This window comes from Cyprinus carpio, chromosome B7 (assembly GCF_018340385.1).
Source record: "Cyprinus carpio isolate SPL01 chromosome B7, ASM1834038v1, whole genome shotgun sequence".
Lineage (NCBI taxonomy): Eukaryota > Metazoa > Chordata > Actinopteri > Cypriniformes > Cyprinidae > Cyprinus > Cyprinus carpio.
In genome coordinates this window covers 13,439,553-13,583,731 of record NC_056603.1, presented here as the reverse complement: position 1 = coordinate 13,583,731, position 144,179 = coordinate 13,439,553, and the positions used below count along the sequence as shown (strand labels likewise).

Genomic DNA, 144,179 nt, shown 5'->3' with positions numbered 1-144,179 from the left:
CAGTGCTCAAATCATAGTTCTAGTGCTGTTAAGCGTGCATGTGTGTGTGAGATGAGAGAGAAAAAGAGCAAGAGCTAATGAGTGATGTACCGGCTAGCATATTCATCTGACAGTTTGCATGCTTATAGCTGCCAAAACGGAACAAAATTTGATAATGCTTTTTTGTGACATTAAGCCTTCAGACCTCGGCACTGAGGAAAGAGGTGACAAACCAAACTCTATTCCAGACTTGCTTTTGCAAAAACTGTTTTTAAGTTACTGACAGGTGACTGAGCTGTTGTGCTGATCCAAAAACTCTGATGAGCACAGACAGGTGACTTCACTCTAAACCTTTTTCTCTCTATTTGATATTATCTCCACAAGCCATTTTTTCACTTTAAGATACAAATATAGCAAAGCTATAAAACAAGCCTCTTAATAGGTAAAGGTCATGTCTGGACACTAAAAGGATGTATTGGGAATCCAGGGGATGTTATTTTGGGTCTGGGCCATTTAAGCGGTCAGTGTCTTGAAGAGATACAAATCTACAGCCTGATTTTACAGGATCCACCGTAGCTTTTTCACTCTCGCTATACATGAATGATCACACTATAAAGTAATTGCATGTCTGATTTTTCAATGCCCTCGGCAATACAAAAGAACAACATATAGCTGGCTTCTTTCCCAAGCCCACCCTCTAAGAACAGCATGAGAGCCACGAGTGAGACTGATTCAACAGACTGAATTAAAGTACCTTTCACAGTGCCACAGTTTGAATTATTGCTGTGTGTCTTGGATGTGTAGTCTTTGATCTATCTCTGAAATACACAGATAAACTCCAGGAAATGGTTGCAGTACTTTGTTGCTTTGAGTGAGATGTTTTCTGTGTACAGAAGACTGTTTTCTTTGAATTTGCATCAAAATTACAAATGAAAGATTTTCCTAGCCTTTCAAGAAAATGAAGAGGATATAGAAAAAAGAAACAGAAAACACAGGCAAAATAGAAAAAGAAGACAATAGAGTATGGAAATGAATAGGAAGACAAAGGGAAAAATGAAAAGAAAGAAAAGAAAAAAGAAAATTAGAAGAAAATAATAAATAGGAAAACAAAGAGAAAGAGAAAGGATTTTATATTTATAATATAAAAAAATAAATAAAAAAAAAAAAAAATAAAAAAAAAAAAGAAAAGAAAAGAAAAGAAAAGAAAAGAAAAGAAAAGAAAAGAAAAGAAAAGAAAAGAAAAGCAAAAAAGCAGAGCAACTGAAAGAAAATGAGAAAATAAATCTAAAAATAAAAAAATGGAAAAAAGGAAAAAAAAGAATACGGGGCAGAGAAGTAAATAAAAAGAAAAGAAATTGGAAAAAAAAGCGAAAAGAAATAGAAAGTGGAGCAAAGGGGAAAAACAGAGAAAAAAAGCGCGGCTAGAAAATATCAGATAAAAACAGAATAGAAAAGAAAGAAAAGAAAAAGAAAAGTAAAAGGCAGAGCAATTGAAAGAATATTAGAAGAAAATAAATCTAATACAGAGAAAAGGGACAAAGGAAAAAGAGGGATAGAAAAATTAAAGAAAATGCAAAAAGAAATCAATCTAAAAAAGAAAAACCAACAAGTAAAGAAAATGAAAATAAATAGGAAAACAAAGAACAAAAACACTAAGAAATTTCAGACCTCCCCAACTCAAAATGTTCTAATGACTGACTACATCTAAATTTTTCCATTGGACCAATTCAATTTTAACCAGTGTTTAGGTTAATGTCACTGAATACCATTCTCATAAAAGATACTCTGAGCTCATGAAACTGCATCTTAACTTTTTAAACATTAAACATCAAATACATTCACATATTAAAAATGTCAAAAACACCATCAATTTCAAGTAATGGGGAGGTTACTTCACCCAGTGCACATGAACTCTACCATTCTTACAAGAGGTACTTTGGGCTCATGAAACTGCATCTTACACTTCAAATGTTTGCAAATAAAAAAAATAAAAAAAAACTCATAAGAGGTAAAATAATCTCATAAAAGAGGTACTTTGAGGTTAAAATTCTGTCATTAATTACCCTCATGTCATTCCACATCAATAAGAGCGTTGTTTCATCAAAAATTTCATCAAACAAATTTCATCATCGGATTTCATCAAAAATATCTTAATTTGTTTTCTGAAGATGAACAAAGGTCTTACGGGTTTGGAACGACAAGAGGGTAAGTAATTAATGACAGAATTTTCATTTTTGGGTAAACTATCCCTTTAAGTCCTTGTTGTACTCCAGGATGAGTGCATACAATAATCCAAAAAAGTACAATAAATAATTTACAAAGTCTCGTAAGTTGTTAAGCACCACCACCTCTTCCAAGACAACAGAACCATTCAGCACACTTGACAGGGCCTTGAAGATTCAACTGCTGCTGCTTACTATTTCAAGAATTCCCGTTTTCATTACAGTTGTGTGGTTCTCCAATGGCTCGGTACTCTGTAAAAAAAAAAAAGAAAAAGAAAAAGTATAAAATAGCAATGTCAATGCTAAGTCTAGATTAGAATTAGCAGCCTACATTAAATCAAGCCATGTCTCATGGCAACACTCAATAAAGCAACTCCTCACAAATTATATCTAAGAGCTAATATTATATGACACACTAATATTGAAATAAACATATATCCGATAAGAAATACGTTAAATATCACTCACTGTGAAATTCGTTAGAGGTTCACTTTTCTACAACAAATGGTGCCCTAGTGAGCTCAGACCTAGCAATGGTGGGTTACATTAATGGGAACAAAAAATTAGTTACCAAGTCTTGAAATTGCGGCAATTTTAGTCGCATATGTTCCTTAAATTTAATGTGTGCAACCTCAAAATATATTGGGGAAGCATTTGTGCGAGGTGCAAATAATTGTTGAGGTTCGACCTGTTTTCATTTCTCTACAAAACTTGGCTAATTACTGCAAAGTATGTGCCTGCTGTGAGCTCATACAGTGACCGGTCTCCCACCGTTTCTATCACATAATCATTTAAACTTAATCTTTACATTTTAGGCTGGTTCGTATATATGCCGTCAATCACTCTCCGCTTTCACTGCCCACTCCATTGTCACGCAACAGGGAGCTAACTAGCGCGGAAAAATGTAAAGAGATGAAGATGAGAATATGAAAATATGAACACTGTTACACAGGACTTGACATTGTAACACAGTTTTTATATTCATAACATATAATACAGTTAAGTAACATCACACAACAAAGAATGCCATTTTCCCCGAACATCCGGAATAAAAAACCATCAATATTGAAAATGTGACACTGATTTCATACAACAGTTCAGTAAACTGTAAAAAGTAGTTAAAGGGGTCATATGATGCAATTTAAATTTTTCCCTTTCTCTTTGGAGGGTTACAAGCTCTTGGTGCATAAAGAAGATCTGTAAAGTTGCAAAGACTAAAGTCTCAAATCCAAAGAGATATTCTTTATCAAAGTTTAAGACTCTGCCCACGCCCCCCTAAAACGGCTCTTTCAAACACACCCCCACAGATCTACGTCACTATGTGGAAATATTTGCATAATGTCGCGCAAATGTTCACGCAAAGAAAGAAGACATGGTTTCAGTAACCACAGTTAGGGTTGAAGCAGTAATGTCAGGGAGATGTTGTATTTCTAGGCGAAAGCAAAAAGCACTTTTTTGGCCTTCCGAAAGCAGATGCATTTAGAAATCTTTAAGATTACTTACAACAGAACGGCAACACATTTTATGGATGACCGTTTCGTGAACCTAGGAGAGGAGGTAATTCTGACTTTGCTCCGACAATCTGGTGCTTCTGAATCAGCTACTGTAAGTATGTTTTGTTATTAGTTTAAGTATTTGCTATTGACTGTTCAAATGCGGAGTTTTGTGCGTCGTGTGTGTGTGTGTGTGTGTGTATTAGCGGTCGACCGATATATCGGTCGGCCGATATATCGGGCCGATATTTGTCATTTTTTTTATATATCGGCATCGGCCGATATCCGTGTTTAGTAGCGCCTATTTAAATTCAGGCACATCGGCGGGCAGCCCCGTGTTATTGGTGCGGTGGAAAGTGCTGCTGCCGCATGTGTAGGACCCCAAGCCAAAACTTTTGGAAGATTCAACAACAGTCCTGGGAGATAAAGGTAGTCAGAGAGCATTTCACTCTGTAAATGAGGTGGAGTAGGTGGCAGTTCTCTCACAAACACTGCAGCGTGATTGAGGACTACGTTACTCCGCCCCGCTCACAGACAGCACCGTGCTCGGAGAGACAGCTGTCCTGGAGCAGTCCAGAACGGTGAATGACATTTGTTCAGAAGCATGGTTTGATGCAGACAATAGCCAGGTTTCCATCCAACTCATTTGCATTTAGGGATGTCAATATTTGATCATTTCCATGATCGATCGTCGTTTAAATTAACAATCAATGAATAAGCTTAATGCTGCAAAATGCGTCTGCAGAGGTATTATTATGTGCAAAAGCCACTCGGAAAAAAAGAAAAAAAAAAAAAAAGCTTTCTCACCCGAATTAAAGGGGTTTTAGTCTGAATAAAATGCTAGTAATAGGACTGTAAAATGAATATGTGATTATGATAATTTGATAAAATTGAAGGGAGCGCGCTGTACGTTTGAGATCATTTTACTTTGTTGACTGTTTTCCGTCAAGGAGACCGCTGAATGCGCCTCTTTAAATGGTTTCGTGGTGCTCGTTGTTGTATTTTAAAACGCAATTGCAATGTTTTCAAATTACACTATAGTATTAAAAAAAAATTATCCCAAATGTAACTGTGGCGCATGTGGCTGTGCTGCGCAGTCAGTGAACCGCTTTTTTCACATTAAACATTTTATGCGAGTATTAATGACCAGTACTTTATTTGATCCTGTTCTGCAAAATGTTCGATTTAGAATTTTTGCATTCCGGTAGAGCCTTTTTGTTTTAAAAAATCCGGCATTTACAGTGCATTAGATCGTGACGGTGCATGCGTGCGTGCAGACGAGGACGAGCGAGCGCGGGTTTGGCTAGATGTATTTGGAGGTTGTTGCTCACATCTCGTTCTGCACATATCCAAATATTTCCATATTCGCAATGTATCTGAATGTTAAACTATAATATTTGTAATTTTTTTTAATGTAAACTAGACGGAAAAGATCATCCTCTTCACATGAGCAAAAACGTTCTTGGCATAACAGCAGAGTGGAGCGGTATACTACGGTCTATTTAAACTGACCAGTGTAACCTTTTATATGTTTGGTTGACTGTACTTAATCTTAATAATGAACAGACTGCGATGTAATTTATACCAAACACAAATGTTGCTGGTTGCTAGTGTGTTTGCAGCACTACTATTATTTATTTTTTATATATAGTATTTTTTATATTTTTCAGTTTAATTGATTTTTATTTATAAAATTGTATTTCTTTTATTTAAACGTATATTTAAGTTTACATTTATGTTCCAACAAACTTGAAAAATTCTGCTTGATAAATGCTCTAAAACTTTTATGTAAATGATTGACTTTTTAAATATATATATATATATATATATATATATAAATATATATATTATATATATATATATTACCTGTTTTATATATTTTAATACTTCGTCAGTTTATTGATTTGTTTGGTTAACTTTTTAGATATATATATTTTTTTTTTAATAGCGTGCAGTGCACAAAATTAAGATTCGAGAGATGTTCGGTTCAAGTCAGTGCTCAATAAATGATGATAAGTTTAGAAATGTTGTGCATCCACTTATTGTTAGTAAGACATTTTAGCATGCAAATGAGGGGGAAAACTTCAAGATAATCGGCCCTAAAAATCGGCAGCACATATCGGCCATCGGCTGACCCTGACCTCTAAACATCGGCATAGGCTATAGAAAAAACCCATATCGGTCGATCTCTAGTTTGTCAGTGGAGTCAGCTGTCTTAGTGTGTGTGTGTGTGTGTGTGTGTGAGAGAGAAAGAGAGAGAGAGACAGGGTCACACAGTGGAGTCAGCTGTCTTAACCGTCCGTGGCTTGTGTACTGCAAACACATATGAGCTTCAACACTGTGTCTGTCACACGACTCTGTTCCCCTTTTCGGGCTTGAACTGATGGTAAAACTAAGGACATTATTAGCTGTCTTTACATTTATTTTTGAAAGATGAATCTCGCGATAATGGAAAGGGGTGTTACATTTCATTCCGACGAGTGCTTGCAGTGATCGGCAAAACAAGAATGCATTTAACCTGCAGTTACACATCCATAAATAATGTTTTAATATATTTAACATAAAACGTTGAATACTGATATTTACAATTATTTTAAAAATTAAAAGATACTTTAAATGTGAAATTAAAGGGGTCATTTGATGCGATTTCAAGTTTTCCTTTCTCTTTTGGAGTTTTACAAGCTCTTGGTGAATAAAGAAGATCTGTGAAGTTGCAAAGACTAAAGTCTCAAATCCAAAGAGATATTCTTTATAAAAGTTAAGGGTCAACCACACCCCTCTAGAGTCGCTGTGTGTTTCGTTGAAGTGAAACTTTGTTTGGCCTTCCAAAAGAGGACATGACTAGAAATCAGTGGTTAAGTTGTATTTCAACACTGTTCCAGAACATTCCAACCCAAACATTCCGGTGTGTGTGCAGCGCATTTTATGGAGGATGAGGACTGTTTCCTGAACCAGTAGCCTGCCAATGCGTCAGTGGCACAAAGGCTGTTTCTATAAAGTTGGGCAGGTCAAATTTTGCAAGGACAGTCTGGTGCTTCTGACTCACAGCCTGTAGGTACATTTTTTATATTTAAATAATTTGCCAATGAGGATTCAAACGCGAGTTTTGAGCAGTAGAGTAGGTTTGTTGTTTGTTGTTTCTCCGATCACAAAATGCAGACGTGGTTTTATGTTTACGCAGCGCGATAACGCAATGCGTAAAAAGACAGTACAAGTCATTATAATCAGTAACATTAATTATGTCACCACTGGATGCAACAAATGCCTTGCTTGTAATGGGTTTTATTTGTTTTGTCTCGTCTAGTGATGTCCGGATTGCGAACTAATCTTTCTATTTAACCGGATCTTCTTAGTGAACCGGTCGAACCAGTTCACCAAATCTATCTGAATCGTTTGAAATGGTTCCCGTCTCCAGTATGCACTAATGCACAAATAACTTAAGTTATTCGGTTTATAAACATGCCTTACACTACCTCTGATTTGAAATAAACCAATATCCTCGAGTTATTCAGTAACTCCTAACAGTACATTGACTGAACAGCTAAAAGAAAACCGATGACAAGATGTGCACGAGCAGAGCAGCAGCTGGACTGAGTCTGGTGTGCTGCTGGCCTGGGAGACGGCACAGTATGTTAAGGGGCGTAAACATTTCAATCACAGCATAACCTCGCTTTTCAGACCAATGAGCTTTGTAAAAAAATCGATGCGATTCAGAAGGCGGGGGCATAGAGGAGAAAGTATAATGTACATTATATGGAAAATAATGTGTTTTTTGAACCTTAAACCGCAAGGTAAACACATTGCATTACCTCAAATACACCAAATAATGTTCTTTTTAGCAGCATCATATTCCCCCTTTAAAACCGCCAGTAGGTGGCAGCAAGTCACTGTTAAGTGAGTCATTGCGAATGAATCATTTGAACAGTTGATTCATTCAGGAAGGAAACAGCATGTTGCTCAGAGACGCAGAACAGTGTTTAGAGAAAAAAACAGGCAATACAGTGAAAAAAGAAATAGAGAAAAAAACAGGCAATACTGTGTCTAAAACGCAAGTCCCTTTAATTTTAACTTCTTGTTTATTGAACTGTTGTAAAGACTGAATAATGCAGTGAAAAAAATGCACTGAAAAATGCGCATGCGCACTAGTCTAATCTTCATCACATAATTTTAATGTATTCGTGCACTCTGTAAGTTGGGCGTGTTTTTTTTTTTGTTTGGTCTTTGCGATATACAGGATAATGTCAAATCCCACTTCGTTAAAACAACAATTACAATATTATCACAGACAATATATACCGCACACCCCTACCGAGAGATCAGTATGGGCTAAACTAGGTTATAAACGCCAAAATGACACCAGTAAAGGCGTGAATTCACTGTTATTATGCAAAATACAATGTAGTAGGTGAAACATGACTTATTAAACACAAAATTAGCAAACTCACCGTAACTTTAATGATAGAAAATTTGTCTGTAAATGATGTTCTGTCGCCCTTCAGCATCGGCTCCGCAGACTCCGCTCTCTCGCTCTCCCGCGCACAGGAATTTGAATTCACTACACCAACGGTTTCTCTCACGCGCATGCGTACACGCGTTTTTTGCTGCAAGGCTTGTTCGGCTAACACAGATTTTTCACTTCTGCTTGATAGATTGGCTGAGCACAATTAAATATGTTCGGTGAATGTATTTATTTTTAATTTTTAACTTAAGACCTTCAGCTAAAATTACTACAATGCATTTTTTGTTTGGGGAATAATTATTGGGAAGCAATTTGTTGAGTCAATAATTTATTTGTCAGTTCCCACAATTTTTCAAAATGTACATTTTACAGTGAGGGCAGAGAAAAATGAAATTAAGGAAAGGAAAAAGGAAAGGAAAGGAAAGGAAAGGAAAAAGGAAACGGAAAGGAAAAGGAAAGGAAAGGAAAGGACAGGAAATGATAAAATAAGAAAAGAAAAAAAAAGAAAAGAAAATATAAAAGAAAAGAAAAGAAAAAGAAAAAGTCAAATCCTCAGTTAGGCCTGGGAAACAATATGCGGGTGCAGTGGAGGGGAAGGAAGCTAAGAGACATTTGGGTTATTTCATTGGTCGATATCTTGATACTCTTTGATCAGAACATTGGTTGGACATTCCTCGCCTTCCAGAGGAAATATGAACTTTTTCTAATTTTTTTGGGAAAATGCCCCACAGGGTGCATATTTGTTTTTACCAATCTAATCATTTATTTGGCGAGAGGAAAAAAGCTTCGTCATGCTGCCAAGGTTATCAGCGCCATCAGATCAAATATTTACCCATGCTATTTAATGCTCTACAGTAAACAGCAGTGAAGTAAATCGAGGCGAAGGTAAAGCAGCATTTGTGGTTAACCAGCTCTTGCTGGAGGCTAGAATAATAGACCAATCTTGGATCGGTTTCAAAACACTTATCGGCTCAGCGCTCATGGTTTGTGATTGCCATATGGTCCTACGTCATAAATAAAACCAGATATGAAGATGTGATTGATTGTGTGGGACCTAAAACAAGACACCGCACCTGACTTTGTCCTCCAAGTCTTTGTCAAGTTCCATGTCAACTTCAAAGAAGCTCACATCCTCTGAAGGTATTTCTATCAATCACGAATGGCCCATTTTGATGTAATCAATAACACAAGGGCCTATATTAGGAGAGCCTATTAATCTCACGGGCCACAAAGGAAGGACAAGCCTCATAGAATAAATGAAAGAGGTGCATATTGCTAATGGCTTTTGATGACATAATTGGCAGGTTTTTTATAAGACACTGATATTACATTATGATTCTGAAACATGCTTTTCATTGTTTCAGTGTAAGACTAAAAATGTGTCTTTTAGTCAATGCTTTTTTGCATCAGTTGAGATAATATTAGTTTGGGTGCAAATGATTAAAATTGTGGCTAATTGTGCAGCTGCTCGACTCTGAACACAAATGTACGCCTCGCAATATAAACCATCTGTGATTACCATATACCAATGGTCACATGGGGGGGGGGGATTTTGAAGATGCGAATAATTGTGAAGAACACACCTATTGTCAAGAGCCAAGTTACAGACCATATGAAAGTTTTCTGCCAGACTCAGGCAGCGAGATTTACTTTAATGACTTCTTTCTAGGGGTCAGTGTAAAAATGACGCATCAGACAACATATCAGCGAGAGCAGTGGTAAGTCTGAACCTTAATCTGTGCCTATGCAAGTTCAAGATCGTTGTTATACCCCGTCGTGTTATCACTTTCTGCCACTGAACGACTTTAATTAAGTAGATGCTTGTGATAAATTCCTGATAGTTTTATCCTCTCGTCTTGTTTTGCAGATGCTTTGTCCCTTTTTTTTGGTTATGAAATCATGCAGCCTTAGGATTTTGGCTGACCCTTCTGACAGTGGATCGAAGGACTTTGAACGTGACAACCATGTCTTGACTACCTCATTCATGTAGACTCTCTCCAGTGAGCAAGTCAAGTAGCATTAGCTCAGTGGAGCTCCTGATGGAGAAAAACAAACATGATGAGCCCCCCCATTTATCATTACTTTTACCATCGTACAAAACAAACTTTATGAGAAATATAAGGTATGATTTGCACCTCTCTCTTTGACCGGATGCTACCAAATGGGTCCAGTAAATACTTTTTTTTGCATCAGTTTCAGATTTTTGCAGCTTGCTGGGAGGGAGGCAGTATGTGAGGTGAGACTATGTAGGCTGCAATGGTTGTGAACAGTGGAACAGACAGGGGGTGTATGCGGGAGGCATCAGTTGTCTAATTAAGGTGGAGAAAATGGTTGTCATCTGCACAATTGTGTCCATGGGGCGAAAAGAAGGTGAAAGAGAATGAGACACTGGCTTTGTTATGAGGGGGCGGGGTTTGGTTGTAAAGACAAGGCGGAAAATAGAAGCTAAATTAATAACATGCATGGGACAATGGCTGGGTGTAAACAAGCACTTCTGTAAGATATTAATTTTAACAAGGATGACAGCCAGAGATTGAGTGAGACAGATTGATAGAGGTGTATTAAGCAGGAAAAATCAATGCAAATCATCGGCAATGAAGACACATCAAAGTCACCGAGTGTTTTGCTTATGGTCCATTCCCTATCTACCACCCAAAATGTGTATGAAAAACCACAATTTACCAACAAACACTGGCATCACACAGTTTTCTATGCACTGGGTATTTTCTTCTTTAGCATTTTTCAACATGCAGGGTACTTTCAATGAGAAAAACTGCCATTATGACATATACAGGGGTTGGACAAAATAATGTAAACACCCATTATTATAGGGGTTAATACACATATAGAGTGAAAAACAAATATTGCGATGACCTTTTATATAATTGACTATATTCTCTAGACTGTAATACAGTGATCGTCCATAAGTATTGGAACAGTAAAGACAAAATTGCTTTCTGTGCTGTGGAGTCAAGATATTCGCAAGATATAATTACAAAATGAATATGTGACAAACTAACAGAAATGTCACATTTTATTATTAGGTCTTTCGACACATACATGTTTTTACCAAATAAAAAGGACAGCACTTTTTAGAGGTGTCAGCCCTTCTATTTGATGTGAGCATAAGTATTGGAACCAGTTGAATTTAAGGCAGATGTTAAAGATTAAAAGCTAAATATTAGGTTGCAGATCCCTTGCAGCGCAATCAGAGCAGGAGTCTGCAACCCATAGACATCACCAGACTCTTGGTCTTATGCTTAGAAAGAAGAGCTTTTTCCCCAGACTTTAATGCAACCACACATTCCAACTGTTTTGGGGAGTTTCTGTCTTTAGTCTCCTCTCCAGCTGGTGAAATTAATGTTCAATCTGATTTAAATCTGGAGATTGATTTGGGGAATCTAAGACTTTACATTTTTCTCTGCCCTGATAGAAGCCCTTGACTGAACTGGCAGGGTGCTTTGGGTCATTGTTCGATCCAAATATGAAGTGCTTTCTAATGAGTTTGGTGGCATTTTCTTGAACTATGGGTAGCCAAGATGATTTTTTACCCTTCCAAATTCATTCTGATACTGCCATTACATACATTAATACAAGTCATCATTAAAATTAAGAGGTCCTGTTCTAGAGACAGCCATGCATGCCCATGCCATGACACCAGCTCCACCAAGCTTTACAGATGAGGTTGTATGCTTTAGGATCATTGTGGCAGTTCCCTTTTTCTCCACACTTTTGCTATCCAATCACTTTAGATAAAGGTTAATCAGTGTCTCATCGGTCCATCACAACTCAGTTCCAAAAACTCTACTGGCTCACATTTGTGAATAATCTTGCCTTTCTATTTTTGGTGCCGATCAGAGGGCTTTGCATCTTGCTGTGTGTAGCTTCTGTAATTCTGTTTCAGATTCTCCTGCAGACTGTAGATTGACAGAGCATAACCCCAGCTTTCTGGAGGTTGTTTTGTGATGTTACCGACATGTATTTTTAGGGTTCATTTTCACAGCTTTTATGATTTGTCTGTCATCAACTACTGTTGACGATCAGGTCATCGTTGGTTGCTGATGTCGCCGGTAGTTTCCAAACTCTTGATTTCTCCGTGCCCTTTGTTTTTCCTATAGTTCTAATTGACTTCCTCTTAACTTTTAGCATCCAAATTGCTTGCTTTTCTTTCAGAGTCGGCTTCCTCATCTTCATCCTGGTTTGTATGTGTCATCATCCATTGCAAGACTTAGAATGCAGAAGCAATGGATATAACTGATAAGACACATTCCCTACTTTTAATATCTGAAGAATTGATGCAACAGGACACAGCTGAACACATAGAAAGGACCTGTGAGACAACTGTTCCAATACTTATGCTCACATCACGATAGGCGAGATGAAACTCTAAAGTGCTGATCATCTTAGCTGGTAAAACATTTTTGTGTGTGAATCACCCCATAATAAAATGTGACATTCTGTAGTTTTGTCATATCAAACTACTGTTGGCAGTTTCGATGAGAAGCGAGAAGAGTGAGATGCAAACATTAAGAGTCTTCCAAGACCAAAAGATTGATTTATGTGAGGAACACAAAACCAAAAGCGGATCACAGTATCCAGCCTTAACTCTCAAAACTCATAAACACATTCGTCTGAAGACGTGTTTGATTGTGAAATCCTATTGGCTCTCACAACCATTTGCATCATGTTGATTTTAGGATTTTTTTTTTTAAAGAGATATGACTGCGTTATTGGATAATTTTCAATGATTAAAACCTTAAGTTTCACTCTGCTTTAGGAGACTTGGAATACAACACAAGTTTTATATTATCTGTCAGTTTTTGTACCTGTTACTGTACATTTATCTGCCTGTTATGTGTTTTATATTGTTCAGATAGTAAGAGTAGGGTTTGGTGCTCAAAAATATCTGAAAATATAAAAATACATAAAAAAAATTCTGCTATTACAAATGCATGCAAATTTCTTCTATTACAAAAGCAAATAAAAGCAAAAGAGTATCCTGCATGTTGAAAAATTATGCTAAAGGCATACCCATGATGGATCCTAAGTATCCATATGTGAGGAGTTAGGAGTCAGAACATGTTGTTATGAACAGTTTGCCCCCAAGCAAATGAAGCAGCCGAATTGCTGAAACAGAGAAGTAAAAAAAGCTCGAGAAGTAAAATCAAACGGATCAATTCACTTTAAAAGATTGAACGAGTTATGTGTCACACAATGACATTATTGGAGACATTAATCTGGGCACCTGCTCTGATGCCAAAAAAAAATAGCGCTGGTGTTACCAGGGAGTTAAGCCAGCTAAGAAATAAATACAAACAGGGCAAAGAAAGCTGCTAAAATCATCTCAATTAATCTGCTCTCATGAGTCACAGTAAGCTTCAGGCCGAATGTATCTGCTCATGCTTATCATGATTTTTGAATCTGCCTTGCCTACCTTGTTTTTAGAAATTAAAGAGGAACAGCAGGTCACATCATAATGGGATAAATGTCCATGGTGCATTGCACACACTCTTTTTTGGGTAACAAGACTAAGAGGCATGAGTTGAACAGAAGTTGGTGGTCACGGACCATTGTGTGCGCAATGCGTGTGTGTATTTATACTTTATTGTGCCAGATTGTTCAGAGCTGTAGAGAATCATGTAGGAGGATGCATTTTTTGTTCATTTGCCTGATTACTGTTTGTTTTTGTGTGTCACACTCAATAGTAGAGAACCAGTTGTTGGTTTCATTCAACTCTAAAACAACCCCATGAGCTGACTAAGAATTAAGTGGAAAATGCTTGAAAGAATGAACAAAAGTACAAAAAGGGAAGTACAAAAAGGCAAGGAAACTAAACAATTCCTTGTTCATGCTTAGTCACCCCCTTTTACATAAAAGACTCATAGCACAGTCTCATAATGTATTAGATGAATCCTTGGTGCTGCTATCAAAATTGCACACAGTCACATGGAGAGTAAAGGAAGAGGCCCACACCGTCTTTACCCAACCATTCCACCAGCTATTTCCACAAAAAAATCTGCCCCAGAGGTTGAAAGGTGGCACTAAAAAGCAATGACCCAATTGGGCCATGAGCTTCTACTAGAATTTCAATGACCATGTCCCTGTCGACCCAAAAGTGCTACTAGATATACTGAAAATGCGACATATTTATTATATGGAAGACTTAAGTTTTGGTCATAAAGGTTAAAATCTGAGCCTTTGTGCTGCAATTTGATGGACTACCATCAGAATATCAGGTGGAATATATAAAATAATTAGATAATATTACATAATATCTGGTCTATGATAAAGATTCAGGAGTACTGGTGTAGTCCCAAAATCCAGTTGATTCTAAAGGCAATCCAGCTGCAATGCAATCCAGTTGATTTGCATTAAAATCATTTGCTTCAGTGGTATTATTGGCTAAATTTACATGCACCCTTATTAAGGCAGCAACTGTGATACATTTGGAGCTCATACTGTGATTATGCTCATCATTGGAGCATAATTTGTGGAGCACTATGGATTTAAATCACACTGTTCTGTCATGTATATGGTGTAATTGCATTTCTTCCTCTCTGACCATATGGTGCTACGGACATGTTACTCTCAGGCACAGATTTAAACCATGGAAGAAAATAAGCTGCGCTTAGGCTCAGGAGTCACAGTTACACACAGCTTTAAACAACATGGACATTGAGCATGTTACTGATTGTCAGAAACAACCAAATGAGGAAGGCCTAGTATTATAGCAATGGAGAACATTTTGCATTTGAAGTAGGTGTAGTAGGGTAGTCTAGGTACCGCCCTATTAAATGTGGTTTACACCTGAATGACAGGTGCGACAGCCTATTGGCTGCCGCTCCGGGTGTATTTAAGGCGCAGTTTATGTCACCTGGGTACGCATCGTACAATCATTGTTGTGTGTGGGTGTGTGCGCGCAGCTCGCGGGAGGTATGTATCTAGCTGTTTGGCTAACGTTGCTGCTAGTGTCTGTGCACTATTTAAGTGTGTATATTGGTTTATAGCCAGGTTATGGTCACGATTGGTACGACGTTGTTGTTGGGTACAGGCTGTCCTTCACTCCAGGTATGTAATTCCAATGGATTAATGTTTATGGTGTGAATCGTGGTAACACGTGCTTTGATCGTATTGCAGTGTGTATGTGCACTAGAACGCCTGCATATTTGAAGTTCGTCGATTACGGATAAAAGCTGTGAGTAATTGAACCCGTGTTTAACAGTCTACTTCCGGGTATGTATATCTAGTCTTTTGAGCATTATTGAGGTGGTGTCTTTGATTGATTTTATTAACTTTTGTCCATTTTAGTGCTTCTGCTCGTGAGCACTTCGTTACTGTGGACTGCAGGGCAAAAGCTCCTTAGACAGCGTTAAGACTGCACTGTTTGTTCTGCTGCTATTTTTTACTACGACTGTGACTGTTTGTATTTGATTATTACTTTCAGGATTTATTTGTTTTTGTTTTTACACGCTCATGCTGGTGGTTTAGGTGAAGGGTGGCTAGTCCGAGCCGTCATTTAAGGCGAGATGTACCGTTAACGGTACCTGCTTAGCTTCACCGGTTGTTATATTGCCACCAGCAGCGTGTTTGTCTTGTTTAATGTTGATTTGAGGGGGTTTTATTTTTTTTATTTTTTTTCAGCTTTAAGTTTTAGTTCTTTGTTAACTTTGTTTTTTTTTTTTTTATTTTATGTGAAGTCTGCTGTTTTCACTTGTGGTGTTTGCTTTATTTCTTTTTGGTTTTGTTCTCTTTAACCTCTTGCTGCTCCATGGCATGTCTAGGTTCATGAGCTTTTGGTACGAACCTAGTTGAGTATTTACATCTCTCTGTCTGACCCTTGTGGCCAGTAAATTGTCCATTGTTGTTCCCCTTCGCGGTTCGAACTTATTCTATTGCAAGTTGTTAGATTGAATGTGAGTTGAACTAATTGGGTTTCTTTACGTTCTCATTTCTTTCTTTGTTTATTTCAGGAGTTTGAAGGCCCCCAGTGAGGGAAGCTAGCTGTCTTGGCCCTGTGGTGGTGGCGGGCGTTTCTCTCACAGAGTGTTTTTGCCAATTGATATCTGCGTCTCCCTCAGTGTGTGTGGTGTGAGTGTTTGTGTGGGGCATATTTGGGTGGAGTGGTGTGTCTTAGGATACTCACTGTTCAGCTAGCTGCCCTACTGGTAAGCCCTTAGCCTTGTTTCTTTATTTTCTTTTCTCTTTGTTTGGCCAATAGTTCTACATTTTTAATTAATTATTGTGAAAAAAGGCATTTTTGTATCTATATCCACGTCTCTTGTGTTCAGTAGTAACAAAACCTGTGTGCTATTTTTGGGTATAAATTTCCCCGTTCACAGAAACGGGGTGGCGTAGTCTGCTCTAATTTTTAGTTGTATACTAGTGTCAATTCTTGCCCTTCACCACCCCGCCACATAGGCAAATACAGCAGCAACAGGCCTACTGAATTTTGTGTCACTGGTATTATTACACTTAACCATTTACTGTTGAAAACAGTTGTGCTGTATAAGATTTTTGGGCTTTTTTTTTTTTTTTTTTTCAGGATACTTTGCTGAATGGAGAGATTAACAGAACCGCATTTATTTGAAATAGAAATATTTTATAACATTATAACTGTATTTACTGTCACTTTTATCAATTTAAACCATGATTAAAAATAATTATAAAAAAAGTAACTTAACATTTCTTAGCAAATAAAATGAGCTCTTATTTTCAATTACAATTACCAAAACATCTGTTTCTTTTATTATTCAAATGTTTAAAGGGATAGTTAACCAAAAAAATTATAATTCTGTCATTAATTTCCCACAGTGTTGTTCCAAATGTAGATATTTTGATAATCCAAGAGCTTTCTGACCCTGCATAGACAGCAACGCAACTGACACATTCAAGGCCCAGAAAGGTAGTAAGGACATCATTAAAATAGTCCGTGACATCAGTGGTTCAACCATAAGGTTATGACGCTACGAGAATACTTTTTGTGTTCAAAGAAAACAAAAAATAATGACTTCATTCAACAATTTCTTCTCTTCCTAGCCGTTGTCAAAAGTATGGTTAAAATAAGCTTAAGAAAACTACACCAGTGACAGAACTGACACACTTTAAAAAAACTAAAAAAAAAAAAAAAAAAAAAAATCTTTAAAGAACTCTTAAATATCTGAGCTAACTTGCTCTATAAAACAGACCTGTACTTAAAACAGACTCTCGCAATTAATTATGTGCATTTTACAAAAAAAAAAAAGATACTTATTTAAACAATTTAAAAACCACATCACAGTTTTGTGCAGATTATTATATTCTAAAACGGCTTTATATAAAATGGCTTTGGTTTAAGAGGTGCATTCTCAATTGTCAGTGCAGGTGCGAAACTCTTTACATTCTTTTTATATCCTGTTGTCAGCAAATCACCCAACAAATGTTGCTGTTTAGTATAATCTACATCAATTCAACAAACAAATGGTACACCATTCCTGAAGTCTAAAATGTAATTCCAAATGCCAGTGCTGTAAAATCTAAAATGAGTATCCGATGGTTTAGGACTGCAGGGCTCAAGTGTTTGCTCTAGAATAAGTTCACCAACAGCTGTTTCAACTTTTTCTACAAATAACATCTTTATAATCTGCTTTTAACATTCTTTCATGTCATTGTACCTCTATGAAAGAGTTTGGTTTCTTTCATGTCACCAATGTGTTGACATGCACCATACAACAGAAGTTACAGTCATGTGATGCAATCCTGGGCTTCTTTGTAGAAAACAGACCTACATTTCTGCATACTCATAGAGTTAGTGCTGTCAAAACCTCACCAGTCAGTTTAACCACTTTACTTTATTTCTTAGTTTACCTTGTGTAATTTGATCTGTATTCTGAGGTCTGATGGTGTCATTAACACTTGGCTTTGGGGGAAGATGGCTTCAGAAGTCTCGGTTACATGAGGCCAACTAAAGTGAATAGAAAGTATCAAAGAAAAAAAGGAATACTAAAGAGTGGGTTGATAGCAGGTAAGAAAAAGGATGACACACTAACATTTCAAAACACCAAAGATTAATCAAAACTATTTATAAATAAAAATGTCCTGACAAATTCCTGTAGTGCAGCTCCTGCTCTTCAGATGACTGCTCTGCGATAGGACTTTACTTCAGAGAGAGAGAGAGAGAGAGAGAGAGGTGGGGGAAAAGAAAAGATTAGCGAGCATCTTGTTGAAACACGGTGGCATTAATATTCATGTGATGAGCACCTCCGTCAGCCCTGTTGTCAGACCTGGGACAGAGAAAGAGGAAGAGGGAGATTAAGAACACAATTGTTCCTTTCCTCTTCTCCACCTGGGTCCTGCAAACAATTAATCAGCAGTGGGCTGCTGACACCAGCACCACTAGTATGATAATAAACATCACTCAACACTTGAAAAAAACTGGTTTCAAGCAAGCATTATGAAAGGAGGATTTATGTGCCAAGATCCTAAATAAAAGGACTACGAATGGAAACTTTTATGTCACTTGAGACCCTGGTAAAAGAATGGAGGAAATTGTTTTTTCTATTTGTGATGCGATATAAAACATAAACTACCAACACTGAACCCACAGACTGAAAACAGTATACTGAAAATTGAAAAAAAGTGGAAATGATTGTGGTCAGGAGGTTATTCAATTAATAACAGTGACTTTGGCTACAACTTGCTTCATTTTTGCAGTATGCAAAACTTTGGTACACCCAGAAGACCTACTGCATTTACAACAATGTGCTGTTCACAACTGAAGCATCCCACAATGCAATGTGGCAACTTGACCTTCCATTTCCATTGTGACTTATCTAATGGTGGCTAATTCATGACTTTATTTTATTAGACTGTCAAAAGTAAAGACATTTCAAAACTAATTGATAAATAGTTGTATTTGCTAAATAGTTGTATTTTATGCAGCTGAATTCAACTTGCTGGATAAAACATTTAACATAATAAGTCAGGTGACAACTATGTAGCATTTCATTTGAAATAATGCATAATGCATATGAAGTCTTACATACATCACCAGAGAGAAGTCATTATCTCTCTATTTGGAAAAGATAATGACTGGATTTTAACAGGAAGATCGAGTTATGAAATTTTGATTAAACATTTCAAGATTAAAAAAAAGAAAAAAAAATATTGCTAAGATTTATACCATATACACATACAAAATAGATAGGGTTAATTTTCATTCCATTGTGGCTAATAGTGTATACTGTAAGAGCAGTGTGAACAGCACAATAGCATTCCATTCTGAGCATTTGTTGGTTTAGCAACACTTTCATCCATTAGTTTTCCCTTGCAGACACACACACAGAATTCCTCATTCTCATTATCACTTTAAAGGTTGTAATTGGTTTGTTAATGAACATAATTAAAACCAGCTGTAGCTGAGTCTTCAACCCCATGCGGATAAAAGTGGTTATAAAGATATTCCGAATTATGTTGTTGTGGCAATAGGGGAAAAAATCTTGGGATGTGGCGGATAATCACAATGGAAGAGGAAGGAGGAAAATTGCATTACTAAAAGTGAATCCTTTTTCACTCTTTCTCCCTTTCACTGCTTTGTTCTAAGGGTAGCTTGAACACTGATGCTGAAAAATCTCTTATCTTTCTGTAGTTTGTAAAGAAACTACTGGCAGCATCTTTCAACATTAAACAGCACACCTAGCATTTGGTCTGGTGGCACACTTCTCCTTTTCCCACTGAATCTCATTACCCACTGAAACATGCACTAATTTGTTAAGCACACACGTTTTGACATTTTGCTTATTTTCTTGGAGCGAGACCCTGCTCTGTCCATTTATGAACACAAATAACAGAGGTTTAGCCGCTAAGCTGATAGTATTCATTTAAAATGTTCCCTCTAGCAAAACACAACGCGCCTTCATTATCAGCGCCCTGCACTAACAACCGCAAAGAAACTTCTCAGGCTATGCTGAGTTTCGCTAACATGTCATCGATCTGTCTGATGAGCTTGGCCTTGCTACAGGCAGCCACCAGGCAGCCACCCATGTTTCCATAGTATTAAGAGGGAATATCCTGCTCAATGATAACAAGTCAAGAGGAAACAGAAAGAGAAAGCCTCTCTAAAACAGAACTAATAGGGATTTAAGAGGTTCATTACTTAAACTGCTAACCATGCAGTGAGCTGCCCTGCAGGAAAAAAAAAAAACAGATTTAATATGATTTAGGATGGCTTTCAGCAAAGTTAGATACTTGCTATTGCCTCTACAAAAACATGTTGAATTCACTCAACCGATGGTGTAGACTGTTTACAGATATTTTCTGAAAGAAAAAACAAGAGAAATGGTTAAAAAATGTATTCAGGGAAAAAATAGAGATGACTCTGCTTCTGTATGAGCTGTTCACTGCACGAAATCAAATTCTAAACAGGGGTCCAGCATCAATATTTTATAGAGACAGATTAATGGCTGAATTATTTGGTTGAGGCAAGGTCATAAAGCTAAATATAATTGAAAAAGTTGTTTTTATTGGAAAACTCTGGGAGAGATAACACTGCACTCCTGCTATAATAAGCTAAAAGGCACCACAGCATGATGCCAAGACCGGTAAACACGGCAGTAGATGCACTAAAATTACAAGAACACTGCATGCAATCGGTGCTTTACTGGAAACCCTTTGTCATCACACTTTTCAGATGCATTAAAAAACTATTAAATGACATTTTACAAAAAATGAACAAAAAAGAAGTTTTGTTTTTTTTTTTACAGAACAACAGACCAAAAATAAAATAAAACAATAAAGTTTCAATACAGAAAGAAGACTGGCTTTACACATTTTAAAATATTCAATAAATTGCTTGAGCACACAAAATTTCCTCAAAGCTGTTTTTTATTATATTTTTTTTCCCCAAAGATAACTCGACATGACTGGATGTCTAGGAAAAGCTCATCCCATTTGGTCTTCTCCTGCTGAGAAGCCTGAAAGATACTTCTGCTCACAGGCAAGCAGGATGAAATAGATGCTGGGGGCTCAGGAAAATATGATCTCCAGTCAGTTCAAAGAATCAAAAGAGAGAGATGTTAGGCTGTTGAGCAGATTTACCATTCAAAGTGAATGAGCACAAGAGACAGGTGACTCAGCAGAATCACTGAACTGTCAGTGTGCATCTCCTTCACAAACATGCACCCACACATGTAAATTACACGTTACCTAGCATCTGCCGTCTTCTCTGTTCCTCTCTTTGGAGCGACGCCACATACCACTCTGAAACAACCTCTGCAAGAACAAGGTCATGGCCATCAGAGTTGAAGAAGCTGCTTTGAAACTGCAGCTTTCCAAGTTACAAGATACTTATTTCAAAGTAAAACTTAAACTATAGTCAAGGTATTCTTGTGAAAAAGAAGTTAGCTACTATCAACACAATGCTAAGTAGTACACTGAAGTTACTTGTACCACATTATCAATTCAACATAAGTCTCTTGCCAAAGCTGCTTATATTTACAGTATAAACTGTATTATTAAATAACTGTTTTGTATGTAATGCATTCTTGTGATGGCAAAGATTAATTTTTATCAGCCATTCTCCAGTCAGTGGTACATGATCCTTCAGAAATCGTTCTAATATGCTGATTTGGTGCTCAAGAAACATTTCTTATTATTAAAAATGTTGAAAACATTTATGCTATTTCATATTTCTGTGGAAACCATAATACAGTCTTTTTTTATGATTCTTCAAAAAACAGTGTTTATTTGAAATAGACATTGTTTGTCAATGTAAATGTATTGCTTCATTATAGGCTGTCCCAGAGGGACAACTTCATAGTTATTGTTGTTTCTTTGAGTTGGATAAAACGTTAAAGATAAATTACATGTAATCATATTTTATGTGATCAACATTTAATTTACTGGATATTGTAACATTTACAAAATGTTAGCACTACTATTGTTTTCTCTTGAATTAATCATTTTGTTAGTAATTTAACTTTTTTTTATTTTATTTGGATGAAAACATGCTCAAAATGACACATCTGTACCATGACAGCCATTCAGGTTGCATATTCGCACCTTTATGGATAAAACGGGTACAAAGGCATACCTCTCAGTGTACTTACTGTGACAAGCTAAAGGTACAATATTTGCACCTACATTTAAAACATTCAAATTAATCAATGATATCACACACCCTGACTCTCCTGACCCCCAGTATCAGGGAGTCTTTGTGCCACTTTAGAATCTAAAGACTAGAGAAAGCCTACTCACACACTTTAGAATCTTAAAGTTTAATGCATTACTTTACAAGGAAAAATATATATATAAAAAAAAAAAATCTTGACCTTGAATCTTGAACTTGATGCAGCCAGCTTCAGGAATTTACTCAACATATGGGGAAAAATAAATGTTTTTATCAACAATTAGAGAGATAGTTCAGGCAAAAATGAGTGAAAAAATGACTTCATTTACTCACCCTCATGTTGTTACAGACCTGTATCAATTGTATTGTGGTAGCCATTTACTTCCATAGTTTTTTGGTTACCAATATTCTTCAAAATATCTTATTTTGTGTTGAGCAGAAGAAAAAATTACAGGTTTAGACAACTTGAGGGTGAGTAAATAACCCTCAAGTTGGTCTGTTCTTTCATTGCTTGTTTTGTTGAACATAATACAAGCAGTTCTATAAACTCAACAATAACAATATGGATTCAAGTTCAATAAGCTTAAATTTCAAGTGAGGCTTATTTACATTACACAATAATAGTGATGCAGAACATTCTTAAAAATCATGTGATTCCAGGATCATCACATGGATAACTGCGCTTAAGAAATTTGTTAACACACTTATCAAGTAGAATTATAATGGAGCGGTAGTTAAAGACTGGGGAGAGAGAAAGAGAGACCCAAAGAGTGTTTTAACATGCCACTGTTTCTCATTCATTGACATTTCTAACGTGTGAGTAGTTTTTAATTTCACACAAACTGAAAAGCCTCTCAATAGCCTCAAATGCTCCCCATGAGCCATTGCGATGCAATGGTGGTACTTTTACACCATTACAAACAATTACAGTTTCTGCTGCCATTATTTGAAAGACAGAGACAAAGAGGAGGGAAAGACAAGGAGAGAGAACGGTTCTCACATGTTATTATAGAGGCAAGGGAAAGGTCATCACTCTCAGTATATCAATCTAAAGCTTTTTATGCAAACAAACACCTACTCATCTCCCACTGGTGCAAATATTAAATCTTTCCTCTCTCAAATTATTAATGAAAAGTGCTGCTTCGAGTTAGCTGTGATGGAGTGCTTTTAATTCAGGAAATTACATTTAAAATGTACCGGGGAGAAATGTCACAACAGCTATTTCCCAACATGAATGGGATGACGGTGAGTATCTAAGCGGCAGAAAGGTGCCGTTGTTGCCACTTCACTCAGTTATACTGAATATAGTTTCTACAGGGAGGTAAAAATAAAGACATGATGCCACTGCCATCTCAGCGGCTGGAAATACAGTTCAACAGACCTCATGCTGAATATTTCATATTCCACTGCAAATCCAGGGTGGATGAGCAACTGCCAATTAAGCTTACAGGTACTTGCTTAGCTTTTGCTAAATAAAATTTTTAAAAAACCTAGAAAAACCCCAGGCTGCTGACTTCAACACTCTGCTCATCTTATTTGATCTCAAGCGAGCATCTATTACAGCTACTCACAAATCAGGTAACCAACTGGACATTATTTACACACACTGTTGCTCCACTGACAATACTTTAGTTACTCCACTGCACACCTCAGACCAATTCCTCATCACTTCTAAGCTCACACTTACTCCTGACACAGCACACACTCCTCCGCAGTTCACCTTTCGACGTAACCTACGCTCACTCTCTCCCTCTCGCCTATCCTCTATGGTTTCATCCTCACTTCCTTCACCCTCCCAGTTTTTTTTTTTTTTTCCCCACTGTCATCCAGACCAGCACACACCACCCCCTCTGTCCCCTGGCTGTCCGATGTTCTCTGTGAACATCGCTCTAAACTCAGGGCTGCAGAGAGGAAATGGCGCAAATCAAAAAACTCTACCGACCTTAGTGTGTGTCAGTCACTCCTCTCTTCCTTCTCTGCAAATGTCTTCACTGCTAAAACAATATACTACCACAAAAAATTAACAACTGTTCTGACTCTCACACACTTTTCAAAACTTTCACTTCTCTTCTCTGTCTTCCTCCATCAACTCTTACAGCTGATGACTTTGCAATTTTCTTCACAAATAAGACAAGCACCATCAGTGACCAATTCCCCACACCGCAGACTGATGATAACTTCATAACGACTAATACACACTCTCTCTCCTCCTTCTCTCCACTCTCAGAGACGGACATTTCCAAACTTATCCTTTCCAATCATCCTGCTACTTGTCCACTCGATCCAATCCCCACTCACCTCCTTCAGGCCATTTCTTCTTCAGTCATACCTTCGCTTACTCACATTATCAACACCTCTCTTCACACTAGTACATTTCCCACAGCATTTAAGCAGGCTCGGGTAAGCCCACCGCTTAAGAAACCCTCTCTAAATCCAGCACTTCTAGAAAACTACATACCAGTATCCCTTCTTCCATTCATTGCAAAGACACTTTAGTGAGTTGTGTTCAACCAACTCTCTATGTTTCTTGTACAGAACAACCTCCTGGACAGCAAACAATCTGGCTTCAAAGGCAGCCACTCAACTGAGACTGCCCTGCTCTCGGTTACTGAAGCCCTGCGACTGGCAAGAGCAGCTTCCAAATCCTCAGTACTTATCTTGCTGGATCTGTCTGCTGCTTTTGACACAGTTATCCACCAGATTCTCCTGTCCACCCTCAGAAAGACAGGACAAAAAGGGCATCTCTGAACCGCACTTCTGTGGTTCAAGTCCTACCTCTCAGTTAGGTCCTTCATGGTGTCATGGAGAGGTGAGGTTTCTAAGTCACAACTTCTTGCTACTGGGGTTCCTCAAGGCTCAGTGCTTGGACCACTTCACTAATCCATGACGTCATTAGGATCTGTCATTCAGAAGCATGGCTTTTCTTATCACTGCTATGCTGATGACACTTAACTCTACTTCTCATTCCAACCAGATGATCCGATGGTAGCTGCTTGCATTGCAGCCTGTCTGAGAGACATTTCTAGCTGGATGAAGGACCATCACCTTCAGGTCAACCTTACTAAGACAGAACTGCTTGTGGTTCCAGCAAACCCATCGTTTCATCACAACTGCTGTATACAGCTGGGTTCATCAACCTTAACTCCTTCCAGGACAGCCAGAAACCTAGGAGTTGTGATTGATGATCAGTTATGCTTCACAGACAATATTGCTGCAACAGCACGGTCCTGCAGATTCACCTTATAGAACATTAGGAAGATTAGACCCTTTGTGTCAGAGCAAGCTGCACAACTTCTTGTCCAAGCTCTTGTTCTCTCCAGACTGGACTATTGTAATGCTCTATTGGCGGGCCTTCCTGCATGTTCTATCAAGCTTCTGCAACTGATCCAGAATGCAGCAGCGGGAGTGGCCTTCAATCAGCCAAAAAAAGCTCATGTTACTCCTCTCCTCATCAGGTTACACTGGCTACCAGTAGCCGCATGCATCAAAGTCAATTGATGCTTGCCTACAAGACAACCACTGGCGCTGTACCAATATACCTAAACTCTGCACCCTCCAGAAGCTTGCGTTCTGCACGTGAACGATGCCTTGTGGTGCCATCCCAAAGAGGTTCAAAATCACTCTCACAAACCTTTTTCTGGACTGTGCCCACCTGGTGGAATGACCTCCCAATCTCAATTCGAACAGCTGAGTCTTTACTCATTTTCAAAAAACATCTAAAGACACATCTTTTTCCACCAGCACTTGACCAACTAATACTAGCACTTACCTTTTATATTCTATTCTATTCTATTTAAAAAAACAAACAAACAAACAAATAACACCATAGCTACATGTACTGCGCTAGACTAACGGAGACTTGTCATGGCACTTTTTACTGTTGTTGTTCTCTCGTTGGTCTGATTGCTTCTATTGTTCTCATTTGTAAGTCACTTTGGATAAAAGCGTCTGCTAAATGATTAAATATAAATGTAAAATGTAAAATAAATAGATGAGTGTTACTATAGCACTAAATCCAGAGGCTGAAAGCTGAACAAACTTAGAATTGGTTTTGAGTTGACAAAACCAAACAAAACCAAAAAGATAGAGAGAAGGGGCAATTTTCTTCTCAGCTGAAGAAAAAGTGAACATATCGTTAAATATATATTTTTTTAAATTAAACATTTACAGAAAAAAACGAAAGACAGAAAACTGCAACAAAAAAACAGATAAATGAATACATTAATAAACACAAAGACAAACTGTGAATTTATTTGCTTAATTGATATAATTTATAATTTATGTTTTTCCACAAGCTCACAGGAAAAAAGCTTACTATTTTTAAAATCTTAAAAAAACATTTAACATTAATTTTAATAAATTACAGTTAATGTGTAATAAACATCAGCCTAGCTTAATAAATTCTGTAAAAAAAAAAAAAAAAAAAAAAAAAAAAAAATGTTAGTTGATGATACCCAATGCATTCAGATTTTACCAAATTGAACCTTTTTATACTAGTTAATTTGTAATTTAAGTAATTTTTAAAAATTAGAAATATTAATTTTAACAACCTTGTCTATCTCTAAAACTTTTCCCTGTGAAGCATGTTTAAATGGCAGTGAGAGATGGAAGGGAAGTAAACTGCATCAAAGAAATGTTACTTTGCTCACAGCTGATTGGTCCAGAACAAAATCTGTCCCAGGGTAGCTGTGTAGTGTGATAAGCTACAGTAAAAGCTGAGACAATCTTTATAAAAAAATAAAACAAGTAGCCACTTACAGTAAGTACAGGTGCTTCTCAAATTAGAATGTTGTGGAAAAGTTCATTTATTTCAGTAATTCAACTCAAATTGTGAAACTTGTGTATTAAATAATTCAATCCACACAGACTGAAGTAGTTTAAGTTTGGTTCTTTTAATTGTGATGATTTTGGCTCACATTTAACAAAAACCCAACAAATTAGAATACTTCATAAGACCAATAAAAAAAAGCATTTTTAGTGAACTGTTGGCCTTCTGGAAAGTATGTTTATTTACTGTACATGTACTCAATACTTGGTAGGGGCTCCTTTTGCTTTAATTACTGCCTCAATTCGGCGTGGCATGGAGGTGATCAGTTTGTGGCACTGCAGAGGTGGTATGGAAGCCCAGGTTTCTTTGACAGTGGCCATCTGCATTTTTTGGTCTCTTGTTTCTCATTTTCCTCTTGACAATACTCCATAGATTCTCCATGGGGTTCAGGTCTGGTGAGTTTGCTGGCCAGTCAAAAACACCAACACCAAGGTCATTTATCCAACTTTTGGTGCTTTTGGCAGTGTGGGCAGGTGCCAAATCCTGCTGGAAAATGAAATCAGCATCTTCAAAAAGCTGGTCAGCAGAAGGAACCATGAAGTGCTCCAAAATTTATTGGTAAATGGGTGCAGTGACTTTGGTTTTCAAAAAACACAATGGACCAACACCAGCAGATGACATGGCTCCCCAAATCATCACAAACTGTGGAAACTTAACACTGGACTTCAAGCAACTTGAGCTATGAGCTTCTCCACCCTTCCTCCAGACTATATGACCTTGGTTTCCAAATGAAATGCAAAACTTGCTCTCATCTGAAAAGAGGACTTTGGACCACTGGGCAACAGTCCAGTTCTTCTTCTCCTTAGCCCAGGTAAGACACCTCTGACGTTGTCTGTGGTTCAGCAAATTCCTCGACACATCTGTGCGTGGTGGCTCTTGATGCCTTGACCCCAGCTTCAGTCCATTCCTTGTGAAGGTCACTCAAATTCTAGAATCGATTTTGCTTGACAATCCTCATAAGGCTGCGGTTCTCTCGGTTGGTTGTGCATATTTTTCTTCCACACTTTTTCCTTCCACTCAACTTTCTGTAAACATGCTTGGATACAGCACTTTGTGAACAGCCAGCTTCTTTGGCAATGAATGTTTGTGGCTTACCCTCCTTGTGAAGGGTGTCAATGATTGTCTTCTGGACAACTGTCAGATCAGCAATCTTCCCCATGATTGTGTAGCCTAGTGAACCAAACTGAGAGATTTTGAAGGCTCAGGAAACCTTTGCAGGTGTTTTGAGTTGATTAGCTGATTGGCATGTCACCATATTCTAATTTGTTGAGATAGTGAATTGGTGGGGTTTTGTTAAATGTGAGCCAAAATCATCACAATTAAAAGAACCAAAGTTTTAAAAAAAGCATCATCAACATGTTGGGCTAAAACTTCAGCACATACTGTAAATCAACTATACATATAAATAACATTTATATGTAATCCCTTTAAAAGCATCAAAGTTCAACAGCATAAAAAATGCAATTGTAATGATTGAATTACAGCATAAATTGACAGCATGGTGGCTACAGCCTTTCCCACACCATTCCTTAAAATGCCCATAGTAGCACCAACAACTGGCATGCTTTCAAAGAGTCTAGTTTAATTTTGCCATTGAAAATATAACAAAACACATCACTTCAAACCCACACATTGACCATGCTCTGCTGAGAACTGTGAGATTTCCTTTTATAGAAGCAGCAGCACACCTGCAGCAAATGAGAGGTGCGAGTGACAGCGCAGTTGAGCATGTGCAGAAGATAATACACAAATTGGGCTATTAAATAATCAAATCACACCACAATCAGAAAATGAAAAACAAACGCCTACACACAGTGAATAAAAGCATTATGAAAGCCCAAAAACCCCTCAAATAATGCAATCGCTCTGCCAATACTGATTTGTTCACTTTATACATCCCAAAACATCAAATAGATTACATTAAAGCACAACTGCTGTATAAAATGCATATAACAGGCGTTTTTACGGGCAGAATCCACTGGCACACATTAAAAAGTGAGAGAAAATATAGCTAGGCCTAGATGGTTGGTCAATATGGTTATTAGTATAGTAAATGCAGACTTTTTGTCTAACATGATTTATCTTTAGTTAGATTTTGTGACATTATGACTAAATCTCATTTCTGGTAATTAGAAGGTTGCTCTCTATAAGGAGAGAGTCATGACCCATCACCACTGTGCCCTTGAGAAATGCACTTAACCTTAATTTGCTCTAGGCTTCTGTAGGAATAAATAAAGGCATCAAATCAATGAATGATCTAAATTCCCAGCAGTATGTATCGATTTCAGTTTATGATATGTGTTCTCACAGGATAAACTAAGTAAAACTAAATGATGATGTATTGCTCTTAGAAATACTAGTTAGCTGTTGTAAACAAGCAAAGTTTAAAGACCTTATGAAAACGTTTTGTGTGCATACAGAAAGTGTGCGTGCATAAGGCATTCATAATCAAATACAAATCCAATACAACGTCCAATAAAATGGTTGAAATTTATTATCATTTTGAAAGTGTGATCATGCAATTGTGTTTGGCTATGTACTGTCCTCACTTCCTCGTTCAATAGGAAATGTGTCTACAAAGCAAAGAAAACAGTGTTCCTCAAACCATTTCATGTATTTATTTAACTTCCAGTGCCTTTATAGAAGTCTGACATTTCAGTTGTTTTAACTATATTGCACCAACCTTGAGGGCCTTGGCGTTTCTACTCTTATTTTTATATTTTACATAGTGCTTAATATTACCATAGAACTGTTCTGGGGTCATTTTAAATTAATTTCATTCTCTTCATTCATTCAGATCTGATGAGCATCCTTGGGCACTGAAGCCTCTCTCTCTGTCCAAAGAAAATATGTCTCTGTGTGTGTGCATGTGCTTTCCTCCCAAGAGGTGGTCCTCTCTTTGGGTTTCTTAAAAAGCCTGCTGTGGAGACAGCGTCGTCCTTCTGTCACATACACTTCCTACAGATGGTTAAAAACCGTTATACTGAGTGGGATACGCAGTGAAAACCTTATGGGAAGGCTTTATCCCTCTCTCACAGCTCTGAACGAAAACACTCAATGGCTCCTGGCTATTCTGCCATAATGTTATAAAATCTTAAGAAATACCCCTAAAAATCTTTATTGTCCAGTTTATAAAAACTAAAATATTTGGAGAAAAAAAAAGCCACAGTTAAAAACAAATGTCTTTGTATTATATGACAAAATATCAAAACAAGGCATTCATTTTAAAGACACTTCTCTATCAAAATTCACCCAAGATTGTTCAAAATATGAAATATTTTTGGACAGATTCTGAACTTTGCTTGAACATGCTGACATGAATCACCAGTGTTTATTCTGAGTAAACTTTATGGGAACTGACTTTTTTTATGAGTACATCCATAAAAAAAAGACCACCTAGTCTAAAATAATTTTTAAAATGGCTCTGAACGTAATGTGAGATCTAAGAAAGCTCCAGCATTATTTGTTTGCAGATGCCACTTGATATTTTTCATCTAATGCAATGAAACTCAAACATTTTTGCGTGTGAATTAGGGTGTGTTTACACAGTTTGGCTCTCAGTAGTTTAGGTCTGTGTAAAGACAGTAAACACATCCTTAAACATGACCAAACACTTGGACCCACTTTGAAACTAACTAAAATTTTGACCCAAAATGAACACATTAGAGCGAATTCAGAGCACATGTTCAAATCTGAGTGCACTGGCTTATGACAGCATAGAAAAGCAACTGAATTCTGTTGGTAGATGTATGAGTCAGATTTGCAGAGGTGCATATGCTATCACCAGAACACTGTTTATTAGTAGCGGGAATGTGGGCGGCTCAAGGGCAAAGCTGATTATAAAATGATAAAACTCAGAAAGAAGGAATAGAGAATAGCAAGGAGTAGTTCTACAGAACGTCTAAAATTAAGCACAGAAGGGGAAAAGAATGACACTTATGTAATTTTTATTTTTAGTTTCACATTTCTGGCCAGCCCTACAGTCGAAACAACTAGTCTTGAGACTAGTGTGGTGGTCAGTGTTAAACATCTGCAATAACACTGCCTCAGGTTATTCTGCCTTCAAATTAAGCACTTTTTCTATAGGTAGAGAGCCTGATGTGCTGTTTGCTAGAATTTTAAATGGAAACACAGAAATCGCACATATACATGCCATTTTGTTGCATTGTTGTGGTTAGGGACAGCCCTGTGGAGGAGCATGACGGCAGACAGATACATTTAGGCATCCCACAACGATGCCCCCTACTTGTGTTTGCAGTCCCTTAAAACCATAGTAAGAGACACTTCAGATTTAATGATATTTTAAAACCACTTAGTGTCAGTGTTTCGTGACAGCTGGGGAGGAAAAAAGAAAGAGAGAAGAAAACACAAAGACACGAAGAAACAAAGAGCTTTGAGTGTTTGTATGTTTGCATGGCTGTGTATTTTAGGGCTGGGTATTGATACAGATTTCCCGATTTGTTTATGATTCAAATATAAATAAATATAAACTTATAAATTACTATTCAAAATGTTGAGGTCGGTAAGATTTTATTTAGCAAGGACTCAGTCAGAATAAAAACTTACATTGTTTCAAAAAGGTCTATTTCAAATACATATTGTATTTTTGAACTTTCTATTTTTCAAAAAAGTCTGACAAAAAATTACCACGTTTTCCATAAAAGTATTAAGCAGCACAACTGCTTTGAACATGAATAATATTAAGAACTGTCACTTAAGCACCGAATCAGCATATTGAAGTGATTTCTAAAGAATCATGTTGACACTAAAGACTGCATTAATGGATTAAATAACATTTAAAAAACATATTTAAATAGAAAACGTATTTTAAATTTTAATGATATCTTGGTGAGCATAAAACTTTTGAACGGTAGATTATCGGACTACACTGGCCATGCTGTATGTTTTTGATTCACTAAGAACCCATATTAAAAGAGTCCTTTGCTTGTGAATTGAACAATATTCGAATACGAAAACACAAACGAAGAATGAAAGAAGGATGAAAATTTCAGAGGTAGTGTGTAACCGTGATTGACACAACGTGAGGTCATATTTATTTTTTAACATCCGAACATTTCGGACTCAGTGTGCAAAGACTTTTAATGTATGTGCATCTGTATGAGCGATGCTTGCTATAATGTCACCAGAGGCATTACATTACATTTACATTTATGCATTTAGCAGACGCTTTTATCCAAAGTGACTTACAGTGCGTTCAGGCTATACATTTTGTCAGAGGCAGCTCAATGGCTTTCTGCAACATGTTGCCGACACACACGCAGTGCTCAACTATCGCTCTCAGCCAAATGAATGTGTGTCAGATTACATTAATCACTGAAAATCCCATTTTCGGACTAAGGCCAGTGTTTACAACACATCTCATAACTGGACAACTGATGCAAGTCCAAATTTGGCCCCCTGTTCCAGCTGAGTGCTGGGAAAGTTTCACACTTTCAGTTTCAATGTAATGCGAGATTAGTTCTTGGTTTAGCCTTTAAATGGTCAAGGTTAGTAAAAACTCAATCTGTATCTCACCAAAAAAGATCCTTGATCAGCTATTTTTCTTCTAAAGCACATGGCTGATGGATTCCAGCCTTTTTGCATGCAAAAGTATTTGACCCTGACATGAGACAAGAATCACTGAGCACGACTGCACTCTCTAAAAACCGAAATTAAAAGGCCTTATGGGTAAAGGAAGACAAGAGCGATATACAATACAGTCTATATAGTCAGAAGCAAGAGCTAGATGAAAAATAGATAGACACACTCCATTAGCTTCTACTACTGCAGTCACAACTCGGTCTGATGACCCATGGGATGAGGGGTCCGATATATCACCGTTGCTGTGCCAAGGAGACAGAACAGTAATGGATATTTTGAAACTGAGCATACGGCTGCTCACACTCCATTTTCAAGACCTGCCTCAAACTTGAAAAATGGCCATACTGTCACCATGCCCTGTTAACCCCTTCAGCTACAGCCACAGTTAATACATGTTTGGCTAAACTAAATCTTTAACCAAATGTCAACATCTGCTAAAAATTATATTTTGAAGGAGAAGGCAGTCTAAATGGCTTTCTATTACCTTCTGTAGCTGGCTGTCATGAATAATTTAAGAAGTGGAATATAGCTTTTTACAACACTGAACTAGGTTTACAAGGAGAGGAATTTAATCCCAGTTCAAAGGTACGGAAACAGGCCTAAGGCTAGCCTTGAAGTTGCTTTGAAATGTGCCCTATCGGTAAAAACATTTCATTCTCCATGGTTCAACAGTAAAGATTTTTTTCCAGCTTGCCTGGTAGGGCCAAGGGTTACATTTTCTATTTGGCCTGCCAATATTTTCAATCGCCTAAAAAATGAAAAAAGTACACATTTTAAAATCATATTAATTAAGTATAAACATTATAAATTTCGAATTTTCTAATATATTTATTGAAAAATAATGTTTAAATATTTTAAAAATATATATTTTTTATTATGCAATTTTTTTTTTCACACGAAACGAATAATGTTTTATATTATTTAACATTTTGTATACAAATAAAACCTACAATAAACTACACCTACAAATTATAAAGTATAAAATTATACAGAAAATATAAATCAAACAGGAATTTCACAAGACCATAAACACATAAAGCCTAAAGATAATAAACAATAAATGGTAAAGATGAAAAACAATAAATGGCCTGTTAAAATCTGTGTTCTCTTTCTTTTTTTTTTTTTTTTTAAAAGAAAAGACATATTAAACACTACACACCTAGAAGAAATCAATTTAAATGCTACTGGTGAATTCAGACATCACAACATTATAATATTCAGTATGAAAAATGACATGGAATATGAGCGTGCATAATAAAATAATAAAATGACGTCTAAATCTCAATCTTTATTTTGGCTACAATATGTAAAACCATGATGGCTACTTTTGGTCAGTGTCTTCCAACCATGAAACAGTTTCCTTAGACAATAAAAGCCAAGTTAAAATGTCAGGCGTCGGAAGGGTCATAGAAGGTCAGCAACATTGACAGACACTGCAATGTAGCTGAAAGTGATTCTTTAACACAGATCTGAGGTCAGTCGGCTGGTTGCTGCTCCACAGGTTTCAGGGGCTACACATAAAAGACACTGTTCTCTGATCTGATATTTGTCTGCTGATCTGTGCTATTCTGAGAAGCATCTTCATATTGGTCATACCCCATCTGCACAAGCAACACCCGCAGTGGAGGGCCAAGTGTGGTCAGTGGATGACTTGCAGGATGGGGAGATGTTTATACATGAAGATGACGGGTCCAAACATGAAAAAAAAAAAAAAAAAGTTATTTTCCCAAGTCACACCCACCTGCAAGTTTTCTGCATCAGTGAGATTTGCTCTTATTGAGGTCAAGGTCATTCTTATTAATATGTGGGGAAGTGTGAATAAAAAGTGTCTTTATTAACCATGACAAGGCAAAATATCTAGAGGGAATGTGCACTATCCTTCTTTCCGAATTTAATTGCTTTGCAATTGGCTTTGACATTCATGGCCGACTTTGGTGTGATGATGAAGACAAAGTGGTAATAATTCCTTGTAATATTGTGGCTCTGGATTAGAGTCCCATTGATAAAATTCATTCGATAATTCCCTCTGACTACAGTTTGTCTGTGACGGTGGTTCATGTAGCGTGTTTGTCTGTTTACACACAGATGCCTGTTTGACACTGCCAGATTGCTATTAGTAGCTATTTGTGTCATCTAGTAGGTTAATGTATAAAGGCTGCCCATTTTATTATAGTTAAAGTTTGATCTGAGTGCCCCTAGTGGCCTTGCTACACACCACTTTAATAACAGTAATTTCCCTTCAAATTATAACTGCTCTTTTTCTGACACTTTTATAGGCTTATGCTTATGTGAGCTATAGTACTGAGAGAGCATTCGTGTGTCAGTAAGTAACCTTTACTTTCAATTTTAATCAACAGTGGAAAAAGCAGATTATTTAAAATTGTAATTCGAGATGGTTTCATTTTCTCGTTGAGCGCATTTGCTCATTAGTTTATTCCTATGAGAGTAAAAATGAATGCTATTAATAGAAAATCATTTTGTCCCTTAACTGATTTTACATTTTTCCAAACTATAAGGTCATTGTACCAAAAGCAATTAAGACCATCATCTGAACACTTTCTAATTGTTGTAAATGGTTTGACTTGTTCATGATTTCATACAAATTACTCCTAATTAATTGACACAATACACACACATTTCTTCAATCCAAAGTTAAAGTTCTTAAAATGTTAACAACTGAAGTAAAATCAAACTGATATTTGCTATTAGTAATACCCTTTAAGGCCAGTCAGTTCACTCAGTATATATTCATAACACCCCTGGGCAACTATATTTCTAGCCATGTAAGTAGAGCTTCTATCTGTTTAAATGGGGAAAGACAGAAACCTAGAAAAATCAAATCTAATTATACTGAAATCTCTGTTTCAATAGCATATTTCAAATCAGTTTGAACAGTTGAAGAATGCCTTTTGCAAGACTAGGTCAATATTACTAGCCATGAGGAGACACCATTTCTGTTGTGTGCAAACCTGAGGAGATAAAGCAAAAACTCGTATTGCTATAGTAAACTTCCTCAAGCTCTTTGTAGAGGAAAGAGCAGGAACAACTTGAGCAAATGTTTCAATGATGAAATTAGACATTGTCCCAAGCCACATTTAGCACTAGTGCAGGAGTATTTGGGGAAAAAAAAAAAAAGAAAAAATTTTTTTTAAGAGACCTGCAGAGATGAGGAGCCAAATGCATGCAGGCATGGATTCAACATTCATGCTGTTCTTTATTCAAACGCTCAAAAACTGCTCGAGAAAACATACTGTGAGGAAACGATGAATAAATTCAGTGATTACAAAAGCAATGGGGGTGTAAAAACTACAGAGAAATTGTACTTACGTTTTAGTATGGGTGGTCCTGCATCAAAGTTTTACACAGTTTAAAGTCAAATTATCTAACCAAAACTTCCGAACTTTACTTTCTGTGTCAATACAAAACGTATTCAAATGAAGCATTTTAACAATAAATGATTTTCTTAGATTTAGAAATAGACTATCCTCATGCACACAGTAAAGCAAACTATTTTTCAATCACAATTTACTAACCGTTGCATGAAACTGTTAAACAACTACCATACTATGTAGTAAAAGTATGATTTAAGGTTGATGGAAAGTGCATACATTTATGAACAAGGGTTGGTGGCAATATTCTCTGAAAAATAATAATTTGGAAAAAAAAAATAAGTACAGTGTACAGTTTGTGACACTGATTCTAATCTTTTTATAATTTCATATAACAAATTTTAGATACCATGCCAATTGGGGGAGAGCATTCAATCTTTCAATTACTTCATCTCTCCAAGAAGATACCAGGCAAGGACATTGTTAGGACAAAACTATTCCTAAAGTACCACCCAAAACGGAGTTACATAACTAAAATTAATCTGAAAATAAACTGCAAAATTAATGAAGAGTGCTTTAACAAAAATGTAAGTTTCACATCTCTGCCTATATGTAACATGCACACTTTCAATATAAAAGCATTTATTACAAACATTTTCTGTTGTTTTACAAAATGAGGGACAAGTAAAAAAGGCTACATTAATTGCCAATTTTAGTGATCAACCAAAGGCTACAGATATTGCCAACAAGGTTTTTAAAAGTAAAAGTTTGTGTCATGGAACAGTTTTTTTTATTTAGTTTATTTTTTTTATTTTTCATGATAAACCGCCGTTATAAATACTTTGTACTTTTAACGACTAAATTTAATTCTATAGCGTAAAATCTATACTTCTTCCATTGAAAATGCATTTAAGAAGAGGTATACCATTTCGATACTTGTGTAAAGTTTAAAAAAACTAAATTAATACTTTACATTAGTTGACAAACATCCTTGTGTAAATTCACATTTGAGGTATTTAAAGGGTTACTCCACCCTCAAAATGAACATTTTGTCATTAGTCACTTAGCCCCATGTCATTCCAAACCCTTAAAAGCTTTGTTCACCTTCAGAACATAATTTAAGATATTTTGGATGAAAACCGGGAGGCTTGAAACTATCCCATAAACTGCCAAGTAAATTATACTGTCATGGTCCAGAAAATTATGCAAAGCATCTTCAGAATAGTCCATCTGCCGTAAGTGGCTCAAGTGTAACATTATGAAGTGATTGAGAATAGTTTTTGTACGCAAAGAAAACAAAAATAAAAAATAACAATCAACAATTTGTCTCCTCTGTGTCTCTCCGCATCACCATAATGCCATTTTGGAGAATATAGTATCCGCATTATTTATGCAGTTATAGTCGCAAAGAGCTTAGAAAAAATGTCTGGAATTCTCCACATCTCATAGTAAGGGACTGAAAATCTGACTAGCAGTAGTACACTTTTGATGATGCTTATTTTTGTCTGAATACTATAATCTGAATATCTGTTTGGTATAAAGAATGAACTGCAACCTCTCCGACCTCTTATATTACTTGTTAACATTCTTTACATCTGCCAGAATAGATGAACATCATACAGACACAGTTTTACCACTGGGGATTTTTATTGAATCTCATGTAAGAAGAAGGAAAGGAGAAATAGTAATAATTTTAAAAGGAAGGACATATCAAAAGTCCTACAGAAGAGAGTGGATGAATTTCCTATTGAAGTCCTTTGCCTGACTTTTGAAATAACAGGAAGAAAATCAAGTGAGGACATGCATCCGTGGATATGCAATTTCACTCTGACTTAATTTATTTGAAGTTTGAAGTCGAAGGTTAATTGTTCTGCTTCAGCAATACAGACACCGAATTGATGCAGAAAATATTTCTCTAAAATTAATTTTAAAAAGAACATACTGGGGGGAAAAATCAAAATGGAAGCTTTTAAAATACATTTTTTTAAATACAAAATCATGGCTTAAAAGAAATTATTGATATAAATATCCTAATATAGTGTATATAAGGAGCCAATTATTAGTCTAATATCTAAAAGAATGGTAGAGTCATGAGGAACCTGAGATGTTTGAAATTTCTTAAAGAATTTATTAAAACACAGTTGCTTTTGACATTCACATTTTGTCACAGTATAGATTAAGGTGCTAAATCATCACCCTATACTCTCCTCCAAAATACATCAGTGTCTCCATCATCATAACTTTAATCCTAAAACTTTACTTTATATGACAAATGAACCCTGAAGCCGGGTTAGCATTTGAGGACTGAGGGCAAAAGAATGAGGTATTTTTTTTGTATATATACACTTTTCTTTACCTTTAACAAAAGAAACATGCAGAACACCACCCTGTGGCCTACCTTCAGTCCCCTGTTGTAAAACTTTACCAGAGCATTCCTTCTGCCTACATCCTTCTCCCCTCATTCCCCAGCGTGAAAGATTTTAGAAAACCCTCACTTTAATTCAAGGGCCACCTGAGAAATGCATTAATGAAAGCATTTTGAAAAGGGGGAATGGAGACCAGGGCTAATCAAGCTATATTAAGAACTGCCCTGCTCTGAGCGTAAGAGTGTCTGTGTGTCTGTCTGTGTGTGTGTGTGTGTGGTATATGAGAGGGCGATGACTCCACTCTGACAAATTAAGGCCGAGAGATCTGACCTTGACTCGAGTGTCATTCAAAGTCTTTGCCTCGTATAGCTTTCCATTTGAGTTCTGACTTGCTGACATCTAGCTTATTCCAAAAGCAAAATGGATGCTTTGAAATATTTAAAGTGCATTTCATGTTTTAAAGGGTATGTCAAAAAAATTGGCTTGGTAAAACATCTACTAGACTATAAGTTGCTTGCAAAGATAGAGAAATGTCTTCCTAAACAGTGACAACAGCATTAGCCTCTCCAGCTGCCTTCACCAGCTCTGGATCACCCATGTACGACACAACAAGTATTCTGAAAATAAGTATTTTATATTTATTATGTTTTAAATATTTAATATTTGCATTATTCTCCACCCAGCAAAATAAACCTGCTAAGTGCTCAAAACAAAAACGCTGTCATCTCCTCTGAGGACGGCACACACACAGACACACACAGTCTAAGTTTCATGTCATGTTTACTTGTATCCCAGAAAGACAGCGATCCACTGAAGCTGCCAAGTAAATGAACGAACTCACCACCCTTGTCAACAAATGAGCAAATGGAAATAGAGAGGGAAGCCTGGAGAAAAAGAGAGCCACTCTGAGAGTGAGTTTGCAATATGTGCTAAATAATGCACAATTATTGGAGTAGCATATATCTGCCTCATTTGGGGGGGTTCATTCTTTTCTCCCTTCATTAACGGACTAATTGTATTTTTTCATAATGATCAATTGTCTAAACCATAATTGTGTGTTTTTCAAAATCATTCCCACGGTTAGTTGTATATTACAGTAATCTTTCTAAATCATGCAGCCTGTCTTTGTTTTTATTAGGCCCTGTACAGACATTACTAAACAATTATAAATCAATAACATCAAATGTCAAATGATAAAGACAAAAACAAAGTCATGGGAGTCAGGCGGAGTGCTTTTAAAAGTGAACTGTGACATCACTTCCTTTGGTGTCTGTCAGTCTCATCAAACCCCCTAATAATAGATTTTTTAGCACAATTTGCAGAAAAGAAAAAACTCATTTTGATAAGTACATTGCATTGCTTATTTCAGCTTAAAACAATGCTTATCTACAATGCTTGAACAGGAACACATTCCTTTGTCTAAACATGGTCAGTCCAATCAAGTCACATCTTCTTGAAAGAGTTGCCGGCAGCTTAGTTATGGTGACACTGAAGTCATGGGAATGTTGTGTAGTTTTTTATTGGCTTTTGCTTTTCCCTTTTACTTTTGGCGACTGTTTTAAAAAAAAATTATAGGTTTTAATTTATTTTTTGTGTGTGTAGATTATCATAGTGGACAACGTGTAATAAAGTTTTGATGGTCATAAAGCTTAATTTTTTCAAAAAGTTACTGGCTTTTTGTAGTAGGAACCAGTTTCATGCTAACTTATGGGTTGGTCTACAAAAATGACAAAAACCATTCATATTCACTACACGTAGACATGTTTGTGATCCGGGAGCACTACATTATTTTTCATTATTAACACAATTACCACTAGCATGTTTTAGGCTTACATAATGAACTACTAAGTAGCTAAAAGAGTTTTCTTCCTTATTTGGTTATTTGTGCATATTGCCTATGGCACCAAGTGAGCCAGAAACGCCTCTGGTGCCTCCTCAAAGAAAATAGATGCAAGACGCTACTGTAAAACCTTTAATTTCAACTTCAACACATCAGCAGTTTGTTTTTAATATGTTACATTCCATATTCGGTCATAACAGTAATATCACATACCAACTAAATCACGGAGAGAGAGAGAGAGAGAAATGTGGAGGCAGGGCCTTTTATACCGGGGAGGAGCTAATCCTGTCAATCACCTCACAATAATATACGTTACTGTAAAAGCGGCTGCTTACCTTACTCTTCCCGGTTTCTTCCACTCCTGTTTCACTTCATTTTATCTTCAGTAAATTAATTGTTCCTGGTGGGACCCTTGAGCTCAAGCTGAGTCCTCCCATTATTATAGGGATGAGCCAAAATTTGTCGAGCAGTCACCCAAAAATGCATGCTTTTTTTAAAGTCTTGTGCAAAAACTAAAGGACACTTTTTTCTGGAGGCACTTGATTGTTCTTGCCTTACTCGCGAGTCCCAGGTGACGGTCAAAATTACTGCAGATGACGGATTTAAAAAAAAAAAAAAAGTTGCCATTTAAAAATAGCACAACAAGCTGTAAAACCGCTAAGTGGATGTTGCACACTCACAAAATACACTTTTTTCTAATCAACCAGTTTTGAATGCGCGGCTCAAGCGCATTATTGTGCTTTCGGGATGCGCATACCGGTCCTGTGGCATCTCTATCCACCTTTTTTCCTCCAACCCATTACGCTTTGCGCGAGCGTCTTCCGTTAAATTTGTAGGCTGTACCGCGAAATATTTGCTTTATGAATGCAAGAATAAGCGTTTTCACAAAAACTGGATACGGCATGGGCGTGGTTACAGTTATTCCTTCAACCATGGAACATTAAAAGGAAATTTAAGTAAATAACACATCACTTTTCATCTGACTATGTGATGTGCTCTCCGAATTAAAATCGGCAGAGCAGACCACAAATGTGCAGTATGTGTTTTCTGACTTTAGCCTAAGTTACAGCAGCAGAATACAAAGGGAAAAAATAGGCTAATCAAGAGGGAAAAAACACAGATGACTGAACAGAGCTCTTGTCATAGATATTCTTGTCATAACCATGTCCCATTAAATTACCAAGTGTTATGTTATTCTCTTGATGTCTGAAAAAATAGAACATGAAGGAATATTTACAGTACATTAAGTCAGTATTATGTGTAGCACAACTTTATGATTTGAAATGAGTTCTTCCTGTCTTTTTGAGTGGAACTCACATCTGGTCAATGTTTAGGTTCCGCAGTGTTTGGACCGGAGCCTGACACAAGTTAATATCAAAAAATTCCTATTGAAGATTGTCTTATAGGCTGCGTCTGAAAGCCTAGGCAGCTGACTTGCTGCCTCGCTGCATTTTGAGGCAATGGCTTTGCAAAAAAAAAAAAAAAAAAAAAACAATGGCAGCATTTGTGCACAAAAAGCATCTCATGAACTTGTTTTCGGACAGGCTTCTGAGGCAGCGTAAACGGTTTAATGATCTACAAACAAAATAGAAACGAGTTCTGGTGATAACTAAACAAATATTGAATGACTATAATGCTAATTTCTCACTAGAAATAACATCAAATGTGCAAAAGTTACATTTACACACAAACTTACGACCAAACGCAACTCAGACTCCATCTTTATTTTTTTAGCTCAACCGTCACGGAATGGTACGACAGGAAAATTGTGGGATCTCAAAGGCAGTGAAAAGAAGATGACATCAATCTAATGCTGCCTTCAAAATTTGATCAGAAGAAGAAGTACCTCCAGAGACAGGAAGTAAAGCAGAATTTGGATTCGGACGTGGCTTGATGCCTTCCTTGCCTGCCTGGAATGCTGCCTCCGAAGGCATCATTTTAGAGCTTTTGGATGCAGCCACAGTTAGGCTGATTTTGTGCAGAAAATGTTAACTATTAGGTCTAATATCTGTTACACATTTGAAGAGAGTTGCTGAACACAGAACGCATTATTATAGCCATAGAACAGAGGTCTTAAACCCCACTCTTGCGGGACCCCACTGTCCTGCAAAGATTATTTCAAACCTGCTTCAACACACCTGCCTGTGTATTTGCAAGGGATCCTAAAAAAGCTTAATTAGCTGGTTCAGGTGTGTTTGATTAGGGCTGGAGCTGAACTCTGGGAGGACGGTGGGTCTCCAGGAGCAGGGTGAACACCTCTGGGTATAGAATACTGCTGCTATCTGCATTTATGGGAAAAAGAGTGAAATCTCCAAAACTGCTGATTACACTACGTGTCAAGATTGCCTTTGTAAATGTGCCTTTTAATCTGCTGAAACTGGCCTATATTGTTCAAATATAATCATGTCAATGCTGCCATCCAAATCTTGTCCTGCATTTCCTTCCGTCATTTTCTACTGGTATTTCATTATATGTCCAGCCCTATCGAGGACCAAATATCTAACAAAAAAGTAAAACCTTAACCAAACTCAGAAAGGTCTTCAAGAACATTGTGTGAGAGCGAGGAAAGAGAAAGTTCAAGTGTAGGGAGAGGACAGAAGGATAGATAAACTACAAGGGCAGAAGTTGAGAGGGCAGGTGGATGAGTGATATATTGAAGCATCTGAATTAAAGTGATTAGAGAGGAGCTAAAGAACAGGGTGAAAGGCAAACAATGAGAGAGCAGTTTCTCAGATTAAGATTCACTCAAATGCACCTCTGAGCTTCTCTTGCTGTCAGGCACGTAATTGTTGCTTCACAGGTTTAACTGCTGCTCTCTTCTCACTCTTCAGATGAGACAGGAATCCGCTAGCCAAAAATAATTGCACACAGCGCTTTGATGCTTTCCAGCTCACCTCATACAAACTCAACCTCCAGCATCACAACAAACACACCTCTATCTGGACAGTAATTACAGTGTGTGCGTCCATTTGTGTGTGAGGCTGCTATGATGGAGCTTTTGCTTAGTTTAATAGCAAAGCTCCGCTGGGTACTGGCTCCATTTGTCTCTCTCTTATCGTCACGGACTCGCATTCATGTGGATATGGATGGCCATTTGGACAGCTAGATGACGCTGATGGATGTCAATTAGCATTTAGTCTGTCGTCTGCTTTTTTTTCATCAGCATTTAAATGGTACATTAATTTATGGTGTTTATGATTTTCTCTTTTTCCTTTTCGCTTTCATGATATGATATGAATTTAATTAACACTTTGTTTCTTTGAGCTAAATGGTTATAATTATGTGTTGTCATGACACACGTTCCACATAATGGGGTTCAGTTGAAGATCATTAGCATTATGGAAGAACATATCTTAAAAAAATAAGAATTATTGCAGGTTCCTAGAAATTTCACAAAAATATTTATTTAATAATAATAATTCTTGAACTTAATTCAGTTGAACACATTGTAAATGGGTTTTTCTTAACATCAAACTCTAAATAACTAATACATTCAAAGTAACCTAACTAAATCTCTGTTCAGCACATACAGTATGTGACCCTGGACCACAAAACCAATCATAAGGGTCAATTGTTTCCAAAATTGAGATTTATACATCATCTGAAAGCTGAAGAAATAAGTTTTCCATTGATGTATGGTTTGTTAGGATCGGACAATATTTGGCTGAGATACAACTATTTGAAAATCTGGAATCTGAGGGTGAAAAAAAAAAACTAAATATTGAGAAAATCACCTTTAAAGTTGTCCAAATGAAGTTCTTAGCTATGCATATTACTAATCAAAAAAATAAGTTTTTGATGTATTTACGTAGTAGGAAATTTACAAAATATCTTTATGGAACATGATCTTTACTTAATATTCTAATGATTTTTGGCATAAAAAAAAAAAAAGATCAATAATTTGACCCATACATGTTTTTTTTTTGCTATTGCTACAAATATACCCCATCGACTTAAGACTGGTTTTATGGTCCAGGGTCACATATTAGTATCACAAAATTATTGTTTACCTTACGTAAGGTATGGTGTTGGTAAGCAAGAAAGAGAAATCTGGCCTCCTCAATAGAATTTGCATATTAATTACTTCTCAGTAAAACAACATAATGAACCCTACCTCAATCAGAGCATAAGCTCCATTCTTCACCACACCGGAAACCCTCAAACCACCAGACATAACAAAATTAGTCTAAATCCCAACATGACAGAACATTAAACACTAACAAGTCTCCCCCTTTTCTCATATTGCTCAAAAACACATTAAATAACACTTAATTTCATCATTTATATGCCGTGCAAAGCATGCTGGGAACAAAAAATCCCTTGCCAGGATCAAGTAATGGCAACCAAAAATATTATGTAGTCCCAATACAAATTAATTTAGTAAACCTCTGTTTTTTGTAATTGTAAAAATTAATTGTAAATGACAAAAAAAGACAAACAAGCATTGTTGCATTAGCTCATTTTAATTAATTGAACAAGCAGCAAAATAAGATTTATAAATGTTGAATAAATCTGTATAAATGAAAAAAGAAATAGTCATTATGTACCAAGCACATACATGCATAAAAAAACACATTACCTGAAATGTTTTTTCAATTTTATGAAGGGGTTAAATTAGGGTTAATATTTCGATATGAGAAGTCCTTATGCACGTCGAAAAACATTAAACACTTTCTCCCTCAGAAGATATTACAGTCAGAAACAATATCATCTCTTTAAATATATCACCAAACAGAGGGACAGAAAGATGGAGGATGACAGAGAAAAGGAGGGAGTGACACAGAAAACGAAGGAGTGAATAAATGGAGAAATGCGTTAAAAATCACCTCGAGGCAGCTGATACGGCTGCGGCTCTGACCATCTGCCAAGTCAACCAAAACATCCCCTTTGGTTGGATCCGAGCTGCCAAGTCACAGTGGCCAATTCACCTGTGGACATCTGGGTGGAATGCTCTGGCTGAGCGCCCAGCGTGGTTAACATCAATTACAGATCCTCTTCACAAACATCGGCACAACTGGAGTCACCTCTCTGCAAAGCGAATGAGGCAGAGTGTTTGTGTTCCTGGGATTGAGAAAAAGGATCACAACGCATGGATGAATTTATTAGCACATCACTGGTGGAAAAACATTTGGTGATTCGTCAGTCTCACCTCAGTCAGAGGAAAGGATGAAACAACAGACAGGAAATATGGGCCAAGCTCACTGTACAATATAATAACAGCCGAAAATTTCAGTTTAGATATGACGTGTATAAACATGAAGAAAGATCCAGCTACTTGATTAGTTTCAAACCAATTATGAATAATGAAATAACCACCATTTTCATCATACAAAAAACAACATTAATTTTCATTAACCACTAATAACCATTTTTGTCATTCTACAAAGAACTTTATTGATTTTCATTGACCTTTTTTGTTTTTAAGGCACAAGAGTATACATTTTGGAGTCATGTTACATCCTAAATGTCCTCTTAGTAGTTCTTTCCTATCTCCTTTTTGTTAGTTATGCTTTTTTAACAGTATCCTCCTTTATTGTCTTCCTCCTCATGATGGCCTGTAAATTAGTGGTGGCACAGTGAATTGAGACGTCATCCTGATGTGAGTTGGACAGAACTGCCTTTATTAACACCCTCAGACTCTTGTACTGGATACAGATAACTCTTACATGTTAAAGACTTTCTGTCAAACAAGCTGAGACATTTTGACATATTAGTGGCATCTTAGTTTCTATTTCTGTCACATTGTACTGGAGCCCCACCCACAGTGAAATATAATTGGTCCAAAACCATATTTCTGTACAGTATATGTCCTTAGAAAATTGGATTCTGCCATTCTCAGCCATTTACATGTACAACTGAACCAGAAAAAAAAAACACTTAAAATAGCCATATTCCCATTAGATTTTAATTTGCTTTGACTCCTCCCATACCATAGCTTATACCCTTTACACACATCTCACACACTAAAATACACACACCACATATTTTAAAAACAGATAACATATATAACACAACAAAAAATATATAACCAACAACGGCGACCAACAATAATAAAATCACAAATCATCAGACTGTATTTGACATTTTATGTCCTGTCTCTTTTAAATGGCTGGTAATTTTGTGTGACGCATTTAATGTTTGATCATGGCTTAGTCGCTGTGAGAATATCTACCTTGCAGTTATTAATAATATATACTTATAATGTATAATGTCAATATACCATGCAACAAAACCAAAGTGGGAAAAACATAATCTGTATATCTAAAATAGACTTTTAAAAACATTGTAAAAATACAATTTCTGGTACATTATTTGTCAACATGATCAAATTCTCTACATTGTCAAACATTACAAGAAAATTGTGATTATTTGTATTATTTCAGATTCTAAATGGAAAACACTTTTTGATAGAGCCCAACAGACATGATAATAATAAGTATTAAGAAATATAAAAAGATCTCGCACTTATACCATTCATTGTATGCTATTGGTAAATACTTTGAAAGATGTTCAAGACCAAAACATTTTTGACGTTTGGATGTAACGACAAGAGTAAAAAGCTGCAAAGAGATGAGCAAACAACATCATAAAGTGTTTGCAGTGCTGTGAAAATACATCAGTTGTATTAAGTGCATAGGATAAAGTGTTATCACGACCTTTTCAACACAAAAACAAGGATTTTACAACATAGTTGTTCTACCACCCAACACATTTCATTTTTATTAGAGTCTGCTTTCCAGACTAGTTTTTACATGGGTTTTTAGATTCTGAAAGCTCAGTATATAGGTCAGTTTGAAGTAAAAACCATCAACCCAGTACATAAGTACATATGCATATTTCACTACCTGCCATCTCTCATATGGACAAGCATTTGTTTTATATGAACACATACATAACAAGAGCCGTCACATGTGCCTGTATAGTCACATGTGATAAATTGTACCCAAGACAGAGACTCATAAGCCAAGGAAGAACTATGGCATGTCACTATACATGCACATTGTATGTATATATCTGCATCAGTGTGTTACTTAAACAAATAAATATAGTTCCCAATGATCATATAATGAAATGCACTGTCAGTGACAGCTGTCTAGAATGGGGTTATGCTTTCTCTACATGTTCTCTGAAAGCAATATTTTCATACTGTGCCATTTTCTTTCACTGGCCCTTCCAGCAAATTCTAATATACTTTTAATTAAGGCCTGGACTGTAGTTAATGAACAGACTTGTACCTCTGGGAAAGACGAACTGTTAAAGCTGCTGGGGAGAGGTGGACAAAGAGAGAGAGACTGATCAGCGTCCTGCTTTGAAATACATCTAATTGACTGTGCCAGTTAGAGAGTGCATGTGGGGTTTGAGCTGGAGGGATCACCATTTGTCCTTTCTGTCATTCAGGCCTCAGCTGTTAGCAGCTGCTCAACAACAGCACTCCCATGTTTAAGGTGCTCGAAAGAGAACCAGTCCAGATGAGACGATCACAGATAGACAGCCTGATCGCTGAATCCTGACAAGGAACAGGGGTGGTGGGGGGTGGGGGGGGATTCACTGAGCTTTATCTGCGACCACTGATAGCGTTGTTTGTTTGCACACACTGTGTAAGCATCAAATTCACTAAAGAAAATATCATCAAGCTAGATGTACACATTGATACAAGACCACATACACATGCAAATATAGTGATAAAATGAAGGAAAAATATAAAGGATTCTTACAAGAAAACAAAGTTATTCATTCAAAGGAGGATATCACTTAAAAGGCGCTAAAATATAAAAACTGTCCAAAGGAGTATGGGCTAGAATAGACATAAAAGAAATAGCTGTTGCAAGAATAGAAAAGGACATTTATATATTCTGCATTGAGTTCAAGGAGATTTTACATAGTCTAATATATATACATAAGTATGTATATACTGTTTATTTACATACATACATACATACATTTTTTCCTATTATTTTTTTTTTTATTATTATAATTTTTTGACAAATACTTTTGTTTCAACAAACCAAAGCACTAAATTATGAAAATGACAGTAAAAACACTTAGAATGCAAAATATTTCGATTTCAAATAAATGCTGTTCTTTTGAACTTTCTGTTCACTGAAGAAACCTGAAACTGTGATTATAAGAAATGTTACTTGAGCACCAAATCAGCATATTAGAAAAAAATTCTGAAGGGTCATGTGACACTGAATTGGAGTGATGATTGCTGAAAATAAATAAATACATACATACATACACATACATACATACATACATACATATTACAAAAGAAAGTTATTTTATTTTAAATTGTAAAATGCTTTTTCTAAGTCATACAAAAAAACACTCAACCTGAGGTTAGTACCATTTTATACTTCATGCTAAGGAAAAGCAATGTTTTGCTCTTGTAGTGTTGAAAGAAATGTAACTGCTTTTAACCCCGGGTTAAAAAAGCTTCACTCTCAGTGGAAAACCCCCTTAAACTACAGTGTAACCAAAAAAAAACCCTCAAAATACAGTATATTAAACACTAACAAGTATTCCTTTTCTCATCTTGCTCAAAAACACATCAAATTACACCTTATTTCAAACATTTTCTTGCTCTGTTCAGTCCCACACAAAGCAAAAAAAATCAAATCCCCTGCCCAATTTCTGTTAATTCCAACAGACAAATAATCATGTAGTTCCAACACAAATGGATTTAATAAACTTTCTTGTATTATACTTTTCTATTTTCTTTTATTCTGTTTTATATATTTAAGTGGATTTAACATGTAATAAAACAATGAGTTGTGACAAGAATTGTTTTGTATTAGCGTGTTAAAATCAAGTTAATTAATTATTTTTTTTAGGTTTTTTTTTTTTTTGGTTACTTAAAACTTTGCCCCAACGCAGTCGCATCTTATATCAAATTATTCTGGTCTTATCTTGCCTTAGGGTCTCTGAGCACACATGGTGGATGGTTAAACTATATTATGGATATAGTATGCAGAAGTAGCACAGCAGTTAGTGAATTTGCACCTTGAGTGAATCTGCCACTGACTTTGACAGCTGAACGTGTACCATGGGTCTCTGTTCCTCCCAAAGCCATCATCCTCTCCTGTCCACCCCTGTGTCAAGACTCGACTCTGCAGTGCCAGGTTACAGCTTGCACCAAACATTCCATAAATGATGTGTTCATCAATTAGTCCGTGGTCTTTAGCAGAGCTGTCAAACTGAGAAAATCAATTATGGAAGGTAAGAACGTTACACAAACATTCAAGTCATCAGGTTGAAGGTCTGTAAAAGAGTCATGAGATGAATAATGCACACACACACAAAGACAGCACTACAGACAAAGAATGCTAATAATACACTTGGGAACAAAACTTCACTAACGAACACGACACCTATGTCGCACAAAGGAGACTTTTATGGAAATTGAGCAGAAAACTTTCCTTCTAAATGACTAAATTGCAACACTTGGCATTTTCTGGCAAGACCTCTGCTTTTCTGTGTCACCAGCTGACTCCAAAACAGTTATCTGAATAAAGAATATGACGTAGTCACCATAAAAAAAATATTTGTCCAAAACAAAACAGGAGGGAACAGGAGACAGAAAAGCTGCCGAAGAAAATCATCGCACATTGGCTAAACTCTTCTAATCCATCAGGGAGATGAATAAGTAGGTTAGGTGTTCTACCAAGACCTCGTTTAAATCCACATCCGCCACTTAATGGTGTGCCTAATTACCAGCCTTTGTTGGAGCGCGTGCATCTCCTCATCTTCTCAAGGCTGTTATTCAAATGAAGACTCATTATGATGCCATTTAGGGATTGGTGGGCTGGTGCTATACGTGCTTTGATTTTGATAACCCACCCACCCACATATAGACATAAAGATGCTCATTTCACAATACAGTCGAACTGCACAAATCAATACACTCAGCACCTGTCACATTTTATCATATGTCTTAATTGAAAAGCCGGAGGGAGGGGTGGAAACAAATTGCCATTCAAAGAAGCTTTGATGCATCACCATTAGAGACGCTCTCGCCATGACACCAGGAAAATAAATAAGTCGAGCAATGGTGCCTGAGACGGTAGATCGGAAGACGGTAGACGGACTACTGTGCTATTTACCCCAACCGAAGGGTCCCAAAAAAATTGGTACGGTTTGCTATTTTGGTATCATTTACAACTTGGAAACAATGGAAACAAGACTAATTGTGTACTATACTGTACTGAACTGTACTGCTCGGTGGAAATGAGGCTAATTTCTCAATATTTTAGCTTACTTTTTCAAAACTGTACACACAGTGAACACAATAGCAGTCTATGTGTGCTAAATTGTGGATTATATATATCATTGCCTTGGAACAAAATGCATTTAATAACTAATTTTTCCAATCACATGAATCCTTTTCTCATTCAGACACAAACACCATGAAAACTATGTGAACCAATACAGGCCAATTTGCACATTGACATACTCTTTTTAAAACTGTTACACTTAAATTTCAAAACCTAATCTAATATAAAACTGAATAAAACAGCAATTTGCTACATTTCTACAGTAATACCGTATTTAAATATATTCCAAATCTTTAATAAATAAATACTATCATCAACAGTTAATTGTTGCTGAATACCTACACATTAGTCTTTCAATTTCATTACCATCTATTAGAAAAGGGTACAACTTCCAGTATTTTACAATTGCTAGGACCCATTTCTTAATACTTAGGTCGCTTTTTCAAAACTCTTCATTCTAACCAATTTTTAACTTGGCTCAGCAGATCATCTTACATTGAAAATGCACTTAAACTACCAAGACACTGCATTCATGTCCCAATTCATGTAATTCTTCCATAACACTAGCAAAGGGTGTCACCAAAGATGCATACTTTATTACACATATAAAAATGCAGGGGGGAAAAAAACCTGTAAGAATAATTTTGTAATGTAATGTAAACATGAACATGTAACACATACTGCAGTGAATTCAAAACAGTTGAGAGGTGTCATTCCTGTTTTAAAAAGAAATTTTACAAAAGAAAACATTTAATGCTACCTTCTGTTGGTGGTTTTTAGGTCATTGTTTTATGAATGACAAAGTAAACTTTCCCAGAGTTATTGATTTGAAACGTATAAATTGTTTTAGTAGTTTTAGTGCATTTTGAATGTGAAATTAACAATAGTGCCAAGCTGAAAGAGAACTGTGTGAAGAGTTAAAAAAAAAAAGACCTAAGAATTGAGAAATGGGTTTAAGCAATTATAAAAAACTGAAATGCATTAGTCAGCTTCTACATTTGTCCAGCCTTGGTGTGCAGACACACAAAAAAAGTAAAAAGTCAGATGATACTTTGTGCAGTGGCTACTTTCACCTCAATCAGAGTGGCAGGAGAAGCCTTCAGAGACAATCAAACGCAATCAAGTCAGTGGCAGTGAAAAACCTTTGGGAATCTATGACGCAAATTCCTCCTCATCCCCAACATAAGTGACACTTATGACTGATATTTCTTACAAGAGAATCCATTCGTGGATTCCGTCCCGTTCAATCAGGTAAACCGGACGGGTGTAACCAACCTGCGGGAGAGATAGTGAGGGACATCTAATCAGGACCATTAACGCCACAGAACGGCCTCCGCTGACAAGCAGATGACGAGAGTGGAAAACTCATTTTCCACGTTAGGGCTATCAAATTCAGCGAGCGGCACGCAGAGGCAGAGGTCCGATAGAACATTATCACCTATAAAAACAAAACCAAGTGTTTTTGGATTGCCTCCAAATTGAGTTCAGATGGGTGGGAGCGGAATCCATCAGGGTGCTCACTGGACACTCTGCTCTGAAATGCCATTAGAGCAGCTTAACTCACTCTGCCAGTCATCTGATATCAAACAGGGGAATGGAAGGGGGCATCAGATGTGGAATACACCGTGGCAACAAAACCTCTCTGACACCTCATGGGAATATAAAGAGTAACTGAGCCATAGCACTAATGCTAATGTTTATACCCAGGACTTGCTACACATGCTGGACAGAGACAGGATGTGAGTGAGCACTTAAGAGCAGAGCTTGCATTTGATTTGCGATATTGAATAGCTGCAAAGTTGTTTTGCATGGCTTGCTATAGGACTGACATTTAAATGAGAAAGATTGCCATTCTTTATGCAGAATTCGGTTTCTGATTCTAATCAAACACAGTTGAACCAGCAAATCGATCAATAATACTTGGAAAGAGACAATCATTAGCATTCCCATTCATCTCAATTAAAGTTGCTTTGACACAAATTGACAGTTCTTTTCTGAGATAGTCACCTGAGTCGTAAATGTCATGCAACGATCGCTCTGGAACCAGAGGAAAATGACAGCATGTCAACGCTGATTGGTTGATGGCACCATGAGACGCACAAACCTGCAAAACTTTCACTAATGAGTGTGCTGGGAAAGGAAGCAGACAGGAGAAAATATGTGCAGAAGTGCATTTCATGCTTTTTATTAATTTTAATATATTTGCACATTTGATCATTTATACACTAGCATTTTTATGGCTACATTTATTTGATCAAAAATAAATTTAAACAGGAATATTGTGACATGTAACAATTTAAAATAGATGTTTTCTACTGAAATAAATTTTAAAATGTAATTTAATGTAATGGCAAAGCTGAATTTTCAGCACCCATTACTTCAGTCTTCAGTTTTACATGATTTTTCAGAAATTATTCTAACATGCAAGAAATATTTCTTATTATTATCAACGTTGGTGGAAATAAAACAGTTATGCTGCTTAATATTTTTGTGGAAACTGATACATTTATTCATTATTCTTTGATGGAGAGTAATTTTAATAAGAACAGCATACATTTACAGTCATGATTAAATGTAATAACAGGGTTATGTACAAGTTGTGTTGCTGCAGTATGGGATGAAATTAAAAACTATAGTTTTTCATTTCATCCCATACTGCAGCAACACAACTTGTTCAGTCTGCCTGTGACAATGTATACTTTATCAGAAACTGCAGAATACTCAAAATAATACCATTAAAGTGTAAGTTCAGAGTTTTATTTGTCAAATTCACAACAGCACAGCATACTGCAGTACTTGCTGACAATAAAATGTGCCGTTGCTACCATCACTGCCAGCTAGGAAAAATAACTACTTACTGCACTTGTCAAAGTTTGCATGCTTCATGGCACTGAATCTTTGAAATATATTAGGCTAGATTTTGTTAGAGGCTGTTTGTGTATCAACTAAACAAGAAACATTTTCTTTATTTTGTCTTTGCCACTTACAAAAGGTGTGGCTGGTTGTTCTACACATCTAAATGAGAGATGCCTTTTGACAGAATAGAGCTGTTCAGTCATGTCATCAATTTGCAGGCTGACCCAGAAGGCTAATTCACCATGCATTCCCTCTGGAATTTCTAATAGGTTTTCAAAATAGTAGAAGGAGACTTCTACAGGTCCTTCTCAAAAAATTAGCATATTGTGAAAAAGTTCATTATTTTCCATAATGTAATGATAAAAATTAAACTTTCATATATTTTAGATTCATTGCACACCAACTGAAATATTTCAGGTCTTTTATTGTTTTAATACTGATGATTTTGGCATACAGCTCATGAAAACCCAAAATTCCTAATTTTTCACAATATGCTAATTTTTTGAGAAGGACCTGTATAACATACAGTGATACCTCAAACATGAATTTTGCAAATACATTACTTGCTGAGCATTATGTACTGCACATCCTTGTGGTAGGTACCGCACTTAAAAGCAGTTCTATAATAGTTTTTAAAGCACACAGCAGTTTAAAATTTCAGATTGTGGCATGAGTGTGTAATTTATGTTGTATAAGAAAATGTTTGGTCTTTTCCAGTAAGTTAACCACAGGCCTTCCTTTACTCATAAATGGAAAACCATATTACTAAAACAATTTGAATATCCATGGCTCAAAAATGATCATTCTCTTCTGGGTTTTAGGACTACAAACTAACAGCTTGCAATCAGGCCATTCAGCATTAATTGAAAATCTGAAAATGTAAGTAATTTTATTTGTAATTCTGTTTATACTTTTTTTCAAATTGCATGTTTGTCCTACATACGGGAAACTACAAAAACAGAGTACTGAGATCAGAAACATGGTGAGCATAACATTTTATTATCTTAGCTTTTATTAATATGACATCAATTAGCATTATGGTTGTTTTGTAGTGGTTGTTGATTATAGATCGGTACTATTTACTTTGAATAATACAGCTAAAAAAGAAATGATTCAGTCTCTAGGTTTTACCTCTAGGCATCTGGCCAGCTGTGGAGAACATCTGCACTCTCTGCTGATTTGATTATCCCTCCTGAAAACAGAACAAATCTCCTTATCACGCAGGTTATTTCACAAGACGTGCTCATAGTTTTCGTGGTTACATGCAGAGTGATTGACTACTGAACATCTAAGATTTGGAGACACTGCTAGGGCTAAGCTGCTTAATTTACATGCTCTTACTGATTCCATTAAAATGTCAATACTTAATTGTTTTTGGGTATCGCAGATACTGCATTGTATTGCTCCTACTATAATGGACTGCATTTAGTATTTGACTTGGATGAGGAGCCCCATGTGGATGACCTGAGCTTCAACACATCAATTATCTTCTGTACAGCACCAATAAGATTTTATTTTCACTATTAACCTGTTTATAGCTGTGCCATCACAAGGCTTTTTCTCTGTATTAATATTCATGTACTTGACACTCCAACCTATTTTAAACAGCTTTGAGCAAATCAATTATGGTAATCAATGTTAAATGTAAAAATGTGACGTCCATTTAGAAGGTCACTCGAATGGTCAACTACTAAAAGAAAATCCATTTTTAGGTTCAACTGAGGAATATAAGGACAAACAGATAACATTATATACTTCCATTCAAAAGTATGGGGTCAGTGAAATTTCTTAAAAAACTAAATCAGTACTTTTAAATTAAATAATTAAGTACTGTTTAATTGAATAAAAGTGACAATAAATATTTTACATTGTTACAAGAAAAATATGTCAAATAAATGGCAACACAACTGTGTTCAAGACTGATAATAGTAAGTAATCACAAATCAGCATATTAGAGTGATTTCTGAAGGATCATATAACACTGAAAACTGTATAAATGATGCTGAAAATTCAGCTTTGCCAGCACAGGAATAAATGAAATTTTAAGATATATTAAAATATATTTACATATATTTTAAATTGTAATAATATTTCAGAATATCACCTTTTTATATTCAATTGAGAAATCTGTGTACACTTGTATCAGTCCAATGTGTTACATTTTAATTTCCCTTCATCCAAAATTTAGTCTCAGAAGGGGTTTGAGAAAGGGTATGCATGCCAGTGGAACAGCTGGTATTGCTTATCACAGTCTACTTTGCTCTTGCACTAATTTATAAGAGTAATGCAACACCACAGATTTCTCAGGGAAATGGCAAGATGCTCTGAATAGGCAGATGTGTCTTAGCTAAATCAGTACATTCCATTCTCACACGTCAGTGAACCCAATGCTTGTAGCAAGGTAAAAATTGTCTTCTTTTGTGCAGAAATTAAAATAAAAGAAATAAATTTGCATTGTTTGGAACAAATGGTATAAAATAATACAAAATCTGTGATGGTTGGACAAGTTGACTTTTCTAACCGCAATGAGACATAAATTTTGTCTTAGTAAGAAGGAAGCCCATCTCAAAAGTATTGATTTGTGATTTAATATGAATTGTGTTTTGTTGAATTGATGTGAGCACTATTTCTGACGACCTGCAGGGGCCAAACAATTTTCTGACCTCACTTTAACGAGCCTTCAGATTCACTGCAGCCTCGGTGCACACACACACACACACACACTGAATAAAACATAGACAGAGATGAGGGGAGTCTAACACACACTGACACCCTGTCTCAGATGTAACATTCTTCAATCTTTAACAAAAGCAGCCAATTTAGGGATGCACTGATACCGATACTGGTATCGGGGCCGATACTGTGCTCCTGTACTGCGCTGAGTGGATTGAGTGTGCGGCAGCACAGATGAGCGAGCTTGTCAAGTGAATATCTCACAGACATCACTGGAAAGTTTGTAGTTTGGTCGGATATGTCAAAAGCAAGTAAGTAAAACAATGCACAAGTTACTAAAGTTACTATTGAGAGAGTGAGTGTGCGTACTCATATAATGTATAACGAGTGGTTCCCTGCATTATTTTAGGAAAATGTCTTGTGATTACAGTATTGAGCTGCTGCAATGGAGCAGCTCTAATGTGCCATTAAAATGAACAGTGAAAGTAACAAAAACTGCTACAAATTAAGTGTGGAAATAACTGAAGGAAATATCTGTTTGATAAATGAAGCCATCTAACATGATTCATATTATTATTATTATTATACTGTTTTGTAGGCAATATTTAAATAAAAAAATACAAATGCAGTGAAAATAAAGGTATCGGTATCGGCGAATACCAAAAATGAAAGTATCGGTATTGGACTCATTCTGAAATGTGGTATCGGTGCATCCCTACATTATGCTCAACTGAACCCTTAGTAAAATGCACCCTGGTACTTCAATTTCCAGTTTTAAGACTTCCTAAGAAATTATCAACACACACACACATGCACACACAAACTTTTTAATGGAAATCATTGACCCCATGGTCATACCGCAGTTACCCAAGGATAGATTTTCTTGTTTGATGTTTCCGGGGGGGGGGGGGGGGGGGGGGGGGGGTTTGCTGTGGTTTGCACCAGTATGGGCATACGAGATGTGGATAGAGTGGATAGAGTGGACGGATGGAGGGGTGGTGAATGGAGAAACACAGGATGCCGGAAGTGTGGGAGGTTACTGGAAGGAAGCAAAGGGGGCAAGACACAAAGTGACATCTCAGCCCTAAGAACTGCCAGAACGCTGAAGAAATCAGAGCCGAATCACTGAAGAGAAAAGGAAAAGGAACAATAAAATTTCTAAAAGCAGACGTGTCTCAAAATACTGAGAGGAAAAAAATCAGATGAATACCATGACCCAAAGTCACTTTTTAGAAAAACTGGTTTCAGGGTCAGTGGTTTGGATTTGCCAAAGTATTTTGGAAAGCTAGCAAGGTCAGTTACAACATTTCCACCTGACATTTCCTCAGGTTACCTGTAAGTAAATAAAGAAACACTGTTTTTTTTCCCCCTCTCATGTCCTGTGAAAGCAGTCTGGCCGACTGGTTGGTCCATCTGTCTGTGCCTGTGGCAAGACCTCAAGGCAAATGCTCACATATACATCACACCACCTGTGGGTGAGTAGTTATGTCATTCAACACACACACAGAATCATTTTGAAGAATTACGGAGCTGAGAAATTCCAAGCAAATCATGCCCTTGACTAGTGGGCATTTAGAGATGCAGTTATACATTCTCTCCTTCACCTTATTTGTCCTCAAGTTCTGCACAGAAATAAAACAAAAGCTTTATCTGGCTTTTTCTCTTCTCACTCTTCGCCTCCACAGGCCATCAAAACATGACAGGATGCTAAGAGCAGCTCAAGGTTGAGAGCAGTCTTCACTGAAATGATTTTGCCACAGATTTAACAGCCCCCTTTTGTTTTCTATGTACATGATATTAAATCCTTTATATTGGGGGTAAAAGCCATAACATTAAAGGCTGAATTTAAAATAGTTTTGTAAATTATTGCGTCACTTTTTTGTGCAAGGTATTTATGTGCAAATAAACAACTGCAATCCAGTTGTCAAAGTCATTGTCATCAGTATTTAATCACTGCCACTGCAGTGCTGTTAACTAAAACTCATAGCATTAAAATCTTCGTTATTTGGAATTAAGATTAAATCAAATACAGTCATGGCCAAAAATATTGGCACCCTTGTTAAATATGACCAAAGAAGGCTGTAATCTATTAAATCTGCCATTGTTATCCTTTTGATCTTTTATTTAAAAAAAAATCACAAAAATCTGTCCTTTCATTGGATAATAAGAATTTAAAATGGGGGGAAATATCATTATGAAATAAATGTTTTTCTCAAATACACGTTGGACAAAATTATTGGAACCCTTAGAAATTCCTATGAGTAAAATATCTCAGAAGTATATTCCCATTCATATTCACAATTTTGAGAACTCCAGGGTGATTATGAACATGAAATTATCCATCCAATGCTTCCTGTTTCACAGAAATATAAATATGAGGGAAACAAAGCCCAAATTCCCTTAATCATCCATCAAAATGAGAAAAAAAAACAAAAAATATATTTCTGATTGTGCAGCCAAAAAAAAAATTATTGAGCTTTACAAATTAGTGGCTTTAAGAAAAGAGCTAGAGCAATGAAAATTCCCATTTCCACCATCAGGGCAATAATTAAGAATTTCCAACGAACAGAAAATGTTATAAATCTGCGTGGAAGAGGATGTGTCTCTATATCATCCTAATGCACAGTGAGAAGGAGAGTTTGAGTGGCTAAAGACTCTCCAAGGACCACAACTGGAGAATTGCAGAAAAAAGTTGAGTCTCAGGTTCAGAAAACCTTAAAAAAAAATTGTCAAACAGAACCTACTGTACATCACCACATGTTGTTTGGGAGGGCTTCGAGAAAAATTCTCCTAGCTCATCCAAAAACGAACTCCAGCATATTCAGTTATCAGACACAACTGGAACTTCAAATGGGACTGGCTTCTATGGTCAGATGAAACAAAAAAATATTAGCTTTTTAGCAAAAAACACTCAAGATGGGTTTGGTGAACACAGGGATAAAAAGTACCCCATGTGTAATCTTGTGGGCCTATATTTCTGCTGGAGGTCCTGGACATCTTGTTTAGACACATGGCATCATGGATTCTATCAAATACCAACAGATTTAAAAAATGACTAAGTGACTGACTCTTATAATGGGCCATGTTTGGATCTTCTAACAGTACAATAATCCAAACACAAACCTCAAAAACAACACAGAAATGGGTCACTGAGCTCAAAACCAAGCTTCTGCTATGGCCATTCCAGTCCTCTGACCTGAACCCTATAGAAAATGAGTGTGGTGAACTGAAGACAAGAAGCACCAACATGGAGCTGGGAATCTAAAGGGTCTGGAGAGATTCTGAATGAAGGAATGGTCTCTGATCTCTTGACAGGTGTTCTCTAACCTCATCAGGCATTATAGGAGAACATTTAAAGCTGTTAAACTGGGAAATGGAGGTTTCAAAAAGTATTGAATAAAAGGGTGCCGTTAATTGTGGCCAATGTGTATTAGAAAAAAAACATTTATTTCATAATGATATTTCCCCCATTTTAAATTCTTATTATCCAATGAAAGGTTAGATTTTTGTGATTTTTTTAAAATAAAAGATCAAATGGATTAACAATGCAGATTAATTTTCACAGCCTTCTTTGGTCATATTTACCAAGGGTGCCGATATTTTCGGCCATAACTGTTTAATACATATTAATGTTGAAAAACTTTAACCTTTTTTACCTTGGCAAATAAAATGTACTAAAATGACTAAACTAAAATAAAAATAAAAATAAATAAATGAAAAGCTAAATAGAAATGTTTAAATAATTAATAATAATAATGAAAATATGAAAGAGGCAATTTTAAATATTAATAAATTTAAAATTAAATTAAAATTATACTAATAAATACTAATAAAAACTAATACTAATAAATACTAATAGTAATAATAGTATATAAATAATACTAAAACAACACAACATTCAATGTAAATTAGCCTCCAAAAAAAGTGAGCCTAACTCACAAAACACAATTCGTCTGTAGAAATTATCATTGTGATATTACTGCCAGAGGAAGACAAAATTAGAATTACATTTAAATGATTATAGTCATTTTCTCTTGATCATGGCAGCTGTTATTCATTAAAAGATGAAGCAGTGCATTACATTCAGGCATGTATCCAGAAGTGCGGTGGAAAAGAGGCGGTTCTGGATTGCAGTCGTACGGTTCCAGTTATGTAAGGCAGATCGCAGTAGTCTGTTGCATCCTTTTTACATTGTCAATTTGCAATCTATGCAGCTCCTCATTTTGTAAAGTTTACAAAATGAGGTACTGCACAGATTGCACAGGATTCAGCACAAATTTTATGGCTACATGTGCACCATTTTCTTATTTGCATAATTACTTTAGTGAATCAGGCATTAAAACAAAGCTGACAGTATATGCAAACAAGTAGTGCTATCAGTGAGCACAGTTCATTCTTAATGAAAGTGTACTTAGTCATAATGCCTCAGAACACAGCAAGATCATCATAAATCATTGTGTCGGAGCTTTAAAAGAGAATAAAGTGTGTTAAAAGAAAAGTTCACCATTAAATGAAAATTCTGTCATTATTTACTCACCCTCATGTCATTCCAAAACTGTAAATGTATGTTTTGGCAGTAAAAATATTCTTCAAAATATCTTTTGTTTTCCATGGAAAGAAATATAGCAGCAAATATTTTTGAAGAATGTGTATATTTTATTTCTACGAGCAAGTTTAGACTTACACACACACACACACACATACATATATTTATGTTAACTCTAAACTTGCTTTTAGAGATCATAATAAGCTTCTGTTGAACACTTGAGCTCTGGCCCATGAGGATCTATTGATTGTTGCTGTTGAAATGGCAGTCAGTTCAAACATTCTCAAAGCCTATTAGAGAGACACAATTTCTACAGGAGAGCTGATGCGCATCCTTTGTTGTCCCAAAAGTAAAGCCTTAAATGTGGTGCGTGTGTGAGTATGTGTCTTTGAGTACAGGCAGAATCTCTTAATCTCTTAAAGACCTCTGTTTATCTCAAGTTTTTTTAAGTTTATCTTAAGTTCATCTCAGTTTCTAAGTTTTGAAGTGCAATCCATGACTATGACTTCGAAGCTAACAAAAGTAATACATCAAATGGGATTCAAAAATACAAATTTCAGTGATGATCCTCTCAAAATTTAAAAGAAATTCGATTAATCTAAAGGGGCAGTCTTAAGATTTAAATAATTTAAATCAAAATTATTTCAGACCCCGTAATGAATAAGAACAGCAGGATATGATGTCATGCTCTAGAGTTTGAATGCTAAACATAAAAGTACTTTTTTCTTTTGGCAGGTCCAGTTCTTCTTTATCCCTTGTAGTCATCAGTTCCATCTTTCTTTTTTCTCTCAGCACCAATCCACTCTGCATTCATCCTCTCCCCTTATCACTTTCTTTTGCTGACATCCCATTTTACCTCAGTAATCCTCCTTTCACTCCTTCCTTCTGTAAATGTGAGAGAGGTCACTCGCTCTAGGTGGCAAATCCCTCCACTTCTGTCCTGGACTGATGAGGAGTGAATGTCTGTAATAAAGAGAGACACTTTCCAGTCACACTGTAGAACCGAACTACCCAATGTGAAAAGGGGAATTCAGAAAATCCAAAATATTAGAAGTACAGTAGAACTGAGCTAGATAGATAGATAGATAGATAGATAGATAGATAGATAGATAGATAGATAGATAGATAGATAGATAGATAGATAGATAGATAGATAGATAGATAGATAGATAGATAGATAGAATTTTGGGATACAGTGAAAGACATCAACTAGTAAAGTTGCTTCAAGGCAACATCAAAACCAGAGATTTTATCAGCATGAGTGACAGCATGCTAAAACAGACTGCGACGGTGTCAGTAGAAGTCATCCTTTTACACAGATCTAAAATGTCTCATCGCTTACACTATCCACAGAGAAATCTTAGAAATGGACAGCCTGTCCCAAATCAGATCAAACAGGAGTCATTCAGTCTGAGTGGTATAAAGTTACAAAGTTCTTTAGATGCCATCAGGTAAAACTGATCCTGCTTTTAGCAACGAGTGCATCAAAACTTGAACGCTGTTAAGTCTCTTTTTAAAGGATAGTTCATCAAAAAGTGGAATATCTGTCATCATTTACTTACTCTAATGTCGTTCCAAACCTATATGACTTGCTTTCTTCTGCACTGATCAACTGTACACAATGAAAGTGAATAGCAACCATGGTCTGTCAATCAAAATTCTCAAAGAATAACAAATTTTTGGTCTATTCCTCTCACAAATCTATCATATGTCTTCAGAAGACTTTGACTACTTCTTTGGTGCTTTTTTGAACCTGACAGCCCCTGTTTATGCTCCACACTGGTTTGGAATGACACAAATGGGCGTACATGTTCAAAAAATGTTCATTTTTGGATGAACTATCCCATAACGCATAATATCCTCAGCTGGTGGTTTGGCGACAGACTGTAGGCGGTCACGCTAGTAGCTCAGCGGCTTCCCCCGGCAGTCGTGATAACAGATTGCATCCATACGTGAATGACAAGCTCAGAGGAGCTCTGAGCGTTTACGGTTGGGGGAAGCAAATGAGCACTGATGCAATCATGAGACAAGCCCACTGTGTGTGAGGAGAGAGGGATAAAAAGGAAGAAATGGAAGGATTTGGAGGGGGGAGAAGAAAATTGCTTCTTTATCAGAAAGAAAGACAGAGGCGGGTTAGAATGTTAAGTCTGTCAGGAATTCTGCGAGAGGAGGCCGTAAGAATCTTACTTCTATGCAAGCGTGTTTGTATGTGAGTCTGCCTTATTAGTTGCTTCGAACTGTGCACCAGCACAGTAATTATAACTTTGTTTATTTGTCATTTTGTACTGAGAGGGGGTGGGAGAGAAACAGAATGACAGTGATGACAGTACAGAAAAAAAGATCCCTTATCTCCAAGGAACGGAGTCTCAGAAGGTTACATGATGATTTAGGAAAATAAATAACATCCCTATAGGAGAAATTATGCATAGATTTTCTAGTGAAATAAGCGTGTGTTTTTAAATAACCGTATATTATGCACTTCAATTGGCGCCACCAATTTTCAACAAAACAAACTCAAGCATATTCATCTAAAAGACAATTGCCCATCAGCTCTTTTACATGTACAGCAGCAGGAAGTGATTATGAAACTGAAACTCTAGCAGTTTACATTCCAGCATAACATCTTTTTGGTTGTTTTGTTGATTTTTTTTTTTAGTTGGCTACCCATTCCCGAGAGACAGTGAGCATGTACTGATTAACAGTCACCCTGAATGCACTGTTCACACAGTCTGCCAAGTAATCAGTTTCATGCGAATGGCAGCATGACACCAGCAGCAAGCAAACATCGCCCTGAGATTAGACCCAACTCAGCCGTTATCAAGCTTCTGAATGCATAATGAACAAAATGCTTAGGTTCTGAATGTCTATTAGTCCTTTTAATACATATGATCAATAAAAAAAAGATAGAGGAGCTTTTTATACGACCTTTGTTTTGTTTTAGATGAACTGTGTATGTGTCCTGTGTTCGTGGAGCTACAGCTTCGGTCGCAGATGAATGAAGAGGTTAATCTCAGCTCTCATCTCAATCCTCTTAATCTCCAAAGCCTGGAGCAGAGCAAAACACTCCACAATTCCACTCCATCTCTCCTTAATCATCACGGTCAGTGTTCATACCACCCTCTTCTCCAAAGGAAACTCAGAAAATCAGAGCGGGAGCCAGAGCCGGCAAGTGAGACTGGGGGAGGATCTGACAGTTATGCATCTGTTACAACAGAATTCATATTTCAACTGCACATGCTTATAAACCACTGATCACCATATTCGGCAGATGTATGACTGATTCTGAAAGAAAGAAAGACTTAATAAGTGAGTTACATTAATCATTCTGGAACTTCCTCGGTCTCAGATTAATACTTCACCCAACACCTATATCCCAGTAGATGAATCAGTGTCTTCTGAAGTGAAACAACAGGTATTTGTATGAAAAAATATAAACTATCACATGGCCAACTGTCATTATTAATATTATTCTTATAAACACCTATTGTTTCGCTTCAGAAGACATTTCACATGGGTCATATGTGTTACCACTGTTATCGCTTGTGTGGTTTTTGAAGCGTCGACTTCTGGATTTCTAACCACTTTAATTAGTAAACAATACAGAGATGGGGTGTTTTTTTCTAAAAAACTTCACTTGAGTTTATCCGAAGAAGGACAGTCATAAACATTTGGGTCAGCATGAGGCTGAGTAAACGATAGGTGAATTTTCATCTTTGGGTGGAGCATCCCTTTCTAGTTCACCCCTAAACGAAAATTCATCTATCATGTGTTTACCCTCAAGTCGTTCCAAACCTGTATGGGTTTCTTTCTTCTGTTAAGCACAAAATAGGATAATTTGCAGAATGTTGGCAACCAAACAGACAGTTGCCACTGACATCCACAGTACTGAAGAAAAAAAATAGGAAACTGAAGTCAGTCAGTGGCAATAACAATGACGATTAATTAAACTAACTAACTACAACAGTAACTAGCCTATAGCTAGAACTAAAAATCTCAGCTGAAAGAAAGAAAACATTACAGTCAATCAGAGTCCACCCAATGCTGAAACTGTCAGTTCCCTCCAGAGATGAAACGCTAGATGTCCATTATCATTTACAGTCCCATTGCTTTGTGGTCTCTTCAAGTTCCTCTGTCTTCATGTAAGCTATTTCTTTAGTATGTTTTGGCTGCGGGTTATGACAAACAAAAGACTGCGGAAAGGTAGTAGTATACACATTGGGACGCAGGCTAAGAAATCGTTCAAGTTCCTCCATCGCTCTCTCAGCTTTCGGCTTCCCTAATATGGACTGCAAGCTTTGTTTGACCTCGCAAAATGCTTGATAGAAAAATCTGTCTGCGGCCACTGTTTATTTTCCTGTTTACAGAGAATATTGCTGGCGAGAAATCTCAAGACAATTATTTCAGTGTGTAGGATTTTCTGCATACTATTCTATAAAAACCACTTAAAGATACTTTTAATTGTTATTTGTTGTATTTTAATACAATATAGGCTAGACGTATATTGTTATGTTTCATTCGTTTTAACTTTTTTCTTTTTTGTTGCATGTCTTTTTTACTCATTTTAAATAACTGATTTATCTATATTTCAGATAAATATTACTCTGTCAAACAAAGCTATAATAAATCTGCTTTTATATGCTGCAAATTGGTTATATAAAACTTAATTTAATACAAAGTAGCACTAAACAAAACTGTAAACCCAACTATAACCCACATTAATTACCAACAACAATGATATACTGTCCTTATAAAAGCATTCTGGCACAGGACTACTAACAAGAGTGCCAAAATGTCATTTACTGATATACAGACAGGAATTCACTGTCTTAATATATTTAAAACCACATAATTAAAATTGAATAAAATAAAAACAACACTAAAAACTGTAACATAATTAAGCTTAATTATTTAAAATGCATCAAAGGAGCAAAAATGATAACATAAAATGTACTCTTTTTTTTCTCAGTGAAGAAAAATAAAACAATGAATGAGTCTGTTAGGCTATAAGTCCTGTGTCAGATGCATTACTGTAGCATCTTCTATAGCCCGGGCGTCGACTCTGGTAATTATTGTCTTGGAGACAGATGTGCAGACCAGATGATGTTGGGTACACATTATTTGACCTCTTTCACATATTTTACATGTCCATTAGACAGATTCATGCATGTATAATACACGCATTAGTAAGCAGCACAGCTAGTCACAGTGTCATCATGCTCTTAGCTTGATCTTTTTCACCTCTCACTAACACAGCTGCTGCCTGCTATTATGTAACTGCCATGTTTGTGTGTCCCATCAGAGCTGCATGTGTTCGCAGCTGAGCATAGCCTATCATAACTAGACTGTAATGAATTTTCAATTGTAGTTAGCTGGCTAAGGTAAACGCTTCTGTCTTTGAGGCAATTTGCTCCATGAAGCGTTTGTGGCCCAAATAGCATATCTGGCTCCACACTCGCGCATTTGTTTTTGGGTGGAAATGATCATGGATACAACCCAATTGCCTCGGGGTTCCGAGAAAATGGCAGGAAAATTGTTCAAAAATGATAGTCAAACAACACAAGTCTGTTTTAGCAAAGATAAACAAGAGGTCGCACACAGAATCTGGATCAGGTGAAAAGTGATGTGCCATACGAGAGTAATTGGTTCAAAACAAGCTACAAAGCTGGAGGTTATGTATAATTTTACATCATCAAAATGACAATTATTTGATATTGCACTGTTTTAAGAAGTAGCCTCTTGCTCTGTCATTCTCACAGAATGCATTAGGATATAAGAGAAATGTCTGCAATTAACCACAGTTAATTGTTTTTTTTTGTGTAGCGAGGCTGATTTTTATTCTCCTCAAAGTGAACACAGATACGATCTTTGTATAGAAGCCCATTTCTGGCATGGAATAAAAAAAAATATTTAAAAAATTAAGATAAAAAAATAAAGTCTTTTTTTTCCTAGCAATTTTGAAAAAGTCAGAATTTTGAGATATAAACTCACAGTTCTGAGAAAAAAAAAAAAATCAGAAAATGGCAATGCACATATACACTTCCCATTTTATATCTCACAATTCTGACTTTTTTCACCCTCAGAATTCTGAGTTTACATCCTGCAGTTCTTTTTGTATGAATTCTGATTTAGCATCTCACAATTCTTTTTTTTGTTTCTGCCAGGGAATTAAAAAAGAGGGTAATTGTGAGTTTCTCTCACAATTTTGACTTTTTGTGTCGTTTTTATTTATTTATTTTTTTCACAATAGACCTTAGTCAGGGTAGCACCATATTTCATTTTTGATCAACAAGGCTGTGAGGGACAAGTACAGAGTGTTCAATAGACTGGTTTGTTATTTAACAATACGTGGATTGTTCAGCTGATAAAACATCTTTCCAAAAGACTTTCAGTAAAAAAGAAAAACACCATTAAACATTTTTCTAAGTTTTGAACCTATACAGTTCATGCCATTGTAAAGACTGTACTGTAGGTCTATCCCTCACAGCCTTGTTTTCATCCATGGTCAATTCAATATGGTATCTAATCTGACTAAGGTCTATTGCAAGTTTATATCTCACAATTCTAACTTCTAAGCTGCAGCTTGCAATTGACTTAAAATCTCACAATTCTGAGTTTAAATCTTGCAATTCTGAAAAAAGAAAAAAAAAAGAACTGAAATTAATTCACAATTAGCCTGTTTATTTTTTATTATCCTGTGGCAGAAACAAGCTTCCATATCTTTGTCTCTTGATTTAACTGGTTTAGGACATTTATGAACTGGCATTACACTGACAGAATATGGCATAAAGATGATGTATTATTCAACAGATGGCTCTCCCATTTTTACTCTGCCAGATATTGATGTGTTGGCCTCCTTATCCCAATTAATGGAGTCACCACAGACATTTATCCACAAATGTTTAAGCAATCCGATTATAAATGGCATCCTTTAGCAGTAAACAATTTCCGTGCCACTACTAATGAGAAATCAAGATTTGCATGTCAATTCTGCAGTCAAACTTTGGGATTCACAGCACACAAACAAAGCCCAGGATCCAATCGGTCAGTGATCAAAGGGTGCCGTCCAGCAAACACACCATTTGGGATATAACGCACAAACATCAATAAGTTGAATATAATAACAAGGATTAGAAACAACAGAAAACTTTAAAACCCGGAGGACAAGCTATCAGAATTCTGCCACCCCAATGAGCAAGTCCACAAGAATTATGCTAATCAAAGCCTGTCTTCCGCACTTCAATCCACATCTAAACCACACAGGAGAAACTAAGAGAACACGACAAAAAGAGCAAATGCCAGAAACAGCTCCGAGATGTTTGTTGTTCGCTTTTGGCCATGATGGATTGGACCGGCTCACAGCTGTGACTCAAGCTGCATCCAAAAATGACCAATAGACGTCAGAGACTGTTTAGACATCAGCACCACCAGACAATCTCTTCTGATAAACAGGAGTGGTTTCCAACATTCAGTAATCACTGGGTATGAGTGTGATGGAGGATATTTATTTATTTTCTATAGGTGGAATGATTGAGTGTGGTTGAAAAGACATGCAGTGCATGTAGTTGAATGCAGACACACATTATCGATGTGGTGATGGAGCATCTGGGTTCACGCTGCCTTCTACTGGTTGAACTGAGATATTACATTTTAAAAATATATTTATTTCAAGTACATGCAAGAATCAGGCGAATATGCAAAATACTTTTTTTAATCAACCAGTGTTTAAAAAAAACACTTAATAAACTAATTAATAAACATACAGACATGGCAAACTATACAAAGCAGTACGACAAAGACAAAAACAGATACATATATATGTACAAGATTAAGCATTAAAATGCCATTTTAGTAACAACATTCAATAACACAAATCTAATGACCTAATATATTGAACCGATGAAACGGTTTGTACTTATCTGAAGTTCTGAAACACTGCTAGGGTCACTGCTGTGTGTTCTGGTCAAGAATAACATGGTTTGTGAAAACAACTGAACAGCCAAACGTACAATGGAAAACATGCATATACATGTAAATTTACACACATAAACACTTTATTTCAAAACATTAAAATATAACATTAAATATAATTATTTACAACATTCGAAACATTACACGTATTCTTTCGGGTCATTTCAAAAACCCCTCCAACGTTTCCAGACTCACTGTGGGGATCAATGCAACTTCAAAGAAAACCCTGTAAAAAACAAATTCAATAATAAATAAATAACTTAGAATAATCAAATGCCACAATCTGGAGTATTTAAATATGAACAAACTGTTTCATTAGTAAAACGCTTTTAAGAAGTCAACATCTGCTATAGGGAGGCGTAACGTTAAATAATACATGTCAAAATGCCCAATCAGGTTTGGGAAGAGCTTCAAAACAACAGAGACTCAGATAAGCAAATAGAATCATAATTTTCTAAACATGAATAATGACTAAACTGCATCCATCTAAACTTCTGAAGTATAATTTGTCCCAAATGCTTTCTTTGCAAGGCTTGCCAACAAACTTTAAAAGCACATGATTTTTTTTTTTATATATATATATATATATATATATATATATATAAACAAAAAACATTCAAAACAGCAAACAACTCAGAAATGCTTAGACATAAACAAACCCAGCAAGAAACATTTAAGTATTTGAATGGCTGAGATAAGCTATGTCTTTGAACATTGCTGTACAGCATTTTGAAATAAAAAAAATCTAATAAAGTTGAAAAAAAAAGAAAACTTTAGTCACAGCAAACAAACTAAAACTGTTTAGACCATAAACACACACAGCAAGAAACCTTTAAGTCAAAAGTGTATTTGAATGACAGATTTATATATAAAAAAAAAAATCTAAATCTAAACATTTTGCATTTTTATTTTTAGGCCTGAGATAACTGGAGGGAGTAAAAGTAGACACAAAGAACCTACTATTCTGGTTGAAAGTGCACAATTCAAACTGCATTGATGACTTACTTGTGTGCATACTTGCTCCTGATGACGGCGAGTTTACTGTCCGGCGGGCTGATGAGCATTTCATGAAGTTTTCTGACCACGGGTGCCAGATCCTCCACACTGTATCCAGAGTGGAACTGCAAACACTGTGTCTGGAAGCAGAAGTGGCACATCAGACAAAACCTTCACACCAACACTGAAGTGTAATTGTGAAGCCTGATATCTGTGAAGCTCGGAGGAGTCTAATGTCTGTTACATAAAGGATGTGAGACTTTAAGACTCCTGCCAAACATTTCATGATGTGAGAAGAAAATGCCCCTGTGCTGTCAATAATTTGAGGATATGACGGCAACAACATCCGGAGAGAATGTAAATGAATGCGTAAGTGTGTGTGCTGTTTTTTTAAGGTAATTGAACTTCTTCATCTCTGACTTCTCCGTAGAGCCACACAGGACACAAACCAATTACTCAGACGTTGGTCAACAAAGTCCAGCTTCAGTCTCATTAACCAAAATACCTTTGTCACAGTCTTAAAGGATAAAACAACCCACTACTTAGTGTGTGTGTGAGTGTGTGTGTGTGTGCAAGAACAGAAATTAACATCCGTAATGAGCAGTTGCCATCACAAAGCTGTCGTCAGCTTTAGCTCATTTAGTGCTATCAGGAGAGCACAGAATACCCAAATCTCAGCACACAGGGATATCCAACTCACTCTGTATCACCAATTAACGGTGGCATTTTGTGAAAATAAACAGTATAATTCATGAGCTCTGTGCTTGTGCATACATTTTAAAAGCATAAAGGTAAACACATACCCATCCTCCAAGATCCTTAGTAACCAGAGCGATGAGCACACAGGCAGAGGCGAGCAAAGATGCTCTCACAGGCACAAACTCCATCTCCAGCAAACTCAGCTCACAAATAAAGCGCGCAAGAGTCAGTGTATCCATACCTGCATTCACACACTGCCAGGAGACGAGAGACGATTAATCATCACACACACACACACACGCCACAATGAGCATCCATACACTGACAAACTGCAGAGAGGTGAAGTAAAGTTTTATTCACATACAAAATTCACACACACACACACACACACACACACACACACACACACACACACACACACACACACACACACACAGGAGTCAGAAGCAGTGCCAGTACCTTCAGGTCACGCAGAAAAAGTATACAAAGCTCATCCAACCTTCCAAGATTCTGCAGTTTTCATTCTCGGCAAATTCAGCGCACAATTACTAAAAGAAGTGCTTCAGTGAGCCATAGCATGGAAGCATTTAAATGTAAACCTCTGAAATGTAAAATTTTACTAGCTTGATTCTTCAGTGTTCTATCCTTTGAAGGAACAGTTCATCCAAATGTTCATCCGAACAAAATAATTTTTGAAGAATCTTCAGGCAGATCTTATACATATACCAATTCATAGTGACCATTGCTGTTTAGCTCAAAAAATAAGAAATAATTAAAAATAATTAATTATAAAAAAAAAAAAAAAAAAAAGATATATTAATATCAACAGCAATTATCAATATGAACTTTGGAAAAAACCTGCTCAAACATACTTTTATAAATGTTATTTTAAACAGAAATCTTTTCTGACATGGTAAGTGCCTTTACTGTCACTTTTGATCAATTTAATGCATTATTGGTGAATAAAAGTATCAATTAAACAAAATATGAAGAACAATATGAAGGTGGGAAAAATTGAGTAAACCATCCCTTTATCAATAAACAGTCAAGAAAAGTCTGAGTTTGTCTACTGTGCCCTAATCGCTTGAAAAAAAAACCATAGATAAAAAGTAATAATAAAGTCCATAGATAAAAGCTTTGGCATGAATAAGTGTAAGTGATCTGCTTTGTCTGTGTGCTGTAATTGCTTTTTTTTCTTCAGAAAACTAAGCCACCAATTAAATGGAATTTTATTTTTATTGTGTTATTCTCTTAATTAATGTTCTTATAATTGAATATAATGGTATTATTTGTCAATGTGCACTTTGCAGAAAGAGCAATTAGAAAAAACAGAAATTCTGCCAACAAATAAAAACACACAAAAAGACATTGTTGAATCGCAGAGGTTTAACTAAAGCTCAATTAATTCAGCTGCTGAAAATTAGAATAGATCTCACAGCAGCAAACAGCAACAACCAGTGACAGCTGGTCATACCCACACACACACACACACACACACAGATTCCTCAGGGAATACAGAAGAAACAAAGAGGTCACACCTGACAAACACAAAGACATTCAACGCATGCTACCCTGCATGGTCTTTTTTTCTGACTTTGACAAACACACACACACACACACTTGATGTTCCACCTGTCTCTTCAGTGAGGGTATATGCATGTGTTATCTCTCACCTTGGCGTAGCGACGGAGGAAGCGGTATGGAACTGGAATATTGATGTCAAAGTTCAGTGCCTGCAGGATGCTGATTTCCATGGCGATGAGCTGAGAACGCTTGTAGGCATCATCACAAATATATAGGAAATCATCCAGGCAAGGTGGAGCTCGCTCCTGTAGGGATACACCAGAGAGATGATGGTTAACAACTGACAAATCACACAGTACTCACTGTTTTGTTAAAGCATGCAATATGTATACTGTGCATAGTATGCAAAAATACAGCACACTATGCAGTTACTGCAACCCACAATGCAAAGTCAATTTGACCTTCTTTGTCTAATGACAGGGTTGTGATTTTCAATATCCCTTTTTAGACCTTCTTGATCAAACTGGCAAAAGGCATTTTTACACAAAATATTATAGAAATGCACAAAAACAGAACTAAAATAAAATAAAAAATATTTTTTCTTAAATTATAAATGGATGACAAACATGCAACAGTGATAAGCAACCTACAGTGGTTTTTAAATAAATAAATAAATAATATATATATATATATATGTGTGTGTGTGTGTGTGTGAGAGAGAGAGAATGAATAAAAGTGAATGAATATATTTGCATAAGAAAAAAATATTTTTTATATATATATATATATATATATATAAAATATTTTTTTCTTATGCAAATATATTCATTCACTTTTATTCACATATATATATATATATATATATATATATATATATATATATAGTATATATACTATATAATATATCTATATATCTATAATATATACTATATATATATATATACACATCTATATATAATAAAAAAAAATATATATATATATATATATATAATAAAAAATAAAAAAAATAAAAAGATATATATATAGAGATGAGGTATATGTGCCAGTGCTGTTAACACACATACCTCAAAAAATTTAACTGTATAATAATATATAACAATATATATATAATACATTATAATCATTATAATACAATTAATATAATAATGCAAAATAATATGCATTAGGTGGTAATTAGTTACATATTTAAAAAAAATCTGTTAAGAGTAAAAAAGCTGAAAATGTATTCTAGATAATAAAATATTATACATTTTTTATAGGATTTGAAAGTACCTGGATTTAGACTTTAAGTGCACACTTTTAATGAGTAACTACATTTCTATTAGGTTTTGTGTGCGAGATAATGACTGAATGACTAAGTCCTTGAGTAATTACGGCTAAGGCCAGAAAAGTGTGAGTCTAAAGGAAGGGCTTTCAGCTATCATGAGAAAGCATATTTCTTACCTCAAACTTAGAAGCAATGAGCATGGCAGTGGAACCAATGAGCTGTAAAGACTCCCGCTTGGCCTGGCTCACAGCCAGATAATGATCCGTCATCTTCACAGCAAGGTACAGAGTCTCATGATTCAGCTCGAAATTCTCCTGCAGAATAAAGCGCAAGAATAAAGCCACATCAGAAGCCAACTACGTTTTACAAGACTTATCAAAACAGCACATTTGACACGAGGCCAAACACTGACACTTACCTGGACCTCCACCAGCCAGTCCACCAGAATCGCTCTCATATTACTGTTTAGATTTGGCTGATCAGCCATGTAGTCATGTAAGACAAACGTTTCCTGCAAACAAAAGAAATACAACATTCAGCTTGATGTCTGTTCCTCAGTTTGCAAGATCTTTAATGAACTCACTACTAAACCAACCTCTCTGCTCTTGAGGTAGTCAAAAATATCCTTAGCGTACTCCACTGTATGTGTAGAGTCACTGAGGTGCTCTGAATCAATGTCAAACTCAGGAGGAATCTGAAAGATTAGAAAGATAAAGTTTTTTGTGTTTATAAATCTGTATACATGAAAAAAAATAATATATATTATATATATATATATATATATATATATATATTATATATATATATATATATATATAAGCTCTTGATAACCCCAAAAATATTAAAGAATATGCCCAGCCAGAAGAATTTAATGAGTGATCTTTAATTACATTAGCATTCATTTGAATTTACTTTTTCATTTCTGCTTCTACGTTTAATGCAATATGTCTGTGGGGTTTCTTTTTGGCAGTAAACAGCTCCAAACTTTTAAACACCTTGGAACAACTGGGTATTTACATTCTCATAAATATTCGCATTCATGCCAGTTCTGTCATGGTGTAATAATATCCTGATCTTAATAAGCATGGCACCAGTGCAGCAGACTTAGGCCTTACCTCTGGAGGCTGTAGGTGTGGAGGAATTGGAGCTTTGGAAGAAGGTTCTTCCAGTTTCTCAATATTGAGTTCCACATTCTTCAATTCCTCTAACTTTTCCTCTGAATTGATCACAGACCTGAGAGAAGAAAAGATATGCAATCTGCATATTCTGGGCCAATCATCTCAAAGTACTTGCAAAACACCTCAAATGTAAGGTTGGGTAAAGATAAAGAGCCAATAAAATATGGCTTACTTTAAGTTGACCTCATTCTTAGAGAGTACCGAGACCTTCTTCTGCAGTTTCTTGACAGGATCTTTCTTCTTGATGGGGTTGCTTAGCTCAATCTTGTGCGCCTTTAAACAAAAGTGCATTTAAAGAGTGAATTTTCACTAAAAAACAATCTGCTGAGATTTTGTTATAATGAGCATGAGTCACACCAAATCAATCAAATTGGTTTGATCCGAGATCCAAGAGAGAATGAATAGAAGGTGTTAGACAACGGCGAATACAGCCAACATAATTTGCACATGAGAGCACCTCACCTGGAAACCAGACCCACCAAAGGATTGCCCATTGAGTTAATAAAAGGTGAGATCTCCTGCTTTTGTGTATAATCTGTAATTTACTGCTTGAGCATGACTGGGAATTTAATGATCTCATGCCGATTTGCATCATTCAAGCAAACTCCTGGTGTTAGTGGGGTTACAAGAGAGACGCTCAACACTTACTGGTCTGACATCATCAGAATCAAACCGAGGGGCCAAAAAACACTGAGAGACAGCCTAGTCAGGCAACACGAAAGCAATAAAACTGTGGTGCATGTACACAAAAGCATGTATGAACAAAAATTTAAATAGCACCCTTACATTGGTGATGTCCACAAAAGCAGTTCTTTTCTTGGGGGCCCCTTGGGGAGAAGAAGATGAGCGCTTGGTCTGAGGGCCATCCTGCTCAAACACATCAATACAATATTGATCAGATCAACAAAAATCAAAACAACTAAGCTCTAATTCGTTTTCATATCTGATCTAATCGCATTGTCGTATAACCTGGTTCTCCAGTCCTTTGGGGTGAAGTTTGGGGATTTTACTGCTGGTGGGCTTCTTTCCTCTTGAAAAAGGCATCTTGTAGTTGTGCTGATCCTTCACAGTTATATCCTCTTTCAAATGTGAAGTACACAAAGAATGAATGAAAAACTAAAGATCACTATGCACCAGTGCATTAGAGCACACTTCGATCAAACACACACACACTCGTTGTGCTCCACAAGGTTACTAAACTTTCAAACAAAGCTTGATATATGTTTTGACCGCAGGAAGCATCAAGTCCGTCGTTAAACAACAACATGCGAGCGACTGTTTCGTTTAGTTTTGCGACGAACTGCACAAAAACGATCTTACCTTTTCACGATACGCTGACCAACCTCAATTAAAGCAGGGAAATATTTTGAACGAGAATATGTGCAAACATCCACGAAAAGTACAATGAAAAGCGATCCAGACTGAAACAGACACACCGCACTACGGTCTGTGCGTGCATCCGAAAACTACACGCAGCGATTTGATTGGCCGACTGCACCTCGCTGTAGGCCAATGAGCGTCGAGCTAGGATGCCGTTGTTAAGGGGCGGGACAATAGAATATTCAAAAACACCCTAGCAACCAATGGGAATAGCGCTCACCTTCCTTTGACTTTTGAGTAAGCGGACGTTGAGAGGAATGTGCTTTATGACACCAACTGAGGTTCTGTTTATTAGATAAAGTAACTGTAATAATGTTACGTACCTGCTTCGCTTCTTGTGAACATTATTTATATTATTGTCTTCACAATGAAGCCACACCTCCCTCCCAGCCACCCACACGTACACTCACGCAGTGCATGTCTTTCACACAGGAAATCAGCAGTCTGCAAACTGCCTGTGGCCCCATTCAGATCCATCAAGACCAACTTGTTTGACATATACCCCTAAAAAAATATATAGAAAAAAAATATATATATATTAACAACAATATTAAGAAGAGAATAAATTATATATAAAATAACAACAACTAAAATAATAATAAAAAAAATAATATTTGTTTTATTTTCGTTTTGCAGAATTTATTTTACTTTTATTTTTTAATTTAATTATATATATTTTTGACTTAAATTATATTTTCCCTTCTTGCCTTTGCCCTCTTGTTTGTCAGCAATAGAACGTTATTTATTATGTGCAAGATCAGATGGATTCAGTTGTATCTATAAAATATGGGGATGGAAATCATATCTATTTTATGTGACATTCGATATTAGGTTGCATCTATTACTGGTAAGATGTATTTCATTGTTTTAGCAGCATTTTTTTCTTTGTTCTACAACCAAAAAGTGCTCTTAAAGTGTTTCGTACATACTTTTACTTCTCAGTGTCTTTTAGCAATAACAGGAAATACGATGAATCCCACCTTCTACAGCTTGATGTCATTTGATGTCAAAGAGCATTGCGTTTCCTTGGACCAGTTCGATCACACATTTTATTAATGCATAGAAAATTGCCATCATCTGTGGTTCTGTGGTTATCAGAGTCTCCTTTGAGTGTTTCATGTTTCCTTTGAAAATGTCAAAGTATTATAAAACATAAACAATAGAAAACCAAAGACCTTTCAGGGTGATCCTCCACAACACCACCCAGGAGACCTTTTATTTCCAGTTCTCTTTAAATGTACTCAAAATCTAACTTGAACCGACTGCAGCTAACAGGTTATGCATGTGTTGTAGCATTCATTGCCAAATTAAATAAATATGTGGGTGCTGCCGCTTACCCAAAGTGCTCTACAAGTGTTAGTCGGAGCTGATGTTTATCAGAGCTTAAACAGACATCCTCTCACAAGCCTCTTTACACTCATAAGGCAACCTTTGTTTCATTGGGTATAAAGGTTGCCTTAAGATCTAAAACAATGATGTTTCAAATCAGTCTTAATTATTAAGAGAAAGTCTGCAGAAAAATGTAAACTGAAACATCTAACCTCATGCTTTCATACTTTCCTGTCAGTCACATGACCTAGTTCCTGTAAGCGATATTCTTTGATCACTTGCGGTTTTCAGTTCTTCTTCTGCTAATTTAAGACCCGATTTTCTTTCGTTGCTCTTGGATTAATTTAGTTGGTAACATATCAGTGTTTTGATTGTAAATGTACTTTTCTTGGCTTCATTCCTGAACTCTACTATCGCCATTGTCAAATTTTCAGCTCTCAGGATGTACTAGTCAAACACTTTACAAGTTAATGTTATCTATGGATAAAATAAGGTGTTTATGAGGTGTGACCATACACACCATCTCAGATTGTTATTCAAGAAACAGGGCTTCTTTTGTCCTCAGCGATAATTTAATAATATCATATACCACAAGAGGATTGCTCAGTCATGCCCTTGAAGATCTACCTCCAAAGAATCACACCCTTCAGTTTCACGTGACAATTATCGGCAGATGTGTTAGAAAAGAGTTTGAACAAAATTATGCAGGTTATGTCTCCAGGAGCATTATTAGGCAACCCTACACTAGAATATCAATGAACTCCTGTTAGTCGTACAAAATAAACTTTAACATAAACTTACAAAATGACTATAATTATTATAATCAATCTCTTTTTCAGATGATTAATGAGGATTGGCTGTGCAGCTCATTAAAGCTATGTGATCTAGTCACCACTTCAGAATCTGCTCACTCTGATGTAAGTACAGAAATTTTAGCACAGTATTTAGTATAAAAGTATATTAAAGGTGCTGTATGTAAGTTTTTGACTCTACTAAAGCATAAAAATACCATAATATGTTTGCAGATATTTAAGAATCTTGCTAAGTTAACATACTTGTTTATCTGAAAAACAATGCTACATTTATTCTCTTTTGAAAATTTGCATTCTGGCAGGAATGTCGGTCTTTGTTTTGGTTTGTGAAACCCGCCCACTGCACCCCGGGTTGCCAGTTGGTGGAAAACACAGCTATTTCATTTCATTCATCAATAAGTGCTCTTGTTCCTGTTTGTGTTGTCAATCTGGCAACCTGCATGTGTCAAGTCTGAGGAGGAGGGACCGGGTGAAAAAAACCCTCTCCAATATTTTGAATTTGGACTGCAATACCTAGTTCAACCACTCGGTGTCAATCCTACATACAGCACCTTTAAATCAAAATACAGTTGTAAGACTTTTTATTCTCTCCAAATTTACTTTACAAACACTTAACACCATAGAAAAACAGCTAAAATTGAAAAGAATAATTTGTTCATTGTATAATTTGTATTAGCAACCTGTTAAGGTCTTTTTTTTTTTTTTTTATAACCTTCTCAGGACTCTGCGCAGGTAGTAATCAACAGTGATTCATACCCACAACCTGCTTATAACCTATCATCAATCCAACACACTTTGGAAACATACAGCCATTTGCTGGATGTAACATTAGAACAGAACTTAGAGCCCATTCAACAGTTTGCACAGATGACTGCCAAAACTATTATAGATTCAGCCATCAGGATCAGAGACCCAAGAGAATCCATCAAGCTGAGAGGGGACGACGTTGAAATGCTGGCTGAAGAGTTAACTTTACAAGTCTGTTGCAAAGCATTGGAAGAGATGGAGAGGCGTCATTACTCTGATGATCCATCATCCAAAAGTGTGGATGATAAAGAGGGGACTTATGGAAATGCATCGGCCCTGTGCTCCTCAGGGTACAACTGTGACAAAAACACATCTGAAATGGAAACAGACAACAAGATGGAAGAATATGATGACACATCTGCCACAGTATATGCTACTTCGTTGAAAAGCATGGCTAGTCTGGGCTCTATTGAGTACCCTGATGCTCCTCCAAGCACCCCTTTACTTCCAGAGATGATCAGGAGTCGAGCCAGTTTCACAAGGAAGCTTAAAGGAGGACTGGCTAAAGAGTTCCTTCCTTCACCCCCTCCACCGACCCCCAAAGACCACATGCAACCATTAATAGAGAACCAAATGACAGACGCGTCTGCTGACTTCATGGTGAGACTGATGCGCTCACTTTCACTGGAGTGCTGTCAAAATGGAGGTCTGGAAGAAGACGAGAATGGAGAAGTTGATGATAGTGGACTCCAAAATGATGTTGCCAGGCTAACTGACTATGCAGCTCAAATTTCTGCAGATATCATTCATTTTATCACCAGAAATGAGATAAAAGTAAAGGATGAGGATTGTGTGCAAAGCATGTGGGCTATTGCTGACCAACTAGCGAGTGAAATTGTCACAACGTCTCTAGCAGAGGTGATGGCGATAGGAGAAAGGAAAGTTTTGGAGGAAGAAACAACATCATACTCAACGTATAACGCAAGGTCTAAGATCTCTGCAACAGACAGGGTGAAGGTTTTAGCTAGTGAGCTAATCATTAATGCTATGGTTCATGCTTTCGCTAAGCTAGGACAGGGTGTGTTTAAACATGGCATCCAGCCACATCTTTCGGGCCAAACTGTAGAACCACAGCCATGGGAAGAAGGAAGAATTTCAGACACACTCTGCAAAGACTCGATCAACTCCCACAAAGCCAAACCCTTCAGATTTTGCAGCGATAAATCAGAACTGAGCCCTATTACTGATGACGCCATAAAAGTGAAATCATTGGTAGACACATTTGCCAACGACTTTGCAGAAGACGTTCTTCAGCATTCTGTGTGTGACGCTTCCAGCTTACGCTTTAACTATAAGCAATCTCAGCGAGTAGAAATTGGCCCAGAGAAAGACTTTAAACCATGGCTAATCAAAATGTGTGCTGGGGAAAGTCCTGTCCAGGAACTGCAGTGTGCTCTACTCTGGGCCTCAGCCTCTCACAAAGGGACTAAAACACTTCAGTTTGAGCTTCCAGACAAAAGCCTTCAACAAAAGGTACAGAATATTACAGTTTTCACAGACTTCCTGGTTGTAACACTGTTTTTCTTTAAGGCCATTTACACCAAGCACAAGAACTATAATGATTATTATAAAGTTTTAAACATCGTTCTAATTCTGTGAGAATAGGAAAGTCCACAACACAGCTATAACAATAACGACACAGGAAAAGAATTACTTTGGAATGATTTTTCCAACTCATGAACAATAAAAGTACTGACAGACAATCCATCCGGTTTTAAAGAGCTTGAACATTTAAAGCAGCAGATGACCTAACTACCGACCAATAATAAAGTATGTTAGCACCCATTGGTGTGTATGTTAATATAATCATTCTTGGTAAGAACAGGTCTTTAGCTATGATGTGAAATTCTCTATTCTCAAAGAATTAGAATGCTTATTAAAATGTAAAGTTTATCGTTATAGTTATGGTTCTTAGTGTGAATGGGCTTTAACGCTGTATTTTTGAGGTGAATTGTAAGAGTAGGTGGGGTAGGTTACCTAAGGCATGGAATACAGTTTTCATTTTGCACTTGCATTTATATTGAAAATCAAAATTTATTTGTTCAGTATTATTTTGATACCAACCCTCAATCATTTTGAGAATTTTAATCATTCATTTCTAATCATTTTAAGCATTTTAATTCAGTATAAGAAAAAGAAAACATTTTATCCTAAAACTATTTTTGATTAAATACATAAAACATAGACTGACAATTGGATGGATGGAGAAACCTTAATCGCAAATCCCAGAATTGAAATTTTATCCTGTTACAACTCACCCAATTTTGCAACTATTAGTTGCTGAGATAATGAGATGATAGCTTTGAATTTATTAACATCATTTTGGAATACCAAATTTTATTTGTTCACTATTATGTTATACTAATATCCAGGTCTATAACTTTTAACATCGTAATTAAAAAAATTCAGAAAAAGGAGACATTTTATCACCAAAAAAAAGATTAAATCGCAATAGCATAACAATGAAAAATATTTGCATTGAGGTCGCAGTAAATACAGAAACATATTCATAAATCAAATTAAAACCCAGAAGTGAATTTTGTCTTTTTTATAAATTTCTAAGTTGTTAAACTGACTCACCACATTTGACAACAATCCTAGTTGCATCTTATACAATAGCTTTGAGTTTATTGCAAGAATATAAGGAAGCACTATAATTATTTGATGGCATTCATTATACTACCCATACAATCTGAATAGCTTTAAAAGAGCCAATCATTTTAATTAAAAGTCCTCACAATGAGTTCTATCATTTTCATTGTAAAATAACTGTATTACTTTTCCTTACTTTCCTGTAGCTTTGCAGACTCTCTCGGAGTGGCTGTCTGAATGGCTGGACGGTGGGTGCTTTGGTGGCTTCTCTCTATGAGTTTTGTGACATGCATCAAGAGACCAGCAGAGGGCTCCATAAGAGCTCCGATTCTCTCCTGGAGCATCTGCAGCACCTGATTGACAATGTGCGTTTAAACTGATCTTGAAGCTTTACCCTTGCAGAACTGGTCAGTGATCCATGCAACAGCCCCTGAAATAAAAATGGAAACAGACAGACATTCATCTTCATCCACACAATCTTTCACATCCCAAACATTAATAAAAGGAGACTAAGTCATAACAATGCATAAACAGTAACAATCAATTTCACTCTGACCTATTGAAAATGAGCCCTTAAAGACAAAACAGCTGTATGCACGCTGTCTGTTTATACCAAAATAAGATCCGCTCTCCCGGTCCAAGCGCTCAAACCACAGCCATTATTAGGTAAGAGGAAATCTGACTACAAATCATCTTTGGACGTTACTACCACCCAAAACACACTGACACATTCTTGACCAAAGATCCTGTATTCTGTATGTTCCTGTGTTGTTATTTTTCAAAAATATGTCAGTACCTATAATAAAGTGTGTCTGAAAATGATAAACAGTGAATGCTGCGTTGTTGAAGCTGTTTTATGATGGAGCTGCGCAGGCCTTTGCGGGGTGTGTAAAAAGCAGGACTATTTTACTGCATCCCATTAATACTCCCCAAGCACTGATACCTAACATGGCAGGAATGCGCTTTAGCGAAAACCTGCATCCCACTCACTCCCACTCTTGGCGACCACAGCTTGAAAATCAGGGACACGCACACAAAATCACACACACTCATTCTTTGACCCTCTGCCTCGCTCTATCAGTCTCCCAGACACGCTCCTTCTTTCACTTTCTCTCTTTCTCTCTCTCCCGCACACTCGCACATATTCTCATACACAAGGGGGACTGACTTCACAGCTGCAGTGTCAGTGAAGACACAATGGCTTTCAGTCCAGCCCGTTATAAGCATCTGGAGAAGTGTTTGTTCCAATGTCTGAGGAACCATCGCTGCCAAAAATGAGAGACGGCGAAAAACGTGCATAAGGAAAAAAGATAGCAGGGGAAGAGAGAGAAGGGACGAAGTGATTGCAACAGAGCTGACACATATCGAGTCAAATGGATCATGGGGGTTCTGGAAAATCTCCCAACACCCCCCACCATTTTCCATTTATTCTCTACAATGAGAGCCAGACATATGTAAAGGTCCCCTTACACTGAACAGGCCTCATAGACTTAATGTACTCATATATTTTCTATTCGTATCGCTCAAGCCTAGCGAAGCTAGCGCTGCGACTTAAGACAACAGGGATGGTGAGCAATCCTTCGTATTTGTATGATCAAACGGGCCATAAAGGAGCCGGCGGAGAAGGGAGACCGCATAAAAAGACTAATTTTTATTTTTTTTTAAATGAGTACAATACATTTAAACATGTTTGCTCTGGAGAATAGGGGTGTGTGTGCAGGTTTATGGAGTTTTCACTCTTTGTAGGCCCTGTATCTATCATGACGATAAGGTCATCGCGTGTAAAACATGACATTTTCTCTGTGTATATCTGCAGTTTGTAATGTGATACAATATATGTGTGTCATGCTATATTAAAGGGATAGTTCACTTATCGTTTACTCACCCTCATGTTGTTCCAAATTGGTTCAAATTGCTCTCTTTCAGCAAAATAAAAGAGGAGAATAAAAAGAAATGACGATTTCCTGAAAATTGGCTCAAAAGTGTTTCTGTCCATTTTGAGATCTCACCGACTTTCAAACCACTTTTGGTCATTTCGTCCCATAACTAGTGGAAAGAAACATCTATTTGAATCTGTAAATTTAAATTACATCAAATCTTTTTCTCATGCACTTGAGCACTTATGCCAAACTCTGTGCTTTATTCCTATCTATATTAATAATGTTTTTATTATTTGAATGTTTTTAACCACTGTCTTACTTTTCAGATTTAAATGAGACCAGTCTACCTTTTATGTTACTGACTTTACAAAGTCAAGACCAGTCTTGAAAAAATGTGATGACTAAATTTTAAAACTATAAAGCAGTTACTTCAACCAGCACCAGCTCTTTTTTTTCCTGTTGACAGCACTAAATGCCACTGCTAGAAATCATTTGACAGACAATCAGTAGCAGACATGAGAGATCCAGTGTCTCATATATCTATTTATTACTCACCCCTTTCAATGCACTTCCATAGCAGAGACCAGCGATGATCTCCGGTCGAGATCTGGTTGGTTTCTCCGGCTGACCATGGGCCTCGACCAACCAAACATCTGACATCAGACATCTGTCTTCCATCTCCACTAGATGCTAGTATAGACAAACATACGCTCAAGCTCACACACGATGCTCGTCTCCTGCAGTTTATGGCTAAAACAGACAGAAAGGCTGCAGATATATTTACAGTGTGTTGAGAGGAGTGATGTTTTGTGTCCCTTCAGTTTTACTGTGGACCGTTTATCTCAAGACGACTGGAATGTTTTCAAAACGGATGAAGAATGCAAGTGATAAATGTAATTTATTAGACATACAGTACACAAATTCTTTCATCTTCGGTTGTTTTTAGTCAGGGGTACACAGATCATTCTAGGTCTTTCTTGTTTTTGTTTTTTTCTTGATATATTTTACCTTAACACAAACAAGGCTCTGTTAAGTAAGTAAAGGTCATCAAAGCAGATATAGGCAGTATAAGGTAGCCAAATGTAAAAGCACGATTTATAGACCTCGAAATGTTATCTAAATTAATAAAATCTTATAGCTCCATGGGAATATGCATTTTTATAGTTTTGCAAAGCTTGTAGGCTATAATGAAGAAATTGTAAAGAAATGTTTAAAACAAAGGAAAAAAAAACTTATCCTTAATTCTCATCCATTAAATCATATACAACTTGAAAAGTGGTGGGGTCTTGACTTGAATGATGGGAACCACTGGTTTAAACGGGTTTCTTTAGCATTGAGTGTGACAAATATTAGGCTATGATGTCACAATAGCAGTTTAAAATGATGATCATATAAAACTAGGCTACATGAAATATTAGAAATATTTATTTATTCCTATTGCAGATGTTCTCCGTGTGATATCTTGTATGAGGAAAAGCGTTAATGAAGTCATTAGTTAAGTGTACCTCCTTGAGACACTCTCGAGACTCAACCCCTCAGCGGGCGCGCGCACACACACACACACACACACACACACACACACACAAGCCTAGTCCTCCAGCATTAGTGACTGACTGCATGCGAGTGTGGGACAGACTCTACCCTCCCACGGCCGCTCTGCGCCAACAAGAATAAGTTTATTCAACGTCCCGTTGCTGATTTCTATTTGTTTGTCCACTAACCGCGCATCTACTCACGTCTTAGGAATGCCATGGCTACTCAGAAACAACCAGGATTACTTCAGGTCGGTCAGCAGCGAGTCCACCACATACATGATGGTTCCGGCGAACAGCCGCGGTCGAGACTCTCAGTCAAAGTTATGGATCGCGATGGTGGTGATCGTGGTGGTCGTGCTGCAGATCGCTTCGACCACCGGACTCTTTGTCTACTTAAACATGTACTATCGCAGGTAAGCTGAAGGTCTTGAAGGTCTTTAAGTTGCCCTGTTTATATTCTTGTTGCAGGGGTTCGTGACTTTAAACTTGGCGATCTTCGTGCCAGTATTTTTGGGCATCACAGACGTGTTCGGGGCGACGGCGCGTTCAAAACACAGCGCACCGCCTAGACAGCATGTTTACTTGTGTTTCTCGTGCCCCCGATGCCGCAAAATGCTGTCAATTTAGGCACTTGACTAAGTTTTGAGACACGGTTTACAGCAGAGGAAAACTTTTACTAAGTTGCATATCCAGTAGCAGTTTATATAGGGAATGCTGTCATGGTATGATAGGAGGAATTGGGATGGGAAAATGGTTTAATTGTAAATCTGATCATTTTTTGTTTTGTGGAGATTGACGCGTTAAGGCTTTCACAAAATATCAACATCATGATTCAATCAAACTGTTAGGAGAATCAGATCACATTTAATGTGTTCTTGTGGATAATCTTCTAAAAAAAGAAATGTTTTTTTAGTGTATTAGTATATTTAGTATATTTTTAATATATTACACATCAAATTATTATTATTATTATTATTATTATTATTATTAAAAGTCCAATACAACAAATGTCTAAAATACTTCTAAAATAAAGACGGTGTGAATAGTATCAGATTATTAACAGAAATAATTAATTTTGCAAAACTACACACAGCAAAAACACGATAACCCAATCAAAAGACTGAGGCAAGGAAGTCCTGCTGTTTTGCAGCATTGTATTATTTTGGAAACACTTCAAAAGTGCATGCTTTACTGCCTAGTCTGGATGTCATGATTCAGCATAATAAATAGATAACAACAGGTGCTTATGAAATACACCAGCACCATAAAATACAACATATCCAATAGTTTTAACATTGTAAAGTATATAAGTATCATTTTGAAAATGACCAATATGCTCAGCACAGAGTCCATCTATTATGCTATGCCTTTTTGTGATGAAATAATGCATTTAATCATACTCTGACCTATATCTATGAAAGCTAACCATCCTGAAAAACCTAGGAAGGGAGGTTGGGTTCTGTAAACCCAGTTAAATGAAAGTCGCGACATTTGACATTTTAAAATATTAAATCATTTTTAAATATTATATCAAATATTATAAAACTTTGAAAAAGTAAAAAAATATATCTATATATATATATATATATATATATATATATATATATATATATATATATATATATATATATATATATATGAAGTTACTAACAGGGCTGTAATACTCTCAATATAAAACTGCCCTTCAACCAGCAAAGCCTGTAAAATGATACAACTTGAGAAAAGGCATTGTTTTAAATAAACGCTCTACCTCTGAAAGGAAAAAGAAAGTGAGGTTAATTCACAGTCACACTGTGAGACTATAAACACAACAGGGAGGATAACAGCAGAAGCTCCACGCAAGTTGTCACCATTGGATTTAAAACAGAGTTACGGCTGACCTATTTATAAGTAACTACGATTGACAAAATCCATTTAGATTAGGTGTCGGACAAAGCTGGAAGCTGGTACTGGGTCATGGTACTATATGGCGTCTGCTTTTAGGAAAGCAGTTTGCAGTTCAGACCAACTCCAATCTCCTTTTCCCTCAACCAACATGGTATACATACATGTAGTTCTAGGCAGGCCTCTCACCAGCAATACCAGAAATTCACTGTAAAGCAATACCCTGCAAGCAAATGTGTGTCTCCTCTCGGGCCCCCCATGGCAAACCTCCTGTGACATTTTCCATTGCCAAGATCCACAACGTCTCAGTCTCTCACCCTCTTGTTTTCCCCCCCCTCTCCTTCATGTTCAGCCTTTATTCTTATTCAGTTTTCTTCTGTCTTTCCCTCTCGTTTTCACTGTAATATTATGGTTTTTATGTAGAACATATAATTATAGCTAATTGTGGCTGCTTTTCTCTGATAATTCATTGCAGATTCAAGTTACGTTATGTTTGCCAGGCCCAAAGAAGGCATGGATACTTTCCAGTGTTACACAGACTGGTTCAACCTTAAATACAAATATGAAAAGAGACAAAGCTCTGGATAAATTTCACCAATATAAAGTGACTTTGAGATATTTAAGACTTTTTTATAATTTGCTGTCCTGCAATTAAATTGATTAGGGAGCACAGAGTAGCTTTTTATTTCCGTTGTTCCATAATAAATTAAACTAGGCCAAGCAATGATTCACTTCTCTGTGTAAATCTTGTGTAACGCACAAGACGCAGAGATTTCTAATAAATCCGAGAAGGTTTGAAATATCTCCTGGCACAGGACCTGTTTATGATGAAGTTTCAGTCATACCTGAACAAAAAGCCTTAGGAAAATATTTTCAAGGATTAAACAACACCGTGGTGTTTGCTGAAGGATTAAGGATTTTTTTTCAAGGGAGAGTCATCAATTCAACACATTGACATGTTTGAAAAAGGAAGAAAAGAAGAAAATAATTGTGAGATATTGAGGGAGAATGTGCTGAAAATAAAGACACATATACACTGGTTTCTCTCTCTCTCTCTTTCACACACACACACACACACACACACACACACACACACACACACACACACACACACACACACACACACACACACACACACAGCTGTTGCCTTATGAACATTCTTCAGCACTAACATAAATATCCTGTGCTCACTGTTGGTGCACTGACCAGATGGGATGCTCCCAGTGTTGTCCTAAAAGATGAGTAAACACCTCCATTTTACCCCATTATCAGAGTTTGAAAGGACAAACAAAGCCTTGGTTTACACCAACAGGGCTGCTAATAAACAATGCAACTTCCTCATTTTGCACCATTACACTCCGCGGACTGAATGTTCCACCGCCACGTAGTTGCATTTTATTAGCCTTTATTTGACAATAATCAAATTTAACGTAAAAAGTTCTTTTCTGACATGATTAGCCCCAAAAGTAGGCTAAACCGTGCTATTCAGTTAAGTAACTCGAGTTAAAATAAGTTCATAATTACTCCAATCTGTCCATGTCATGTTTAATTTCTGTATTAATTACGTGTGGAGGAAAAAAACAAAATCAAATCCTGCTTCTCAAAAGTACTTAGATATTCTAGCAGGGCAAGACGACTGTTGGGGCCCCATTTGGATCGGGAAATGAAGCCGGGGTCCACTGACAGGCACATAGTTAGTATTCTTGAAGGGTAACATTCAGTCAGACAAAGCAGAACGGGACGGCGATGGCCCGAGACTTCATAGAACACCCAGAGGGCTATAAAAACGCATCACAATGGACTCTTAATAAGGCCTGTCTTCATTGGCCATTTACCAGAGATTTATGAGCCAATGAGAGAAGCCAAGACAAAGGTGATTATAAGAAAAAAGGATTGTTATCCTTGACAACTTGGGCTTTTGCCACACACAATGGCACCGGGTCATTGTAAAGTCGAATGTTTGTACGTACAGGTGCATACTGGAGGCCGATGGCATGCTGAGTATGCACTGTATCAGTCATTTTAACTCGTTGTTTGTGTCACACGCATTCATCAAGGTTCACTTGTAGTCATGCGCTAATTTTAGAGAAACCCGTCATTGTGAGGAAAGCATCTACTGAATGTGTTTGCATACTTTTCATTGTCTGGGTTTAAATAAAAACCAATCTTTGCTTAGAAAGGGGGTTCCCCTCTTAACGTGATATGATTTAATGCTTTTAGAGATTATAGTCGACCCAAGGCCACAGCGTTGCTTTCTATTGTCAAGGCAGATTTTGACTTCTGTGTGGTCTTCTGGAGAAGCAAAGAGAAAGAGAACAATCTCCTCAGAGTTTGTTCTTTGCCAAATGCACAAATTGAATGTTTGGCTGGAATTTCCTTTGAAGAGCTGCTTAGACAAACCTGTTGCCCTCTGGGAAGTCATCCGAAGTTGCAGCGCTTCAGCCCTTGCAGATCATTTAGATCACAACCAACTTTCAGGCTGCTTTCCTTTCTTTGAGACCGCAGGGGGGAACTAGAAAAAACATACACATGGATGAGGAATAGCCAAAAAAAGAGAGAAGCGAGAGGAAGGGTGAGACATTATAGTGAGATGCAGAAACAGAGAGCCCCTGGCATGGATTTTAGTTACACGCCTGGTTTCTCTTATTTAATCCTCTCCCAAAAAAGCAATGGATGTGGAGTGAAGCAGAAAGTTCAGTGGTGGCTTCTTTTCCCCAGCTACAGAAATGAGGGCTAACACTGAAGCATTGTTCCCCACTTCCTGCTGCTCTCTCAGGGATCAGAAACCCTCCGGAGTGACACTAGTGACTCAGTACCACCATCTATGTTGACTTTACTTAATTTAGCGCATTTTGAGCTACATGATTTTTGTGAGTCGGCCCATCTGTGAACCATTACATATAGTAATACTGTTGGAGTTTACATATATTAGGGTGTAGCAGCATTGACCCAAAGTTGTTGAATTTATTTGTTGTAACTCATGATGACAAATGATTAATTTCTGTCTCATACTTCTCCACACCCTGGACAGTGCTTTAGATTCCATCCAGGGCACGTGTGACTGGCCCCATTTAAAGAGAAATTCGCGGAAGTAGGCAGACAAGTAGTTGTTTACAATTAAGAAGGTTTTGAACATGTACATGCAAGCTCAAGATATGACGCATCAGGTAAACTGGGTTTTCGTAATCAAACTGTGGCTTGTCAGAGGGCGTTTTTATTTTCCAAGTGAAAATAGAAACTCAGATATAGCTCAGGTGGTAAATATAACCTTCATCAGAGACGTCAATACAACAAGGCTCAACATTATGCATTATGAACTAAAATGAACTGTATTTAAGAGCATTTATTCATTTTAACATTTACTATTCAGGGCTAACCAATTAGGATTGTTTCTGATGGTCTCACAAACAAATTGTTATTATAAGTTTGCTCTCAGCATTTTTTAAAGAAGGGTGTATTAAATTGATCAAAAGTTACAGTAACGACTTAACATTGTTACAAAATAAAATATTTCAAATAAATTCTTTACTTTTGAACTTTCTATTCAAAGAATCCTGTAAAAAAATGTATCACAGTTTACAAAAAAAAAATTAACCACACATTATCATCACATTTTCTACTCTGATAATGATAAGAAATGTTAAATGGAGCAAAATGATATCTGAAGGATCATGTGACACTGAAGACCATGCTCAGCATTGCCATCACAGAAATAAATTACATTTAAAATACATTAAAATATGTAACAGTTATTAAAATGCTAATATTTTACAATATTACTGTTTTTAATATATTCTTAATCAGATAAATGCAGCACTGGTTAGCATAAGGGACATCTTTTAAAAAAACATTCAAAGATCTTAAGAAAAAAAACAGTAGTGTATATTTTCTCTTTAAAAAATTCTTTCATTAAACCTTTATTTCTTTACAAAAAAGAAAATATGCAACATGAATTCACGTCATTACTGCTTGGTTTGTAGCTTTAACACATTTTAACTAATGTTTTCAAAACTATCACAAATCATTTTTGCAATTTTGATGAAACCTCATCCATGTTGGCCAAAGAACAGTAACTTGTGACATATTGTGTTGAAAACTAACACATTTAATAATGTCAACAAATTAAACTATTACCAAACTAGCCTTTCTTATTAATGTATTTTTCTGCTTATGCTGAAGTCGTTTTAATGTGCTGATCCAGAACCAGCCCAAGCGTACCCATGAGACAAAAACCGCAAACGGGGTGTCGATCAACACATATGAAGGAGCCTGGCCCCAATCCCATAAATCCTTCCAGGACTAGGACCAGCCTCATTTGTGTGGTCACACAAGAAATTACAAAACTGGTCTCAGATCAGTCTTGAGCTGTTCCTGTGTGCGCAGCCCTGCTCAACATTACCTGCCTGACTCGCTTTGAAAAAACAGTAACGTGGTGAGAATTAACAAAACACAACTTCTGCAGCCACGCTCCGCCGGAGACTGGAGACTCATTAAGAACTTTGGCGGACCGTGACTCAAGGCTTCAAAATTGCACGCAGAGATCCTTAACTGGCGACATATTTCTTGGAGAGGCTCTAAGTTTCTAAACAGAGAGAGAGAGAGAGAGAGAGAAAGGGACCAAAAATAAGAGCAAGGGTTTCAGAGCAAGGTCATTTGAAAGTACCTCATTATGTAGGACATACCTCTCAAGTTGGATCAAGCTCTTGAGCTGAACTTGTACCCCATTGGCTTTCCATAGAAAGCCCCATTGCAGATGTTCTCATCTACTTTCCTGGAAAGGGTCAAGAGGGATACATGCCCTTATTTTGATCTTCAGCCTACGCTCCGGCCTTGAGCAGATTGTTTCCTCATGGAGCATGCTTTCAACTCCCTGTTGATTTTTTCCCAGTTTGCTTCCTAAACCAAAGTGCCGTTTTTATTGTTCCTTGGGATGACGTTGCATTCAAACCATATTTTAATGTACTGATTCCAATTGCATGTGATTTGGGCTTGTTATTTAACTTTTATCCTATTGGCAGGTTAAAAATCAGGGGGTTACAGAAGAGCTGCGGTGCTTGGGCTTGCTCAACGCCCTGGATAAAGACCGGGACATTCCCGAAGACCTGGCCCAACTGTTTGGAGAACCTTGCATCAAGCTAGCTGAGGGTATCAAAGCCTATATTTCCAAGGTAAGTTCACATCTCTGTTTTTGATTCTAATGGTTGCACAACATTCTGCATTCATTTGTTGGGATATCTGTTGAGGCAAGTTGTTGTGTTAATAACAGCTATTGAAATCATCATCTGCCTTTTCAATACGTGGGCGCAGTTGTAGACAACAGTTTCAAGTGAAGTTCTTAACAGCATGAAGCAACTTGCTATTACCATAAATGTGTCCTGACAAGTGATTACAATCTCCTTAGGGAAGAAAAGTGGATGGTTGAGTCATGGGAGAGTTTTTCAAGCATTTATGCTTGTATATGCAGCATTGTAGAGGGTGACTCACCCCCTTGTCCCGATCATGAACCAGTCTAGCAGTCAGAGCTCAGATTTGAAGGAAATGGCTTGGTTTTCCCCTGGCGTGACTGGTTATCCCTTCAGCGTTCAGCTTTTCCCCTCACAGCCTTCCAGTGGTGGTTACATTAATAAAACTGACATGTTTGGAAGCCTAGAGCTTGGTTTTTGAAAAAGTCTCATTCGAAAGGTGTGATTAGACTTGAAGAGCATCAAGTCAAACATTTATTTACATTATACACACTTTTTTAATGATTGATAGAAGCTTTAAAATGCAAACAAATGCTGAATTTATTTGATAAAAAGTAAAATTGTTATATATTGTAATAATTGTAGTTTTACTATATTTTTAAATATAATTTATTTCTGTGATGGCGAAGCTGTATTCTTTATAGCAGCGATTACTCCAGTCTTGAAAACAGCTGTGCTGCTTAAATATTTTTGAGGAAAATTTGACTAATAGAAAGTTCAAAGCAACAGCATTTTTACTTAAAATATAAATTGTATCAACATAAACGTCTGTACTGTCACTCGTTCACTTTGCATCCTTGCCGTATAAAAATATGAATTTCATAAAAAAAAAAAAAAAAAAAAGACCACAAACTGACTGAATAAATAGCTATTTGGCTATGGGTTAACATTCTCCAATAGGCTACACGGCATCAGTGACATCAGAAGAAAGAAAATTTGTTGTTTGGAACAACCCGCACCAATGAATCTTTCACAATAAAACCAGGAAACATTTGTTTAGAATGTAAATAGGGTTAATTTTGACTATAGGCTTGTTTTCATTATGGTGGAAGTGTCGCAACTTTTGAATGCCATTATTTTTTACTAATTTTCCTTGCCACCCCTTTGTTTACCCTCAGTCCCTCAGCTCCGGGAATATTTTATCAGATTTTACGAAGCATGTCTACCCTGTCCTACTCCTTTCCCTCCCTCCGCTATGCGCAACAGCCCGTGCATACCGTCAAATCTTTCACTACTAATTGAGTGAGGCTGCAAACAATTTATTGGCACTCAGAGACAGAGGCATTTGCCTCATAATTAAAAACACATGCGCCACTTCTGAGAGATGCAATTATGGTGCGTTAAAGAATTCCCTGATCATGCTAAGGGGATCGGGTCAGTGGAAAAAGTAAACAAATAATGGAGAGTTTTGCCAAATAAAAAGAGAATGTAAGGGGAGTCTCAAAACACAAAAATAACGTATAGTTGCATGTGTCTGCATGCATGTTCACGCGTCAATACGAATAAGAGGGGGAGATTCAGATTTAGATAAAGAAGGAAGATATGTACACACAGAGAAAGAAACAGCCTGAACAAGCACACGCCGAGGCTTCAGGCTCTTTTCCAGCTTCATGTCAGCACAGAGGTAAAGCACACAGAAAAAGAACGAGAGGATAAGGAGGATCGAGAGAGTGTTTGCAGCGAATGTGTGAGAGAGGAGAGATGAAGGAAATTCATGTTTCTGAAGCGAAGGCCTTCAGAACCCAGAGAATGCCAGAACACCTGGTAGTTATTATGGAGGGCTAAAAAAAAAAGCAAAAAGAAAAGTCTGACGTCCTCCAGATTCTCGACTTTAGCCAGACTCAGCGTATGGACATGCAGTATACTAACCGCTGACCATTGTAGCTCCCTGACTTTCCGTGGCTCTTTTTGGCCTTTGGTGTAACACGTAATGCAGAATGACTGCACAGCTAACAAGAGTCGAACCTTGCAAGAGTTCAGTTGATTCACCAAACAGATGGCCACGTCTGCAGAGAATCACATGCAGAAACCCTAAGGCAATTCAACAAATCAAAAGACGCTACAACATTTCGGCCAGAATGGATTCGATCCAGCCCAAAAATAAAATCATCATTCCAAGGAATATTATATGCTCAACCTGCACCTGAACAGGACCCCTTAGCAGTCACTTGAGTCCTCTCAATATCCCTAAATCCCTCCTTAGTTTCCCGCAAAGCTAAATGGGACGTTTTGTCCCCATTCTCTGCTTGTCTCGGATTCTCCTAATGACTCATTAGATGAGGAAGCATCTCGTCTTCGGGCTCACATCCGCAGCGCTGCATCACCACCGGCGTCTGAAACAGATTTATGATGAAAGCAGTGATCATACTCGGGGCATTCCGCCAGCCGCAAGATTTTCTGCCAGCCTCAGAACAAACACAAAGGCCATCTCTGTCTGCCCTCTAACCTTTATCTTCTGCACGATCAAAGCTCAAGGACTGTGTTTTCGATGGTGTGGTTGGTTTTACTACATGCGGTTTCTCTGGATGAATGTATTGTTTGTTTCAGAAATCTACGGGAAACGGCTAGCTTGTGGACGTGGATTGGGTTTGATAACAAGCAAACACAAGATTTGCTGGGGTGAAAAAGGGTGAAAAGAAAGAAAAAGAGAAAAAAGTTAATAAAGTAATAAAGGCCGGTCCAGTCGGTGTTCTCAGGTTGCACTGCGTGGAATTACACGATGGCTCGCCTCCTGCCAAATATGCGCTGAGCTCTCAAAGCTGGTATTACTTAGAGTCGAATTTCAGCGAGTGCTCCACAATGACCTTCCGCCTAAAAAAGGAGAGAGAGAAAGAAAGAGAGATTAAGTTGGGTTTAAAGCCTCGGAAGTCTTCAAGCCCATTCTCCACACCAAAGAGAGACTGAAGACAGCCTGTCACATCTTCAACACATCAATAAGTGTCACTGTGGCAGAGAGCCCTGACAAGAGAGAGAGAAAGAGGAAGACAGTCACAAACACAAATAATCCTGACTGCTGTTTTTAAAAAGCAGGGTAGGGTTGCACCAGCCGCTTGTAAGTCCTAACTGCAGACATAAAGAATATTTATTTTTTGAGAATTTAATTGATTTATTCAGCAAATATGCATTAAATTAAATAAAAAGTGATAGTAAAAACAATGTTTAAAAAGATTTCAAATTTAAATAAATGCTTTTTTTAATGTTCTATTTATCCAAGAAAAGCGTCACTGTTTCCAAAAAATCTTAAGCAGCACAACCATTTTCAACACTGATAATAATAATAAATGTTTTTGATGCACCAAATCCACATATTAAAATGATTTCTGAAGTATCGCGTGATATTGAAGACTGGAGTAATGGCTGCTGAAAATTCAGCTTTGAATCACAGGAATAAATTACTTTATTAAAACACAATATACTTATTCTAGATTGTAATAATATTTCACAATATTTCTTTTTACAGTATTTGAGATCAAATAAATTCAGCTTTGGTGAGCACTAGAGATGTCTTTCAAACAACATTTTGAAAAATCCTTACTGGCCCCAAACTATAAAACATTATGTATGTCACACAAATTACACTCTCACTGATATAATCCAATCAGTCTGTCATATTACTGGCAGACCAACTGAATTACATACTCCTGGTCAGAGGATTTCATTAACATTTAGTTCATACAAAGTACTACATATTAAATAATAATTATCCACCAATCACAACAGATTTAGTAGTTGTAATGTAGTTCTCATTTATGATTGGACTAAGCTGAGTTGTAACTTACGCACAGCTGGAGCTGAAGATGAATTCTCATAGTGCTTAAGGTCAGACTGCTGTGCTCTGTAGTGGAACGGTGAAGGGGGCTGGGAGACATAGGAATGGGGCCGATCTCAGACGGCAACCAAGAATGGCAGGAAACAACTTGTAAGCATACACACACACCCCATTCATTTAAAGGCCCATAACAGGCATGCACTGATTTTATCCGGCGGAGAGTGTGTGTAATGTAAGTATAGTGTGTGTTTGTGTCTATGAGTACTGTGTGGGTTATTAGCCATTTACCTGAGTCACACTGAGCAAAGTCTAGCGCTCTGAGATTTATTGTTCACTGTGCTTTACGCCCCAAGGAAAGCAACAGTTATTTATTAATAATCCTCCTGGAGGAAGGGAACGCGCTGTGCTTCAGAATCTCAACGACAGAGCGAACTCTAGCACTTACGGCTGTTTTAAAGTATTGGATTGCCGTCTCGACTGAGCTCAGCTGGAGAGGACGCTAATGGCTTTCTTCACACACTGTGTGCATGCATTTACCAGCTTCCTGCTCCTCGAATGAAGGAAAAATCTTCCCTGGACGTTCGTCTTTTCTGGCGCACGGATGCAAGAGGCCAAAGGTTTAACGCTGGGTGTGTTTATTGTTATTGTTGAGGTCTTTGTATGGGCCTGTTCTCTGCCCTCCACCTTCTGAACTATGTTGTGTTTCCCAGAGAACAGATTGCGCACTCACTTTAACTAGGCCTCACTGAGTCCTTAGCCAGAAAAAAGCCTGTGTGATGGATTTTTATTGGAATTTCTATAAATGGGAATCCAATCTGAAAGATTCCTAATGGGATCAATTAAGAATCCCATAAGATCTTACTGGATAAACCAAAATTCCTACAGGAGTTTTGGATTCTTGATTGATTCTTGAAGTCCAATAGGATGTTGTGTTGTCTGTCTATCCATCTATCCATCTATCCAGAAGAGTAGAATATTACATAGCCGGGTAAAAACAAAAAAAGCAGCATAGCAGGAAAGAGTATACTAATTATAAAGACAATTGAAATGATTTCTATCTATCTTGTTCTATTTTTCCTTCTGTCATTTTTGTATGACATGCTGCATGTACAAGAACATGCTAGTAAAACAGCCCTTTATCTGCTCCATTTGTGAGTCGTGGAATTGATTTCAGGATCATTTAGCAAAAATTATGGTGAAAGTATAAGCCTTGGTCAGAAATCCATCTCTGCTGTGGCCTGGGTGAGATTATGTAATGTTATAAAGGCTGCAGGCGCTCAGCTATCTGATGACTGGAGAGGAGAGAGAGAGAGAGAGAGAGAGCGCCAAGAACAACAGAGACCCCATCACTCTCACTCTTGGATGATGCCAGACAGAGGGGGGCTGGGGAGGAGGGGACAGACAGAGAGAAAAGGGAATAAACCATTATTCCTTAAGAAGCGGATTTGTTGATTTATCAACACAGTCATGTTAGAAAGCTAAAATTAAAGTGTTTGCTTTAAAAAGCCATTCATATTTTAACACGGATAGTAATACACAACAACCGAACACATCGTAATGTACTGTGAAACACAAAGGCAAAACACCATAAATTCTATACACTAACACATATTATAAATCTTACATGCCAAACCTTATATTTCTTGTAACTCTGGTGTTTAAGTGGCATTTAACCGTTATCCAACAAGCATTCAAGAGTGGAAGGAAAATGTGCGGAGAGGTCAAACCCAACCTGAGGGAGTTGGGTTCAACTTTGGCTAGTCACTTAGTAGATTTTTGAAATCTGAACGGCTTTGTGGATTATATGGATTTATTTTTTTTCCACCGCTGATGAAATTCCCTGTTATTTGACGTGGTGTTTTTTGCTGAATGGTTTTAATGCAGCGATTCAGTCCCTGACTACATTTTTAACAAATCATCAAGAGTTTTCAATTAATTTAATTTAGGTAAATCAGACGGTGTTTGGAACGCACTAAGTCCCAGAGCTGAGGCTGGCCTGAGGCGATGGAAACGAGCCAGTAATCAGAGTGTTTTTAGTTCAAGACCTGGCCGGTGGGACTAATGATCTGGATGCTGGGGTTTGACTGGTTGAAATATTGCCGTCACAGACTACTGAAAAACGGCCCTTGAGAAAGGTCACCTTAAAAACTATTCTTAGCTGTTTTCACCCTCCAGCTCTACACAACGTGATCATTTCTGTGCTTAGAAACTGCCATCTTCAAAGGATAAAAAAATGAAGTGTTTCTGTAATAAAATGGACAATTAACTTATGTTGCTGTTTCGTAACTTGAGGTAAACTTTAACCGCAGTTATCTGCCTGTGTGACAAGAAACCAAAACCAAAAAGGGGGAAAGACGCGCTCATAAAACTGAATCATCTAGTTTCACATTCCTGTTAACAATCTAGATTTTGAAGAGTCATCACATGTCACTGCACTAATGGAACTTTTTTTGTTTTTGCCACAGGTTACAGACAGTATCATCTCCAAACAGGCTTTACACGGTGAGTAAACGATCAGTAATTTCTCTGTAATTGGCATAATCACAATGACAGCTTAAAGTACAGTGCTACACAAACACCAGGTACAATGACAAAAATAGACCGTACCAGAACTAAGTGCAGGTCCAAAAAAAGGGTCAAAATGTCTTGCGCAACACCAGTAAATATTTTATGATGTATTTCTACTGTCTCTCCCTCAGAAGCAAGAGCCATGCCCCATTCATATAACACATCAGGGTCAAAGTTTATGACCACAGTGACACAGCGACCTTCAGCCCACCTGACCCTTAGCAGCCTGCCAGGTGAGCTTCTGTCTGTGTGTGTGTGTGTGTGTGTGTGTGTGTGTGTGTACAGTACCAGCTGAAACTTTGGCCATACCCATCTATTCTTTATTTTTACTATTTCCCACATTTTAGAGTCATCAACACTGATCAATTTTGCATAAATAAATAAATAATAAAAAATGTATGAATAATGAAAAACTATTAATAAATAAATTATTAATAAAATAAATTAAATTTAGTCTATAAAATAATTTGTCAACTTAAGCATATAACTGTAAAGCTTATGTTTTAATCATTTAAATCAGTCTTCAAGCTCTTAAAAATGCCCTGCATTTTTCTTGTGTTCAGTGTTCATTTAGTATCTAAAGTATGTACTATTATAGTATTTATTAATATTTTAAATTAGCTTTTATTTTTATATTTTCAGTTTTAATTAATTATGTTTTAGTAATGTTGTTTTTTGTTTAAAATCATGTTTATTAGCTTTCTTTTTTATATTTCTATTTCATTTATTTCAGTTTTAGCCGTTTTAGTACTTGTAAGACCTTATTTTATTTCAGTTAGTTGCTAAAGCCAAGTTTTTCATGTAATATTGAGATCAAACCTTTAGAACAAAAAAGTCTTTAATATCATAATAAACACATTTTAGCCTGCAATACACTACATGACTTTTGTCCAAATTCTTTCCTGATTTGCAGTCTAGACTAGTCGACGCTAGTTGCTGAAAGTCAGAGCCAGTCTGCAGATTTCTGTCATTTAGCATACAATGCCCAGTTTTTCTCTGTAACCATTTACAAATTTGCAAATGTATGATGTCTAGTGTTTTAAAATCTGTTCAGATTTTAAAAATCATGTACTGTATTCCAGCCAGTACTGTAGTAGTACCGTACATGCACATGCTTTATGTGCCTTTCATGTATAAGACCTATCCCTCCATCCATCCCTCCATCCTGCCAGGCAGAGGCAGAGCTTCCCTATGTCAAAAAAGCCTGGCACACAGCTGCAAAGAAGAAGCTGATTATATAACAGCTTAAAATTGTTTAGTTATTATCTACAGTAAAATAATTTCACAAAATATCCCAAAATCTTGTCTGTTGCTTTGAAGTTCTAATATAGCTGCTCAGATCAAAGACCTATTTACTGCATGCGTGCCAGAAAAAAAAAGAGATTTATTCAGTCACGCATCCCAGAAGGAAATGAAACCAAGTCAAACCAGCTTTGTTTTTGGAGCACAAGTCGCAAGTCTGACCGCTAAACTGCAAGGGAGTGTTTTTATCTTTTACACGTGCATGCATTATTCACTAACCTGTCTGCACACTACTTGATGATGGATCACATATACACACTATGGAAACTGCACGTCATTAACTTCAAAAAGCTGAAATTGTTTAATCCACGAGAACATCTATATTAACCACTGTGATAGCACTGGGCTTTCCTACACATCTGTACCTCATGTGTATCTCTCTTTATCAACTTTTGTTAGAAGAACGGTCCTTTTAAAACTTTTTAAAGCAGTAAATCAAAGAGGAGGTCTAGCGTGTTATTGATCTTCTTTGAGGAATGTTGCTCATTGTGTTTGAGGAACACGCCGCCTGCTCCTCCATGTGTTCTACACCTCCCTTTTTCGATTTTTCACTCTGTTCAAGACTTCCTCTCCTGTGCAGCCATACCTTCCTGTTCTGATTTCTCCTGTACTCTTAAGACAATCCACCAATCTTTCATTCCTCCCTTTTACCTTATGAATTATGTGCCTTGTCTTAATCGGCACCTGCTCCTTGTCTTAGAACCTATATTCTTTTTTCTTCCTTTTTACTACTGATTTTTATTTGTTTGTTTTTTTGTTTGTTTTTTTGCCCTTGGGATTACTTAATGCTCACTTAAAGTTAATCTTTAAAACACTAATAATTTTATAACACTGTTAAATGTAATCTTTAGCAAATCTCAAAATTAATATTAATTTTTCCTACTGTACATTTATAATGTTGTGATATCTAAATTCACTTGTAGCATTTAAAATGATTTATGTTAGATTTGATTGATTTACTGGTAACACTTTACGTAAAGCCTTTATGCATAATGCATTATTAAATTAGTTTTAATGCATTAATTATGCATGGTAATGCACCTTATAATACATATCATTAATAGTTGTAACCACAGTTGTAACCACAGTTAATACATTATAACACTTATCGATGCATTTTAAATTCAGTTATAATTATTTAGAGCAAGGTATAATGTATTACAATGCACATTATGAATAATTCTAATGCCGTATACCCTTTAATAACCCTTTATAATGCATTATACATAAAGGCTTAAAGTAAAGTGTTACTGATTTCTGTTTTTATTCATTTATACAAAATATTATTGAATTTTAATGTCAGTAATTTATCATTTAAAACATGAATAGTTATCAGCTTATTGTTATGACATAACTAACATTTGCAAGTCATCAATTAAAAATATAGCCACTTGCAATGAATGAAAGTCATGCCCTACATTTTTCTTTTAGTATCTATCCATTCTAACCTTAAGTCAAACTTCCCTCTTTTTCTCAGGTGGCACTCAATACTTCACCCCTCAACCAGACCTGCACCAGTCCTGCCGCCATCCTGTACGTTCCTGGGCCAACCAGAGCTTCGGCGCCCATCTGCACAACATGACGCTGACCAACGGACGCCTTCGCGTACCCCAGGACGGACGCTACTACCTGTACTCCCAGGTGTACTTCCGCTACCCCTCTCCTAGCGAGGGCGATCAGAACAGTGTTAGCCACCAGCTGGTTCAGTGCGTCTATAAGAAAACCTCCTACCTGAGGCCCATTCAGCTGCTGAAGGGAGTGGGGACCAAATGTTGGGCTCCAGACGCAGAATACGCCCTTCACTCGGTGTACCAGGGCGGCCTGTTTGAGCTGCGAGCAGGCGACGAGGTCTTTGTGTCCGTCTCATCTCCCACAATGGTGTACGGCGAGGACTCTTCTAGCTACTTTGGAGCTTTCCGTCTGGACCTGTGAGAAAATATCAGAGGAGCTAAACCGAGACTACATCACCCATTGGGTGGATCGTTTTGGGGCTGTGACCCAAAGACTTCATCGTTCAACTTTCCTTTCTTTAAGACTCTGAATATGTGAAGGATGTGTGAATGAGAGACATTTTCGGTTGTTTCTTCTAAAGACAGAGGAATGTATGTATATTTTTACAGATCACATCAAAGATGTGATTCTTTGAAACGGTAGCAAAACAGGAGAGACAAAAACTCACACAAAGTGAATCTGTGCCAGTGGTGGATAGGGTTTGACGTGTGCGCTCGTCCGCTGGAGGGGAATATTTTTGTGTACAGCGGATCGAAAACAGTTTTAAAAACAGAGATATGAGAAGAGAATGATGACAGCGGGAATGTGGAGGAAAGAAACATGAGAGGGCAAGTATGCAGCTCTGCCAGCCTCAAAGGAGCATCCTGGCAGGTTCAAGACTGCGGAATTCTCCCCGTCCCGTCGGACCAGCGGAGCAACATGCCCGGACAAGAAAAGCACCTAAAAAAGTTCACATAAACACAGAGGAATTCAGCTTGCTGCATAGATTGCATTTAAGAACACCCATTCTATTGAGTATTTATGGCTTCCAAGCATACAAAACACAGCGATAAGATAAAACACATAGGTTTTGTATCAGATACAAATCATTTTTACAAGTCTCCCTCTGCTGTCTGGTCCAGGGTGCAGGAGGAAGTGCTGTCAGGGAGACACGTGCTTCCCGGCTCATGTGGTACTGGCTATATGAAAGGTTAAATAAACACTACGCTACACGGTTTGTTGAAATGTTGCGCTTATATGATGCTTTGTTTTTGCTGCACACACATACAAAAACACACTCCAAGTGCACTCAAAAACACTATGCTAGATGTTACATCCATCTCTTTCTCTATGTGGTTGGTTGGTTCAACCTGTGTATATAATTGTAGGTTTGGAAATGAATGTAATGTTCTCCCATGAAAATCCCACAAAATGAGCCTCCCGCTGTAAACGTAAATCGTGTGACGTTCTCCAAATGAAACGGCGCTGCGAAGCTCAATACAAGCCTGTTTTTTCTGAGGGAAAACTGTTTGAAGCAGGAGAGGGTGGGGGTGATTACTTTCCACTGTAAATGATCAAGTGCTGTCACAATGGTGTTTCTGAGAGCGAGCACAAACACTCACTTGGGTTTAATTGTAAACCACAAGCATGTTTTCTTCTCTCTGGACTCTGCCCCGGTTTTTACTGATAAAGTCAGTGAGCTAAAGGGCCCCTGCCAAGACAGTGCCTTAAATCACATTATACAGCAAGAACAAGGAAGCCAAGAAGACTCTTTGTGGCATTTAGCTACGGACATAATGTTAGTTATACCACATATTACAAAACTTGAGGTCCATTCCATCTGACTCTTATCTGGAATTTGTCTGGAATAAGAAACTTGTATGTTGATCTTGTAAGTTATTCTTCAGCAGGTTAATGCTTGTGCCACAATGCCAAAATTTCCTCACACAGGGTGCTTTTTTTATGTCTAGGGGAATGTGATGTCATATACCTAGGGGCGTCAGACTGGGGGTAAAACCAATACTGATTACCAGGGCCCCAAAGGAAGAGAGGGCCCTTGAAAAGTCTGGAATATATTTTATTTAAACTGGATATTTTCATGGGGGCCCATCAGGACTGCCTATGCATAGGGCCCGGGATCTTGTGCAACGCCCCTGCATATACCACTAGGTTTTTTGTGTAAAACTGCCTTTGGGTTGTTGTTTTGCACTGATCTGAAACTACCAACACACATCGAAACTCATAACTTTTACCATGTTAAGGGAGGTTCAAAGTATCTTTTAGATCAGTGTTGAAGTCATACATGACCTCATCAATTACACATCATTAACCGCATCATTTTGCAGCCCAGTGAGAACTCGTACGTCGCCCGCTTGGCAAAAACATAACCGTTTTGTCATTTTTTCACCCTAATGTCATTTTAAACCTGTATGACTTTCTGTCTTCTGTGGAACATGAAAGAACTATTTTGAAAAATGTTTCAGTGTGTTTTTTTTGTTGTTGTTGTTCATACTATGAAAGTCAATGGGGTCCAAAACAACACCAGACTCTGGAAATGAGGTTTATAATGAAATGAGGGTGAGTAAATGACAGAATTTTCATTTTGGGGTTAACTTTCCTCCGAAGGAGTCTGGATAATCCTACCAATTCGCACTGACCGAGCTCATTATCCCCGTCAATCTGTTCTGGCCTGCCCAGGGTCTTGTGTGAGTGTGCACATGTGTATACAAGTTTAAATATGTACCTATCTGTACAACATGGCGGTCCTAGTGGGGTGAGGGGTGGCCTGGAGAGAGAAATATGGCTAAATTCCAGCGGATCTAGACGGATTACAGCAGGACTTGCCCTCTGAACCACAAAGAACCACAATGTGAACACAGAAGACAAATGTATGTTAGGTGCATATATACATGAGTGTGTGTTTTTTAATTAAATGCTTGACTGGTTTCTGAAACAGTGGATGTGATGGTTTGCATACTTTAAATCTCAGAGCTTTGCGGAGATTTTACGGGACTGCTGTGAAAAACATGAGCGGGGCAGAACACAGTGAAATCCAGTGAGCAAGTTGAAACAAAAAGACTATTGTGTTTCCTTCTCCAATGAGAGTTTTTGTTTTTTCTTTGGGATTGTTAAATTCTCTGACCACCAATCTGTGGGACTGTTTTTCATTTAAAGAAAGATGCTATGCACTGTTTACCAATGTTGTGTCTCCATCTTGGTAAGAATGTACTGATATCTCTCACACTCTCTCTTTACTGTATAATTTTACAATGTCTGACCTGTGTCCTTTAAGCAGAAGTTCAAGGTGTCATTTCCAACAATTAAAGTGCCTTTCTATGAATCATGGGTCATAGTTTGATCATTTAATTGCTAGCTTGTGCATTTTTGGCCATGCCAATAACTTCCATCATGAATTATACAGCATTTCTTTTCCTTCTTTTGCCAAACTTGCGCACACAATACCACAGCTAACCCACCCACAGGGACACACATGGTGCTCTTACACAAAAAACGTTTGTTTTTCTGTCATGGCGTGGACCTCCCATTGACTCCTATTGTCTTGCACTCTTTTAAGTAGTCTTTTTTATTGTTTTCTTCTTCTTTTTTTTTTGTTGCATTTTTTAAAATAAAATCTGAATATACATATCAGAATTAAAAAAATAAATAATAATAATTACATTTAATACTTAAGCAAGGATGCATTTAATTGATCAAAAGTGACAGAAAAGAAATTTATAATGTTACAAAAAAAAATCAAATAAATGTTTTCAATATTGATGATGATGCATGTTTCAGATGATGATTTATGGTTTAAGAAGAATCATGTGACACTGAAGGCTGGAGTAATGGCTGCTGAAAATTCAGCTTTGCCATCATAGAAATAAATGACATTTTAAAAGATATTAAAGTAGAAAACATCTATCTATCATATAAATGTATCTTAGTGAGTGTCTCAGAAACAAACAATTATTAAAAATAAAAACAAACAATAATTTATATATTTTACTTATGAATAGGACACAATCTGAAAAGCATGTCTCCAGAATATCACTTACATAATGCTCACCAAGCAGTAATAAATAATTTGCTAAAAATAAGGTAAGTGGATGCAAACTATATTAGGATCGTCATTAACCCACTGTGCGTTACTAACCCACTACTTTACCAGTTGACCATTGCAAAATATTTCTGTCATTTTACATGGGCAGCCACAATTTTTTCTTTACACTACGGCCAAGATAAACAAAGCTCTTAAAATACATTGCCAGATATAAAATGACTACTGCGCCCCTGCTCATGAAGCATATTCACCATAGGGACCGTCCCTAAAGGGATATTTTGTCAGATGAAAACCCACATACACTCAGATCCAAGCGTAAGATCACTCCCCAGCTCTCTGTTCTCATAAGTCTTCCAGACAACCAGCTATGAGTCACCATCATTCTCACTTCTGCTTGGGGTCCCAATGTCTCACCATCACTTAAACAAAGCACACTCACAGGCCACACACCATTTGACTAACTCAGCGTTGACCACACACCAGTCTACTCACTTTTAGATGTGGCCACACACACATGGTCAGAAACACACACAGTGAGCACCCAGACTGCCCTTATTCCTGCCTGCACAAATATACCCTCACTCACAAAACTTCATCACACATTCCAGTCGCCAGCGCTCCTTAGCAATCCCTTACTCATATGTGGCTTTTCTGCCATTCATTAAGACCACCAAGCATTCCTATTCACAAACCCAACCTTGTTCCCAGAATCCACCAGAACACTCCGGAATGTCACAGGAATCGCATCCAGACGCTGTCCGAATCACTCAGCATCTCAGCACACACACACACACACAGGATTCACTTATCTCATTTGTTTGTGCAAGGCCCGGAAAGAGTAAACACAAATAAACAAACAGGACAGTTGGCACGGTGGAGAGCAGCGGCGGGATCATCCCCCTTCTGTGAGACAATGAAGCTCTGCAATCATCCCTCAAGCCCATATCCATCTCCTCTCCTGTTTGAGACACGGAAAATAGGCCAGTTTGTCACTTAGACATAAGCAAACTAGATTTTTACATTTTCTAAAAAACAATTGCATGCTTTATTTTTTCACAAAACACTTTGGTAGTGTGTAGTGTATTTGCATAGGCATTTTCCTCAACAGCGGTTTACACAGGTGTTTGCTCATGGTGTTGTTATATGGTTGCCAAGATGTTCTAAGTGGTTGCCATGTGGTTGCTAAATAGTTTTAGGTGGTTACTGGCCCAAGCCAAAAGAAGCTCCTACAGAGGAATCTTATTTTAATATCATTTCTATAGTATAATAATATTTATTAATATTTTAAATAGATTTTTGTTTTTATATTTTAAGTTAATTTACGTTTTAGTAATTTTGACGTTCTGTAATTTTGATTAGCTTTTTAATTTGATTTGTATTGGATTTTTTCCCCCTAATTTTGTAATTATAGTACTTGTATGAAAATGAGAAATGTTGCCTTTTTCAGCCTTTAACTGGAAGAAATAAAATGGGTTTAAGTTGAACTTTTTCATCTAATATTTATATTTTATTTCAATAAATGTAACAAATTTAGATTTTTTTTATTTTTAGAGTTTTTGCTGCACTGCTCTGGACGCCTGCTCATGCCTAATAGTTAAAAAACAACTAATTTTTGGATAAAGGTTAAAATAAGAGCAAATAAAAGAAAAGGTTTCAAATAAAAGGTAATGTGATATATAGGTGCAAATGTAAGATGTTAAGTCAGCTGCAGTTATCTCACATTTCAAGATATAGTATCAGATTTTGAGAAACATAAGGCTGAAGTTGTTACATACGTAGATATGAAGTTTCAATTACCTTTTTATTTTTACTCGGATGCAAAAACGGCTTCCATGTGTTACCCATCTCAAAGCATTAATGGTGCAGGATAAGTAATGTGCTGAAGTTTAATACTTGAGGTTAGAAGTTTAGAACAAACTGTTCAGTACATGATAATGATGCTTGTTTTAAATGAACCTGAACTGAAGAATTATAAGGGTGTGTTTTGTTCAAAGATCCATGTAAAATTCTTCTCTAAATCATATGTGAACAACTTTCAAAAAAAAAAAAAAAAAAAAAAAATTAACAAAAAGACACTTGAGACAGATTATTGTACAATGTTGCAACTTTAAGAAGCATTTTGTGCTTTTTCAAAAGACAATATTGCTAATACAGTTACAAAGTAATAGTTAATAAAACATTGGCCTTCAAAAGGTGTGAGAAAGTCCGAGTTCAGAAGCAATATCAAATAAGACGCGCCCCACAATCCTGTGGTGTTTTAAGAGACCCTCAGCAATTTCCTTGAAATACCACATTTAACACGAATCAGCATGGGTCTGTTTCTACAACCACCAGAGCAATTTGGGAATAAAAATGCTCATATTTCTGGAATTTTAATGTCCTGGAGTCTTTGATTATGCAAGATAAACCAAAAACTTAAAGCCACAATGATTCTTTAAATATATATATATCTGAAGCATAAACACATACTTTTTGACCTCAGGATGAATGCAGTCTGCATGGAATGCATCATTCAGATTTATTCAAATAGACAAAAGTTCATTTGACATCATGATATAATCACAGTCATGTACAAATACTGCAATAGAAAACAATTTTGTGCAAATAAATACATATTAGTTAACAATAAAACAGACAATAGGTACTTCATCTCTGAAAAAGTGCTTTGGAATAAATGATGCAATTTCCTTTCCTTCCAAGCAATTTGGTAATAACCGCACTGCCTTTTTTTAGCGAGAAAAATCACAGGTTTCTTTGGATATACATCGTAAACATGCTCACTGACGCCTGTAAAAGCAGTTTACTCAGGTTTAACATTTGTCTTCGGCCCTAAACAGGCTGTTTGCATAGAAAAAGGCAACTACACAGCTGTTTACTTGCTGCTTCCTGAGTTGAAAAGTTAGAAGAAGCCTATGTTCTGTAGATAAGAACATAGGAGGTCTGTGGCGTCTCCTGTTTTACATTACAACATTTCATTTGGTCCCGGTCCTGGCCCGGCTCCTTCTGCACCAATCGAGTGTTGGGTTACACTGCAAAGAGGCTCAGCACCCACCCGGATTGCAGGAATGAGTGGAAGTCCTTCGTGCCAAGTCTCTCCGATAACCCCCCGTGTGACACAGAAGGGACCTTTGTGAAACGATCCCTCCACTGACCAATGAACACTGTTTAATTAACCTTTTCTCCTCTCCCTCCTCCCATATTCCCATGTTTTCCTAGGAAGCATAATCTCTCCTTCCCAACACCCTTACGGCTCCCTGCACAAATACTCACACACATACACACACCTTTTCTTTCAGTAATCAGAGAATTTATTTTTTCCCCCGCTCTATTATAACAGTTCAGAATCGCCCGTTGTTTAAAGACTGGCCCGGAAATGGTCTTTCTAAGGTCGGGGCTGCGGAGCAGGAGCGAATGGGAACAATAGTCGTGCTTGAGGGAAGCGGTCGAGGGACATCCTGGCGACCGGGAGCCCAGGCGAGCAGGAGCGAATGGGAACAATAGTCCTCCACGACCTCCCTGCCCCGAATCCAACTCACGGGAATTACGGCGAGCAGGGAAAGAGAGTGTTTAGAACAGGCATGAAAAGAATCAAATGCCTTTAATAGGTCATAAACAACCCAAATGCCAATGCAGGGGGGAAAAATAAAACAGGAGGGTGGAGTTTTAAAACACGCAGAGACAAAAAGTCAATCAAGTATGCCAAGGAAAGGGACTACAGTACGAGTTTAGCGCTTTCATTACAGGGAGGATCTCATTATGTCATGATCGGATCCTCTCGGACAAATGAGGGAGTTGCCTGGAGATGCTTCACTGAGGTTGTCTGAGGACAACAGCGCGGTTACATGAGAAAGACAGCAAGGGTGATGGACGGAGGAATGGATTCGCATCTCCAAAGAGAGCATGGAGGGGCCCAGGTGCTCAATATGAGCATAAAGATGTTGGGAGAATGTAAAGAGTCCCAAAGGTAATGACATGAGAGCATGCCACAACACACCCAGCAAGCGAACCGGGCCAAGAATCAATCAGATTGTGCACAATGTCCAGAATGAACAGTCTGTGAGATAGTGTCTCCTGGTGGGGCCAAGCGGGAACTGCAGTTTGGGAAGTGGAGTGGAAATTGGTTGTTTGGCAGCCACTACAAACTTTTTGGAAAACATATGCCATTGGTAAGACCAAATAGCTTGTTGTAATAGCAGAACGACAAAGGGAGAACATAACTATTGAAGGCTTAGTTCAAACACAAATGAAAATTATTATTCACCATCGTGAACACAAAAGAACAGACTTTGAAGAATTTTGGTAACCAAGTTGCTATTGGTTTTCATCGTATAAACAAAAAACCCACTAAGACTCTCAAAATCTTATTTTATGTTTCACAGAAGAAAAGAGAGTCATACAGGTTTGGAATGTTAAAATGGTGAGTAAATTACAGTATTTTTGGACGAGCCATTCTTTTAAGGCTCCATAAAAATCAACACTGGTTTCTGTCTGTCTGTTTGAAGTCAAATGCACATATAAACTTTTCAAAAGTGGCGTGTTGGCTTCAAAGCCTCCTTCTCAAAGAGTGAGAAACAGAGGAACGGCACTACTGAGGGAGTTTTGCTAGTATGTACAAATGAGAAAGAGTAAGTGCATCTATGTGACTTCAACAATGATACACCAAATCTCATTGCACTTCTACAAAAGAAGGCACATCTTCCCACAGGGATCGCTCGACACACGCAGGTTCTGACAAGACACCCTTAACGCACATTTTCCCAGATCATCTCAGGAATGTTCTCACCTTCTGAAGTTCCTTTCGAGGTCAAACGTCACTCCAGGGATGGAAACCCTGCTAAAACTACTATTAGATTGTTGGCTGGCTTAAAACTGTCTCAGTCAGTTAGTCTCCCATTCAGATAAATGCCCAAAAACCAGCAACCCAGATCAGCCTGGGAGACTAGCAACCATCTGAAGCTACTTTTTAAAGTAGAGTAAAGCACCGTAAATTTAAAAAAAACAAAACAAAAAAAAAAAAGTACACAAAGAAGTCGTTGATCCCCATATTTGTAGGCAGAAAAAAGCATTTGGTCACATACAGCAAGTCCTAATGGCAACAATTCAGATCACGAGATGATATGAGGTTCACAGGTGTGAGAGGACAGCATTTTTCAATCTCTGTAGCCTCCGGACAGGCTAAACAGCTCCTTTTTGAACATCCAGTGGTGGAAGATCGAAAAGCTGCCTTAGGCCACTCTCACACCACTGTATAATAGCAGTACTTCAGCGACACACACAGTCCCACCACCACCACCACCATCATCATCATCATCATCATTGCAGGATGATTCAGCCCTCTGTGTGTGTCCAAGAGTGTCCATTCAGTCTTGAAGTCTTCAGTTGAAGAGGATTGAATCCGGGTCTCTGTTGGCCATCTGCGCCATGTGTTTTAAGAATGTCCTTTTTAGTGATGATTCCCAGCAAACGCCTGAAAAGAGAGGGAGATAAAAAGGATTCTTGTTTTTAATTAATACAAATCACTGAGCTGTCAAGTCACACAAATCAAACAGACAATTATTGAACAGATGGTCCTTGTTAGCATATGCATGAGAGAGACTATGTTTGCATAAAAGTTCAAGGCCACATGTTCAAAGTGTGTGCGTGTGTGTTTCCAGTCTTCTTGCTTTTTATATTATGTCATTTCCTTTTATTGTCCTAGATAGACTTGAAGGGTGGATCACAGGAATCCGAGAAAGACCAACAGCCACGTTGATCTGCTAGACATCGGGACCTGATTAAAACACACACTTTAAAAGGCAAAACAACTCTAGCAAGAATCAGCTTCAGCTGTTTTGGACAAATATGGTAGGGAGCGCTCTTATAAGAAAGGACATTTGTGGGAAAAAACAAACAAAAACAAACTCAAAAAGGACTTTTATAAGCATAAAATGCCCTCATCTCAGAAGTGCTGAGATTGTTTGATTTAATCAGTGCTACACTGGATATCTGCAGTGTACTTCTCAGGTCAATTTGTTTGTATAACGCTATTCACAATGCAGAACGTTTCAAAGCAGCTGGTGAGCGCGCCAATGGCAAGAGTGCGGAGGAAAAACTCTCCAAGATGTTTACGTAGTTGTGGATGCAGAAGAAATCTCGGGAGGAACAAAGACTCAGATGAGAAAGCCCTCCTGCTTGGGCTGGTGCATATTTAAACTAAGTTTAACAAACAGTCTACCTGCAAATTGGAGACAACAGCTCTGTTCTTAAACCTAGTGAGCTAACTTTTGACACTGCAGCATGAATAGCCCTTTATGCAGTATTCGAACTGGGGTAGAACATCATACAACAACACACAAATATGGGAGAATCATACACAATTGATTCCAGTAGAGAGTGACATTAGCATGTTGCTAAGCAAACCTATATTGTTGTACCAAAAAAAAAGCAGTCCCTCAATGTCATAAAATATTCTAAGGCCCAAGTTATTTCTGATACTTCTGCTGTACTGACAAAGCAGCTTAAAAAAACTTTATTTACAGAAACTAGTACTATATAATAATAGAGATGTATAATAATAATAATAATACTAAAATATTAATAATAATTCCCTACAAGTTCCAATAATGTTCTTCAATGTTTACTTTTTTTTTTATTATCAATTCAATCAAATGACTTTTCTAGTTTATTTTTATTCACATATAGCCATTTTCAGCAATTCCTAACCAATAAAATATTTTAGTGCTTGACATAACTATACAAAAATGTACATGACTGTAAGATTTCAGAAATTTCCCCCAAAAAATTTAAAAATAAATCACACTTTTAAAATTGTATAAATTTCCACAATTTCCAGGTCTTAAAATAATATATAAATCACACTTTTAAAGTTCCTACATACAGCATATCCAGGTTTTTCATGAACGGTAGGAAACCTGGTTTCTTAAATAAAATAAGCCAAAATGGCTAAAAATAAAGATGTAAGCTGAAATTTTTTTTTTTTTAAATAATTCTATATCTTTTGAGGCCCCATTGTAGTGTACTGAGACCCTCTAATGGGGTCCCTCAAACAATGATGTTATAGCACACAAATATACTGTAAAATTGTCAGTTTATTTTCTGTACTGAGAAGTATAATTTAAGTACATTTATTCTCTCAACTCTTGTCCAGCATTTTAAAAGAAAGCTTAGCTCTTTGCAAGCTATTCTAGGGTTGCCTTATAAGACTGTGATGCTGTTTTGTCCAGATTAGTTTATCTTAGAAGTTAGCGCAGTGTCGCTGCCACATGTTTTGCCTTTAATGCTTGGTAGCTCACCAGTTTTTGAACCAGAGCTAACATGTAACTTTAGGGGTGAGATTAAAATGTTTCAATCTGACCTGCGTTCATAAGCTATAACTGAGACATGATCACTAAAATGCGGTTTATTTCTCTGTGGCCCAGTCAAATCTAAAAATGACAGCCTCATTCTGCTTCTCATGGGAGAAAACAAATATCTGCTCCACTTGTATCTCAGCTACTGCTTCAAAAACAGACCACACAGCTGCGCACATCATCCATGTCCACAGACTCACCGTTCTGAATGACGAGGCACTGCCGCAGGCCGAGCTTGCGGAAGATGTCCACTACGATTTCCATGGCTGTGTGCACAGTTGACTGTAAACGGGCTGAGGTCTAAGATGCTGCGCAGTTTTACTGCAGGAGGAGCACTGGGTGACATGGGCGGATCACATTCAGTGAACAGGATGGGAGACATGCTGAGCCACACCCTCCTGATGCCGCCGGGCATTTTCTAAGATGAAGAAGAAAAAGAACAAAAAACAGGAAGTAAGCTGGATAAACTCAACACTAATACATCAGTTACAACAAGGGTTAATTAGCAAAATTCTGTGGCAGCCCTTGGACCGTTCAGAAAGCATCATATTGCAAACTGGCAAGAACTGGCTGAAAATTACTGCTTCCAATCTGATTGGCTGGCCGCTCTAAAACGTCTTGGATTCAGTGTACACCAGTTTTTAATCAGTCATCCAGGAAACAGAGTTGCACTTACAAGGCGCCAGGCTGACAAAATCTCTGTGGTATCAACTCTTTGACTGATAATCAGGGGAATTCGTGGCCTAATGGTTAGAGAGTCGGACTCCCAATCGAAGGGTTGTGAGTTCGAGTCTCGGGCCGGCAGGAATTGTGGGTGGGGGGAGTGAATGTACAGCGCTCTTCAATACCATGACTTAGACGACTTAGGTGCCCTTGAGCAAGGCACTGAACCCCAACTGCTCCCCAGGTGCCGCAGCATAATGGCTGCCCACTGCTCCGGTGTGTGTGTTCACAGTGTGTGTGTGTTCACTGCTCTGTGTGTGTGCACTTCGGATGGGTTAAATGCAGAGCACAAATTCTGAGTATGGGTCACCATACTTGGCTGAATGTCACGTCACTTTCACTGTCACTTTCACTTTCACTAATCAAAGGTTTTATTTGAGACATTTAGTAGCAAGAAAATAAGATATCCTCAGGCACAACTTGATCTCCCTAAATATCAAAAAAAAAAAAAAAAAAAAAAAAAAACTACTTGAGACTGTGGTCGGCTGCATCAGTAAGTTGGCTGGTTCGTAAGACTCTGACAGTCAAACTGATGTCATGATGACCTGCAAGTAATTTATACAGAAACAAAGAGCAATCTATGGCCTAGAAATAAAGTAAGAGTAGGCTAAATTTTTATTTGTTGCTGTTGCTGTTTTTTTTTTTTAAATCATACTTAACCCAATCATTTGAAGATACTGTATCACGGTTTCCACAAAAAATTATTAAGCAGCACAAGTTTTTCAACATTGATAATAGAAATAAATGTTTATTGGGCAGTCAATCAGCATATTCAAATGCATTTCTGAAGTATCACGTGAAACTAAAGACTGGACTAAATTCATTTATCAGTATTACAGTTTTTAAAATAAATGCAGCCTTGGTGGCCATAAGAGTCTTATTTTACAAAAAAAAAAAAAAAAAAAAATAATAATAATAAAAACAAAAATAATAATAACAAAATGCATAAGTCTCTTCTGTCCACCAAGGCTACTGCATATATAAAATAAAATAATAAAAACTGTACATTTTATTTTGTTTTACAATATAATTTATTCCTGTAATCGCAAAGCTGACTTTTCAGCAGCCACTACTCCAGTGTCACATGATTCTTCAGAAATCATTTCTAATATGCTGATTTGGTGCTCAAAAAATATTTATTATTATTAATGATGAAAGTAGTTGTGCATTTTTAGAAGTCTTCTAGTTGAAGTGAAGCAGTCCGGTTTACATTATTTAGTAAACTGATTTCCAGCGGTCTTGATTTTCTGGACTGCTTCACTTCCACTTTAACTGTGACTTTTGTTCATACACCCCTTGTTTTGTCTCACTGAGAAAACCCTGTAAATTGCATAAATATGTGGAGCGACCAATAAAAAGACTCTCACCTAAGGATATGACCAGATCCCTCCTCAACACAAAGCCCACCAGTCTCGGAGACTGCTGTGAGATCACCACAGGAAAGCCGCTGTAGGTAGTGTCTGCGATGAGTCTCTCCACCTCCTCTACAGTCATTCCGCTCTCCGTCAGCACAGACACCGGTGGGTCGCCCCGCCGTGGACGCATCACATCTGTGGCAAGAGTCTTGTGACGGAATTCTTCTTTGGCCTCCAGGAAAGGATAACCGTTGAGGCGGATGTGGGCCTCGTAGATGCTCTCACGACCCAGAGCGTCCGCGACCCATTTGCTGGTCATGGCGGCAGCCATGAGGGGCACGATGTACTCTAAACCTCCCGTCAGCTCGAACATAATGACCACCAGAGAGACAGTCCATACGGGTCACACCACCTAGAGTAGAAATGAGGAAAAGAATACTCTTGCTTGCTAATTTGACAATGTAGCAATATAGCCTAATGTAGTGATTTAATAGTCTCTAATGCAAATGATAAAACTAAGAACACTTCATTAAAAATGCAACAGAATCAATGACTCTGCCAGGTCAAGCTACATTCCTGAAAGCCACCATTAAATGCTTCTGCATGGAAGACTGCGCAAGGCAGTTTGGTTGCGAAGTGAAAAATAAATCATCTGGAAAATGAAAATTTTCACAGAGTTGCAGAAGATTCACCCCTCACCCAGACAGGCTGCTGCGCCCACCATGGCATACAGGCCCGGCGTGATGCAGTCTGCCCCAGGAGAGCACCAGCCTCTGAAAATGTCCCGTTCGTGGTGGCGTATGGCCAGCTGCTCCATGCACACACCAAGAAGTCGGCCTGCTATGGCCCCCACCGCCATACTGGGTATGAATAAACCAGATGGCACCTGGACAGAGAACAAGGAGCAAGACAGAATTAAAAGATAGAGATGACAGAGCTCACTTGATATGCTTTGCCAACTTCTCAAAACGTCTTTTAAGTTTTATTGTGACTGGGCTGAATCAACACCACATTGTTGCCTTTCTTATGATGCCAACCTCTGGTACTGAGAGTATTAATAATAAATAGATAAACCAAGGCAACAAACGAATAAACAATCTCAGAGGATGAACCAAAAAAATAAAATAATAATATTAATAAAATTAAATAATAATAAAATAATAGAATATTTTAGTATTATATAATAGAATTGTTAATTAAATTGAAAACCATGAACATTGATTGTTTTCGCTTATTGAAATAAAGCTGAAATAAAGTAAAAAATATTAAATATATATTCATAAAAAAATACATATATAAACTAATTATTAATTTATTTATGATACTATTATAATAAATAATTAAGAAATCTTGCCTCGCCAACTAAAATAAAATTTGAAGTTGAAGAACTAAAATAACTAAACCATAAATCTATAAAGAAATATTTACAAATTTTAAAAAGAATAAAAATGGCAAGTCAACTAACAATATTACTAAAACTAAAATTAAAATGAAAAAATATAAAAATAAAAACCAATTCTAAATATTTTAAATACTATAATAGTATATAACAGTAAAACCACTCAGAAACTCGTCACGTGATAAAACCAAGAAACAGGAAACTTTCCAAAATTATGTTGTACCATGGTAAATCTGTGGTATTAAAGAGCTACTATCTAAACTATTATATTAACTCATTTAGTGGTTTTATCCTGAAATTTGAATTTGTTTTGCCTTCAAAAAATACATCTGGGTCTTTTACCTTCATGCCAAATGTAACCACAGTGAAGACCATCTTTAAGACCAGTGCAAGAGCTAGCTGCCACATAGCTGTATAGAGACCTGGCCCCGCCAGCCGAGCCCCCCGGACCATTAGCGGCAGTGGCATTAACGCTTCCTGATGTGCTTCCACTGTTGCTGGTGTAGCCGCAGAGTTTCGATGAGTCAAGCAGGCCACAGTCATTAAACAGCTCTGAGATCATTCGCTGCTGCTCATCTTGGTGTACTCGATCGGGAACGCTAGCAACGCTGTTAACAGGGTGACCACCACAACCTCAAGCACAGGGTAGTGCCCAAGGCTGGTGTTCTTTCGGAGACGGCACCAGGCAATGTTAGCACGAATAAAGAAAGCACCCCAAAGGCCACCGAAGATGCCCAGAAGCACAAAAGGTATGAGTTCCAGAAGATGCCAGGGAGTGTGGAACTCCACGTAGAAAAGGACCAATCGGCTGTTCCCGAAGGGATTAATGGAGCGAAGGGTGAATGCTGCGACCAGAGCAGCGAAGAACGAACGCCACAGAGTCTTAAGAGGGAAGTAGTAGCTGACCTGGAAAAGAAATGCATGAGAAACATGTTTACTGTCAGATGTTAAAACAACATTCAGCAGATGTTTTTCACAATTTAAGATTCAGATATTTAGACTACTGTAAGAAAAGTTGTGGGGTCAGTGAAAAAAAAAAAAAATGAATTCATTTAGCAAGGACACATTACATAAAATTACACATTATTTTCAGTTTATTACACATGAAATCAAAAGTGACACTGAAGAAATAATACTGTCCTCTCCTGAATTTTCTATTCATCAAAGAATCATGAAAAGACGCATCACGGTTTCCACAAAAATATAAAGCAGCATAACTGCTTTCAACATCGATAAGAAAATGTTTCAGTAAACACTTTACTTAAAGTCTTTCTGTATAATGCATTATAACATTAGTTATCATACATTAATTATGCCTTGTAATGCACCTTATCATGCATGGTACAATCTCATGAATAATTCTAACCACAGTTAAAGCAACACTTTTTCTGTGTTCAAAATTTGGAAAATGTATATAATGTACCAAACCGCCTTTTTCTCTTATCCCAAATCTCTGAAGGATTTACTTCAGAATTGCTTGTAATTGTAATATTTTACAATATTACTGACCAAAATAAATGCAAGGTAAGCATACAAAGAATTTTCACAAACATAAAAAAAAGTCTTACCAACCCCAAATCTTTGAACAGTAATGTATATGTGAATTTTTGAGTCAAAGGTGTGACCGATTTTTTTTTTTTTTTTTTTGTCTTTCAAAATGACATAAACAATGAAATACATACAGAAAGTCAAAGGACAATAATAATGATAAGAATCGACGATAAACATTTCAAATAAATAAAGTTATTTCAGGGAATTATAACAATTTTGAGTTCATAGTTAAACGACTTTTATTTGTTTATTAATTTATAAAGTGAAGTAAAGCAGCTTTGTTTTTATAATATTAATTTTTGTTTTGTTGGTCAAATAAAATAATACCATCATGACATTGAATCACACAGTCTTCTCAATTGGTCATGATTATAAAATAAACCACTCAAAAAGCAGCCTATCTGGGTTTATATTGGTTTCTTGAGCTGATTGTAAAATAACCCCTCCAATAGAACAACAAATCAGAAACATAAGTCAGAAATATACATCTTTTTGTTTATGGAAGGACTGCTGAAATATAAAATGCTTACCTCTTCCAGACTGAAAAGCACTCCTCCAATAGGAGCACCAAACGCTACAGACACTCCAACTGCAGATGCTGCAGACAACACCTGATACACACACACACACATATATACATATACATATACATATATATATATATTTTATTTACATTCCAATGCATTCTTATTTCCTAACTAAAATGCACAATAAAGAGCATATTCACCCTATTAAATTCATGAACAATGAATTATACAATCAGCCTAGACAGTCTAGAAAAAGCCTCCTCTGTTCGCTATTTCCATTACCAAATTGGGCACTGGCAACTTCCAGCACATCAGTTAACAGAGACCAAGCCAAGAGGTTTATATCAATGGTATTACATTACAAGTTTTGATCCAAGACACAAAATACTTTGTTACTTTTCCGTCAGTCTATCCCACACTCCCCTCTTCCTTATCTCTCCATCACTCCATTCCTCCTCTCCTTATCTCCCGCCCCAGTTCCTCTCACCTCTCGTTTCTTGGCCTCATTTCGACGGTATTTGGTGAAGAAATGGCAGAGGATGTTTGCGCAGCAGCAGGCTACGTGAACCAGCGGACCCTCCTTCCCCAGACTGAGACCAGACGAGACGGCCAGCACCAGTGTGATGGTCTTGATGATCAAAGTCCACTTCCCTAGGTAACCCCGAATTATGAAGCCACTCAGGATGGTCTTAATCTGCAAGAATTCAGAATTCAAAATGATTCAAAAACTGGCCATTTTCCAGACCGTAAGCTGAAGATGTTTTTATTCACTTAAGCAGTTATTCTTGGCATACGAACATGTCTTAATGGATTGTTTTAAAAACAGCCATTTAAAATGTCCTTAATCTCTGATGACGACTCCACATGAATTTAAATCAGTAGTACAACTGCAATAATCTAACATGGGGTTTTGTCAGACAGACAGTGTGACTTATGTCAGAAAGCCCCTCATTGTTCTTTCTGCCAAGGTTAGAGAGCAGAAGCAATTGTGGTTGAACATCTGAAAACATTTTGAACATCTGAAAACAGTACAGAAAATTGTAGAACTGTCGAAAACTATAATAAACAGATATAATCTGTATCCACTTTACTCAGACAGTTTGGAATAGAAAACTAAAAAAGAAAAAAGATTTTAAGGTATAAAACGGCTATTAAAGCCTGACTCACTACTGTGCACTTAACAGAGGGGTGTTTTTTTAAATCACATTTAAAGTGAAGCTGAAGAGACAATGTGATTGTACAGCTTGAGAAAAGCTCTACAATGAGTGGTTTGTTTTAAAAAAAGAGCTTGAATGAGTGGAAAGATATATAGTTTGTTATGAGCATCTCACCTCTGGTATTCCTGAACCACAGGCATAAGGGGCAAAGGCTCGCACCAGAATCACTGCGAGGAAGGCGAAGAGCAGAGCCCAGCACACATACATGAAATAATTCACCACATACAATCCAGGACCCTGCAGGACACAGACAGGATACACGTGAAACAAAAGGACCGTCACCCCCTACAGGACGTATTCATAGTTAGACCACAATTATTTTTACATGCTACATACTATTTACTCACATTCTAAAGTCTGTGAACTTTGATTTATAACTGTGAGTCAAAAAATAATAAAGAAATGAATACTGGAAGATTTGAGGAGGATTATTAAGGCCTCATCGTTGAGGTGTTGGTTTAAGAGTCTTTAAAATAATGGCTCAAAACTCAAGAGACAGCATCCTTAAAATGATCTAAATTCAGATGTGAATAAATGTTTAAATTCAAAAGAACATATGCTATTTTTTTTTTTACAAAGGTAAAATTATAATAAAATCTAAGATTAAAATGCATGTTTTTTTCTGTCATTTCTTCAAAAACAATATTGTAGCTTTGTCTTCATACCACAAGGGGGTGATATACACTAGCATTCAGAAGTTTGGGGTTAGAAATTAGGGAATAGAAATGTTATAAATTATTTTTATTTTAAATGGAGAGGGAAAAATAACAAAAAAACAAAAAGAGTATCACTGTTTCCACAAGATTAAGCTGCATGATTGTCTTCAACATTGAAAAGATTAAATGATTCTTGAGCACCAAATCAGCAGATTACAATGATTTCTGAATTTTAAAACATATTAAAATCAATCAGTCATTTCAATATTCAATTGTTAATATATTTTTCTTCAAATAAATTCATCATTGTTGATCATAAAAGACTTGTATTTTTAAAAACTGTTACTGACCCCAAACTTCTGAACTCTAACCACAGTAAAGAAAGGCACCCTGGAACTCATTTCATCAGCCTTCAAAAAACACTTTGTCATACATTTATTTTTGGAAATCTTTGCACTAAACATGCCTGTAAAGCTTGGATTCTGCTACATTGGCAAACACTTATTACAACAACATACATCTGTCAACATGTCAGTAACAATGTGATATTTTATGAAAACAACGAATGTTATTTTATGAAAACCACGAATGTTTGCGCTCTCTCGTGTCACTGGAAAAATGAATGCAAAATTTGATTCAAAGCAGTAGACAGCAACATAATGATGATTACAGATGTAATATTCTCCTCCTGGTATTATGGATCTCTGTCACACAATGCGCCTGTCTGGGACAAATACAGAACCCACCTCACTGACTCCAACCATGAGTTCTGCCCAGCTTTTCCACTGAGGACACTTGTCTCTTTCCTGAAAGTGGTCTCATTGGAAGCCCAGCAGCAGTGCTCGTGATTAAACCAAATCCGTTCAGACACACGCCCTCTTTAAGGTCCGTCATCCAATGGGCAGCAATGTCTATACCTCCAGCCAAGGCCCCTGGGAGACATGGGACACAAAAGACCTTCACATTTTTCATACAATAATGAATTACCACTACTGTTTACATTTTCTAAAGAGAACGTGAGTGGTGTTTGCTAATGCAGACTTGCCACCAAAATGCTACGATATTTTGGGAGTTTGCCAGATCATTGCTATGTGGTTTCTACAGTGCAGTTTTAGCACATTGCTAGGTGTTTGCTTATTGGCCCAAATCAAACAAGTTCATCCTCAAGTTTCTACAATATTCTAGATATGATCCTAGTACCCTCTTCAATGCAGGCTTATGTTTTTATGTTGTCCATCAGGCTAAAATCTTAGATCTGACAGTGAAGAAAAGTGATATCACATCTCTCGTCAACATTTGAGCTATCATTGCTCTCCCTATGTCACAAATAGTAGTGATGAGTTGTGTAATTGTGAGTAAGAGTAATACTGCTGCTAGCTAATTTTCTTTATATGGAAGCCCATTTCTGACACACACAAACATGCTTTGGTAAATCATAGTCAAAGTCATAATTATGACACACACAAGTCAAAATTCAAAAATACAAAATGTATTATACTGACAGTCAAAATGTTGGTCATAACTGAATTACCTTACTAAACATTTTTGTTATAATTATGATTTACCAAAGCATGCTTTATCCTTAGATGACAGAAATATGCTTCTATATACTATCAAAGCTTATTTCCGACATGAGAATAAAAACATGCTTTCAGAAATCCATTATGAAAGTCATAATTAAGAGATAAAAAGTCAAAATGATGACAATGTGTGTCATAATTATAAGATAAATGAAATCTAAAAAATATTTGCAATGCAAAGTCAACAAAATTGTGTTATAATTACTTTCCCTCTCATAATTTCAACTTTTTTGGTCATAATTATGATTTACCAAAGCATTTTTCCTTATATGGCAGAAATGGGTTTTTACACCTTAATGATGAACACAGCAAGTGCTGTACAATTAAAAAAGTATCCAGCAGGGGCCATTAAGCAGGTGATATTTATTAACTTTTGTCTGTCAGAAATCAAGATGTGCGAAAGTAAGCAGGAAGTGGGCTGACCTGACATGAGTCCAATGAGAAGCATCAGAAGCCAGCCGGAAAAGGCATCACTGATGCTGAAGAGCAAGGCTACTGTGGACTGCTTACTCTTATTGGCGATCTGAAAGAACGATGAAGTGTTAGAGCAGGAACTGAAGGGTGAGGTTTCAGAAAAAGTTTCATTCCCGCTCACCTCTCTATGCCGATCTCTGTCTTTAGACTTCTCCCTGACCCAGTCGATGGTGTTGAAGTCCTCGTAGGTGCCAATGCCAGGAACAGTGTCATCCAGTAGATCCATCAGCTTGGGACTGTTGTTTGGCCTCCATTCTGCTTTACAGCGGCCTACAGGGACAAAACACAACAAATCTCATGGGAAACCAGCAGACACTCTGCATATTTGCGTGCAGCAGTGCATGCCTATGCCATTTTTCTATTGTGCAAATAGAATGCAAAGAAAATGGGAATTAATCATGGACAATTCCCATTGTGGTTTGAGAGGAATTACAGATAACAATCAGTTCACTAATGCATTGTCAGTCACATATCACTGTGTGTGAGATCACTGGCAGGTCAAAAGTAATGCACTTTGACAGAGCCAGACAGAAAAGGGCTGAAGGTGATCTCAAACGCTGACCACAAATAACACTGGATGAAGTCAAAGTCAAAATACAAGCCAGTTAGAACAGGATACACAGTGAATGTTACGTGTTGTTTACACAATACATAAAGCACTTTTATTTTACTTCTAGCATGTTTTACTCAGAAACAATGACTAACCTTGAAAACACAAAATACTTTATTCCAAGAAGAACTATAATTTAAGTAACTGAATGCTACATTTAAGAGTCATAACTAGACAAGTTGCTTTGGCCACGATCGTAACAGAATGAGTTTTATTGCCAAGTATGTGTACAGAAGGCTGGGTGACATGGCCAAAAAAAAAAAAAAAAAACATATCTCAGTGTTTTTTGGCTGAAATGCGATATACAGTATATCACTGTATTTTGTACACTTTCTATTTGGATTAAAAAACAAAAACTGTATGTATCAAAAAAATAAAATAAAAATCCTTTCCAATGTTGTCCAACAAATACATATTAAAGGCTGTGAAAACAAATACAGTGAATGTAACCATGTAGGTTATGCTATATATATTATGAACAAAATCAATCTAATAACAAACATTATGCTTTTTAAATCAGAAGTTAAATTCCCTAAACTAAAACTTAAAACAAATAAAACCAAAAGCACAGACTAATTGTATTAACTGTACATGCTATTTTGATTCCCCCCTTACAGTCACTTTAAAGTTAGTGCTATCATAAAAATACACTTACTTTAAGGTTTAAACTTCTACACATAGCACATTTATTGTCCAACATCAAATATTTTTGCAAAATGAACATCTTTCCACGACTTTCTAACATGTACCGATGTAATATATACCTGTAAAATATAAGATATGCACAGAAGAAAACACCACATCTCAAACGCATTTAACAGCTCATCTGTCAGGACATGGGGCAAACCGCTTTAAACTAAACATTAACTATATCTTACAAGCTATTTTAGATAAATAGGTTTATTTTTTTCGGATGCGCTTGTATAAAAATAATGTATATCGATATAAACCGTATTGCCTCATCATACCTTATCGATATATCGTACAAACTCTATATACTGCCCAGCCCTAATGCACACAATGAATTTGTACTGATGATTCAGTGAAGTGAAACACACGTCAAATGTTTCAGATCAAACAAGTTTAGCTGGTCTAACACAAAAAGGCACCAGGCATTCAGACTGGTTCTTAAAAATGTGATACAAATTCAAAGATTCAGGTTCAACTTGAAACAAGGCCTCTGACAGCACAGCACAGCACAGTACAAAGCAAAAATTAGCAAAAAAGGCCAGCAAACATTTCACTCACAACAGAATCTTCTTCAGTGCTTAATTACAAGTGCAAGAGTCATCTTAAATTGTAATTAGGTGCTGAAAAAGTCATGTTGTAATCAAAACATTTGCCATTCCTCAGCAAAGCTTTGTTTTGTTTTGGTTTTTTTAATCTTGCACTTGCATTTTTGGTTGTCTTTTTTAATGTTTGAATGTCTAAATCATACTCAAATAGGCTGAAGTGGGTTAACGGGAAATTTTAGCGCTCAAAATAGATCTATGGGAAAATAAGGTTCAGGGAACAGTGTGGACTTTGACCCATAAACCTTTTATTTGAGCCTGATGTACTCTGACTTAGTGGAAAAACATTAAGGAGGAAAAGATGTTTAACGCGTGGGGGGTTTGAGAGGAACCAGCAGCTCTGTAAAACAAGTCTGTGTGCTTTTATTATTATTCTGCTCTATATAGTCTTATTCAGTTCACTTTGGTCTCATATGTTGGGTCTTTTACTTATGATCCAGTTAAGGGGAAAAAAAAACAAATTAATAGAAGGAATAAAGACTGAGTAAGAGAAGAAAAGAGAATAGACATTTACCATGAAAACAGCAGCTCAACCTAATATGAACTTTCATTGTACTTCCTCTCAGTTCTTAAAATCTTCAAATCATTCTTAAGAAATTTAATTATGCAAATGTTGCAAGTATTTTTGAAGTATAACTGTGGGTGCATGTGGATCATGTGATTTGTTCTGACAAGTATCATGCTTCAACAAGTGGTAAAATGCACAGGAAGGCTGTAACTACATTTCCTGCCTGGGAGAGTGACTCATGACGGTCTCATACATTTATCAGTATAATCATGTTATGCTTACAGTAAACCTCAGACAGAATTGAGCGCACACAGTTCTATGTCCATGAGCTCGAAAACACTTGTCATTGATTTCTCCCATCCTCCCTCACTTTATTTTCTCTGAGTGCATCACTGAAAACAAAGCTGAAACACACAGAGTGCATGCATAATGTTGCCCTAGGCACACACACAATTCATTAATATTTTGCCATTGTAGGCTCAAACATTGGAAGAATAAAGGGTTTTCACGCTGAACTTCATTCGAATTATTCAGAACACCCACAAAACACATGCACATTACACTAACATAATAGTACCATAAACAAACATGGTAATACTATGGTGCTTATTTAAGTTCCTTGGAACAGCACACATCAAGGCCGGGGCTCCAGACTACCATGAAAACCTGTAGTAAACTTTGTTCACCAGAAAAGTTCTCTGCAAAATTTAGACAGTTTTTTAGCATGTAAAATCCTTAAATATAAATCCAAATATGTTCCACTTCAGGCTGTGGCACATGTGTCTTTTTGTTGTGAAATCTACACTGGCTTTTGTATATAAATTTTGATCAAAATTAACAATTTCAAAACGAACACTTAGTTGTTTCCACCATGGGATTAAAAAAATGATAATAAAGGGAATCTGCAAGTCACAAACTCAGAATTTTGAGAAAAAAAAAAAAACACTGAGAAATGTGAGATTCTGACTTTTTATCTCACAATTCATACTTTTTTTCTTGCAATTCAGAGTTACTTTTGGATTCTGAATTCCTTCTTAGAATTGCAAGAAAATGTATGAATTCTGAGATAAAAAGTCAAATTATCCTTTTTTACCCTTTTTTACGTTATATTTATTAATTACCTGATTATCCATACATATTTTTGTGTTTATTTGTTTTTTTGTTTTTTTAAATAGTGTTAAAATGTATCAAAAATATTAGAGGTTATGGAGGAGTGCTTATTTGTATAATCGCTCGATCATCATTGTATTGCACTGTGTTATGTTTTGGCTCCACAATAAAACTAGCTTTGAAGAATTTAAATACCATCTTACTACGCCATATTATTGGGAAGTTTATATGCATTTTAAGCTAGTCTGCTACACTGCTGTAAAGATCTCACTGAGTTACATTACAAGCTATCATAATTTCATCTTTTTGGCCATATACTGTAAATATCATCAACTGCACCAAAATGCATATTTTTTGCTTTCTTTTTTTTTTAACTCCTTGAGCACTATATTCTTACTATCATACTATATGAACCATAAAAACCTGTTGTATCAAATATGATACTCAGTAAAAAACAACAAACATGCAAACTTTAAAAAAAAAAAAAAAGATTTTGTCTAAAACGGTTCCATTTGAAAGAAACGAGACTTTCTGACTATTATTTCATAAATCAGGCTTCACGAGGTTAAGGTAAAACAGAAAAGAAGGAAAAGTGAAATGCGGAAGGTGGTGTAGATTGTGAAACAGACATGAAAAAGGAACTTCCTGGTATGATGATAAGTGAGTCAGTGACATGACACACAGCATCATCAGTATCTGCGCAGAGGACAGAGTGATCTGATCCCACTGACACCTAGATGTTTTACAAAACAAATGTGTGATACTCCATTCAAACTGTACTCTATGCTTTATCTACCAAATACTGTAACCTAAACACCAAAACAAACCAGTCAATTTTGCCAAAGCATAAAGTTATTTGACAAAAGCTAAAAAAAATAAAAATAAAAAAAAAAGTACAGTGTCTAATATAAGAAGTTAGTATCTTCTGCAGTGCGCGTGTCTTACCCGCGCTGTAATCTCGATCCAGAGGCGGGACATCCTCACTGAAGTCCACTGTAACTTCTGAAATATCCACCAGCTCATCATCACTGCTTCCACTCTGATAATTATCGTCGCAAAACCCTCCGTTGTCCATCACCTTTGTCAGAGCGGAGAGAATATAAAGTTAAGGTCATAGTGGACTGAGGGTGAGTTAACAAAAACATGTTATTCTTCGTCCACTTATCGTCTTCAGCAGTCTGTTGATAAATTACGACATCGTTCCAGCAGAGCAGATGAGCAATCATTAATAAACATGATACAATTCCAATAAATGCTGTGTTTATCAAGATTTTAATGACTATACTGGTCACGCTGAGAGTTATAAACAAACTAAGAAGAGTGATTCGTACGAGTCTAGCGTTCAGGAATCGGGGTAACGTTACGCTAGTCGCGCTGTCTGTTTTGATTCCCTAAAAACCGGTAGATGAATCATTTGTTCGTGAATCGCTCTACACTGCAGAGCCGAAGGCGGTGTAAGTATTAGTAGCCTTTAAGTCGAGTAACGTTAAGTATTGCAGGAATTTTATTCCAACCGACCGCGAAGTGGGGCCTCGGTCACCCACATTTCGACTTTGTTAGGCTTCTGAAATTATGATAAGTTAATAAAACTCACTCAGGTTTCAAACTCCACCACTTCCTTTATCCTGCTCCGCTAACATTCAACAAACCAACTAATATAACATGACACAAACTATTTCCAAAAACACAACATCGTCGTACTGTATGAAGTCCTCCGAGCAAGTTAGGTCAGTTAATACTGATTTTATTGACCACTTTTGAAGTCGTCAGATAGTTTGTCAATTATTGCAGAGCTACAGCAATAAAGTGACCTAGTTTTTGGTGTCCTCTATTTGAGTTAGTTGAAGTAGCTGATAGCACTTTACCTTCTGGATGTTCTAGTTAACAGTTACCACATCTAAACAACACAACTGTCATTTATCGAGCTATCTGTCACGCGACTCTTCAATCGATGCTAATTCGTTCTTTTGAATGATTCGATCAGTCCAGTTGACTCAGTTGGCTGGTTCTTTGCAAAAAAAAGTTTTGATACATACCACTGTGGGTCTTCAGGGTAGTGGTCGCTATTAGCACTGGACTTTACGGAGGCGCAGAGTCTTGTGATCTGGATTTTAAAGTCCTTCGATGAAGCAATGCCGAGACGTAATCTTCCACAGCTGTCTGTCAGCTGTTGCGTCACACTTCAGCCGGCAAAAGCATCGCACAGCTCTCCAGCACGGATGCCTTCAGTCCCACCGCACAGCCCTTTAGCATGTGATGAAGTTGAAAGAGGAAGGTGTGCGTGTACCGAAGCATCGTTGGGCAAGGGGGTAATTGAATAACTGTTCCCTTCCTCAAAAAAGTGAACAGCTGAACTTGACGGGTTTGAAGGTCAATAGCGCCATCCCATGTCTTGGGGAGTTACTGAAATTATTTTTTCTCCAACAGCACTCATGTTGAGTAGCTGTGTGACAACAGAGTCCTTCAGACAAACAATTTCAAGCATTTTTCTAATTATTGTACACTAATTAAACGTTTAGTTGTTTACCTCATGTTAATTGAAAGACTACGTGGAAAATCTTAGTATTAAAATCATTTCAGAACTAATGTAGATAAAAGATAAAATGTGATTGCAATGCTAACTGGTGGTTACAGTACATGTTAAACTTTCAGTTGTTGACTACGGGGAAAATCTTGGTAAAAAACTGTATAAATTTGGAAAAATGTGATTAATATGATAACTGAATACAGTACACATATCCATTACATTTAGCACATTTCATATATATATATATATATATATATATATATATATATATATATATATATATATATATATATATATATATATATGTATATATATATATATATGTATATATATATAAGTATATATAATTTTTTAATGAATTATTTTATTCAGCAAGGATGCAATAAATTAAAAAAAGTAGGAGTAGAGATTATCTGTTCTGAACATTCTAATCAACAAAGAATTCTAAACAAAATCGTGTTTTCTATTTTGATAATAATAAATGTTTCTTGAGCACTAAATAATCGTATAATTAGAATGATTTCTAAAGGAGGAATGAAAAATCTTCTTTTAAAAACATTTTTTTAAATCCATACTTTTGAAAGATAGTATTGTCACATACAAGACGAACATAATACTTGCAAAAGGCAGAAACAGCATCACTCTTAATAACTTTATTTAATTTCTTCACTCTTCAAGGGCATCAGTGGGACAGTTTGGTGTGTGCTGTTACCCATAATAGGGGCAAAACATTCAGAGAGAACAAAATACTCGACAAGATCACTGGAGGGGACGGTGGCGGCTGGAGCTGCTAACTAAATAAGTTGCAGGTTAGGTTGCAAGTCCATGTAGAGGTCACATAAATAAACCACCATCCAGCAATTTATGCCTAGTTTAATTGCATATTTGCAATTCCAAAAGCACTGCACCGTACATTCACTTCTTATTCTAAATATATAAGTCTATCACAATATATCAGAGTAAATACATGCCAGGGTCTTGAACACAGCCTGGTCGTTACAGAGAATCACACTTCAGCGCTATATTAGTTTTGCTACCTCACTGGATTCAAGCAAAGTTTTCTGCAGGGCCCCATCATTCCTGCGGGTCTTATTTTATGTGGTGTGAAAACCAGTCCAAAGTTACAGCAATATATATGTGGAAATAATTACAGTACAACACTTCATGAGGACAAAAGTGACAGATCATGCCTAAAGTGCTAAAGTGAGGAGCTCTGCGGGTGAAAGAACAAGTCATGAGCATCAAGAGGCCAATGAAAGAGATTGAGACCTAAACATACACAAACAACACCTGAATGGTTAAGCCCAAACTGTTCACGTAATAACTGCTTGTCAAAACTAAAATAGAGTATAAGTGATTCAAAATTCAAACATTTTGTCACAACACACACACACAAAAAAAGAAAAATTGGTGGTTTATGAAATTGTCTCCTTTAACAGTCATCATCATGCTGTGATTTGTGGCAAAATAAAAGTTTTCGCTATACTTTGCCCTCACAGTGTATCTTCGGTTCTCCAGGATGAGGCTGTGCTGTTCTGCTGGCATGGATAGACAAATACTTCATAACTTTTCATAATATTTCACAGAAAAAGCTAACATTCTTACACCAACACATACAGTTTATTAACATGCCACAAAGCTAGATGCGCTGACAGCTCGTCGCTGGAGCAGGGATGCAGAGAAGATGTGAGGTATTCTGGCTGTCTGACGGCAAGATGGAGAAATATCTCCTATGACATGTCAACGTTAAAAATCACATTTATACATCGTCACAATGGTAAATAAACTGAATGTGAGAACAGCTACAACAAATGGGAGATTTTGATGTTGTGGAAAGACTTAGCGGGGGTCGTCTGGGGCTGCGATCTTCTCCAGACTGGGCTCCATGCCCCAGATCTCACGAGCGTACTGGGCGATGGTGCGGTCGCTGGAGAATTTGCCGCAACCAGCAATGTTGTGGATGACCATCTTGGTCCATTCTTTAGTGTTCTGTTTGAGAATGAGGAAAAGGAATACGTTTCGAGTCTGTTTCAGTTGTGTGTTAATGCTCTTTAAAGCATTACATTAAATTAGGAGGGAATTATATGACATGTTTCCAAATAAACACTGATGGAACAGTCATCTTGAATTTAAAGCCCCCCAAAAAATTTTTTTATTTTTTTTTTATTTTTTGCTAAGAACTTAATTCGGACAACTTTTAGAGGCAGTTTTCTAAATATTTTTTCAAATAGGCCAAATCCTCTAACAAACTCTACATCAACGGAAAGCTTATTAATTCCGCTTACAACTGATGTCACATATAAACATTAAAATGTACAGTCTCCTTCAGGCAAAATGGACCAAAAATATTAATAACTCATCTTGTTCGCATACACTACCAATCAAAAGTTTTTTCATATTTCTGAAGAATGTATGTTATGCTCACCTAGGCTGCATTTATTTAATCAAAAATACACTAAAACCAGTAATATTACTACGTTATTACTGTTCTTAAAGGTGCTGTATGTAGGATTGACACTGATTGGTTGAACTAGGTATTGCAAAATTCAAAATATTGTAGAGGCTTTTTTTCACCCGGCCCCTCCTCCTCAGACTTGACTCACACGCAGGTTGCCAGATTGACAACACAACAGGAACGAGCGCACTTGATGATGCATGTAATGTAATACGCTGTGTTTTCCGCCAACTGGCAACCCAGGCCGCCGAAATACAATTGGGTAAACTGGCAGTGGGCGGGTTTCACAAACCAAAACAAAGACCGACATTCTGGCTGGAACGCACATTTTCAAAGAAGAAAAACTGACTGTAGCATTGTTTTTCAGATAAACAAGTATGTTAACTCAGCAAGATTCTTAAATATCTGCAAACATATTATGGTATTTTTATGCTTTAGTAGAGTCAAAATCTTACATACAGCTCCTTTAATAACTGTTTTCCGTTCTAATATGCAGTATTTTACAACGTCATTTGTTCGTGTGATGGCAAAGCTGAATTTTCAACAGGCTCCAGTCTTCAGCATCACATGATCCTTCTAATATGCTGATTTGGGACATGTATTATTATAAACTATTAAAACAGTGCTCAATGTGAGATACGTTTTGAACCATTTCATGTTTTTTGTAATACAAACCTTATACAGGGCGCTGACTTTCTCCTGACATTTAATGTAGTCTTCATAGTCAGCAAACACCTTGAACCTGCAATCACACCAGACAGCCAAAAGAATGAACTATTTATATGATCACTGTTAAACTGTGGCTGTGTGAGAAATGGAATAAAAAAGAACAGAGATATCCCAAAAAAAATAAAAACATAGTTACCTGTCATGGTGCATCAGCATCTTAACAATGTCTTTAAACAGATCAGGTTCTCCAGGGCTGAAGAATCCTCCAGAGATCTGATCCATGACTTGCTTTAGTTCTGGAATGCGGTTATAATACTCCATGGCATCATATCTGGAAATAAACCAACTTCTGCTTAGTCAGGCAGAGCTGTACCTGATACCCTCTTTTGCAACCTTTCCTTCAGTGCAATAAAACTGAGAACATTTGAAATGTATTACTCTGTTTAAATAGATGAATGTTTAATAAAATAAACTGCTTTCACAAACATGAATGAATACACTAAAACAACAACTAAAATGCTATTCAGTAAATGGTTCATTGAAGCTTGCTGTCACCCTTTCTGATCCAAAGCTTCCACATCCTTCACTCTCATGCCGAAGATAAAGAGGTTCTCTTCTCCCGCCTCTTCTGCCATCTCCACGTTAGCCCCATCCATGGTGCCGATGGTCAGAGCTCCATTCAGCATGAACTTCATGTTGCCTGTTCCAGAAGCTTCTGTTCCTGCTGTGGAGATCTGCTCGGACAGGTCAGATGCAGGGATGACTGAAAAAGAGAGAAAGAAGCAGGCAGAGCGAGTCATGTGAATAAATTAATATGACTGGAAGCTGATCCAATGATAAGTTTGCATCCTACCTTTCTCAGCCAGTGTAACCCTGTAGTTCTCAAGGTAGATGACTTTCAGACGATCTCCCACCACACTATCATTATTTACCACTTCTCCAATTGCTGTGATCAGCTTGATGATCATCTTAGCTGTGTGATACCCAGGAGCGGCTTGAAGATGCATGATTTAGCCAATTAGCATTCAAACTTAAGTAGAATAGAACTGATTGGTCAGAGAACTGATCAGTCTAACCTTTCCTCCAATCATAATGGTCCTAGGAGTCCAGGCCTTGTTGGGCTCCTTCTTGATGCCTGAACACACAAAATAGTAAAATTAAAGCACTCTATCTTTGGAAAAAGGAATAATAGTTTGCTGTTTAGTGCATACTGCACAGTGCATACTCCCTACTGAAATAAAAGTATTATATGAAAAGTTATAAAAAAGAAATGTTCCAGTAGCATAATTAGATATGCATGACTTGGTTTCACCATTGAATGGGAAGCTTGTAAAGCTTGAAAAATATTTAAAAACCTGAATTATTATTGACTTACGGTTGTAGAGGGTGATGATGTGCAGACAGTTCAACAGCTGTCTTTTGTATTCATGGATCCTCTTCACTTGAACATCAAACATGGAGTTTGGGTTAATCTTCACCTTGTATTGTTCTTCTAGATGCACCGCAAATTTCAGCTTATTTTCCTGAAACAGACAAAGCAATATATCATGTGGTGGAAATCATGTTTATGTAGAATATGCACTCAATTTTACTTTGACTGTGGGATATTTTCTGTCTCACCTGTTTGACCTTGGCAATGTCTCGAATTAAAGCATCATCATCCACAAACTTTAAGAGGTTCTTCAGCTGGCTCAGGTCACGGATGTAGTCCTCTCCAATTCTCTAATGTTCAACATAAGACATTATGACTTCAATTGCACAGTGTTTCTCACACAAAGCTTTTGACTGGCTTGGACTAGAATCAACTACGGTTATGGTCATTTTTTGTATGTTTTCTCAGTAGTGCCCCCTACCTGTTCATACATGTACTGCTGACTTTTTTATTTATTTATCAGCAATGTACTTTACCTCAGCGATAACCTCAGCCAGTCCAGGGTTACACATGACAAGCCAGCGACGAGGAGTGATACCATTGGTCTTGTTCTGAAACTTCTGTGGGTCCACCTCATAGAAGTCCTTAAAACTGAACACAGAATCAACCCAACCAAATTAGATAGAGCTGTTTTTAACCAGGGCTAAACACTACATGAAATTATTGTAATGGCAGACATATTATGTTGATATAAACAGTGACATTTAAAAGTATTTGGCCATTTAAGATATGCCATTGCTGTGGACAAGTATGCTTATGTTGTCTTTCCTCAAAATAAATGCTCATATTCAAATGTTTGGTCTTTTTTAAAAGAAATGTTACTTTTGTTAGGCAAGGATTTATTAAAACTGATCAAACGTGACAGAAAATACATTTTTAACTTTACAAAGTATTTCTATTTTCAGGCTGTCCACAAAAATATGAAGCAGCACAACTGTTTTCAACAATGATAATAATATGAAGAAATGTTTCTCGAGCACCAAATCAGCATATTAGAATGATTTCTGACACTGAAGACCGGAGTAATGGCTGGCGAAAAATTTACTTTGCCATCATTGGAATAAATTACATTTTAAAATAAATTAAAATAGAAAACATTAAATTGTAATAACATTTTACAGTATTTCTGTTTTTACTGAATTTTTCATCAGATAAATGCAGCCCAGGTGAGAGACCTGAGAAACTCCTTTTCCTGTACCTGAACTCAAACTTTTAGAGAGTAGAATATATTTTTAAATGTGATTTAGGTGTCCAAATAGTTTTTGGGGTCACTGAGCTGTAATATAAACTGAACATTACAAGACATACACAGTGTCCTTAATAATGTCCGAGTGGATTTGTGCCACGCCATTAACTGCGTGAGAGCCAACGATGCAGAGATGAGCCATGTTGATCTTCTTCTGTCCGCACTCCTCGATAAGAGACATGCGTCTCAAACGATCATAATCACCAGGGTAGAGTGCAGTGATCCGCTGAGAAACAAGACAGAAGATGGAAGGTCAAAACGTAAATGCGTAAATGGGCAAGAAAGTACATGGGAAGTTACTTTTCTTCATCTGCAGTTTACTGGATGCTGAGTCATGTAGAGCAGATAAGGTTGTATATATAACCTCACTGTGCAGTTTACTCCTTATTTGGAGTGGACACAGTCCTACAGTCCTAATGCAGTTACTGATCTCCCAACCCCTTTAAAAAACATCAAATTCATCTTTTATCTCCAAGTAAATTTCAAATGGAATGTGCCATGAAGAGAAACATCTGTTCCCAGACCTCCAGGTGACGTCGGTTAATCTCGTAGATGATCTCTAGGTGACGGGGCAGGAGGTTTTGGAACAGGTCGATAGGCCAGCGTTCCAGAGCTTCTGGTAAGACAGTGTGGTTAGTATATGCGCAAGTACGCACAGTGATGTCCCAAGCCTGAGAAGAAAGAGAATGACAGAAAGACGGGTATAAAACAGAAATTAGAAGAGGAGTACAACATTATGTTGTTGGTCCACATGGGCAAAATTTAATGGCCACTTTTCACATTTCTGGGGTTCACAGAAGAGAAAGTCATAGTTGAGTAAACTTCAATAGTGGTGAAAGGAAACTACAAGAAGTATATTTTTGCGTTCCCACAAGTACATTAAATGTAAAAATTGAAAATATAAAAAATTGCAGAAAAAAAATTTATTAACAATGTTCATAACTGTTAAAATGTCATCACATTCAGTAAAAAGGCTCCATTCTAGAAATCAGCTAATTTAAATTTTATGCCCTTATATTAGCCCCTAATAATCAATTTATTAGTCCTATAGTTTGACAGCATATCTTTTTCTGAGCATGATAAATGACAAGATGATAAGGATTTTTCAGCTCACCGTGTCCCAGGACAGTTTCTCATCATCCACCAGTATTCTCATCAGTTCAGGGATGGCCATTGCAGGATGAGTGTCATTCAGTTGTATAGCAACCTGAAAAAAACAGACAACGGAAGGACCTCTTTAACAGTTTTTAATGCATTCGGTTTTATTATTCAGTATTATTCATATGAATAAATCACCTCAGATATGACACAAACTGGGTGTGTAATATGAAACAAAGGGCTCCCGGGGCTATCTTACCTTATCTGGCAGTGTGGTCAGATCCATGCGCACCACCTCAGTTGAGCCAAACTTGGAGGCTTTGAACCTGCGGATAATGTCCTGGAGAGTCGCAGCCACCACAAAATACTCCTGCTTCAGACGCAACTCTTTCCCCTCAAAGAACTGACATATACAAACAGGAGGATCTGTTTACATTTAGGCTCTTTTGCTTCTTTATATGAATCACTTGAGTGGACTTGAGTTGCACTCACATTGTCATTAGGGTAAAGCACACGGGAGATGTTCTCAGCGAGATTCTTGTCCAGAACGGCCTGGATGTAACCACCAACATTAACTGTTTTGGGGAGAGAGAAAGATCTAAGGATCAAAGATACAGTTCACACTTCCATTCAACAGTTTGGGGGTCAATAAGGTTTCATTTTTATATATAAATCACATTTGCATTTGTGAACCTGGACCAAAAAACAGTCATAAGGGTCAATTTTTTAAACTGAATTGTTTTGTTAGGTTAGGACAATATTTGGCAGATATACAAAAATGTGAAAAACTGGAATCTAAGGGTGCAAAACAATCAAAATATGTAGGAATTTGCCTTTAAAGTTGTCCAAACTAAGTCCTTAGCAATGCATATTACTAATCAAAAATTACGTTTTGATATATTTATGGTAGGAAATTTACAAAATATCTTCATTGAACATAATCTTTTGCTTAATATCCTAATGATTTTTGGCATAAAAGAAAAATTGATAATTTTGACCCATACAATGTATTGTATGGTACTGGTTTTGTGGTCCAGGGTCACATTTATATGTAATACTAGATATTTACAGAATGATAAATGAATAATAAGGCTTATAATGAATAGCTTATAATGCATAATAAGGCTTATAGGGCTGGTTAAAACTTTTTATAAACATTCATTGATTTATTGAAGAGAACTCACAGTCTTTGAGGTGGAATTCACATGGAGCTTTGGCAGACCAGAGCCTCATTGTGTTAACAATGTTGTTTCTGTATCCTGGGACAGGTGTGTCATAGGGAAGGGCAAGGACCACCTGGTGAGACAACAGGTACAGATTTAATGGGAAGATGTAGACACATATTTAAAAATGTCACAATCTAGATCTTGCTTTGCAAATTGGTTGTTCTGCTTTAGGCTCTACTGACCTTCCTGATATGCACTACCACTCAAAACATTAGGGAGGGGTCAGTAAGATTTTATCTCACCTGTGTGTCCACCCATTTCACTCCATCAGGGTGGTGTTCCACTCGACCATAGAAATGCACAGGACGCATGTATTCAGGCCGGGCTTTTTCCCAAGGATTGCCATAACGCAGCCAATCATCCGCTTCCTCCGCCTGTCAGATGATGTCAATCATTTACTAAGACCCAAATGCACCAAGAGAGGTATTCTTGCAAGTATGCTTTACCTGCCAGCCATTCACGATTTTCTGATTAAAGATTCCAAACTCATAGCGGATTCCATATCCATACGCTGCCAGGCCCAAGGTTGCCATGGAGTCCAGGAAGCAAGCTGCAGAAAAAGAGAAATGAAGCTCTCTATTACAACAAGCCCTCTATTAATCTTACGATCAGGACATTTAAAGAGACTAGGTTGACCTGCCAGTCGACCAAGGCCTCCGTTGCCCAGGCCAGCATCCTCCTCCATGTCCTGCAGCTCCTCCATATCCAGACCCAGCTGAGAAGAAACAGAATGTGAGAGCAGGAGGGACCAAAGAAGGTATGTAACCTCTGAGAACACAAAACATGCTTTGTTGCCTGGTTTTCATCTTTCATCAAACACATATTTGCAGGCATTCTCGGCACAGCAGTGCATGTCTAGAATGACTTGTCTTTCATTTCTTAATTAGAATTAAAGAACCAGGGGCAACTGATCTAAGATTAGCAGTATTACAATGCATACAGCTCTAGATCTCATCCATAAGCTCTTTATTTATAGCTCCTTATTTATTATTATGCTATCACTGGTTATGATGATGACAGAGAATGACCTCTTTTTATACAAAATTTTATTTTTAAAGGTTAAAGCATCGGGATGAATGAAATACTAAATGATAATGTCCCCCATGTATTATAGATCTCCTCTATTCGGACAAATGAATAGTCCCACACCGAACACACACACCACTGGCTGAGCCAGTGTTGTTATGTAGAACACAGTAGGACAGGGGCGTCCAAACCTGTTCCTGGAGGGCCAGCATCCTGCAGAGTTAGCTCCAGCCATAATTAAACACACCTGAACCAGTTAATCCAGATCTTCAGACTCACTAGAAACTTCCAGGCAAGTGTGTTGGAGCTGGTTAGCGCTAAACTCTAGGACGCTGGGACAGGTTTAGACACCCCTGCAGTACAGTAGGACATTTCACCAGATTGCAGTTGTTTTTTGCGCCACTAGGGGTGCAGAAATTTCACACTTCAGAGTACTGCAAGGCTGACATATTCCTTTAGGCCATAACTCAAAAACAAGTTAGAATTTTAACACTTCCGGTTCCACCATCCTAAATTAGATGGGTTTTTTGAATGGGTTTGTGGTTTGCTTGAAAAATTTGTAAATATGTCTTCACCTGATAGATGGCCTCATCACAGGCATTCTCCAAAGCTAAGTTTACCATGGTGTTTTGAAGGGTCCGTCCCATGTAGAATTCCAGAGAGAGATAGTACACACGCTAGAGGTGAGACAACAAGGAGAAATGTGAAAAAAATAACTACAACAGCTGAGAGCCATTTCGAGCAACAGTGAAGTAGGAGCCATAAAAGCCCCTGCTGAGCAGACTAGCCTATCTAGTGACAAGCATTATTGTGACAGGTGCACAACACAAGCCTAATCTGTAATGGACGTCTGAGACCTCACTGACCGCCACTGCAATACATTCAATCACTGAAGGTTGCACAATGACAACTATCATGGAGGATTTGCTAGTGCACAAAACTACATAGTAATATTTAGTCTCTTGTCTATAAATGATAACAAAGGTTAGGACAGAAGAATGTTTGTGCTGTGTTTCTTACACATTGCTCATGTAAAAATAGCAGCATTAGCTGTCAGCATTTAAGGTTGAACACTCTTCCAGGATGCCAGACAAATTCTAAATACACAGAAACAAAATCCTACCCTTCAATTATTTTTGACTTTAAGACTGCAGTGTTTTAGCTCTTTATTTTAGAATGAGAAAAAAAAACTGAAAAAAGATTTTTACATTTCCTGTATGAATTGCAAGTACTTACAACGTTTTAAGATTATTTATGCCTTTCCTTTTTAAAATAGGTTTTTTAAATAGTATTTTTGGATTTATGAGGAAAAATTATATCTGCAGTTAACATTATTTAAAAATTAAGTTGATAATGGGGGCTATAATTATGATGTAAAATGTCAAGGATGTAAACTAGCTTCCTTGTGACAACTGCAGGCCTTCTCTTTCCGGTTTTAGGACTGAACCAATCACAATTCTGTATGCAAATACACACAAGAAAAAAAACCAATCAACACAACGCATGCAGAAATTATGATTACATTATGATGACAACACCATATTCTATCAAATAAATATAAACGTGTAACTTCTATAAAAAAATAAAAACCGTGTCAAATGCTGCAATTATGTAGAAAACATGTTTTTGCTGCTGCGTTTTTTTTTTTTGTTTTTTTTTTTTTTTGTAAATTCTACGGTTCAGTGCAGTAATTTTATTGATGTTTCCAGCTGGGCATAAGAGAAAGCTATCAGGTCTACTTGTTTTAACATCTACCAAGATGTGCATATATTAATATTTTTATCGAACTCGCACCGTCGACAATTAAAAAATAACAATTTGACCTGTGGATACAGTTGTCAAGGGCACACAGTAGCCTACAGCTTTTTCCATACATTCGTGTCATTTATCTGCAGCACACTGAATGCAGTTGCTACTGACATCAGTTATGAAAAGATTTATGCAATTGTTGAAAAAAAGGCATTGCCATCTGCCGAACCATTAGCATTAAGCGGCATTTCCTGGTGCAATATAAATACCACCGTATTTACCCTTGCAAGAAAGATCAAAATGTTTCTTTCTGTATTTTGCAGCTCTAGCCTCTACTGCGCAACATTGTGTCGCCGGTTGTGTGATCTGACCCTCCTCCCGTCTGTCGGTGGTGTACGTGCGGCACAGGGCTGAAGGATGAAACTGCGGCATTTGAGTTTCTTACTTTCGGGTCTTTCTCGTAGTAGTGCTGCTGCGTTCGGATCCATCTTCCCACCAAATGGTCGCGGACGGTGTGCGCCAGGGCGAAGTAGTAGTCGCGCTTCGTTGCAACATTACGGTCCTTAACCAAAGTGAAATGCAGATGGCGATTAAAATTGGTCTTGAGGTCTGCGACGTTTTCAACCCGGCGAGACCTCGCACGGAAATTTGCTTCCTCTTCTCTTGGTCCGTCAGTGGCTTGGACATCTTGTAGATTGTTATATAATAGGAGGTTTGGTGCACCAGGGATAAAGTGTACGTGATGCCTGCTGCGTGTGTTGCGACGCGCGCGTCACTGTGATCTCCAGCGGATGCTTCAGGGTCAAGCGCGCTCATTGGCGCACACATTTGCTCACACTCCCCGCTATGTATACATGGCTACTATATATTTACAGGTTGGGCGGGTCATAATTTATTAAACACTGGTTAGTATTGGTTAAGTTGATCAAAGTTAATGCAGTTGGGGTCACATAAGCCAGTTGCGCGACTGCTTACACAAAAGAATGCAAAAAATTTCTCACAGAATGTTGATCACTCTGAAGGTCACTGAATAATTCGCACACTGCTAACTGAGATTACAGTAGCAAGAACATTTTTCTTGACAGTAGTCAAGACAAATTTGACAAGTTTGAGGGTACCAGTATCAAGTGGCGCACTCACAAAACGGTAAAACTCATTTAAAGGCTCTAGCACAGTTGCATATACAGGTGCATCTCAAAAAAATTAGAATATCGTGAAATAGTTCTTTTGTTTCGGTTTTTTTATTTCAAAAATTTAAACTTTTATATATTCTAGATTCATTACATGTAAAGTAAAACATTTAAATACTTTTTATTATTATTATTATTTTGTAGAGCTTACAGCTCATGAAAATCAAAAATCCAGTATCTCAAAATATTAGATTATTTCCTAAGATCAATCAAAAAAAAAAAAAAAAAAAAGGATTTGTAAAACAGAAAATGTCAAGTTTTTTTAGTGTTCTTTTATGCGCTCAATACTTGGTCGGGTCTCCGAGGTGTGGCATGGAAGCAATCAGCCTGTAGCACTTCAGAGGCACTATTGGAGATGATTCTCATGGTCAGTGGTTTTGACACTGTGGGTAGGTGATAAAGACGTTGTTTCCATTTCAGAAGTGGCTTGGTAGTCCTTTTCCTGAAGACATCTGAGCGTAGATGCACTGACTCCAGCTTCAGTCCTCTCCTTGTGAAGCTCTCCCAAGTGTTTGAATCGGCTTTGCTTGACAGTATTTTCAAGCTTGCGGTCATCCCTGTTGCTTGTGCACCATTTCCTATCAAATTTCTTCTTTCCAGTCAACTTTGCATTTAATATGCTCTGATACAGCACTCTGTGAACAGCCACCCCTTTCAGTAATGACCTTCTGTGACTTACCCTCTTTGTGGAGGGTGTCAATGATCATCTTCTGGACCATTGCCAAGTCAGCAGTCTTCCCCATTATTGTGATTTCAAAGAACAAGAGATACCCGGAATTTATACTGTAGGGATGGTCATTTAATGAAACTCAAATATAAACATTCTAATATTTTGAGACACTGGATTTTTGATTTTCATGAGCTGTAAGCTTTAATCATCCAAATTAAAACAAAAAAAAAAAGATAATGTTTTAGTTTACAAGTAATGAATCTAGAATATATGTACAAAAAAAAAAAAAACCTTTTCACGATATTCTATTTTTTTTTAGATGCACCTGTATATGCATTACAACGCAGAATTTGAGCATTTTGAATAAATTTGTACAGCAATATAAACTCCTGCAATGAACCACTTTGATGTCAGTGTCCATCAAAAACCAAATTACTAGCTTACAATGTTCCCTTCTATGAGCTACCATGTAACTTGAGGTTCTTGTTGTGGCCTCATATTTGCTTGTTCAGCTGCAATCCACATTCTCAGACTGTACTTTTATCTTATATACTCTGTGCACAACAGGAATATTAATTTTGTCAAAGTAAATCAAAGCAACAACCACTTCAAATTAAGTTAAAGCACCCATTCTTTTGTTTTGCAGCATGAGAAACTTGTGTTTTTAAGCACTAGGTGTTAAGCACAAAGAAAACACCACATACAACAAGCTATACAACTAGTAAAAACCAAGGCAACTACCCGGGTAAAAGAAAGATGGGGAAGACAGCAAACATTCTTGCTGTGGTGAGCAGGAAAACAGGCCCTAAATCCAAAGAGAATAGTGAAAACTATACGTAACAGACTTTGAATCAAAAACAAAATTGCTTCTATTTGAAAGGTTTAACAGCATCTTTTGGAATGGAAAAAACCCTCACCATCCAACACTGAATCAGAGTTAAGATGATGTTAGTATAGCAAATGTGAGAGATGACAATTCAACACCATGCCAACTTTTATTTAGTTGAATGCTTCATTACAAAAATATTGAAATACATTTGGTGGAAGGCAATTAATGAAAAGTTCTTTTAAATAAAAATTTTAGGAGGGATGGGATGCAAGGTGAGCACAAATTATACTGACCACCTAATAGAGTAAGCCAATCATCTACAACATCTTGACATAAATGTCTTTTTGTATTATGCAGCAACAAATGCACAGCTGGTTAAGAGTGTAAATGGTTGTTTATATACCTGTTGGAATGTTGCTAACTGAATCTTAAGCAGATGTCACTTTTACTCACTGGAGAGGGTTCAAAAAAAAAAAAAACCATGAAAGCAGGCTGGTAGAAACAAAAACAAAACACACATTCCCTGCACATCAACATTTTGAACAAATACTCAAACAGATCAAACACTACAGTTAAAAATCATTACAATTGAAGTAAATTTACAAATTAACCACAATCTCTGTCTCTCTCACTAGCTCGATTTCTGTGCCCAATTATGGGAAACAAATCTGAACCGAGGCCAATCAAAAGAAAAATAAACCTTTAGCAACTAATCACATCAAGCTGTTAAATGAACAGAACTAGATACAGTCCTGTGATGTATAGTTTAGGCATTACTGCATGGTCACAGGGCCATAGAGACTAAACATAGCGTTTAACTCTGGGGTGGAGGCGGTGGAGGTGCAGGGGGCATCCCGTACGGTGGCATGCCGGGAATCCCCATCATGGTCACAAAGTTAGGGTCCATGGGTGGGGGTGGGGGAGGAGGTGCGTACAACATGCCTGCTGAGCCAGGTGGAGGGGGCGGTGGAGGAGGTGGCGCACCAGGAGGAAGTGGGGGTTGGACCCCAGGTGGAGGCGGCACCATAGAGGGGGTGCCCATGGGCGGAGGGGGCTGAGTGGCTGAGGTGGCCGTCTGCTGAGGCTGTTGCCAGGGTGGCAGGTTTCCAGTGGCAGGGGTGGATGTGGTGGCTGTATCTGGAAAAACAAAAAAAATAAGTCAGTCTGAGGCAAAAGGAAACCCTTTAAGTGGCATCAACTGTGTACTAATGGAATACACTTACTCTGTTGCCAAGGCAATGGAGTGCTGGTTGCCATGCTGCTGGTGGGTGGTGGGGGAGGGGCCTGCTGTTGCCAAGGTGGCAGAGGTCCTGAGGGTGGAGGTGGTGGTTGGCTGTTGGGGGGAGGTGGAGGCGGGGGCATCATACCCATGGGTGGAGGCAATAAACCTGATCACCAGACAAGAGAATGAAACCGTCTTAGCTTTCTGGAACACTAAGTATCCAAGTATGACAGCACTGCATATTTTAAAATTCCAAAATAAAAATGCAAGTCTAGATTTTTATGGTAAATGTTCCCAATATAAATGGAAGAAAATATCCAGTTATGTACCTCTATCCTTCCAGGGAAAAGTTATATGCTCCATTAAGAAGGAATTATAGAACTGAAATCCTGACCATCACAGGTTATACTCACCCATGGGGTGTCCGGGTGGTGCTGGGCCTTGGCTCATTGGAGGAGGCGGCGGCTGCATCCAGGGTGGAGGCATTCCATTGGGGTTTGGTGGCATAGGAGGGCCACCCATGTTTGGCATTGGTGGAGGGAAGCTGTGAGGGCCACCAGGACCCTGGTGCATGCCATGGAAACTCCTGTTATCAGTAGGGCCTGAATTCATCCAAGGAGGACGATTCTGAAAGGTGTTTGAGAGAGGTTGAGATCTTGGGTTTCAAACACTAGTAAAACTTTTATTCAGTAAGGATGCATTAATCAATTAAGAGTAAATACGTGAACACTTCAAACAAAAAACATTCCATGCAAAGAATCCTGAAAAACACATCACGGTTTTCATCATCATCGCATTTCAACGCATGATGCAATAAAAATAAATAAATAAATAAATAAATAAATAAATAAGTCAGCATATTAGCATGATTACTGAATAATCATGTGACACTAAAGACTAGCTGCCGAAATTCAGCTTTGCTATCATGTGAATAAATTATTTTTAAAAAAAAGTTAAGTAAAGAAAGTAAAAAGGTTTTTTTAGATAAATTGTAATTACACTGCACAATATTGCTGTTTTAACTACATTTATAATCAAATGAACATATCCTTGGTGAGCATAAGTGACTTTTTTCAAAAACACACACACACAAAAAAAAATTATTCCCAACCCCAAATATTTGACCGGTAGTGTGCACATTATGAAGAAACTGGCCTCCAATAAGGAAAAATGGATGTCTTTGGGCTTACTGGTGGTGGCTGGTTATTGTTGGGTCCTGCAGGACGAGGTCCACTAGGGGGAGGATTGCTGTGGCCCCCACCGGAGGAAGGGACTGGAGCCTCTCCTAGCTCTGCCATGAGAGACAAGTACTCTTTATCCATACGGGCCTTATCCTGAGCAGACTGGGGTGGTTCACCGGGTCGTTGTGCAAAGGAACTGAGGAGCAGAGAAATACAATTAACCTTACTGTGCTGTCTGCACTTTATTTGAAACTAACAAGGTGGTGGTAAATTACTTGGTAGGAGAAAGAAATATGCTGATGATCACTGGTGGCTGGGGTTACCTGGTAAACTTGCAGTCTGATGAGATGTGACCTGCTCCACCACACTTTGTACAGACAGTTGTGTTTGTGATGCTGCGAGGCTCAGTGCTCTGCCACGGGCGTAAGATTCTGAGGGAAAACATTTACACATTGAT

At 37.2% G+C, this 144,179-nt stretch overlaps 5 protein-coding genes, 1 long non-coding RNA gene and 2 pseudogenes across 6 annotated transcripts in view; 3 read left to right on the top strand and 5 right to left on the bottom strand.

Annotated features, from left to right (window-relative positions):
• Positions 1-60,658: 60,658 nt before the first annotated feature.
• Positions 60,659-66,523, bottom strand: LOC109093524. The gene is made up of 2 exons (XR_002018408.2): positions 63,493-66,523; positions 60,659-61,530 (listed from the first exon to the last, which is right to left on the bottom strand). It is a non-coding gene; the product is annotated as an uncharacterized LOC109093524 (long non-coding RNA).
• A 1,736-nt stretch (positions 66,524-68,259) lies between these two features.
• Positions 68,260-75,701, bottom strand: LOC109092919 (G2/mitotic-specific cyclin-B3-like). The gene is made up of 12 exons (XM_042727328.1): positions 75,520-75,701; positions 75,169-75,278; positions 74,986-75,066; positions 74,372-74,472; positions 74,137-74,254; positions 73,617-73,715; positions 73,440-73,532; positions 73,198-73,335; positions 71,904-72,059; positions 70,335-70,484; positions 69,541-69,671; positions 68,260-68,761 (listed from the first exon to the last, which is right to left on the bottom strand). Exons 2-12 carry the CDS (start codon positions 75,241-75,243, stop codon positions 68,695-68,697), a joined length of 1,209 nt encoding a protein of 402 aa, XP_042583262.1. The 5' UTR covers positions 75,244-75,278; positions 75,520-75,701; the 3' UTR covers positions 68,260-68,694.
• A 1,970-nt stretch (positions 75,702-77,671) lies between these two features.
• Positions 77,672-79,482, top strand: LOC122137820. Its single transcript, XM_042726820.1, has 3 exons — positions 77,672-77,825; positions 78,441-79,409; positions 79,474-79,482. Exons 1-3 carry the CDS (start codon positions 77,748-77,750, stop codon positions 79,480-79,482), a joined length of 1,056 nt encoding a protein of 351 aa, XP_042582754.1. The 5' UTR covers positions 77,672-77,747.
• LOC122134260 lies at positions 79,404-81,941 on the top strand. The gene is made up of 2 exons (XM_042727327.1): positions 79,404-80,000; positions 81,326-81,941. The coding sequence occupies exons 1-2, from the start codon at positions 79,515-79,517 to the stop codon at positions 81,497-81,499; spliced, it is 660 nt and encodes a 219-aa protein (XP_042583261.1). The 5' UTR covers positions 79,404-79,514; the 3' UTR covers positions 81,500-81,941.
• A 2,824-nt stretch (positions 81,942-84,765) lies between these two features.
• Positions 84,766-104,131, top strand: LOC109092916 (tumor necrosis factor ligand superfamily member 10-like). Its single transcript, XM_042727326.1, has 6 exons — positions 84,766-84,947; position 85,881; positions 91,437-91,586; positions 97,896-97,932; positions 98,130-98,231; positions 100,778-104,131. The coding sequence occupies exons 1-6, from the start codon at positions 84,811-84,813 to the stop codon at positions 101,230-101,232; spliced, it is 882 nt and encodes a 293-aa protein (XP_042583260.1). The 5' UTR covers positions 84,766-84,810; the 3' UTR covers positions 101,233-104,131.
• Positions 104,132-110,055: 5,924 nt separating this feature from the next.
• LOC109092915 lies at positions 110,056-127,542 on the bottom strand (annotated as a pseudogene).
• An 825-nt stretch (positions 127,543-128,367) lies between these two features.
• LOC109057248 lies at positions 128,368-139,379 on the bottom strand (annotated as a pseudogene).
• Positions 139,380-141,466: 2,087 nt separating this feature from the next.
• Positions 141,467-144,179, bottom strand: part of LOC109079837 (splicing factor 1-like) — an 8,481-nt gene continuing 5,768 nt past the window's right edge. The window contains exons 8-12 of the mRNA XM_042727325.1: positions 144,046-144,153; positions 143,732-143,918; positions 142,955-143,168; positions 142,543-142,707; positions 141,467-142,456 (exon numbers count right to left, since the gene is read on the bottom strand). Of these exons, the coding sequence (XP_042583259.1) occupies positions 142,134-142,456; positions 142,543-142,707; positions 142,955-143,168; positions 143,732-143,918; positions 144,046-144,153 (997 nt within the window). The 3' untranslated portion in view covers positions 141,467-142,133. The remainder of the gene's footprint in view (positions 142,457-142,542; positions 142,708-142,954; positions 143,169-143,731; positions 143,919-144,045; positions 144,154-144,179) is intronic.

Excerpts from the sequence above, each read along its gene's own strand:
- LOC109092919 (XM_042727328.1), bottom strand. The coding sequence starts at position 75,243 with ATGCCTTTTTCAAGAGGAAAGAAGCCCACCAGCAGTAAAATCCCCAAA. Across the intron at positions 74,473-74,985 it reads CTTTTGTGGACATCACCAAT|GCGCACAAGATTGAGCTAAG; the intron begins GTAAGGGTGCTA and ends TTTTGTTTAAAG. Across the intron at positions 70,485-71,903 it reads TCCTCCGTCGCTACGCCAAG|TGTGTGAATGCAGGTATGGA; the intron begins GTGAGAGATAAC and ends GTCTCCTGGCAG.
- LOC122137820 (XM_042726820.1), top strand. The coding sequence starts at position 77,748 with ATGATTAATGAGGATTGGCTGTGCAGCTCATTAAAGCTATGTGATCTA. Across the intron at positions 77,826-78,440 it reads CAGAATCTGCTCACTCTGAT|GACTCTGCGCAGGTAGTAAT; the intron begins GTAAGTACAGAA and ends TAACCTTCTCAG.
- LOC122134260 (XM_042727327.1), top strand. The coding sequence starts at position 79,515 with ATGGTTCATGCTTTCGCTAAGCTAGGACAGGGTGTGTTTAAACATGGC. Across the intron at positions 80,001-81,325 it reads ACAAAAGCCTTCAACAAAAG|CTTTGCAGACTCTCTCGGAG; the intron begins GTACAGAATATT and ends ACTTTCCTGTAG.
- LOC109092916 (XM_042727326.1), top strand. The coding sequence starts at position 84,811 with ATGATGGTTCCGGCGAACAGCCGCGGTCGAGACTCTCAGTCAAAGTTA. Across the intron at positions 97,933-98,129 it reads CTCCAAACAGGCTTTACACG|AAGCAAGAGCCATGCCCCAT; the intron begins GTGAGTAAACGA and ends TCTCTCCCTCAG. Across the intron at positions 98,232-100,777 it reads GACCCTTAGCAGCCTGCCAG|GTGGCACTCAATACTTCACC; the intron begins GTGAGCTTCTGT and ends TCTTTTTCTCAG.